This window comes from Erpetoichthys calabaricus, chromosome 9 (assembly GCF_900747795.2).
Source record: "Erpetoichthys calabaricus chromosome 9, fErpCal1.3, whole genome shotgun sequence".
NCBI lineage: Eukaryota > Metazoa > Chordata > Cladistia > Polypteriformes > Polypteridae > Erpetoichthys > Erpetoichthys calabaricus.
Window position 1 is genome coordinate 92,855,757 of NC_041402.2, and position 109,925 is coordinate 92,965,681.

Genomic DNA, 109,925 nt, shown 5'->3' on the forward strand with positions numbered 1-109,925 from the left:
TTTGCCTTCTCAACTGTCATTTTCTTGCCGGTGTTGATCTACTTGAATATTTACAGACAAAGCTGTGGAGCACCATAGGCAGCCCACTCTCGACCACCACAGTCTTGGGGGTCCACAGTGGCTGCAGGCTGTCGCTTTAACCAGTTTCTTAATTAAACCCGTTTATTTACTACTAAAGCCATGCGTCGTCAGCTTAGTTTTAGTTAACTCGTTTGTTACAACTCCAGAGACCTCGATTGTCTGTTTTAGTTTTAAACTGCTGCATTAAGATTTTAATTGTTGCCACTTCATAATGAGGTGCAAATGAGAAAGGAGCCTACAGCTCTTCAGTTATTAAACCTGTGTGTGTGCATCATGGAGTATCTATGTCCAGAAATACTGTCATATGAAAAAGTTTGGGAACCCCTCTCAGCCTGCATAATAATTTACTTTCAAAAAAATGATAACAGTGGTATGTCTTTCATTTCCTAGGAACATCTGAGTACTGGGGTGTTTTCCGAACAAAGATTTTTAGTGAAGCAGCATTTAATTTTATAAAATTAAACCAAATGTGAAAAACTGCCTGTGCAAAAATGTGGGTCCCCTTGTACTTTTGCTGATTTGAATGCATGTAACTGCTCAATACTGATTACTTGCAACACCAAATTGGTTGGATTAGCTCGTTAAGCCTTGAACTTCATAGACAGGTGTGTCCAATCATGAGAAAAGGTATTTAAGGTGGTCAATTGCGAGTTGTGCTTCCCTTTAACTCTCCGCTGAAGAGTGACAGCATGGGATCCTCAAAGCAACTCTCAAAAGATCTGAAAACAAAGATTGTTCAGTCTCATGGTTTAGGGGAAGGCTACAAAAAGCTATCTCAGAAGTTTAAACTGTCAGTTTCAACTGTAAGGAATGGAATCAGGAAATGGAAGGTCACAGGCACAGTTGCTGTTAAATCCAGCAGGTCTGGCAGGCCAAGAAAAATACAGGAGCGCCATATGTGCAGAATTGTGAGAATGGTTACAGACAACCCACAGATCACCTCCAAAGACCGTCAAGAACATCTTGCTGCAGATGGTGTATCTGTACATCGTTCTACAAGTCAGCGCAATTTGCACAAAGAACATCTGTATGGCTGGGTGATGAGAAAGAAACCCTTTCTGCACTCACGCCACAAACAGAGTCGCTTGTTGTATGCAAATGCTCATTTAGACAAGCCAGATTCATTTTGGAACAAAGTGCTTTGGACTGATGAGACAAAAATTGAGTTATTTGGTCATAACAAAGTGTTTTGCTTGGCAGAAGAAGAACACCGTATTCCAAGAAAAACACCTGCTACCTACTGGTTCCATCATGCTGTGTGGCTAGTTTAGGGACTGGGACCCTTGTTAAAGTCAAGGGTCAGATGAATTCAACCCAATATCAACAAATTCTTCAGGATAACGTTCAAGCATCAGTCACAAAGTTGAAGTTACGCAGGGGTTGGATATTCCAACAAGACAATGACCCAAAACACAGTTCGAAATCTACAAAGGCATTCATGCAAAGGGAGAAGTACAATGTTCTAGAATGGCTGTCACAGTCCCCTGATTTGAATATCATCGAAAATCTATGGGATGATTTGAAGCAGGCTGTCCATGCTCCGCAGCCATCAAATTTAACTGAACTGGAGAATCCAGACACTCATCAAAGGCTATAGGAGGCGTCTAGAGGCCGTTATATTTGCAACAGGAGGCTCAACTAAGTATTGATGTAATATCTCTGTTGGGGTGTCCAAATTTATGCACCTGTCTAATTTTGTTATGATACATATTGCATATTTTCTGTTAATCCAATAAACTTAATGTCACTGCTGAAATACTACTGTTTCCATAAGGCATGTCATACATTAAAAGGAAGTTGCTACTTTGAAAGCTCAACCAATGATAAACAAAAATCCAAAGAATTAAGAGGGCTTCCCAAACTTTTTCATATGACTGTATGTGAGACAGAAGGGAAGGACCACAAAACATACGGATAAAGTCCTCAGAAAATGAAAATATACTATTTTTTTTTGACTTGGAAGAAATGAAAGGACTAACAAGCCATATAATTAAATGTCAAGATGATCTGCTAGGCCTGGCTTCTAATTAAGAAACTGGTTGGGAAGAAAATCTGCAGACTGTGGACCTCCAGGACCGTAACAGAGCACCCTGGTCTACAGGTTGGATTGAGTTTGACGTACAATTGTGAATTACACGTGTGTGTGTGTGTGTGTGTGTGCATGTGTGCACTCAACAGGGATCGGACACCTAAAGGGGCTCAATATCATAACTAATTTTTCTAATTGTGACACCAGAGCTGGAGCATGAAACTGGAGGGCAGTTTTGAGTGAACATCACCTCGGTGGTCTCCAGTGCCAGTTCTGTTTAATCTTTGTGTCTGGTGGTTTTTTTGGCCCAATCACTGAGTCACTTTACTTCTGATTGTTCTCCTTGTTTAATTTGCTGCTTTTTTCCTCTCTCATTCTACATTTATTAAAATCAGTGGAGCGAGATTTATTTCATGAGAAATTTCGAGCAATTCCTATTTTTGCCATAGTTTTAAATTCTTAGGTCTCTTTTAGAATTTTATTTCTCTTTTCCTGTGTGGTTTGCTCCCTTAGTTGCATCCTAATAATGACAATAAACTACTGAGCAGACACCCCCTCAAATAAATGAAAAGGCAGAAGCTAAGTCAGCGTCAGACCCACTGGCTCCCATCATTAGGAGTAATGATGATGACGATGATGAAAAACACCAACACACATAAGTAGGCTGTGTGCTGTAGTGCTTAAGGCTTTGGACTTCAAATCCCCCTATTGCCCCTATGTGACCACAAGAAGGTGCCTTCAGCTCTCTGTGCTCCAACAGGGAAAAACAAAGAAAAAGAAATGTATCCGATCGAATCTTAAATGTTGTAAGACGTCGGGCAAATAAGTAAAAACCACTAAACAAGTACATAAACACATTCCAGTAAAATGTAGTGGATTCAGTTTTGAAATTTCTGGAGTGGAGCCATTTATCATTCAGTGTCCTACATGCAGAAGAAGCAAAGAAAGAAAAGAACAGCAAATGAAACAACGAGATGAACTACAAGCTGCGGTAAACGGATTGGAACCAAAAGCCTGCAGCCAGAGGTAAGCCCCCCTGAGACCCTCCTTGTATGAAGAAAACAGGTTTGGGGAAAATATACACAGATTTATGGATTTTATTTTTTTTCACTTTCACAAAAAAGTTTTGTATCAGTGAAAGATGCACTTTGAAGAATTCTATTAAAATATTTCTTGAGACGTGAAGGGGCCCGAGTTGCCTCAAAAGCTTGCATATTGTAATCTTTCTATTAAGCCAATAAAAGGGGTCATTTTGCTTAACTTGAGATGTGTCGCAAAATCAGTGTATGAAAATACAGTAAAGTGATCTACTTCCATCAGTATCATAATCTCAAGAAGTACTTTTCAATGACAAGAATTCTGATCAAGTCTCACCTCATGTTGAAGTGGTCAGAGCCTCCTATTCTGCATCTCTCTGGTGCACAAGGAGGACATCAACAGCCCATCCATAAGGTCTAGAGGACTGAACTTCACACGCTCCCTTAATCAAAGCCATGTTGTGTTGGACCCCTCGCTTCATCCCACTTCTGTCTGCCTGGTTTGTGTAGACCCCACGCTAGTTTAAAAGGAACAAACTGAAGCCCCATGATGTATGAAGGCCACTTTTTATTTGAAGATCTACTATATTTGCTTTGTTGGTTGCACAGACTGTCCATATGGATTTCTAAAAGACTGATGTGCCCGTCCTTCAAACTGTGGCTTATTGAACAGAAATTAATCCACACTTAGTGATAGTTGTGGTAGTTCAGTACAAAAGCCATGTCAAGTAAAAAAAAGAAATTCTTGAAGCAAAAATGTGTCGATCTTTGGTGCAAAAGGGAAAAATGATGAGGTCCATCCATTTGCAGTAGAGCAGTAAACAAGAAGCTGTAAATTCGGGACTGGCCTGTAGCCTTTCATGATCTTAACTTGACACAGCTGACTTCATAAATGGTGAGGGATGGCCACGTATGGATTAGGGTGGTCCACAAACCAATGGAAAGCATTGAGGTTTGTAGAATTGTGTCTCCACAAGGCTTATTTATTGTCCATTAATCGATGACTTGCTTACACCTGGGATATTTTGTGCCAATTGTGAGGTCGCTCCATTCTGAAGATCTTATTTGTATTGTTACAACATACTCTTGCATGGAGATTTTAATTGGTTAAGTGATTAGTAAAAACAACAACAAATAAATGACACAGAATGTTCTAGTACTAAGGTGGAGTTCCCAGGACATTCTAGTAAGACCTAAGGAGGAGTTTACTATTTCAGAGGAGACAACAGAAAACATGGCGTAAAGCTTGCAGCAGCCACCGTTCGGTACCAGACATTCCTCAGCATCTTCAGCTGGCAAATGAATTTGAACAGATGAAGTCTCTTTCTGGTAATAGAAAAAGAACAAGATGCTTCTTTGATGTCCTTATGGAGAAAGGCCTTATGTTTGTTTCCCAAGACACCACTAGAACAGTGTACAGATGATCCAATCTTTAAATTTGTGAACTGTTGGGCAGCATGACAGCAGGGAATGAAGCAGCTTGAAGAGGATAACGTCTCATCGAAAATTACAACGACAAACAAACAAAGGACGAGGGACAGAACCAGTTTATTCTTTGACTGGTCGTAAACCTTCATAAGAATTTTCCAACTTCATCAAAGACAGTGCTAATGGTGTAGACCTACAAGTGGGGAACAGACAGCTGCTGTTCAGTTTAGGTGGTATAAAACTCACCACCAAATGGTTTTCATTAGAATTGGGTGTTTCTTATAAATATGATGAAGAATAAATCTAGTCTTGTGGGAAACTGTTATTTTTTGGACTACCCTAATATATATTCCATTAAAAAAGAAAGCTCACCACACACACGCACAGTTGCAGCTTCAACCAGCATACAGGAGTGTCAGTCGGTCACGCAGGTCCTTCCATATGTCACGTTGTATTACAGCTCTAACACTGCAGGACAATTCTGCTTACCTGGCAGAGGACACAAAGGCCTCGCAGGCCCTGGAAGAGGGCGACAGGTGGTGGGCTGCAGGTCCTCCTCTTACTTCAGGTGATTCCTACAGGCACTCAACAAAATGGAAAAGAGGAAGCATCCAGAGAAAGTTGCACCTCACTTTGCAGGGGGAAGACAGAAGAAAATGTCAATAGATGGAAGAAGATGAATGTGGGCTTCATCATCTGGGAAGAAACAATGAACATGGAATGAAAAGAGGACTTTGCTGTCAGATCCTAGGGATCTTTGGGGTGCAATCCAGACAAGCAGACTTTATTTTTTCTTTCCCAAATAAGGAATGTTTTGAAGTTATTTCTATTGATAAACTTGTAATGGAGGCCTTTGCAAAAAAGAAATGAGAAGACTCCAAAAAAGAAAAGAAAAAAAAAGACCAGAATAAAGGATTTAACACGATTAGAATTCTTGTGTTCTCTGAAAGTATAAATGGTGAGGATATTAAAATGTGGTTAGAGAAGAACTGTGAGGCATAGAATGAGATGAAAAGGGATTTAAAAAGGTTATTCCAGCTTCCAGTCGAGGTTAAATTAATGATTTAAACGTCTGTCTATCTACCACACCTTCCTCAAAACTGGCAGACAGGAGGGAGAAGAATTATTTTCAACATTGGACAACCAAAGTGGACATGTGGCAGCAGACTGAGAAAGTGAAATGCAGCAATCATAATGAGACGCCCCATTTAGAGTGTGATGTGTAATCTGTGGAAGGGGGGAATGAGAATGGCTAAAGATGGTCACAAATCATACGCCACGATTAGTAAAATGAAAGCAGTAAGTTTAGTTTTAGAACAGAAATTACCAGAGCTGAAGAGGAGAGAAAAAGATAAAGGAAACCATAACCCCAATGCCAGGGAAGGAAAAAAAGAATATAAAACGGTTTCTAGAATCACACTTCATATTTCTTAATATACAACAAACAGAATATGAAATCTGATGTCAAAGGGAAAAACAAAAAAAGAAACAAAGTACACTAACTATCTCTCTCATATATATTGTGGAGGATGGCCAGAGTTCATGCCCGGCCAGGACGTCCCTTCTACTTGTATTCCGGGGGGGAAGCCATGGACTCTTTAATACCTCCCCCGGGACGCTTGGTGGCAGCCTCCCTGGTTGATGATGCCTCAATTTCCCCACAGGGTTTCATGGGAGATGGAGTTCTTCCCAACCCTGTGGGGACCTGGGATGGCCCCCAGGGGGCGAGGCAGAGATAGTTAAGCCCAGCTGGTCTAATCATGGGCCCCACACGGGAATGTAATTGGGAACATGTGAGCAAGCACCAAGAGCACTTCTGGGAGGGCCATAAAAGAAGCCAGCAACCACCACTCAGGGCCAGAATCGGGGGGAGTAGTAGTAGTAGTAGTAGTAGTAGTAGTACCACCACCACCACCACAACCACCACCACCACCACCACCACCGGTAGGATTGCTGTCTTGAGAAAGAGGTACTTTGGGACTGTGTTATACCTGTGGGGTTCACGGGGAAGACGTGCCCCACAGGTGAAGAAAAAGATTTATTTGTGTTGTGTTAAGTGCTTGTGGGACTGTGTTGGGCCTGTGGGACATGGGGAAGATGTGCCCCATGGCTGAAGAGAAAATAAAAATGTGTTCAATTTATATGTGCCTCAGTGTGCATGTGTCGGGTCAGATACTTATATAGCGCCTTATTCACAATATATATATATTATGCAGTTATGTGGGAAAACATGGTCATTGATAAATAAGACACAAAGCCTAGTCATTAAAAGAAAGAGCTCAGAGAACACAAACTTGTATTAAATCTTTCCAAGGCCAATAGGACTTTATAAAAAGGTAAAAAAAAAAAAAAAAACTCTTAAGAAAAACAGGAAATCTAAAATATGGATAACGGGTCAAATGCAAAACGAACAGGAGAATGGCTTCTATAGACTTAAAATATTTTAAACAAGAGCAGATGAGATGGAATTAATACTTTATTAATTTGTCATATACATTATATCATGGTGGATATGGTGGTACTTCCAAAATGTGCTATCCTTGCTCAAAAGCCCTACATTAGGAGGAGGTTTGGGGAAGTTTAGAATTATACAAAATATTAAAATTTGACCACTAAGATTTTGTCAAAACCTTTGAGTATTAATCTCCTTGGCGTTTCTCTCAGAGTCTCTCAGGGTGTGCAGAATTAAGCTCAAATAACCCTGGGTGATGGTACTCTGTTGCCATCTAGTGGATTAAACAATATGGTGCCAAAAAAAAATAATGAGATTTGTATGTTTAACCAAAAACCCACAATGACACTTAAATCAGAAGCTCTAAAGCCCGTTTTAGAACAAAATTAGCCTGAACCATTAGTAGAATCCAGCAACAGTGATGAGAATGTGTCCGCCTCCGATGACCAGTTGACAGATGGCGACCAGCGGTGTGCCTGGTGAATTGGGTGCAGAGGTGTGTGGCAAAATGAATGAAATCAATTAGAAGGATAAGAAAGATGTTAGCCCCTCCAAAGCACAGTTCACAATGCAGCAAATGTCAACGTTCATGTTGGGGAAATGTTGAAAAGTCACTACGCCTTGCACTATGGGCCTCTTCGCTCATACACAGACATTCAACCATCTTATGTACAAAACACAGAGGGGATGGGGGAAATGTCCAAAGAAACACTTCTACTGACCCAGGAACAATGGTGGGCTGTGCACTGGGGACTCTTACATCACAGGAAAGGATATGTACTAAATCTGCAGCAGTGGACACTAGATATACCTTTCCTAATGTAATTACGTTTATGTTTTGAGATTTATAGGTTTGTTACACAAAAAAAAAAAAAAAAAAAAAAAAAAAATTTCTGGGGTACACCACACTAAGGCGGCTACGGAAAACCTCATTCAGCATCAGAATTTCAATATTCAAAAAGACACACCCATACAAGGAAAAAATAAAACATTTAGGGTTTAAAAAAAAAAAAAAAAAAAAAAAAAATGGCATATATCTTGGGAAATGCAGAATGCAAGTAAGTAAAGACAGCAATAAAGAAAAATAATAAAAGGATATAGTATGGGAATTGATAGTGAATATTTCTAATTATCAGCAGCAGTAATACAAAAGTAAAAATTATAAACAAATGTCCTCTTGCCCAATATTTAGACAGCACAGCATACCTTGAGGGAATGTCGTTTTGCAAGATGAGTGTGGTTCAATGACAAAGTAGACAAGAATGTTTCTTAAAATAAAAGTATAAGCAAAAAAAATGCAAAACTTTGTGTAGCAATTGTATAAAAAACAATATGGGAAAGTCTGTTGACAAGTAAAGTTAACTTATGCCTCAGAGGGGATCTTGTAGAATGTGTTTAAGTCTTATTTTTTCACGAACGGGATATATATGCATTTGCCTTACAGACTGGTGTTCCAAAGTTTAGTGTTTTCTATAAATTATAAAAATAAATTATGTATTATCTTTCCCCACACTGGTGCTTTACAATGGTGGGCAATGGGGTACAAAGAATCACCAGAAAATAAAAAAAAATAAAAATAAAATAAAAAAAAAAAAAAGCATAAAAACGTACCGAATACTTTCATTTTTCAAGCGAGGTCAGTTGTTGAGCATTGATCCAGGTCCCTTTTGATGTCACACCCATGCCTCAAACGCAGAAGGCACCTTTTCTTTTAAAGAAATTGAAAAAGCACATTCTAGGCAAGTTTTTAGGATTTTATATTCTGGAGGCATTTCCTCCATTGTAAAGTGCCAGTTTTGCATGACAAATGCTGGTTTAGAAATAACTTCAACTTGAAAAATTCCTAACATTTCCTTTAAAAATAAAAATGCCTACACAAACGCCACAAGCTGCCTAATGCAGACTTAATAGAACACACACCCAAGAGGAGTGTTAAATGGTCAATGTCACATCAAAACAGTTCCAAACCTTTAGCACCCCCAATACCAAGTATTCAAATCCAAACTTTAAGGAGTCAGATTTAACCGTTTTTATTTGTAACATTTATACATATGGAGGATTCAAAAAGGAGCACAGCAAAATGGGGAAATTCTACTCTGAAGGTTAGTGCAGTGGACGTGATTACTTATGTGGCCACATTTCCCTGATGAGAATCATCTGTTGGTGCCTCAACTGGGCCTAGTGAAACAGAGCTTTTAGCCGGGATGACACATTAGAGTTCAGGCCTCCTGCCCGCTTTGCGACCAGTTTCTTATATGCAAGTCACGTGGTGAAGCATAAGCCCTGCAATGAGGACGACATGTCTATCTTTCACTCCCGGGCATTGATGATCTCTATGAACTCCGGCTTCAATGAAGCTCCTCCAACCAGGAAACCATCTACATCAGCCTGTGATGCAAGCTCTTTGCAAGTGCCTCCTGTGACAGAACCTGCATACAGAAAAAGAGATTTTATTAAAAACAGATACTGGGAAGAGAGTCCGCTACAAATGGGTAGATAGAAAGACATACCCCCATAGATAATGCGAATAGACTTTGCCACATCCTCGGATATGTTGGTCTTAAACCACTGACGCAATTTTTCATGGACTTCTTGGGCCTATGTTCAAAAAAAATAAATGTACAGCAATTTAGATTTGAAGCACCGCTACACAACCTGCTGTATGTCCAGTGTCATAAGTTAAAAACTTCATAGCCAAGATGACAACAATGGCTTTAATGCCAAGCAGCTCTAGGAGACTTGATCTACGCATCCTGTCCTCATTCTCATTTGTGTCAGTTTTCTCCAATAATCCAAAGTATAAGTTAGGTTAACCAGCACACTGACTGGTACAATATATGCAAGGACATTGGAGACTTAAGATCTAACGGTTATGTCATACTGTGGTGCGGCTGCACAACTACTTCTTAAACTTGTACAGCATACCAAAATGGAAATCTGGAGGTTTTTCTTAATGTGCAAGTCAAAGTGTAAAACCTTTTCTGTAATACAATCCTCAACTCTGTATATCAAATGGCAGAATGATACATGACGAAATGCAAAAAGAAAAACTACACTAGAAGTATTACAAGGTTTTAATGATTATTTTGAAAATCACAAAATTAAGAGAGAAGGCATTATGAAAATACAAAAATACATACCTGCTGAGGCGTGGCAGTCTTGCCAGTTCCTATAGCCCAGACGGGTTCATATGCTATAACCACCTTGCTCCAGTCCTTCACATTGTCTAAAAGAATTATATAAAATGTGTAACCTCCAAGACACAGCCTATACATACAAAGGGAAAACTCTAGAGCTCTAAATGAAATCCTGAATGACCTGTTCGTTAGCTAACCAAATGTAAACTTGCAAAGATTGATAGAATATCTGATTTACTTACAACACAATTTTCACATAGTGCAAGCTCAATAATGTTTATGTTTTTATTGTAAATTGCTTTAGATGAGGGTTTCTGTTACATAATAAATGATGTAATACTCTGTTCTGTTGGGAAGGTTGACTTACCTGCAATAACTTTGGTCTGTTCAAAGACAACTTTTTCAGTGATTCCTCCCTCCCTTTCATCCAGCTTCTCCCCAATGCAGGCAATGACCCCAAGCCCTTCTGCTAATGCATGTGCGACCTTCTGGCCAATCAGCTGAACTCACCACATATACACACAAAAAACAGCAATGAGTACTGTCCATATCAACAATTTGTACAGAACACAACCGTGCCAGCTCCAGATCTGCCAAGATATTAATTACCATACCTCATCAGACTCCCCAAAGACATGGCGCCGCTCAGAGTGTCCAAGGATGACCCATCCGACACCACAGTCCTTGATCATAGCTGGGCTGTAACAAGGGTCAAGCAAAGGACACATGTTAGGATACGGTATTAATGGCACAGAAGGCATGCTACTAAACCATCACATGCAAAGAGGTAAGGTGGACACCCCATTTATTAAATGAGTACCTATCATATTTGTGGGATCAGAAGTACTTTAACTCATTGAAATATAAACATTGGACAGCGTTACAAGATCCTGGGTGTGAAGCCTGCTCGAAGGCATTACTTTTGTAGAGTTTGCATGTTCTCACCATGTCAAGTTGATTTTTCTCCATATACTCTAATTTTATAGCCACATCCCCCCAAAAAACATGCACAGTAGTAATAATTCCAAATTGATCGCTCTAATTTGTGGGCACGTGCGTGTCTGGGCCATGTGATGAAGTATTGCCCTATTCAAGGTTGTTTAATTTGTATGCATTGTCGCTGGGATAGGCTAGAGCCCCCACAACATAAAAATGGATAAAGTGGGCTTGAGAATGCAAGTTATGCTAAGCAAGTGTTGTTAAACAAAAACACTCATTTTATAGAGCGCCCCTTTAGGTGTTCACAGATTTACAAGACGCTTGGGGCATTTCAGTTCTACTAAATCAGCAGTTTAACTTTTCTTGGCACACCACCACCAAGCACTACCTTTTTCCAGGCTTAAATTGTTAAACAGTGAACTCTTAAACTCTTACTAGATAAATCTAAAGATGATAGTTCTTTAACCCCCCCCATACAATTTTTGCATTTATTTAACAAGCTATTACAGATAGTATTTACAATTGGTATGTGCGCATCCTCCTATTTTTTATTATCTACATCTAAATTTTTTTTTTTTTTTTTTTAAAAAGTTAATTTTAAGAATTATTACTTTTAATTCACAAAAAAGATACAAATTTAAAGCTCAGAACAGTGTATGTGGCCGAGAGGGGTGGAAAAATCAAATGGATGGGAGGATTTTATTGTCTTTGGAGATTTTTCAGTCTAGAGTTTGTTTCATTCTTTATAATCATCATGGACTCCCTAAGTTACCCAACCTTACCTTGTGCACATACACAATTTATTTGCTTACAGTTTTATTCTATTAACTGAAAAATAAACAATGATTTTTTTTTTAGCATTGGTTTTAAGCAAACATTACCTGTATGTCACTGCCATGTGAATAAGACGATATAAAGATTTTGAATATTTCTATTTATACAAACATTTTAAAGCTTATTTTAACAGCACACTTTTCATTTAGGTTTGTCAGAAAATCATTTTGTCAGGTTTGTGGATGTAACTGTTGTGAAAATTGTGTATTTCAAAGATATTCGTTAGATAAGAACGCAGAAAAATTTTTATTGGACAACTCAAATTAACTTCAATTTTAAAATCTGACTAACTCCTGATGCTCTAATTTACCATCTCTCTCCATCCTTTTTTACCATTTGTGACAACATTATGGCTACATTTGTGAATAACTTAAAAATCTTAAATTGTTTTGAAGCTGCCTCACATATCTGCTTAGACTTTGAGATTACTCATGCTCACGTACTGGTACAGAATTTGACACTGAATACGAAAACAATAACAACTCGTAACTAGAGGATGCATCCTAATCCTGTACCATACAAAAGTGTCATCCATGCCCCCTCCAGATTTGGCACATTTTAGTTGTTATACAAAGGAACATTAGCTTGATTTCAAAAACATAATAAATGACACAAATGTGGTCTTTGCCAATTCATTTTCAAAATTTTTTTTAAAATATTAGTCCCACCAACTGTGCACCTCTGAGTGTTCGCTTCTGTCAATGCATTACATTACATGTCATATTGTTAGACGTTTGCATTCAAAGCTTCTGGACAATTTAAAAGTTTTGTAGAACTAAAATTTTACTTTTAAATGAACCTACTGAGCAGCTCATTTCACAAGTGTTGTAGACGGACGTGGTCAAGGGTAGCACCCCATCCAAAACAGCCGGCTTCATGTCTAGTGGAGCCAGGATAGCCACCTGTTCCTCACCAATCCCCAAATGGAACAGCTGGTTAAAACAAAGGATGGATGGCTGGACACACACAACTCTAGCTATGTTCATTACAAGAGGAGGATGAACACAAAGCCTCCATTCACGTATCCAGATTATGTATTGGTGCTGTATTAAAAGGTAATTAATGTGGCCATCATAACTACCACATCCTCATACATTACACTACAAGTTCTAATAACTGCTCTCAAAAGGTGCAGAAATCAAGTTTGTTTTTTTCCCCCTTTCTGAACCAGTTCCATAAACAGGTTGCTTTTTGAAGTGCGTCTACAACTGTGGCAGCTTCTCTCTGTCTTTTGCATAGTAGAATTCTTTCCTTTTCTCATGTTTGCGATCTCAAAATTCTGTGTTCCCTCACATACCAACCCATAACTCGCAAGTCATTATGATGATCTTTAATTTAGTATCTGTGTACTAGAATAGCAACTGAGCACTGGATCTGCAATCAGAATTTTAAATAGTCATATTAAGTACAATGTATCCATCCTTTTAATTTTACAATATACAATTCTTCAAATTTTATTCAAGAACTGTGCATGTCCAGATGCTGCATGCCCCCCCCAAAAAACCACGGCATTTCATTAGTGCTACAGTTCCCAAAGCAAACCAGAAACTAACTCCAATAGGTCATTTACAGTAAACTTGAGCAGATATTACTCGTCTACAACTGTGCTCAGATAAAACAAAGGTGCATGCAAGTATGCACTAAAGCACTGCCAATACAAAAAAGTTTATTATTAAATTAAAGCAAATTTCTAGGTCTTTAAGCCATGTTTCTCCATCATGTATTTTTGAAAAACATGCAACATGTCACATTTAAAGAGCTGCTTGGTGCACTCCAAATTATATCTAGCCAAAGTTTACATACCAGTAAAAGAAAACAGCAAGAGTCTTGGGGATTGCTTACCCATTCCTGCTGCATTGCCAACATTCAAAATTAATGGATTTATGTCTCGTTTGACAAGCACTTTACTACATTAAATTTAAGATGTATCTAATCTAATATATAACTACTGCTTGATATGCGTGCAGACATGGTCAAGAAATTTAGAAGTCTGACCAAACATTAAAATGGGCAAAATCCGAGATCCAATTGACTTTACCATGGTGTTATTGATGATGCCATTTATGATTGTTCCATTACTCCAGGAGGGCAGCTGTTTTTGTAATATGTGAAAATCTCAGTCCTAAGAGTTTACAGAGTATTTTGTGAAAATAAAAAAACACATAATTGAGTGGTAGTTCTTTGGACAAAAACTATCTTGTTAATATGTGTGGTCACAGTAGAATAGGCAGACTCATATGCAAGCTAACAGGAATGGCTCTTTACAGCTAGTAACCACAGGAGGACACCTCTGAATGAATAATGTATGAAAACCTTAATGCAGACCATGTGCAGCTCCAGAAGACCACACCAGCTTCTACGTCTGTAAACAAAAGAGACTACAATGGGCAAATGATCCTGAAAACCAGATAAGTGAAGATTGGAAAAATGTTACATAGGCCGAGAAAGTTTCATTTTTGGTGTGACACGCAGATGGGTACATTCAGATGATCACAAGAGACCCTGAATTCCAAGATCCACACCCGTGTCAATGTTACTAACTTCTGTTAAGTCACTTAATATCAGCAGGGTGTCATTTGATTGCACAACACACCTTAACATTGTTGCTAACAATGTATATTCCCTTTATGACCATAGCCTCCATCCATCCATTATCCAACCCGTTATATCCTAACTACAGGGTCACAGGAGTCTGCTGGTGCCAATCCCAGCCAACACAGGGCACAAGGCAGGAAACAAACCCCAGGCAGGGCACCAGCCCACCGCAGTGACCATAGCCTACTTTTTTCAAAAAAAACTTCCAAGAGGATAATGTCACAAAGCACAATCATAATAGTCACTTTAGTTTACTCTAGTAGCCTGCACAGTCTCCAGATAAAACACCTCTGGCATGAAGTGGAAGGGAATGATCACTGCATGAAGATGTGTGGGCAAAAATCTGTAGGAACTGTGCAATGCTATTGAGTCAACATGGATCAAAATCATCAAGTAATGTTTCCTGCACTTTGTTGAACCCAAGCTATAAAGAATCCAGCCTGTTTTGAAAGTAAATATGGGGACCCTTCACAGTACTAAATAGGTAGTTGTACATAAAGTGGCCACTGAGTACATAGTCAGCTGCAATCACATTACTGGCTGTTTGGAGTAGTACTGTATTCGATTTGTGTCAAGAGCAGGAATATCTAAGGAATTTGAGCTTATGGGCCAATTGCGGTGCAAATTAGTCTCCTCTTAGGAAACATTATAGGCTCCAGTTGCCGAAAGAAATTTAGAGAAGCTAAATGTAGAGGTCTGAAGATTAGGAGCAAGTCCGCATTTATAGGAAATGGACTAAGTGAGACATGACCACACTACCCAATAGCTAATCTCCTGGAGTTGCAAAAAAAACGGGAAATGGTGAGCTGTCTTTGTTCATTGAATGATTCAGCGTCATGCACGGTGTTCAAACAACCTTAAATTAATGGCATATAATTAAATTTTAGAAAAAAAAGATTTTGCCCACATCTGCATGAGATTCACAAGATTTACAAAAAATAATCTAATGGGATTTGCACCTTATTTATCTACTTATAAACATTAAATTTGCTCTCCCTTCTTATGTTCTTTAAGAGAAGCTTAGCGACAACTCCTCAAAACCGAACAGTAAATGTCAACAACCACAGTTAAGATGGATAACGTAGCAATTTATACATAGATTAGTGTTACAATTTTGACAGGAGTAATTATTCATTACCAAGTACCAAAAATATACATGTATACATATTTGACAAATCTAAATTCAAGAATTAAGATTTGCAATGCCAGTGCAGATGCTATACTGCCTGAACCCTTCCCTCTACAAAAAAAGATCATCTGTAATGAGGAGAAAGCAACTCGAGCAGAGAGATGGGGATGCTTGACTATCAAAGAAGCAACATCTCTAAAGCTGCTATCAGGCAGTCTTATTTGTGATGTCTTGTTTAGAATAGTACCAATGCTTGCTTCTGTATATTAAATGGTAATGATAGTTGTATACACAGCATTGCATTGTGACACAGTCTGATACATGCTAGGATTAACCAGCAGAAAGAGAATTTTGATTGCTACCATTTATCTATAACTGTCAACTAACCAAGTATCCAGATATGTGGGCATGGGGAGGTTGGGTTAATTCTTTTGCCTACATTTAGAGAACAAACAAACAGAGGTAGTACTCCTGAATATTCTTATAAAATCCTTCAGTTATTTAAAAAGAAAAAAATTATATACAGACACCTTTGAAAAATTAGACAACTTACTCTAAACTCTAAACTAATGCATAAATAATCACTGAAATAGGTTAAATGGGTTCAGATAGAAAGGAAGGGATGACTGTTGCTCCAATAAAACTTGCTTAAACCATACTGTTTACATGACATATGAAGGAAAAACAAAATAATTTCACTTTAGCATAAAGGCACGTTAATCCATCCACTCATAACCCTGCTTTATATACCTCTCCATCACTGGGGCCCATTTATTCCCGAAATATTAAACCACTACTTAGTTGACTTTATATAAAACTTCTGAATGTCATGGAATAAAGTAACCATCAACCAGAAATGTAATTTATCTTAATCGTTCTCTTTCAGCTAAGCCACTTTAGCTTTTCTTGGTCAGTCATTGATAGCTAGTGGATATCTAGGCAGCAACAAGCACAAAGCAGGAGTCATCTCTAGACAAGCTGCCAGATCATTAAATATCGATCTTATAATTAATTTAATATATTACATACTCTGAACAAAACATTGTGTTCACTATATAATATTAACTGCGGCAATAAAAAAAAAAAAAAAAAAAATCGATTAACTTGGAAGCAAAATGTTTATTGGCATCATATGTTGAGAGCACATACACTGTTGCCTATTGCAATATCAGGCCCCTTTTGCACACTCCTTTCATTATTTCAAAATCTGGAAAAGAAATAGTAAAGATTTCATATATATTTAAAACAAGTAAAAAGTAGATTAAAACAAACACCAAATTAAATCTTGCCAGATGAGATTTCCACTTTCTTTTAACAATTACAAACACTTCTGGTTCTGTTATTTATTTCAATGTACTCTTACTCATGTTCTGCTCCTTTCAAATACAATAGCATCATAGCTACATCTATGTAGATTTTGAACACTTGTGCACTGCAGCATCACTCATTCAACAGTTAGCTAAATATTAGTGTACACAGTATACAAAATGTTTCACTTTGATGCTTAACAGTAAATTGTTTACCTTACTGATTTAGACAGTCCCCGAACAAGAGTTTAAATAAACCTCAGAGATCCAGCATGCTAAAACAGATAAGACATGTGCAGCATAGGCACACAAGTTGCACATTTGGAAGATGAACTCCATCCCTTCTTTTATTTTATCCCATCAACGTTCACTTGAGGTTAAGAGCCAAGTACTTTAGTCTGAAATTATAATCAGTAAATCCATTGGTTTTAAAGAAGAAAAAAAAAAAAGCTCCGCTAAAAATCTGTCTTAATGACCCATCTCCCTTCTAAGCCATTAATCTACATCAAGATGCTGGTACCATGTTTGGATTGGCATATACATATTAGAATTGAATTTTCTAAATTATATTGGGTTGTGCATCATGTAAATGACTCAGTGGGAACAAGTGTATATGTATGACTGTGCACTATATTATAAAGAGTTTTCCAGATGGTCACTTTTACCATTAAATAATCGACTCAATCCATCCATCCATTATCCAACTCATTATATCCTAACTACAGGGTCACAGGGGTCTGCTGGAGCCAATCCCAGCCAACACAGGGCGCAAGGCAGGAAACAAACCCTGGGCAGGGTGCACACACACACACACACACCCCAAGCACACACTAGGGACAATTTAGAATCGCCAATGCACCTAATTTGCATGCCTTTGGACTGTGGGAGGAAACCCACGCAGACACGGGGAGAACATGTAGGGAGGACCAGGGAAGCAAACCCAAGTCTCCTAACTGTGAGGCAGCAGCGCTACCACTGCGCCACCGTGCCACTCAACTCATAATAAATTTTAAAAATTAGTTAAATTTAAATGGGTTAGGTTAAAGACATTCACATCAGGGGCCTTTATATAAATGTCCACATTTGTTTAAGTTGTATGCCTTAATCTTTAGGAGGCAGGGCCCCGTTTAATACAAACAGTAGTAATTAGTGTTTTAAAGGCTACATGTAACCAATACCTTACAAGTTACCTAGTTTTTGGTTTACTTTTGCCCCAGCCCAAAATGCCTTAATGAACATAAAGCCTGTTCATTAGCACACACTTCCAGGGTGTTTGGTAAACTATAATGGAAATGTTATACAAGATAACTGTGACACAAATCTGCTGAAAAACCTAAAATATGTTTTTGTACAAATAAAGTCATCCTCAAATAATGTTAATGGATGTGGCAGAAATTCATGAAATGGTCATTTGTACAACCTACCAGCAGTCTACAGCTGTCACTTACTAAAGCTTGTGCAACAAAAGCCGGCTGATAAATACACAGTTAAAAACAAAAACGCACACAGGAAAAATGTGCACACCTAGGGAGATATTCTTTCCATCTAAGACAGCCATTGTGGGCAAAACAAATGAGTTAATACGCAGGACATATGGATGACTGCTGTTTTCAGACTTTTTAAGGGGTCGCACAATGGGATTCTATAAATTGCACAGTACAATTGCCCTTTTACTTACACGATTTTGTGTTTTCTCTCCATTAATGTCTAGTACTTCTCCTCATGCCAATTGTTTTGCCACATTTCCAGTACATAATCTTTTCAGTGCTTGAAGCACAAGTCCAAAGTGACAAGCATATACAGTACATATGCAGCATATATACACACTGTACTGCATATACTAGTAACATACACATATAGTATATACTAGCATTTAAAAGCGAGTGCAAACTTTTGAATGCTAGTGTATATATGGAAATGGTAAGATTACCAAGGTGGGGTTACTTGCCAAGCACATTTTTCATGTCATACATTAGCCATGATACAGTCTACATTAGTATGACTGCTCAAGTGAGATTTCTGAAGAACACAAAATATGCCATAAACTCTGCTCTGCCCATTCTATAAAATCTTGACACAAAAAGGAGTCAACCAAAACTCTGAATATCTAATAAAGATCATTCTTGCAGTATATTACATATTCAGTGACAGATTCTCCACTTTATAAACTAAATTGTAACCAAACCACAGAGGTACTGAAATTTTACACACTGGCTCACCTTAACATTTGCCCATGAAGTGTATCATGTTTCAACTATTTAATATCTGGAAAGGTTTCCTGTAAAAATAATCATCAAATACTTTTAGGAACCACTTTCTACATCTACCCATTCACAAGCCGACATGGTCGGTCCTGATTTGGGGTCCTGAGGTGGTTCATCGTGTGGTGAGTGCGGCACAGCGCTGTATCAGTGCCTGCTCACAATCTCTTTCTTTCTCTCTCTTTCAGTCCAATTCAGAGCCCAGCATGGTATACTGTACATGTATTCCAATTTACCAGCTAATCCATTTTCAGTATCTGGTTACTTTAAACTACAGTACACAGTTTCAGGAATCTATTGTAGCAGAATTGGGCACAATATAGGAATCAATCTTGGAGACAATTCCAGCAAGCAATCAAAAGTTTAGTCACCAATTTATCCAACTTTAGGAAATTTAAAATAGTCATACTAGTTAAGCTAATTTATATATAATCTGTCATATTAAAACAGGAGTGTCACTTTCTGACATACTCGCATACTTTAAAAGGCCTTTACAAATGACTTGTCAATCTCAGGGATGCCACATTGCTAATTACTAAAACCACAGAGTTCTAAAAACATACCAAAAAAAATCTAATGTATTATGTGGCACTCTGTCATTTTTATTGTTGGGAATTCAGATTATTAAATAAATAAAAATAAACCCTCAAACAATTTTGAAATTTTGAATTGAAGACAGGGGAAGTGGATCCTGAATCCAAAAGCTTTCAATCACATTTGAATGAGGTTCACTTTTATGAACTACTCCAGTTTTCAACATGTTTAATTTTTTATACGTTTTGGATGTACAACTGGATAACTGACGTATGGATTATGTGACAAAAGTCTGCTTTTTTTTCCCCCATGGATTTGTGATTATTGCTATTATAATACGTTGTTTGCCACTGGTCCCCCATTTGCCCCATTAGAAGCTCATTGTATAAGAATGTAAGAGTGGAACATTTTTCTCAGCTATCACTAAAAACACAGGGTAAGTAACTGATAAAAATTATATATACAATTTTTGGGTGGAGTATTCCTTCAGATGTGGGTAAAACAAAAAGGACTGCCAACATTAATTTTCTGTCGACCTGGCACCAGTGATGTAATGTAATGGGGGCATCTTACCATACTAACAAGGCCATACTAACCTGATCTCACCGGTGAATGCACCTTTAGCCACTTTGTAGCAATTCTGTGCTGCCACACCAAACTTTGCATCCAACTTCTGGCGGGTAAAGTCGAGGTAAATGGTTGGAGCACCACAAACCACATCTGGAGATACAAGTAGATCATATAATCAGCAAAGCGAAAGCCCATGGCAGTTCGAGGCAACATTGTGTGTCCCTTTACAGTTGGGCGACTGCCCTTTCCTTACTGTAACTCAAACCCCAGCTGTCCAGCACAGCTCTATTTTTACCCTGACACAGTGTCATTTTTCAGCGCAGAACTATAAAGGAAAGATTAAAGTTCATTCATAAAGGTCAAAGGGATACCTAAATTCTGTAGGGGTCAGAGCTAAAATGATGACAGGCTTCCGAAACTGACGGACTTTCAAACCTTCCGGTGAGAAGCGCTTCAAACGCGAAATATAAAAAAATATCTTGAGAAATCGTTTGACTTCGCTCCACTTACTTCCTGGCACAAAGCCTCTCGGTTTAAAGTCTCCAAAAGTCTCAAAGGAACAACAGGCACTGCCGGCGAAGTTCACTCCGCGTTGACGTGCACGGCTGCACACACGAGCGCCGGGCAGCCGGTCCCGACTGTGACGTCACAGGAGCCGTGAGTGCGGCTCGGTGCCACAAGTGCCGCAGATCTCGTTTGAACAGCACGGATTGTTATGGTAGGCAAAGCTTAACACTTTGGACGCATCACCTATCCAGCTGGCCATCAGATAACATGTCCTTATTACCGCCGTGGCCTGGTCATATTCTAGAGGTGTCAGCGGACTGCTGGGAGGTTTGGGGGCGGCGAGGTGTAGGAAGGCTCGAGGTCAATTTAGGACAACTGCCGGCAGCATCAAATAATCCCCTCCCACCCCTGATGAGCTTTGAACTTGAATTCAATTTGAGGGAAAAATCATTATATTTAGTTTAATTTTGAGGAGAAACAACAATCCGAACTGCTCGACCTCCTCCAATACCATCGTTTGCAACCATGCAAGAAATCTTCGGCCTGAAAATCTACCTTCTCTCGACTACAGTGTTCGCAACGGCTTTTTAATTGTAATTCCCGTTTCTTAGCTCGATTTACAATCGTAGTTAGCAGACTGCGAAGGGCGTTAGTTGAAGCATGGAGGCAATATTCATCATCCGAGGCAGTGATGAAGGTCATTCGGCCTGCCAAGGGCATCTAAAGAGTGGGCACGCGAGATAACCACCAGCATACAAATATGCCAACGAATATGAAGAAAAGGGATTTAAGATTTATGGACAATCAAAATTTCGCTATTCTCTCTTACCGCTCCATTTCATTTATCAAATCATCACGCCAATAATTCAATCTTAATATACACAGATAAAAGGCCATCTTATTAGTCATGCATGCGCTTGCAACAGCTTCACAAGCAGGAAACCAAAGGGCGGTAGTGTAATACACCAAGGCAAATTTCAGTTGACGATTATTACGTGAATACAAGCCTAGAATAATTTACGTGACCTATCGGGTTTTACTGTACGATTTGACCCAGCAAACTACACGACTCATTCAAAGGCATAAAACCAGAAAGTTTAGTGTTATCCTTTTGGGTAAGGAAATACTGCACGCTACGTTCGTGCACAGGCAACAAATTCAAACTGTCTTTTTAAATATTATTATTATTTTATTCACGTGTCACGAATATAAAAACATCCTTGCAGTTAATATACCATTTACGTGACGTGGTGATCTTATTCTAAGACACATTCAAACTGTCTTTTTAAATATTATTATTTTTATTTTATTCACGTGTCACTAATATAAAAAACATCCTTGCAGTTAATATACCCTTTACGTGACGTGGTGATCTTATTCTAAGAAACAGATACAACATCGACAGTACTGAAGACATAATGAATTATATTTTTGCAGCGACCTGTGTTGGCGTTGATCTTGCCGCTGTTTAGGGTGTTGATGAGATCCCCCAGGCTCTTCTTATCTCCATTCATCTTCCAGTTTCCTCCAACAAAGAATTTTCTGTTGGGACTCATAGTGCCTGACTTTAAAGCTTAGCAAACACAGAAAAATACAGACAAACAACCAGGTGAGCACACTTGCACTAGCGACGTGCACATTGACGCGTAAGGCTTTTATAGAGAACAGTACTGCACCCCTTCCCTGCGGCCGCCTATTGGCTGTACATCAAGAAAGCACCGCCCGGCGATCGCTAATTGGAGCGCTTCTCTACCCATCACGAGTAGGAAGCAGGAATTTTTGATTGGACGGTATTGGAGTCAGTGCTTGTGGCGATTTCTGAATTGAGGGGAAATTACTGAAGCCCCGGATTGATTTCTCGCTCCGAAATGTTTATTATATATGCTATCATTATTTTTGTTTAGTTTTAATATTTGTATAAATAGTAAAATGACTGTTTATCTACTAGAATAAGTATGAATCATCAAACGTGTTATACACCAATTACATGATTCTGTTTTATATGTTTAATACCAATTCTGATGTACTGTAATTGCATAGGATAGCTAGTTATTAGTCTGCATCACAGATGGGTCTTCTACTGCATTTGTGGTTAATTTCATCCTATAGATCAGCCCAGCAGTGGAGTGGAAAAATAAGAATTGAAAAAACAATCGTTTTGGGAACCTTGACCCTGGAAAATAACAGTAATGACACTCCAGCACTCAAGATGACAGGATTATTCCTTACACCTTACACTACTGTAGAAGTTACGGATGGAACAGTGTTGAGTACAGCTGCTGTGTGGGGGAAGCATTCTCTCTTTAGAAGTGTTTGTTTTGTGCACGTTCAGCAAAATAATTTAAACTTCTTAAATATGTAGCTTAGGTTAATTGGTGACTCTTAGTGTGAGTACATATGTCACTGTAATGGACTGTCTTTCCACTCAGGCATGCCCATGGAGAAAGATCAGATGAGGTATGGGCTATTTGACGTTGTGTGGCCCATTAATCATTTAGGAACAGCAGTAAAACATAGGTTACAGTAAATAGTTACTAATGCTTTGAAATTGCTTCAGTTTTTTTTTTTGTCTGGTGCCTCCTGACTCACCAGTACAAGAGAACCCCCACATATAACATACCATTCAACTTGGCTTGATGTCTAGTTATGCAAGATGTCAACTTTTTTAGGATTTGGCCCTCTAGGCCTGAAAACCCATAATTTTTAGATCTTTTTTGGACTGTTTTTTTTGCAGGGAATTACACCCTTATGATAAAGAGTAAACCAAAAATGATCAGAAGGACTTGAAGTTGTGCATGCCACATCAACTGACCCCAGGTGTATTAACCCGTAATGGGATACAAGGGGTTAAAGTTAATTCTTTTAACAAAATTTTGAAAAAATAAGTATTGGTAATACAGGAATGTGGAGTGTTGTTTTATCATATTTTGAGGTTGTTGATCATGAATATGACAATATTTTTGATATTTGATTCTTTATGGTTGCTCCTAGTCCTCTAAGAGCCACTAGAAGTGGGTTAAAAATAACAAATTTCAAACATAAAGTTGGGTATCATTTTAGACTATTTCATGGTAAATGATTAGGATTTTTAATTTTTAATCCTTTAGAAGGATCTAGCCCTCCATGGACATCTATCAGGAGGTGGACAATGATACATTTCAACTACAATTGAGAATATTTAGACTTTAGACAGTTATATTGAACCACACATTTTACTATTTCAAATATTTGGCACAACTATTCTTCTTTATTACCGGTATGTACTTCTACCTCATGAAGTAAATCATTACATTTCCTATGATCACCCCAAATTAAGGCAGCTTACACTTATTCAGACTTTTCTTTCTTTATATTTACACTGCATCAAGTTTAATTTTGTTTAGCTTTAGGCACTGTGACTTGACTTGTTTGCATATTATGTTTATGGGGTCATTGTTGCCACATGTATAGACTGTAGGGAAATTCTTACTTGCATATGTTAATCAACATGCAACATGTCACCACTCACTGGAAACATAATTGGTCAGTAAAAACACCTTATTTCAAATAGTGTACATAAATAATGCCACACCATTCAAAAAAATAATCAAATTGGAAACACCTGGACCTCCAGTCCTCCTAAGATCAATGTTTCGATATCCAGTACTTCTTGAGTAGGAGCAGGTCAGTGCACGACCTGTGCTTGTTGCTTACTGGATGCTACAGTTGTCACTGTTCCGTCGATCATGTAATTGGCCTCTGCAATTTGCTTCACACTCAGCAGATGTTGCCTCTCCCATTTTTTTTTTCCTTTTCCCATGGTACCTCCTTGACCAGTTTTCTTATGCAGTTTGCCATAGGAAATACACAAACACCAGCAATATATATATATAATATATGCAGTGCATCCAGAAAGTATTCACAGCGGATCACTTTTTCCACATTTTGTTATGTTACAGCCTTATTCCATAATGGATTAAATTCATTTTTTTCCTCAGAATTCTACACACAACACCCCATAATGACAACGTGAGAAAAGGTTACTTGAGGTTTTTGCAAATTTATTAAAAATAAACAAATTGAGAAAGCACATGTACATAAGTATTCACAGCCTTTGCCATGAAGCTCAAAATTGAGCTCAGGTGCATCCTGTTTCCAATGATCATCCTTGAGATGTTTCTGCAGCTTAATTGGAGTCCACCTGTGGTAAATTCAGTTGATTGGACATGATTTGGAAAGGCACACACCTGTCTATATAAGGTCCCACAGTTGACACTTCATGTCGGAGCACAAACCAAGCATGAAGTCAAAAGAATTGTCTGTAGACCTCCGAGACAGGATTGTCTCGAGGCACAAATCTGGGGAAGGTTACAGAAAAATTTCTGCTGCTTTGAAGATCCCAATGAGCACAGTGGCCTCCATCATCCTTAAGTGGAAGAAGTTTGAAACCACCAGGACTCTTCCTAGAGCTGGCCGGCCATCTAAACTGAGCGATCGGGGGAGAAGGGCCTTAGTCAGGGAGGTGACCAAGAACCCAATGGTCACTCTGTCAAAGCTCCAGAGGTCCTCTGTGGAGAGAGGAGAACCTTCCAGAAGGACAACCATCTCTGCAGCAATCCACCAATCAGACCTGTATGGTAGAGTGGCCAGACAGAAGCCACTCCTTATTAAAAGGCACATGGCAGCCTGCCTGGAGTTTGCCAAAAGGCACCTGAAGGACTCTCAGACCATGAAAAAGAACATTTCTGGTTACCTACCAGATACTGTATCACATATCCACGAGATGTTTCTCACAACTGAGAGGATGTGGTGGATGTTTGCTGACTGGCCGACCAACCACAAGAATCATGTTGCGCAATATATATTACCCACCAGGGGTGCCACTGAGCTACAAACAGCAGACACAGTATTGTGCAACATGATTCTGGATTTAAATAAAAGATATTTATTCATCAAAAGCACCCTTCCAATAACCACCCCTGAAAGATCAATAACCAATACACAATTCAATCAATGTCTTCCTCCTTCCTTCCTCCAACAGTGTCACCTGCTTCCTTCTTGATGTGAGGCAGCAGGTTTCTTTTCAGGTGCAACCCAGGACTGCTTCCAGTGTTAAAGCATTGCCGATCAGGAACACTTCCAGGTCACATGTAAACCAGTATTGCCCTCCTCCGACAGTGCCCTCTGGCAGTACCCAAGGACGCCGACAGAGCTACACTTCTGCACTCCAATTCCCATGCAACCCTGCCATTGCCCTGATTGGGATTAGCCGTGAGGAACGCTGTCTCCTTCTGTTTGGGGGTATGAACTGTTCCTGGAATCCACATTTAGTCTGTCTATTCATTATAGACTGAGGATTACAGTGCGATCCGGGTGAATTGTGTCTCCAATCCTGTCAATCTTTCCTTTATGGCATCCAATCTGGATAAGAACTCCGCCCCTATCCTGGTTAGTACACCCATCTTTCCTCTATGGCATTTACAATATTGATGTTGATTTTCTTTTAAATAAGTCAGGAAAACTCCTCGTTAATTTATGTAAAGTTCTCTGTATATGCCATCAAGCATTATTTTTGTTTGAATTTATTCACATTTTGATTAAAAGAGCTGGCCTGGCTGCCACCCCAATACTTCCTCAATGTTTTAAGTGTCCTTCCAGTCATCCCCAATATACTGTATATTGTGAGCTTCTTTAAAAGTTTAATATTCCCCTTGGGGATAAATACAGGGCGGCACGGTGGCGCAGTGGGTAGCGCTGCTGCCTCTCAGTTAGGAGACCCGGGTTCGCTTTCTGAGTCCTCCCTGCGTGGAGTTTGCATGTTCTCCCCATGTTTGCGTGGGTTTCCTCCGGGTGCTCCGGTTTCCTCCCACAGTCCAAAGACATGCAGGTTAGATGCATTGACGATCCTAAATTGTCCCTAGTGTGTGTGTGTGTGTGTGTGTGTGCGCGCCCTGCCCGGGGTTTGTTTCCTGCCTTGCGCCCTGTATTGGCTGGGATTGGCTCCAGCAGACCCCAGTGACCCTGTAGTTAGGATATAGCGGGTTGGATAATGGATGGATAAATACATATCTATCTATCTAAGACTACGTTGGGTGGGTTTTGATTTGAACTTAGTTTTGTAAAATTTGATTTGCTTGAATGGAATGTTATTTGCTTTTAATAATTTCAATAAAATGTTTTTTTAAAAAATAGAATACGCAATTTCTTTAAGATATGTGGACTTTCAGTATTCACAAATTAAATATCAGGAACATCCTTCATCACCTTGGATGAAATTTACGTTTTTCTGGTTAAATTCGCAGACTGTTCCCTGTCACTTTCTGGTTAAATTCGCAGACTGTTCCCTGTCACATCCCACCTTGAATATGATTTCGGTTTATAGCACGCCATCCAATATTACATTCTAGCGGGGGGTAATCACGGCATCTTTCGAAAGTCTGGCAGTCGCATAGTTGAGCAGCATGTGGCGTGAGGTCCGAACCGTTCAAGCCTTGGACGGGGTGTCAGTCAAAGCAGAGGAGAACACACTGATGTGCACATTGTCACCTCCTGCCAGAATGTGTCGTCATGATGGAGGAGCTGACAGCCTGTTTTTAGAGATCAGCTTGCCCAGAATAAATCATACTTTAAAACACCAGAGTTGTTCGTCTTCAGTTATTATATGCCACTGTTGCATATTTACATTCTTACTGCCGCCCGGGTGTTTAATTCAGAGTGTTAAGTGCTTTCCAACACATGTGCCATCCACCGCTCCACATCTGGGAGTATCAGTCATGCCGTACAAATACAACTGCAGAACTCCACCCTCACCACAAATCCTGGCCGATGGGAGGTCTGCGTCTATCCCAGAATGCCACTCGCTTCTATTTCAGAGCGATGAAACGAACTCCTCCAGTCGTTGGTCTGCGCAGAGCGCGAAGAGGGTCGTGTCAAGGTTCAAGTCTAAGGAGTAATTAATAATGTTGCCACAGGCAAGTTCGGCAGTGAAGCTATTAATTCAGCAGTATTCGGAGACATGCATTAAGATTTACTACGACCATTTTTGAAGGTACCGATATTGGCAGAGGACAGTCTTGTTCCCGTCAAAAGACAGCATTATGAGCAAATGAAATTCCATCCATTCAGGGTTTCTCAAGTCCAGTTCTGGGGTTCCACTGTGGCTGCGGGTTTTCAGTCCAACCATCCTCATAAATCCATGTTTCAGTCTTAGTTCTAAATGATCTAATTATTAAGTCTTTTTCTTCTCTTGTTTTGCATTTATAAGTATGTGCCAGTAAATTTACATGTCAACAAAATTCAGAATTTTGCCTTTTGTCATATCTTCACGTTAACTTTCTCTAACCCTGTTACTTCTGGTTCATGCAACAAAAAGGTACATTTTGTTACCCAGTGTGTTTAGTAAAATTGAAGATAGATTGGAATACTTTTGCAAGGTACTGTATTTTAGATTTTAATGCAGCAGACTATGCTTCTGGCACAACTGTCTGATCCGAGTTTGCATGGATCCTGGAATTTGGCAAATGAACCCAGACATTCTAGAATGGAAAATAAATAAATTAGGATAGGCAACCATTTTATTATCCCTTCAAGTGTAAAATACCTAATAGGTCTGCCTAGATGGCATTTATGAAAGCATTCACAATATACAATTTTAAGTTTTTCTGGTGTAGTATTTTGCAGGCTCTCTTTAACAAAATGCAAATAAGACACATCATTCTGAAGAAACATGACTAGTATCTAACCCAGAAATATTCTCTAATTTTTTTTTGCTGCTAATTCTAAGACAAAATTGATTTAATATTTGTATTATTTAGCAGATGTCTTTTCCACTGCAACTTAAATAATCAGGCATATAATATGTATAAAATATGGCATATCCACTGTTCAGTCATAGATTCGTACTATACATAATTGTATACCATTTTGTTGTGTCTGAATAGTGCCCCCCAACCCTTCTCATTTTGTGTCTATATGTAGTTGCTAAATTTGTGATTGTGTTACATTTTTTAATATAAAGCAATTATATGGATTTATATGGGCGGCTTTCCGGTTTCCTCCCACAGTCCAAATACATGCAGGTTAGGTGGATTGGCGATTCTAAATTGGCCCTAGTGTGTGCTTGGTGTGTGGGTGTGTTTGTGTGTGTCCTGCGGTGGGTTGGCACCCTGCCCGGGATTGGTTCCTGCCTTGTGCCCTGTGTTGGCTGGGATTGGCTCCAGCAGACCCCCGTGACCCTGTGTTCGGATTCAGCGGGTTGGAAAATGGATGGATGGATGGATTTATGGTGAGCAAGATTTGCTGCACCAAATCCGGTCTCGTTCTGCCTTTACTGATTTACAGTGGTGCTAGAAAGTTTGTGAACACTTCAGAATTTTCTGTATTTCCGCATAAATAGAACTAAAACTTGATCAGATTTTTACATAAGTCCTAAAACAAGATAAATACAATCCAGTTAAACAAATGGCACAAGACCATTATAGTTGTCCATTTATTTATGAGGAAAATGATCCAAAAGGTACATATTTGTATGTGAAAAAGTATGTGAAACTTTAGGAGTATCAGTTCATTTGAAAGGGAAACGAATGGCAGGTGTTTCAGTCAATGGGATGACAACCAGGTGTGTGCATGTGGGAGGCCCTGCCTGGTTTAAAGAAGATAAATCTGGATCTTCTCAGAGAGTCTGATCTTCACCACACCAGTTTGTGGAAATGTGTCAAGTGTCGATCAAAGGAGATTTCCTAGGAACTCAGAAAAAAATGTTGTTAATACTCACCAGACAGGAAAACGTTACAAAACCATTTCAAAAGAGTTTGGACTTTACCTGTCCACTGTCAGGCAGATTGTGTATAAATTAAGGAAATTCAGCACCATTGTTACCCCCCTCAGGACTGGGCCACCAATAAAGATCATTCCAAGAAGATGATGAACGTTTTCAAGGCGGTCACAAAGAACTCCAGGGTAATGTCTGCGTATCCAAAGACCTTTCTTGCATTAGCTAATGTCATTGTTCATGGGGGAGATTATTCCTTCGATGTGGTGCATAGCAGAGGGCTTCAGGGAGGTGGCTAAGGAGTGATGCCCTGCAAAGGGCAACATTCCATCTTCACTGATAACTCTCCAAAGTCCAAACTACTAACAGATTTGTAAGAAGGAGCCAATGCTTGTGGTCAGCCAATCAGCACATTTCATTACCTGAGCCCCACCCACAATAGTTTCTGGTTGAACAAAAAGTACTTACTCTATAGAGTACAACCTAAAAACGTCAGAGTTCCTGCAGCTTGAATGCTGCAGAAGTTCCTAAATTCAAAAAAAGTCACTGCTTTCTGAAAAAAGTTCCTGCAGTGGGAAAGCAGCAATTCTGAAAAAACAATCTGTACAAAGAAGGAGTGCCTAGAACAACGTATTGAGCCAATCTATAAACAGATGAAAACAAATACTAGACTGTGAAAACTACCGTGGGATAAAGCACACATTACAAATCGGAGGATTGATGGACCAAAGACTATGAAAAGTTACAAAAACTATAAGTGTACAGTTTGATTTGTGGTGTCAGTTTTGTCAGAAGACAATTATATGAGAAGACCCTGGAAAGCAATTGAAAGAAATTTTATTGAAAAAGAAAGAGCCTTATAACTGGGATCTTCAGGAGGTGATATTATGGTGCTAGAGGTAGAAGGGTGTAACTGAAGGAAATATTCAGTTGAATCAAAGCCATATACTATAATGCATCACATTCAGAAGTCCGATGTGCAAATGGAGCTCTTGGCTCAGTTCCATACGCTCATAACGGTGTTGGAGGTCACTTGCCAAGATGTAAGGAAAGACCTCCCATAGGACATAAAGTACACATATGACACAATAATTGCAGAAGTTCACTTGAGAACTGTACAATGGCTGAATTATTGAAATGTAAAGGTTTGAAGGTACAGTAAATGCTACTAATACTGAAGTAATGGTGTTTGCTAAAGCTACAGCATAAACTAAGATCAATGTCAGAAGAATAACAGAACTAAAACAAAGCAGTAGCTTCAATTATACCATGGGTCAGAGATGGAAGAAAATGATGGGTGTGGAATAGATGTAGAAGAAAGAGTTTTAAGTGGTATGGAAAAAAAATGAAAAGAAGTCGAAACATTAATAACAGATCACCCAAAACCTACATTTTATAAGTCTATAATTGCTTAGAAACATGAACAATGACAAAGTGAGAAGGGATCACCTGGACAGGACTGAAATGAGAGTGCAAATAAGGACTGCAGGAGTGAGCTAAAGAGAAGATGTGGAGAATCAACACAAGCCCGGATGTTACAGAGTGCCCATCTTTAAAAGGGTGATGGAATTTCATCTTTAGTTTAGCTGCTCTTGTAAAGTCACATTTACAGTTTGACTGTAACTACACCCTTGTATTATCCCATTTGTGATACTTTCTTAAAATAGAGAGATGGATATACTATAACTTCTTGCAATGAAGTGAATTTAATACTTGGTTATCACCAAACAAACAACACCAAGCCAAATTAGTCTGTCTCTGGGTTTCCTGCCAACATCTTTTTCAGCACAGACGACACTCAATGTGTTGTTTCCTTCACCCTCTCTCATATAATGCTCATTTAAAAAAAAAATGCTATACACTTACATCTGAATTACCAATATACAGTATATTTATGTTCTAGAAAATTTTTATTTTTACATTTATGCTGTCTGTTTATGTTTAGTTTGTCTTTATATGACAGTTTCTTTCAATTTAGTAAACTGGTAACATCCCAAATATGCATCATTAACACTGCACAAGTTCTGGACATTTTTATGGGAAATACTGTACATTTATATGTCAGTTCACAATATACCATAATTGAGAAAGAATTGTGGTGATTTAAGGACCTGCGAAAATACTTTTATCAGTAAGATGAAACTCCAGTACACCCCGACTGAACTCACATTCACACAAACTGGGAGGAAGGAGAAGAATCTTTCTTCAATGTTTAAAAAGTGGACATTTGCAAAGATGCTTTATTCCTTCCTACACTGCAACAGCCTGTTGTACTAAAATGGCTTGTTACTTGGCTACTGCAAAGTGTACACTGTCTGCTAAAGCTTTGTGTTTGCTTAAGAATTAACGTGAATATTCCGACAGCTTAAGCAGAAAGTGTGATAAGCTCTGCTATATTGCGAGTCGAAGGTATTGCTTGGCTATGTATGCTTTTGTTGATAAAACACAAGAACTGGTTTACATCAACTGTATAATGCAGAACTGCTACCATAATGCACACATGGTCTCATAAGTTGGCTCTAAGTTAGAGACAGCCTGGCATGCTTGTGTTTGTTATGCAAAAATGCTGTGCTTTTGGCACCATTTATGATGTCAGACTCATGAGCTACAGCAGCTGATTTTGGAAATGTGATTTTAGTTTTAATAACTTCGGAAAATGGCAAAAACTTTATAAGGGCAGTAAAAGAGCTGATTAGAATAGGAACAGAGGTGAGGCCGAGGCAAAAGGATGGAGAAAGAACGAGAGAAGAAAGGGGAAGGACGATGCATGAATCCAAGAATGCTCTGAATTACTGTTAATACTTGAAGCAATGCAAGAAATGGGACTAAATATCTAGCAGTACCAAGTTGTATGGTGTTCCCACTATTTTGCTCTTCTTTGTGGCACTATCAATTTGAATGATGCTTAAAGTTTAAGAAGTATTAAAGCCTGCTTTCCTGCCTGCATATTTGCTCTATTGTACCACTGGGGGCTGAGAACCAAGTTCTTTCTGGTCAACTGGGGTGTGGGAGATGGCACACATCCCAATGGGAAGGATACAGTTACAATCATACCCAGATGAAGTCCAAAGGAACTACTGACAGAATGTAGTAGCCCGTAGTTCTGGATGGAAGTGTAAGCAACTGTGAACTGTATCCCTCCCAAAGTTGGTAAGTCTTAGGAATAGTCAGAGTTGTGGCAGAAAATTACACTGTGGGTCTCCATTAAAAAATATCTGTGTAATTGGTAAAAGGACTTTATGTTATGAGGAGAGTTGTGCCCAAAAACATTTCCATGATAAAACTCACATTCGTGTTTAAATGAAAAATTAATTCTCTTATACAGTTCGACATGCTGATCAGGGACACTTTTCAGCTCCATTTACCTGAAACAAAAGCCAGCAGCATGGTAGCACAGTGATGAGCATAGACGCACTGGTTTTGGACGGAATTCAATGCAATTCAAAGTTGTTGTTGATGTGGAGTCTGCATACATCCTCTAGGTGTTTATGGTTTGCTTTCAACAGGGCAATTGTGGGCTCCGGCACATGTATGAATCCTTCAACTGCAACTGACTGGAAGCCTGTCATAGGTTGGTTCTAGCTTTCCACCAGATGTTTCTGGGATCTGCCCAGCTCCACTGTAAAATGGATTAAGCATAATTGTTAGAGTTCCCGATTAATCACTGTTAAGGCATGTGATTAATGCATTCTGCGATTACATTTTTTTAATGCAACTTCTAAATGCATTAATATAATCTAGTTGATTTGACCACACTTTGCATGATGCTAATGAAGCAGTGGCCAAGTCCAAGTCTATTAATAGTAGTAGAGAAGCACCAGCCCCTGATCATCACCTTCATCCACACACAAGTAGGGCTGCCTCCTGTAAAAAGGCCGCATACCATACTGATCCAATGAAGGACACAATTTGACTCACTTTTTCGTACACATCGTTTCATCTATACACTAGTTCTTTAAAGTGCAGAGAATAACATGAGATTAATTAAGATCAAAACAGTTACACAAATGGAATGAATAAGTTTCATTTTCGTGCCGAGTGAAATGGAGTGTGGGCATCATCCTTGCCATTATGCTGCTTTCACACATTAATGATTTAAAAAAAGAAAAAAAAAACAAAAAAACGGTAACATCAAGCAGTATAGGCGGAACATCCAGAACAAGATGCTATATGCAGTGATGTCTGCTCAAGCAACACTGCCTGTGAAAATGTAAGAGGCCGTTGTGGTATAGGTGTGGGAGACAGAATTTCAGTGGGTCACCCTGTTCCTGGTGATGAATACACTTGCCATCGAGATTTTTCGGTTACCAATGGAAGGATATCTGACCTGAAACAGCACAATGCAGCTGCTACCCATCTCAGAGCAGATGACACAGAATGCAACCAATTGATTCCTTATACCTCACTCACACTTCTCCCAAAGCAGACATGGGATGTTGTTGTTTGATTAATTGTATGCTGCCTACTTTGGTCTAAATTATCCTATATTATACTATAACCAATAAAACTAGGCAAGAATTATTGCAAATTGATCTTGCTGATGTTTCCCTCCATTTGGGCCCTAGGTTAAGACTATTTAAATTTACACTTATTTTATGAGCAAATATTTTCATATTAAGAATTATTTTATATTTACATTTATTTTCTGAGCAGATATTTTCTTACAAAGAAACTTACAAAGGAGGTCAACAAAATTGAATAAAAACCATCTTGGTGCTATTCTGAACAAGTGTAGCAGGATAGTTCTAAAACTTGATCACCACAAGTGAAGAGCTAGAAAGCTAGCATAACAAAAAATGACCAATTAACAAAATGACAGATATCCATAGAGCAAAAAAACATGCCTTACCGATCTGACAGATACTCACAGAACAGTGGAGTTTTCAATCGCTTCTTAAATAATTTGAGGAAATTGGCAGTTTTTTTTTGGAGTTGGGCAGCTTGTTCTACTAACAAAGGTCTACATATCAAAATATTCCGAATTGAAGTTTGATGCCTTGCTGAGGTGGCATCACCAGATGCTGTTCATTGACAGAGCTAAGTGGGTGAGAAGGAGCATAGCACCACACCAGCGTCTCCATATACATGGGTGCAAACCACTGACTACTACTGGGTATTGTTTCTGTTACACAAAATTGTTCAATAAAGTAACTAGAATTACTTAATATATATAGGCAAATGAATATTCAAGCTGTTTTATATTAAAAAATAATCATATTTCTACTTTATAGAAAAATGTTAATATGCTTGAAGAAAATATGATACAGTAAATTGCAATTAATATGCAGTTAATTTTACGATTAATCAAGATTACATTTTTTAATTGCAACAGCGGACCGAATAGATTATAATGTTATGTTAGAAACAGAAGCATCTTGCTACACATTCACATTTCTCTAAGTGCTTGTTAAAAGTTTACATTTACATAAATGGTTGGAACGGTTTCATAAAAGAAATAAATAAAAAATATAGCAATTGGTTAAACAGGATGTAATAGTCAATTATTTACTCAGTCAATGTATAAGTTTGCTGTCTGGCAATGGCAGCTTGTTGGGAATACTGCAACAAAACTCTAACAGTTACAGATTAAACATTACATCGGACTGGTCTGATTCAGTTCTATTGAAGAACATATACCCAAGTATTTATACGGAGATCCTATATGGATTAAATGTCACCACATCTTATCCTGTTCAGAATGTGTACTGTAATGTAACTAATGTGACACCATTTATGTACCAACCCCTCCAGAAGGAACACATACAATACCTGTTTGAGCAGTGTATTTTATTTTAGGTTTTTCAGTCCTCCACCAAAAAACATCCATATTTAAAAAACATTTCTATTTGATTGTTAATGATGACATTGCTGGGGCTTGAACACTGTCGACATCCTCAGCAGTGGTCAAACTCGATACGGTGAGCCTTTGGGGAAATATGGGTAAGCAGCCTTGTTTATACACCATTCATAAAAAGCATGTCAGCAAACACAAGTATTTATGTTTGTGCAAATACATTGACAGCACTGCTGCATTTGTCACAATCTATTTCAACATAGCAGCTATACAATTTATTTTCCATTGAAAGTGTCCCAATCCTGCTACCTTCAAGAGAAAAATCACTTTCTCCGAAGACACAACATAGCATAGATATTTTTCATCAAGCCAGCTATGGTGCAGGTGGCTGGTCTCCCACTTCTCACAAAGTTGCGAAAGTGACTGCCCCAATCCATAACCCTTCTTCTTAACTGTTAATTCTTTGGTAGAAATAAATATAGCCCAAATCTTTGGGGGGTTTTTCAGAGGCACAAACTTTCTGGTCATTGAAAATCACCCATCTAAAACAGAAACAAAAAGTTAATTAGCAATGGACTAGTTTTCATGTTATTTTAATGACGTAACTGGAAGACATGGTTCAGAAAATAGACAATATATTAGTACCCTGCATAACAAAGAAGCTTGTTTTTGATCTCATACAAGAAGAAAATTCTAATATTCTAAAACAAAATAATGCATATGGCGTAATTATACTCATAATAAAGTTCACAAAATACTGCATCAAAAAAGGAAAATTCAAAATTATGCCATAGATAACAACCAAGAAAGCAGTTATGAAATGTAATACAAAAAAGGTGCATCTTGAAGATTTGGAGAATGGGTAATAAAGAGGGTTTGAGATAGCTACAGAAAGGTGTCAAGACTTGAGAAGCAAAAAGACCGAGAATGTCTTATAGGTTTCTAGGGATAGAGAGGAATAAATGTGATTCTTTTGGTCTTAACATTTATGAGGGTAACAGCAAAAGCCAGGGGCACTGCACTGGATGTAGATGATGAATTATAAGCCGTACCTAATATGTATCTCACATGAATAGCAAACAAATACAGTAATCCCTTGCTATATCGCGCTTCGACTTTCACGGCTTCACTCTATTGCGGATTTTATAAGTAAGCATATTTAAATATATATTGCGGATTTTTCGCTGGTTCATGGGTTTCAGTGGACAATGGGTCTTTTAATTTCTGGTACATGCTTCCTCAGTTGGTTTGCCCAGTTGATTTCATAAAAGGGACCCTATTGGCAGATGGCTGAGAAGCTACCCAATCACAGCACGTATTATGTATTAAATAAAACTCCTCAAATATATTGTGAGCAGAGGGGCTGTTCGCACCCCTAGAGGATACGGACGCTCCTTAAAAAAACGCTGAAAGATTACCTTCACATTGCTCACTTCCTTGCTGGGCTTACTTGTTACTTTGTTGTGCGATATGCTTCCCGCACGGTGCTTCGCATACTTAAAAGCACAAACAGCACCTGTTGATTTTTGATTCTTTGCTTTTCTCTCTCTCTTGCTCTGACATTCTCTGCTTCTGACGAAGGGGGTGTGAGCAGGGGGGCTGTTTGCACCCCTAGAGGATACGGACGCACCTCTAAAAAATGCAGAAAGACTACCTTCACATTGCTCCCTTTCTTGCTGGGCTTACTTGCAGCTTCTTTGTCAAGTGATATGCTTCCCGCACAGTGCTTCGCATACTTAAAAGCCAAACAGCCCTATTGATTTGTTTGCTTTCCTCTCTCTTTCTGATAGTCTCTGCTCCTGATGCGCACTCCTTTGAAGAGGAAGATATGTTTGCATTCTTTTAATTGTGAGACGGAACTGTCATCTCTGTCTTGTCATGGAGTACGTTTAAACTTTTGAAAAAGACAAATGTTTGTTTGCAGTGTTTGAATAACGTTCCTGTCTCTCTACAACCTCCTGTGTTTCTGCGCAAATCTGTGACCCAAGCATGACAATATAAAAATAACCATATAAACATATGGTTTTTACTTCGCGGATTTTCACCTTTCGCGGGGAGTTCTGGAACGCAACCTCCGCGATGGAGGAGGGATCACTGTATTTCCAATCCTATGTTAATTACAAACCAACATTTAATTTGAACTTAAATAATCAAAGAGATCACAGCAAAAATTTTTCTATAATGTATATATAAAAGCGATACCTGGACTGGACAACTAGCTCCAAGAAAGTACTGGTAGCACTGGCCACTCAGCTATGGGACCTGACTGCTTAAAGCTATGAGGACTGAATATTACCCTCCGATATATAAAGCTGTGATGACATTTCTAAAAAGGATGTTTACAAAACTAATAAGGACTAGCCGATGCCCGCTGTAGCATACGACGGTGTAAGAATAGGAACGGAAAACGGTGAGAAAGGAATTCAGAAGTCAAGAAGAAATAAATACTTCTTGAAAGATGCAGTTGTGCACAGGTGTTTTGGTGGAGAAGACAGATAATGAGTCGAAAGATCTAACAATAGAAAAAGCCACATACAACTGACCATGGCTGAAGACTGGTATCAGGTCTGTGCTCTGGTCTTTGGATATCCGACAGTGCATCTAGAATTTCCGGCCAAGCAGGATTACATGTGAAAGTGATAAATAAATCAGGCTTTCCGAGTTTATGTACTATGGCCATGGCATCCTGATAGTTTAGTTTTGTTGCATGTATCTTGGACTTCCTGGAAATGTGGATGGTAATATGATCATTTACCTACACGTACGTTGTTATCTTCAGCGTTTGCTTGCAGTGTGTCTGATAATCCTTTGTATTGTTCCACGCGCAGATCTTGTTGATGTAATCTGAGATAGTTGAGAAGCGTGCCCTCTGTTTTAACATACGCATCTACGATGTACTGTTGGAATAGTTTGCCGCTGGAGTGCAAAATACTAAATGTATTCCTCATTGCTAATCTGTACGCGTAAAATTGGCATTGAGTAAGCCTTATTCGCTTGGCGGTTCTTTTATCGGGAACATGTTGTAAATCTTTGTGCCAGCCAATGTCTCCGTAAGGGAATAAAAGTGGGTAAACCAAAGGATCGCAATTCATATTGAGCATGGAAATCTGTTTACAGGAGTTACCTATGGGATAGATGCAAATGTCCCTTTTGGCAGGCAGTTCGCCATCTTCTCCGAAAAAAATCGCTGCAACATCAGTGTGACATGTTGGGGCATTGTATCGTCGTAAATCCTGCCTAGGGGTTTCCTTGAAAACCATTCGTACAGATGCTGTTGGATTGGACTGAGCGATTCCATGCATGTGTTTGTAGGATTTAGCGAAGGGGTTGATGGTTCTGAGCATGGAATCTAGCTGGAGAAGTACATTTTCGCTGCATGCAGAGTTTGCTTTATTTTGTAAGCGTACTTCAGTAGCTTGCGCCGTATCAAAAACATACAACTGTCCATATCCTGGAGAGGTAGAAGTGTTAGTGTATAGTGGAGATTCAAGCGCGGAGGGTGGAACGGGGGGAAGAGAGGAAGGGGAAGCGGGCCCGAGAGGTTTCAGGTCCTAACCATCCAATGATGGGTCGGCACAACCGGTAATGATCCTTCCGCAGGTTCACCTACGGAATTACGACTTTTACTTCCTCTAGATAGTCAAGTTTGATCGTCTTCTTGGCGATCCGCCAGAGACCGTGAGCGACCGTGGCAGGGCCGATCCGAGGACCTCAATAAACCATCCAATTGGTAGTAGCGACGGGCGGTGTGTACAACGAGCAGGGACTTAATCTGTGCGAGCTTATGACCTGCACTTACTGGGAATTCATCGTTCGTGGGGAACAATTGCAAGTTCTGGTCCCCATCACGAATGGGGTTCAACGGCTTTCCCACGCCTCTCAGCGCCGGGTAGACACATGTTGATCCATTCAGGGTAGTGCGCATGCAGCCCCGGACATCTAAGGGCATCACAGACCTGTTAATGCTCAATCTTACGTGGCTGAAAGCTTAGCAGTTGCGATATTTTTACACTCCAGTACATTGCAGTGAATGCTGGTAACAGTCAGACGGGCGGGCAGGTCAGCAGGTGTTCTCGTCCCATGGTCTAAGAGTTGGTGGGCGGGGCTCTGTGAGTTGGCGGGCATGGCTATGTCGTGCGTATCCCATGGCTGTCTTGCGTGCTCTGTCGGCTGTTTAGTGAATTATATATATATATATATGCATTTTTTCATTCACTTATCACAGTTGAAAGGAGCTTTAGTTGTTACATTAAGAAAAAGTTATTTCAGCCAAGTAAGGGAATAAAGAAACATTCACCTCACTGTTTTCCTTTTTCTACCTTTGAAGGTTTCATTCAAGTGTGCCTGCAATTCAGAAACCACAATGTACTTACAGGAGTTTCTGATACTTGATAAATGGCGGAGTGGTGGCTCTGAGGCTAGGGATCTGCATTGGCAATCGGAAGGTTGCCGGTTCGAATCCCGTAAATGCCAAAAGAGACTCTGCTCTGTTGGGCCCTTGAGCAAGGCCCTTAACCTGCAATTGCTGAATGCTTTGAGTAGTGAGAAAAGCGCTATATAAATGCAAAGAATTATTATTAAATTCACAAGTACTGTATCTTGCTTTAAGTGTTGCACTTTATAAAGAAAGCACTCACTAGGAAACTTTCTCAATTTGCAGCTGCTTTAGGTTTTTCAGGGTAGGATACGGAGACACAGGAATTTCATGCATGACGAAGTTAAAATTGAAGTTGTATGAGTCTTACTTTTTAATAACCAAAATGATAAACTGGCACCTAAAGTAGTTTCACTTATTAGTTTAAAAAAAAAAAAAAAAGAAAAAAAAAAGAAAAAGACGTGAAATATTGGACGCTGTCTGAAACTTTACGGAATTCCAGAAGTTTTCAAAATTCAAATCTGAACTAACAACCATTTTGAATCCTGAACAATAAAGAGATATACTGGGAATGCATCAATGAATTAAATTACAGCAAAACAAAGACTAATTCCACTGGCGCTTTCAGTTGATTTTATTCTCAGTATGCTTTAGCAGGGTGTTTATCCTTTTTCATAGATATGCATTCTTTGTAATTTTTTTATTATAATTTGCTACAATTCTTTAAATCGTATAAAATAATGTATAATTGTATTTACACTTCACTATGCTTATAGATGAGTACTTTATTAAACTTAACAAGCAAAAATGCATTTGGCTTGCTTTAAAATGTAGTAAACACTTCTGATGAGTTGACATACAAAATATGGGTTTGTGTGCTAATGGCACAATGAGTGTATGCACTCCTCTCTGTGCGGAGTTATTTTATTTAATTTGTTGTATCTGTTTGTAAAGTATTGTTTTGGGTGACAGTAAAGAGCCATGCATCACTCATTTCAGCATCTTTCCCTTCAGGAAGGTTATTTTTTGTTTAGGATTTTATTTAGCAATGGAACAAAACTATAGTATTCAAATGATTAGTATTTAAGCTCCAAAAGAAATTCTGATCCCAAAAAATGATACTCAGTCATATTACAACGTCTGCCCAGTTCAGCAGCTCCATTCATGGACACTTGCATACGGTGTCAGGTGAGAAAGTCAGATTTGTTGGTTTATTTGGAACCAGCTATTCTTGGTTTCAAAATTGCCCTTCACCAATAAAAGCATATTTCAGGCAGAGATTCAGGGACTTGAGTCTGTTGTTACTTTCCCTAAAGTTTCTGTATGAGGAAATTGATTTAATCCTGCAAACCACTGAAGACTTTTTTTTTTTTTTTTTAAACAGTAAACAGAAAATTCTGCATTGTCACACTGAATTTATCATGGTATTTGACTGAGTGAGTAAATGTCACATATGGCAGTTAATGATGTGTTTAAAAAAGTTTTACATACAAAATTTATTTCATTTTTGTAATCAATTCAGAATTCTGCATGAACTTTATCTTATTCACCCATAAGAGTAACCTGATGAGCCTCATCCTGATCTATTTTCTCAATTATGTCCCCTTGGTTTACCCAGAACTTTTCTCCACATGTTCCGGTACTGCCCTCCCATTTCTTTCTTTTGGACACCTGTATGTAGTCTATTACTTTTTTTCTTTCTTCAAATATTCCTATTTTGCTTCATATCTTTCTTTTAGACCTCTACATGCTTCCGTTTATACCTCCTCAACATAAATTATCTGTCTCGGTACTCTAGTAACTAAATTAATTCTTGCCTCCTACATGAAGGTACCTAGAGTGTTATTGTGGACAATTGTCAGTCTTCTTTCTATCCAGCTTGCATTATTTGCAGTATGCATGGCTGTAGCAATTCAATTGACACATGGGAAACTGATGCACAACTGTTTATATCTCGCGTAATCAGACGGCATACACGGACTAGCATCCCAACCAAGACTGATCAAGGATCCCGACCCGGGTGAGAGACCAGTGCAATGAAAGGTCCAGGGAAAATGAGCATTCTGGAATATTTTCTTCCACAATATGCAAAATGGTAGCATACCTGGGTAGTGATCACCACACAGACACCCACAGGGCGCGCAGGGATCTGTAGTCCCATGGAGCAGCCTTGTTGGGTGCCATGGGGGCTGCCAGGATTCAGAGTCCCTAATTTCGGGGACTTCACTTGACCCGGAATTGTTTCCAAGTACTCCTGGGTCATAGATAAAAGATGCCATTCAAACTCAGCCAGGGAAGTCAGAGTCAGCTGGAAGAAGCTTGACAGAAGGAATGAAAGGAGAAAAAAAAAAACCTGATATTGTGGTGACCTGCAAAGCCTTTGTAAGGTATTTGGTTTATATAAACCTTTTTATTATACCAAGACTTGTGTCATGGTGGTTGTGTCAGGGGTTTGCAGTGCTCCAACACCCCTTACTGGTCACACCTGGTTTACTGTAGCACCCTAATAATAATAAATAACAACAATAAATTTTATTTATATAGTGTCTTTCCCACGCTCAAGGTGCTTAACTGAATAACTATTGCTTTTTTGTTTTGCTATAGTGGCCTTATTATGATCTCTTAACTACTCCTATTTTCTGACGACTGGGATTTTCTCTTGGCTCAGGCTGGAACAGGGTAGTCTGGGTTCTTTATATCTTATGATTGTTAATTGTTATTTCCCCGTTATTTTGTTTTTGATTTAATGAGAAAAACTGATAAATAAAAACAAGTTGACATTGGTTAAATTGTACAAACAGACAGAAGTTTTACATTTTAAAATATACTTGCGCTTTTCCTAGTAGTTTTTAAAAACTGGGTGGTCTACTTTTATTTGACCAACATTGAAAAACATTGCACATCTTCACTCACCTCCCATCCTTGCGGATATGGCAGACATAGTGACCACACATTGTGGATGTGCCCATATGGCTAATGAAGGCAAAGAGTTCATACCCTGAAAACAAAGGGGGCAAGTGGCATTTAGTCAATTAAGCAATACATTAAAAACTATTACAGACTTGCAGGCACAATAAATATTACAAATTAATTTTTACTTTCTACTATGTTCACTTCAGTTGTGGCCAAAGGACACATTTTGCACATATGAATAAAGAAGATAAAAGCACACTCACTGCCAGGCCCATCCCGCACACGTGGTCCTACAGGCACAGACTCAGAAACGGACTCTGCTGCAGATCGACCTTCTGAGATGTCCATAGCATCTAAATCATCAATATGGCTGAAAATCCAGTCAACAGCTCGATCCAAAGAATTGCTCTAAGAATAAACAGATTAAGAAATAAAAATCAATTGCATAAAATATTTGAAGCTAATCAGTTTCTACATTTGTCTCTAAGCATAAATAAATACAAATAAATAAAATGCCAATATTTTGGGATCATTGTTATATACAGTATGGGTGGGAAGGTAGCACTGTAATTTGCCCTGCAGCTTCATGGCTCCTAGAGACTTAATTAAAATCCTGGCCGACACTCTAGTGCACTTTACACATTATCTTCTTGTCCATTTGATTTTATTTCCCCAGGTTCTCTAGCATATCCCAAAGGCTTGTTTGTTAGGTAAAGAGAAAATTCAAAATTTTCTTTTTCTCCACTATACCAAGGCATTACATTTAACAGATACTCTAAATTACCTCTGTTTTTGCAAGTGCAGGTATGAGCATGAATGTGCTCTGTGACTGATCAATAGCACAACTAGATTTAGTTTCTGCCATACTCCAGTCATACTTGGACAGGCATCAGGTCTTTGATCATTAACTCTTTGCGGGCTAATTATATTTTTTCAATTTTGGCCCAAGGCTGAATATTTTTATCCAAAAAAATCTCAGTTTTCTGAAAAGCACGCAAAGCAATGGTTTTACACAAATCAACATAAAATATTTATGACAAATGTCACTGTGTTTGTCACTTCACATTCACGTGGGCAGCTGTTTTTGTGCAGCCATGGGCAGCTGTATTTGCAAAGCCAGCCACCATCAGCTGTCTTTGTGTAGCCAGCCGGCCACAGCTGCCTGCGGCTGGTGGCAGCGGTCACAGTAGTAGAAACAGAGGCCTGAAACAGCAGCACCAGTGGAACACATTCTGTAAGCAGCATATTGCTAGCAAAGAGAGTCAAACTATAACTTAGCAGCATGTTTTGTCAACGTTTACAGCGGATTACCACCCTCTACCCCTGTATGTTGACTAATGGTCGATATCCCCCTCAACCCTATGTGTAGACATAAGTTGACAACCACCCTGAAAGAATTAAATAGGTGTTAAAACACAGACAGATCGATGAATATATACAGTATACCCAAAAAGCAGAAAAGGGTCACCCACAATATATGTATTACTTGCTTAGAGAACTAGCAGGAGAACCATTTAGAAAAATGCCCCCTTTTCAAAAGCTTGAAGTCAAATGAAAACCATACTGATCACAAAGCAACGATTGCAAAGTCAGAATGTAAAGTGCTCAGTGGCAAACTAGCTGTGCTGGTAGATACAGAAGGAAAGTGAAGGACTATTATCTATTCTTTTTGCAGTGAACTCTCTAGCACACAATATTAGACAGGGCACCTTCCTATTTATCTTAGCAGGTCAGTTTTAATACCTAGGGGTGAACATCACAAGTAAATATAAAGCTCTTTTTCAACAAAATTTTGCTTTCTGCATGGAAAAAATTAAATAAGATGTCTACCCACCATCTCATATTAGCAGGGAGAATCAACACTCTCAAGATGAACATCCTTCCCAAGCTTCTTTTTCTATTTCAAAGTATCCCCACATACAGTACATTAACAAATAGTTTTTTTAAGAAATTAGATTCAATTATAACAATTTGGAATTTGTAGTATCCACACATCCAAAGGGCGACTCTACAATGATCTGAAGTAGAAGTACAAATTGTCATCAATATACTAATAATTCCATTGTCCTTCAATCACTCAGAATATGGAACCAATGCAGAAAGCACTTCAAGACAGAGAAGCTTTTATCTGTTGCACCTCTACATGATAATCACCTTTTTCTACTCTCTCAAACCTACACAGTATTAAATGTTTGGAATATGTCAAGGATTAAAACATTTGATTTGTATATAGATAATGTCTTTGCATCCTACAAACAATTACGCTTCAAATATAACTTCCCATCAACACAACTTTTCTACTACTTTCAAATCAGAAACTTTGCTAAACAGAACCGGCCAGATTTTCCTCACTCCCACCTATTCTATAATACATAAAAACATATTAAAGTCCTCTCCTTTGCTACACATAGAATACACTCTCTCTATCTCCATACGCGCAAAGCATTCAATTATTCAACTTAAAATCTTTTACTAAGCACATTTATCTTGTTGCTAAAAAATGTATCCAGGGCTACATTCAACCTGTGAATGTTGCAGTCTAGCACCAGCCTCGCTGGGCCAAATGTTTTGGGTGTACACTAACATAACTTTGGATAAAAATCTTTGAATGCCTCTCAGACAGCCTTGGTGTCACAATCACTCCTTACCTATTAACAGTTGTGTTTGGTGGACTCCCAGAAGGGCTTAAAGTGGAATAGGACAAACAAACTAATTGCCTTTACCTCACTACTAGCAGGTAGACTTATCCTGCTCAACTGGAAGAATCCCACCCCATCACTTTAAAGTCAGTGGGTAACTTGTGTTAATTGAAATTGGAAAAAAATAAAATTCTCACTTAGAGGATCTGTTCAAAACTTTTTAAAAATATGGCAGGATCTAATAAATAACATTAGAATAAGCATCTATATTGGGGAAAAGGATACTCTTCCTTTTTTTGCTGCTTTTAAAGAATTGCTCTGGTTATTGGCTTTCCTCTCTCTTTTGGGTGGGGGTTAAATTTTGGTTTGTTAAGTTTGACTTGATTGTACAGAATGTTATTTTCTTCAAACAAAACCAATAAAAATAATATTTAAAAAATACTGATCACTTGTTTACATGGCATTCATGTGTTATCATAATTGGATTCTTCAGTGTCTAGAGACTACAGCACTAACTAATTGCCCAACTGAGCATTCAGGGTAAACAAATGAGTGGCTCTGCTGTCATTCTCTAAGGACTGGAGTCCGATGTGTATGAGAATGTTATCTATATAAACAAATGACATTTTTAAAAAAAAAAAAAAAATTTTAATTTCCAAATGCTTGTCAGTGAATCATTCAGGTGACCATAAAAAAGCTGAGTAGCATGAAGGAAAAAAAGTCCATCTTGGTAATTTCTGTGATAAAGTTTATTATTAGTATTCAGGCTCTACCCAGCTGAAAAAAACCCCCAAAAACCTCTCATGCATTAATGACAGAAAACACATAGTACACACCACTTTATGCTCTTAACCACATGGTTCTTATCATTTAAAACAAATCAATCTTCCAAATTTCCTTCTCTCCTATTTATAAGCTCACATACTCAATTGTAGGTCGAAGGGTAGTTATAGCCTAGCCCTGGATACGAGACACGAATTGTTCCTAGATGGGATGCAGTGCTAATGTACAAGTATAGTCACCAGCGACCTACCAAGTATATCACATAGACAGGGGAATAAACCAGCATACCTAAAAAGAACCCATGCAGAAATGTAAGGATGTGCATAGGATTTTCCTTTGGCCAACTAAGCTTTAGGACAAAAGAAATCATACCTACACTTCCATACACCCTGCCTTTAAATACAGTAAAAAAAAACTTGTGACAAACTGATAATATTCACCGTGGCTCTTAGTGCACGTGATGCCTGATCACGTGAAAAACCCATAGAGATGATAGTAGCTAAATGTTCCTCAGACGGGGGGTGGTTCTGGTGTTGTCTGAGATGTGGGGGTATCCAAAGGAGCAGAACCAGAGCCAGGTAAAACAAGTGGTGCTGCAAAATCTGCAATATAAAACAGCCATAACAAATTAAAAATTTATCAACAAGTAGTGTACTTAAGAAGAAACACAATCCTCATATGAACAAAGGAACTTGCTTACCTGGATCATCCATGTGAGACATCACCCAGTTCATGGCAGCTTCTGCCCCACTGTTCCCAGTAAAAAATACAGCCTTACGGCAGGCATCTAGAGGAAAACCCATTTCAGCTAGCTGAGTGACAACTGATTCATCAAGCACAGGAGCTAGAGAGGACGTATAAACACAGTACATAAGAAATTTTTGTTAAGAACAGAAAATGCAGAAAACTCAATTGATTAAAATGACTTATTAATGCTAAAATAGAGGCAAAAATGAAAAACTCCCATAACATTTTTTTTTTTGTTATATCACAGGACAAATCCCCTTTTGCTTTGCAAATTTGTAAATCTTCTGAGATAACACATACAGTCATGGCCGAAATTATTGGCACCCCAGCAATTTTCCCAGAAAATGCACCATTTCTCCCAGAAAATTATTACAATTACAAATGTTTTTGTATATACATGTTTATTTCCTTTATGTGCATTTGAACAACACAAAAAACCGAGAAAAAAAAGCCAAATCTGACATCATGTCACACAGAACTCCAAAAATGGGCCGGACAAAATTATTGGCACCCTTTCAAAATTGTGGGTAAATCATTTTATTTCAAGCATATGATGCTCGTTTGAACTCACTTGTGGCAAGAAACAGGTGCTGGCAATATAGCAATCACACCTGAAGCCAGTTAAAATGGAGAAAAGTTGACTCAACCTTTCTGTTGTTATGTCTGAGTGTGCGACACTAAGCATGGAGAACAGAAAGAAGAGCAGAGAATTGTCCGAGGACTTGAGAACAAAAAATTGTGGAGAAATATCAACAATCTCAAGGCTACAAGTCCATCTCCAGAGATCTTCATGTTCCTTTGTCCACTGTGCGCAACATAAATCAAGACATTCACAACACATGGCACTGTAGCTAATCTCCCTGGATGTGGACGGAAGAGAAAAATTGATAAAAGACTGCAACGAAGGATAGTCCGAATGGTGGATAAACAACCCCAATCAACTTCAAAACATATTCAAGCTGTTCTGCAGACTCAGGGTGCAACAGTGTCAGCTCGAACTATCCATCAACATCTAAATGAAATGAAATGCTATGGCAGGAGAGCCAGGAGGACCCCACTGCTGACACAGAAACATAAAAAAGCCAGACTGGAGTTTGCCAAAGTGTACTTGAGGAAGCCAAAATCCTTCTGGGTGAACGTCTTGTGGACAGATGAGAGCAAGGTAGAGCTTTTTGGTAAAGCTCGTCATTCTACTGTTTACAGAAAATGGAATGAGGCCTACGAAGAAAAGAACACAGTACCTACAGTCAAACATGGTGGAGGTTCTAAGATGATTTGGGGATGTTTTGCTGCCTCTGGCACTGGATGCCTTGACTGTGTGCAAGGCATCATGAAATCTGAAGACTACCAAAAGATATTGGGGAGCAATGTAGGGCCCAGTGTCAGAAAGCTGCGTCTGCGTCAGAGGTCATGGGTGTTCCAGCAGGACAATGACCCCAAACATACCTCTAAAAGCACCCAGAAATGGCTGAAGACAAAGCGCTGGAGAGTTCTGAAGTGGCCAGCAATGAGTCCGGATCTAAATCCGATTGAACACTTATGGAGAGATCTCAAAATTGCTGTTGGGAGAAGGCGCCCTTCAAATCTGAGAAACCTTGACCAGTTTGCAAAAGAAGAGTGGTCGGAAATTCCAGTTGAGAGGTGTAACAAGCTTGTTGATGGTTATAGGAAGCACTTGATTTCAGTTATTTTTTCCAAAGGGTTTGCAACCAAATATTAAGTAGAGGGTGCCAATAATTTTGTCCAGCCCGGTTTTTGAGATTTGTGTGAAATGAGGTCAGATTTGGCTTTTTTTTTTCCCCTCTGTTTTTTTGTGTTGTTCCAATGCACATAAAGGAAATAAACATGTGTATACCAAAACATTTGTAATTGCAACAATTTTCTCGGAGAAACGCTGCATTTTCAAGGAAAGTTCCAGGGGTGCTGATAATTTCAGCCACGACTGTAATTGCATTAGTTACTCATGAAGCAAAATTCATTGTCAATAATAAAAGACTGAGCATGAAAAGAAAGAGGAGTCAATACATTTTTCAGAAATGGAAATAAATGCAAAATACACAGAGGAAAACAAAAGAGACAAGAGAAAATGGTAATAAAGAGAAGAAAAAGAATAAACAGATGCAAGAGAGATAGAGACTAACAGGTAGGAGAAAACAGCGGAGAGCAGAGGGAGTCGTCTTCCTCAGTGTTGCTATGGAAACCACCCAGGCTACCTTTGACCTCGATATCTGGAGTCATCAAAGGGGGTGGAGCCATATCAGGCAGCTCTTCCTCTCCTGGCTGCAACCCCACTCCCTGAAGGGAACTAATGTCCAATGTATCTGGCATCTCGATGGAGACATCTGAGAAGAGCAGAAAAAAAGGCCAATTAATTAGGCTTCAGGTTAACTAAACAACACGATGTACTTTTATTCTCATTTACTCATCCATCCATTTTTCAAACCCTCATTTTTTTCTCTCTCTGGTAAATATGGCTCTTTCAGCAGAGAGGGACCTTGCTTCTTGGTTGAGTTTTGGGTTCATTTGGCAATATGAAGAACACATGAATGTGTATATGTACAGTGGGAAACGCTATTGCTGTCTGAAGATAAGTTCAGAGAGGCAGAAGCAGAGATTCTTTCCACAGTCCAACTGCAACTTTGGATAGTGCCTATAGAAACATGGTACTCTTTTGTTGATTATCCTACATTAATTGTATATCGGGGTCCCCAACTCCGCTCCTGGAGGAGCGCAGTGGCTGCAGGTTTTCATTCTAACCCTTTTCTTAATTAGTGACCTGTTTTTGCTACTAATTAAAATCTTATGAATTTTAATTGACTTGTTTTTTTTAAGATTTGTTCCCCTGAACTTCTCAATTTTCCTCTGAATTGCTTCATTTCTTTCCTTCAATGGCACCCAAACAGAAATGAAATGTGAAATGAGTGAGCCAACAGAAGACTAGCTAACTCACAGCTTCAAACTCCAACCAGCTGCTTAATCAGGCGTTGTTAATTAAACCTGTTCTTTAATTCCATGGCTTGTTGCTGCTCTCATTGTGAAATAGCATACATTTCTGAAATTGTTGATTTTCTCTTTTCTAAGAGCACTACTAAAATGTTTTGGGGAACTGAACAGATCAACATTCCCGAGACCTTCATCTTTCTTTATTTTCAGATATGGTATGATGGACAGTTTGCTGGTCATGTTTTGGCTCATTTTGCATCTCGTTGTTTGGCTGCTAATTAAGTAAAAAGAAACAATGAGTCTAAATCTTCAAGAGCAAGTCAATTAAAATTAATTCAAAAGAAGTTAATTAACAGCAAAAACAGGTCACTAATTTAGAAAAGGCCCTCTACGAGTGAAGTAGGGGACGACCCCTGTTTTGTACATTTGTATCTATTGATATTTATAGAGTTGAGTATTTATCATTTATTGACTTTTTTCTGTCACATTAGCCTTTCCTAGATCTGAGCCTCTACACCAGGGGTCACCAACTCTGGACCCTTTTTTTAACGAGTGCCCGGTTTGTGCTGCTAATTAACTTCTTGTGAATTCATTTTAATTGACTTCTCTTTTAAGATTTGTTCCCCTGAATTGCTTCATTCCTTTCCTTAAATGGCACCCAAAGAGAAATTAAATGTGAAGTGAGGGAGTCAAGAGAAGACCCACTGAGTCAGGGCCTCAAAACTCCAACCAATTTCACTCCAACCCGTTGCTTAATTAGATGCCAATTCTTGTTGTTAATTAAACCTATTCTTTAATTCTGTGGCTTGTTGCTGCACTCATGGTACATTAGCAGACATTTCCAAAACTGTTGATTTTCTTTTTTCTAAGAGCACTGTTAAAATGTTTTGTGGACCTGTGCAGTTCAACATTCATGAGACCTTCATCTTTCTTTATTTTCAGATATTGTATGATGGACACCAGTTGTTTTGGTGTAGTTTGTATCTCATTATAGTTTGACTGCTAATTAAGGAAAAAGAAACAATTAAGGGGTCTGAGTCTTCAAGGGCAAGTCAATTAAAATTAATTCAAAAGAAGTTAATTAGCAGCAAAAACAGGTCACTCATTAAGAAAAGGGTTAGAATGAAAACCTGCAGCCATGGTGGTCCTCCAGGATCGGAGTTGGCAACCCCTGCTCTACACAGTCCTGTCTCTAAGTGCTGCAGGCAGTTACTTCGACCTCATAACTTGGTGTTTGCTCTGATATACAATGTCAACAGCAAGACCTTATATTGACAGGGATGTCCCTTTCCCAATCATATCTAGTCAACTGAATTTACCAGATGTGGACTCCAAACAAATTGTAAAAACGCATCAATGATGATCAATAGAATGGGATGCACCTCAGCCATATTTCAAGTGTCATAATGAAATCTTTAGTCAATATGATATTTACACTTTTAATAAATTTGCAAAAATTCTTAAAATTCTGTTTTTGCTTTTTCATTCTGGGGTATTGATGTATTGAGTGCTGCTAATTTCTTTGTCATTTGATTCTTTTTATGGCTAATATGGAGCAATTAAAAATGGTGAATGCAGCTGTTTAAGATAAAAATATACAATCAAGGGTTCAAAATCTTAAACAAGACAACTAAAATGAAGCAGAAAAATGTCACATGATAAGCAATACAGGACTTCTCATGAAGCAATTGGGTTGGAACAAAAAAAAAAAAAAGAATACAGCCACTGTCACCCTCCCCAGGACTGTAATTGTTCACTCCTGATGGAAAGGGCCTGAGTCTCTGGTATATATGGTGCTGATCTTCTATTTTTAAGGTGTTTTTAAAAACATCAAATATCATAATTTTTGTTCAAAACAATAGCAATATCAATTTAAATCCACATCACCCTGTCCTACTGATCTGTTGAAAAAATCGAACTGATTGCTTTGCCTTAAAAGGATTTTCTTCTCATAAATCCGTTCTGGCTGTTAAACCAATGCATTTCCTAGTTTAAGCACTTTCACCACGGTCAAGTCTCTTTGTTACACTGCTGTGTAATAAAGATTTTTCTACTTTGCCATTTGGACTCAGAGACTGCCTTCTTTAAAACTAGGGGGCTCCACCCCCTGCTCGCTTCGCTCGCCAACCCCTGGTGTTGGGAATGACAAAGAGCGCGATGTATGAATGAGATATAGAATAGTGTGACGGTGTAGATGATGCAAATAGAAAGCAAACAATAAAGTGTGTGGCACAGTGTAAAGGTTTATTTGAAAATTTCTTTGCACACCCCGTTCAAGTGTAAAAGGTAATTCCAGCTCAGAACTTGTAAGGTCAATGAAGATGGTTATTGTTGTGATCAGAGTCAAGTTTGTCAGAGCTTAGAAAGAGTTGTGTCTCTCCAGGAAGTAATGGAATGACTTGGGTATTTATGTTTTGCACATTAATATTTTTTGGACCTAATATAGTGCGTTGTGTTAAAAGGGGCATTTGGTCTAATGAGATTGCTGTTCCAAATCTCTCTGTAACTAAGTTGTCGCAGATAAAGGCTTGAGGAATTGTAATAATATGTGGCCGAAGTCCATCTGTATTGGTGAGTGTACCATCTCTCAGTTGTAATAAGCAATTGTTATGATTTGGTTCTGGATATCGTATCTTTTTTACTAACTGCATCTTTTGAAAACAATGCCAATTGTCTGCGTATTTTAAGGTGCACTGAACAATAGCTGAGTGCATGGCATCTGGAAGAATAGCTAAGCACTGTCTAAAATCTCCTCCTCATAAAAGTACCTTTCATCCAAATCGAATATTATTATTCATAAACGTTTGTAGAAGTTTATCAATGGTGTTGAGTAAGTGACTTCATGCCATTGTACATTCATCAATAATTAACATTTTTTCAAGACGGATGTCACGTGCAGTGCCACCGTTAATGTTCATAGTGGATACCGATTTGTAGGATCTAATGCAGTTGATAAAGATTTCACTTTCAGGTACATCGTTAGTTAGAAGCTTTTGTAGATATTCAGTATATGAATGTAAAGAAGGCAGTCTAATTTGACCCTTTTGACAACAACGTGTAAATGTATTACTTGTATTGCCAGTTGTTTCTTCAGGGAAGTGAACTGAATGACAATGATTGCAAATGACATTCATTAATCCGAATGAATTTTCCTGGTGTATATTTTGCTTGTGCCGTTTGAGAGGCGCGTTGTTGCATGTGTAGTATTTGGGACGTGTTGTTTTGGAGCTGTAATCGATTTGCCTGTGCTGTGTGAGAAGCCTGTTGTAGCCTTCCTTGCCGTTAACGTATGTCTGAGACGGGAGGTGTTTCGTTTTGAATCCGTGACTGTTGCGATGCAGCACTTTGATTGATAGCTTGCGTCATGTGCATCTAGGATGTAGATTTGTGCATATTTGCGTTGTTGATTTGTTTCAGGGTGCACTGTTCCAACGCGATGCAGTATTTGTGCACATATGGGAAAGCAGTATGGGCCATTGCCTTTTGGTGGCCTGATATTTACTCCGTTAGATGCAAAAGCAAATGAACTATTGTAGGATCGAATGCAGTTCATAAAGTTTTTACTTTTAGGTACATCGTTAGTTAGAAGCTTTAGTTGAGCTTTGCGTTTTTGAAGTCGAGACATTTTTTCTTTTAGAAATATGGATAAGTAATAAGGAGTATTGCACTCACTGTTAATATGGAGCCTTTTCTGCGGTTGAACGGTTAATAGTGCCTTATTGTAATGAGATCCACCTATGCTGCATAGCCGTCTATTTTGTTGTTTCTTTCGTGTTCGTGTGTTTGTTCCTGTTATCCTTTCCTTTTCGTTTTGTACCCGTGACCGTGTATTCATGACTTGTTTCTTTCTCAGCATGCGAAATATGGATAAGTAATAAGGAGGATCGCAGTCACTGTTAATATGTTTCCTTTTCTGCAGTTGAACGGTTAATAGTGCTTTATTGTAAGGAGATCCACCTATGCTGACACCTATGCTGTCTAGTGTGAAGGTGTTGACGTTCACTTTAGAATATGTGGCTTTGGGTGTCACTTCTTATGGATGTGTGTGTGTGTGTGGGGGGGGTGGGGGGGGGGGGTGAGGATTGTTGTTGCGCGAGCGTCTTCTTTCTTTTTGTGTTCCTGTGTCTTGTTGAATCCCCCTGTTTGTGTGTGTCCCGTCCGTTGCTTGTAGGGTCTGTGGGGTGGTTTTGTGTTCTTTTTTTTGTGTTCCATGGGCTTGTTGAATCCCCCTCTTGGTGTGTGTCCTGTCCGGTGCCTGTAGGGGGGCGGGGGGGGGGGGTTTGCCTTGCTGTTGTGTGCGAGCCTCTTTTTTTTTTTTTTTTTGGGTCTAGTTTCGTGTGCAATGTGTTTCGTGCTTTGCCTGCATTTGACTCCTTTTTTATGTGCCTTTTCCTTTTTTCGGTGCTCCTTGCGCGTCATTTCTCCTTTTTTGTCTTTTTTCTGTGCTCACACCTTTTTTCTGTGGTCTTGTCCATCTCTCGCGGCTCCTCATCCGCCTCTCATGGACTCTTTTTGCGCCTGCGCAGTACGTCTTTTTGCAGCTACGGCCCATGGCCGGATGTGCCTGCGTCCATCATCCGGTTTAGCATTCTCGGTTAGTAATATGGATAAGAAACTTTTGTCTACTACATTATTCAGGATATTAATTTTATACAGCTAGATTTTCAATTTGTATCTCACAATACATTCCACAGACTTTTATGAAATTATCACTTATTTGCGTAGAATTACAGTACTAGGATGTTTAGTCTTTTCTGTGACTTTTAGTCACAGTACCCATTTTCAATCATCAGGTTTTGCTACCAAGTGAAATCTTAGATGTTATTTCTAAATATTTATTAATTTTTCATTTCTTTCAGCACAACTAGTAAAATTAGAACAGTCCCACTGCCTGCGTTAGTCTTTACTGTGCTTAGAGTCTAAAGCACATCTGGTTCTTCTTTAAAATTCTTTAACACTGAACCCGTTTTTAATTTTGCTCAAAACATTCCATTAGCCATTCTTTTGTAAATACCTGGATAGATGGCTTAAGTTGTTCAGTTTCTACTTCTGGTAATATCAGTCAGGTTTTTCTTGCGTATCCCTTGAGTGTTCCTAATTTTCTTTTTCTAAAGTACTACTGGAAAGTAAATGGTCTGTGCTTCAAAGGACATTCTTTCAGTTTCTCTGTTAAAATTTTGAATGCATTTTTGATCTTGAGTGGAAAAGTAAGAATATCCTACGTGGACATATCAGCATCCATTTCTTTAGATAAAAGTGATGTAATAATTAAAAAAAAATTGACTTTGCAATAATTTGTTAAATGAAAAATGGACAAATATAGCCAGAGAAAGAAGTGACGTAACAGTTCATATTGCTCCTTGTGGCAGAAGCAACCTCAACTAGGGGTTTCCTACAACTGTCTACCAGTCTCATACCAGACATTGATTGGGAGAAAGTTTTTCCACATTCCTCCATGCTGACAATTCTTTCAGCTGTGAGATGTTTCAGGGGAATCTTGCATGCACAGCCTGTTTTAAAGTCACCCAGCTGCATCTTGATGGGATTTATATCAGAGTTTTGACTTGGCCATTTTAGAACCATGCATTTGTTGTTTTTTTTTTTCAGCCATTCATTGGTGAATTTACTGGTATGTTTAGGGCCACTGTCATGTTGCAAGGTCTCATAGGTCTCAAGGTAACATATAGTCTCACATTATCCTTAAGTACACTCTGGTACAATGAAAAATTCATAGTGGATTATGGGATGGTGAACTGCCCAGGCACTGATGCAGAAAGAGCAGTCACAAACCATAACATTTCCACTACCATCCTTTACAGCTGGTATCAGATTCCTCAGATCAATTGCTGTCTTTGGTTTTAGCCTAAAAGGTCTTCTTGTACTACTGAGTCAAATAACTAACTTTGCCTTATCTGTCTGTTCTAGGAAATTTAAATGTGGGACGAGGTTTGTTACATTATATCACCTTTACCTACAGATAATGTTTAAATGAAGATCAAATCTTGATATGTCCACATATGTTTAAAAAAAGAAAAAAACATTTCATGGGGTATACTGTGATTTAAATAGTGAATTATCAGCACACCTACGGATCTTCAAATAGGGCTTAAGTCTGACATTTTTGCCTTTTTTCACCTGTAAAGCTATTTTTTTCTATGTTATGTTATTAATTATGTCTTTATTCATCCATTCACATCATTTTTTATGTTTTCATTTACTTTGTTTCTGTTATAAATCTACTGTACACCTGATGCAGTATTTCTGAACTCTACACATCTGGGATCATCAACTAGAAGCTCGTTGGCCTAACCTGGCTCTCATTCAAGTTCTCTTAGTACAAGATATTAAAATTAATGGAATGTATAAACATCAGGAAGAGAGTTTGAAAGAGACAAATACTCAATTCAGGTTAAAAATATATGGTAGAGGGATTGCAGGCATCACACCTATAATTTAAAAATCTCTTATGGTTTAACTTTATTAAGTTAAAACAATGCTGCTCTTTGAAGGTAAGAAAGGCCTTCATTATTGTCACATTTAACCCACTGTGGAAATAGTGCACACTAAAAATACATTTGTATTTGTTTTGAGAATGCAGTAATGTGACCAATCAGAAGTCACAGATTTGAAGTAATTGCTTATTATTGGAGTACCATACACTGACTTGATTAGGGAATTGAAGCTTTATATTTATTGTCTAAATGTAATGGACATGGCTACACTTGTCAGTTTAATCATCCAGCCATTTTCTAATTACCGTATATACTCACTTATTATAAGTTGGGTCTTGAAACCCAAAAATCTATCATAAAATCAGACCCTGACTTATGCGCCTGTTCAAAAATGCGACACTTTTTTTAACATCTTCTTGATTCCTCCAATCTTGCATTAGTTTCTCAGACGCATTGAATTTTGTTGCAGCAGCGCAGTTACCAATTTCTTTCGCTACTTCAACGATGTTTAATTTAAAACTAGCTACACATTTTCTTCTGATCAAACGCTCCATCGTAGATAAGGGATGCTCTTACGATAAAGGTGTATGACGATGTGAGATACAAAAAAAAACACAAATCAGTGCAAATGTTGCTTCAGAATAGTTCGGGTATTACCATGTGGCCACGAAGGCACAATAGAGAGAGAGAGAGAGAGAGAGAGAGAAGTTAGGAGCATGCGCTGATACAGCACTTTGCAGCACCCACAAGGAAAAAAAAAAAGGCAGTGTGCTCCGTGGTTACCCACTCAGGTGGGCGTTAGCACATCATAATCCCTTGTACCAATAGCGCGGGTTTTCCGCATTCGACTTATACGACCAACATTATAAAACACCACAAATCATACTGTAAAATCAAGTCCCGACTTATCCGCGAGTATATACGGTATCTTAAATTATCCATACTAGTGTAGGCCAGGCTAGTGTAGAAATGGGATGAAATGTGATGCTTCATATACTTCATTCCACAATAAATTAGTGCTTCAAAATATCCACATTGGTCAGAAAAGCATTTGGCTTAGCTCACAATGCTTTGGTGCATGAAGCAGCCCACTCCGATGATATGAACTCAAATATGTTAATGGAAGAACATAGAAATTCAGAAGCCTTGTTACAACGGCTGTTAAAATGGCATACTTCAAATAATATTAAAAACAGTATGTAATACTTGTTAGGATTTTGTAACCAAAGTAATGTTCATTAGTATAATAATTAAAGTATAATAAATTTGATGAAAGCAAATGTAACATCTGATTAGTAAGGTCAGAGATTGATGTGGAAAAAGAACACTGCAATGAATGTATATTGTGATTTGAAACTAAAACCTCAAAAACACTGAACCACTCATGTAGGATAACAAAAATAAGCAAGCAGCATGGAGAAAATAACCAAATTCATATAGGATACCTTTTTACATTTTCTTCTTATGTAGTACTACTATTAAGGCTTTACTTTGCGCACTTTTCAATTTTTTGAATATTTATCTTATTTTCTTTGTGAAGTTTGTGGACTATTTCTTGTCTGCACCACTACAGGAGACCGTACACTTACTGTAGTCATTTAACAACTCAAGTCCTTAGCTCATAGATACGCTAAGCTGAGGTTGGGCAAACCTTTATGGTGGTAGGTCAAATTTCCAATACAGAAACAAAGCAGACCATATATAAAATTTTAGGTGTGTCAAAGTAATCTATCACAAGACTTAATGACCAAGTCCAACTTTAAAAAACAGCTGTTCCAAGAAATAGTTTAATTATAAAACTATGTTAAAAGTTATTAGGAGCAATTCCAAAACATAATAAGAGAGTAATTTTAAAGTAATGTGATTTTCTTATGACATTTTTGTTACTCATGAACATGAAATTGCTTCCTTCTGCACAAACTGTTAACACATAATAAATGAGAATCTTTGTACCGTTAGTACCTGTTAGTTTGCTTTAATACTTGCTTTTATTAAACTTTCAATTGTGAAAAGACAAGCTCACTACTGTACAGGTTACATGCTACCAAATAATGATTTCCTGCACACAGCAAGCTTGCAGAGCCTTGGAAACAAATCCTGAATAATGTACAGATTTGAGAAATTAAGCAAAGAAACTTTGGAAACCATGTAAACATCACAATTGCACTGGAGTGAAGCTACTTTCAGACATAGGTAGTGCACATAAAGTAAGAAAGGGCACTTTGATATATCAATATTTAAAAGTAACCCTAACCCCTAAAAAACTGAATATCTCAAAATCTCCAAAATGCCTTGGCGGATTTAAATGAAATTTGTCATTAATAATGCTCTAGCGAGCGGGACATTCAAATGCACTGTGTTCCTTGTTTCACCACAGCGCCGACAGCAACCTCAAGTAGAAATGAGAGGTGCTGGTTTATAAGAAATTAGGTTGCCTGCAGAAGCAAAGTGAAAGGAGCAAAGTTTGGTGAAGCTTCAAGAAGATGTGTTTGGCAAGTGCTTGTCAGGCACTGTGGCTGTGAGTGTATCAAATTCAGGCAACTAATCCAAAAAGAAAGGTATTTAACACAGTATATTACCTGCCACCCCCTTCAACTTATCTGCAACCCTCTGCATGTGTAGGAGCTGGGGTGTCCCCTCAAAGAAATGTGCACAATTACAAACAGGGAAAAAAAAAAAAAAAAAAAAAAAGTACAGCATTGTCAATCATTTTGGTGGAGTGGTGGTGTGAAACGTGACAAAAAAATCTGAGAAGGTGATTACTGATTACACTGCATTTTTAGTGCATAGCCTTGTGTTTTTGAAAAGGGCAAAACTGCTGTCTATATGCATATTGTCATTAAGTTCGCAAAACAAATCAATGGTTAGCATTAAGCGCTTTTTGTCATTTAAAAAAAAAAAAAAAACACACACACACACACACACAAATTAACTGATGGGGCCCAGCCACAATTGAACAAAATGAAGCATGACTTTTTTCTATAGCTGATGGAGACTCTCTTTTTCAGAGTGTGATAAGAAGAGAACAGTGGTTTTGAGTGAGTAAAAGTAGTAAATAACTTTATTTTGTTAGACATTAAATAAAATCCACTGCATACTGAGACATAATTTATTCTAGACTTTGAGGCTATTGGAGAGTTGTGATTTTTTGCAGTTTTTAGTACTGAATGAATCAACTTTAAATTACCTTTGTAACATTACTACCAACTAAACCTTTAAAACAGAGTTCTGCTGTAATCTCTTTCACAGTAATATCACCAATTATTGCATGTAGGAAGTTAAACAGTAAGCAGCTCAAGTGAACTAATATTAGCACCTAGTAAAAAAAAACCAAACAAATTGTATACAGTGATCCCTCGCTATATCGCGCTTTGTCTTTCGCAGCTTCACTCCATCGCGGATTTTAAATGTAAGCATATGTGAATATATATCGTGGATTTTTCACTGCTTCGCGGATGTCTGCGGTCTACAGTACATGTGCTTCCTCAGTTGATTTGCCCATTTGAATTCAAACAAGTGACGCCTTTGAATTCAAACAAGGGACGCTATTGGCGGATGGCTGAGAAGCTACCCAATCAGAGCCTTCGGTTAAGTTCCTGTGTGCTTCTGATTGGCACAGCGACGGAGTGCTGCATTAACCAGGAAGTCTAATCTCACTCATTCATCATTAACACACGTTACTGCTACTGCTGCAGGAGCCGTGTCCAAGCGCCAACAGAAGATGCAAATGATTGCAGAAAAGGTAAAAGTTTTGGATATGTTGAAGGAAGTAAACAGCTACACCGCTGCAGGACACCATTACAGCATCAATGAGTCCACGATTCTTTTTATTTAAAAAGGAGGAAAAGCATATAAGATCTACGGCCGCAGTGTCCTTTAACCAGGGTGCAAAACGAGTTGCACGTGGACGTGATAAGGCAGTAGTCTGGATGGAATCTGCTTTAGGGATTTGGATTGAAGAGTGATGGAAGTAGTACAACGGCGGTGCTAAACAGTCGCCTGAAGAGGCTCCTTTAGAAGAGCTGTAACGCTATCCTTTGTAGAGCAGTAAAATTAAACTCATCGTTATCGGACAAGTCGTCGTGTCATTGTTGGTGAGTAACCATAATTAATTATTTACGTACAGTACTTATTACATGTACATAGTTTAGTGTCACTGTACACACATTTTACTGTATACAATTTTTCTTGCATTGTACGTATTTATTGCTGGTGGCCTGTCTGTCGTAATGGCTGTAACATATGTGATATCGGAGACGCTCGATATCTTTAAAATAATATTTAGGTTTTACTGTATGTAAACTGTGTTTACATACATAATTTCAACGAATCTTACCTAATATCTAAGAGAATACAAAGGGTTTATGCTGTATAATTGTGCGTGAAATGTTTATAATAGTGTGGGAGAGTTTATAAGGGCTTAAAATATATAAAAATAACCATATAAACATATGGTTTCTACTTCGCGGATTTTCTTATTTCGTGGGTGGCTCTGGAACGCAACCCCCGTGATGGAGGAGGGATTACTGTACATAAAAGTACTTAATTACATAGTTCTTCTGATACCTACGATTAACAAATGGCACTATGACTGAAGCTCACTGTCACACACATGTGGTTAGGGGACAGTTTATGGGCTCGAATAAATGTAATTATTCGTTGGACCAGGGGTTGGCGTGTACAGAAAACACTTTCTCTCTTTCCTCCTCTGCAGACCATCAGAAGTAAGTACCACCTGACACTCCTGACCTCACTTCCTCTCAAGAACATATATAAATGCAATTTTGTTAGACTTGCTTCAGTTCTGTATTGAGCTTGGTTTGAAAAGACAATTTTGACTTCTTTTATTAAATTTCAAGTATACAGGGTGGCTACCTCAAACCATTTTTATGGTCTTTGTGATTCGTTTACAATAACTAGTTTATTATAAAATTCCTTGAATTCAGAACATTTCTCTATAATTAATGCAAGGAATTACACGATAACACCATAATGAGTTCAGTGAAACATGTACTTGTTAAATTTTTATCTTGCGTAGATATAAATAATACAGATTTAAAATGGCTTAACATGTGAATGATATGCATGAATGACTGGATGAGATTGTCCAGAAGAGAATGATTGAGTGTCTCTGTTAAAATATATAGCTGTGCTATGACAAACTGAAATTTTAAGACTACACTAACAAGTTAATATGTTCATAAGAATTACTTACGAAAGCTTTGAAATCACTTCAGTTTTTTTGTGCAGCATCTCCTGACTCACTAGTATAAGAAAACCCCAACATACGATATACCATTCAACTTGTCTTGATGTCTACTTATACATTGAACTTTCCCCAATTTTTGGCCCTGTAGATGCTAAGAACCCTCATTTTCAGGACATCTTAGGACCACATTTTGGGCAGGAAATTACATCGTTATAATAAAGAGTAAACCAATAGGTCTTCAGTAGAAGTGATTAGAAGGACTTGAAGATGTGCATGCCACATCAGCCAGCCCGAGGGGTTTGCCTCTTAATAGGATATGAGTGTTCAAAGTTGCTCATTTTCACAAAACTACAAATAAATAAATCAGGGTCAGTAATATAGGCATGTGGAGTGTTGTTTTATGCTATTTCAAAGCTGCTGATCACATATATGATGTGGTCCTTTACTAGTGGCCCTAGCCCTCTTATAGCCAGAAGGTTAAAAAATGTCAAACCTAAGCATATAGGGTATCATTTTTGACTATTTCAAGGTCAGTTGTTACAAATATGCTTTTACTAGGGATCTAGCTCTCTATGGGCCTCAGAGGGTGGAAAATGACAAATGTCTATTACCATCAAGTATATTTATACTTTACACATTTCAATTGAAGCACACATTTTAATATTTAGAATGTCTGATGTCACTTGTTATCATGAGGCAGAAGTACATAATCAAGAACATTTCTTATGAATACCCTGAATTAGGGTGGCTTATGCTAATTCAGTCCATTTTCACATATTGTAAGTTATGTCATGTTGAAATCAGCCATTCACAGAAAATTATTTTTAAAAGTATGTATTTAAACTGAAGAAAAACCTGGAATTGAATAAGATAAAAGAATGGTATTTGTATTTATTCAATAATATTAACTTAAGCCCTTTCCCTAACAGATTTCACAAAAAATAAAAAGCATTCTATTATTGAGAGGCACAAACTTCTTTAAAACCATTTACATCTTTATAAAGGACATGTTGGAAGTATAGAGAACCTACCTAATTTCTTAGGCACCCAGTCTTGTCCAAATGTGAATTTTTTAATCTGTATCACAAGGTAATCGGGAAATGAAGCAAAACGAGTTGTCCTGTTGAAATAAATGCAAAATAGCATTACAAGTAAACTAGGCTAGACTAAAGCAAATCAATACATTAAGAAGATAAACCAAAAGATACACTTACTTGCTGGCAACAGACTTCCCCTGTACAGCAGCACTCCAGAAATCTTCTACAGTTTCTGGTTCTGAAAAGGCGCTTAAACAAGCATCAAATGGTATTTTGGCACGTACAAGTTCTGGTAGTGCGGACTTTGTTAGCTCTGCCTCCTTCCTTTTGGCTTCATAATCCATCAGCTCATCTATTGATAATATAAAGTCAGCTAACTATATTATTTATACTCTGATGCTATTTACTATAATCAGGAATACTACCTGGCATTCTACGGAGAGGTTCTCTCTACTATAAGACAGTCAAACGATAACAACAGAATAATAAAACATTTAAACAGAAATGCCTAGGCTTACTGCTTGTAAATGTAAACACATTGCACACTCAGATTTCAAAATGAAAAGATCTAAACTGAAATGTTTCTACTGTGTTAGAAAGTGATTAAGAAACATAATGTAACATTTTCAAAATCAATTAATCCAATCCAGTTTGTGCTCAAAAAGGCACATGTACAGGCCCGTGAACATCTAAATGATTCAGAGAAGGCTTGGGAGAAAGTGCTGTGGTCTGATGTGCTTTCATGAGTAGGGGAACTTTCAGGCGCTGCTAGATTTCAATCCATTATGGCATGGTGTGTTACTAATGGTGTTCTTGGTGACTGTGGTCCCAACTGCCTTCAAATCATTAACAAGCTCCTCCCATGTAGTTTTGGGCTGATCCCTCATCTTTCTTGTGATCATCATCACCCCATGAGGCAAGATCTTGCATGGAGCTCCAGACCAAAGGGTGACTAATGGTTATTTTATATTTCTTCTATTTCCAAATAATCTCACCAACAGTTGTCGCCTTCTCACCAAGCTTCTTGCTGATGGTCTTGTAACCCATTCCAGCCTTGTGCAGATTTACAATCTTGTCCCCAACATCCTTTGAGAGCTATTTCTTCTTGCCCATGGTGGTGGAGAGGTTGGAATGGAAAAAAATTGATTCTGTGGACAGGTGTGCTTTATACACATAATGATCTGATATCAGGAATGTCTGTAATTGATTGATTGATTGACTGATTGTAATCTGTATGCCACATGGGCACACAGCCAATCTGTGGGAGCCAGAATTCTGGCTGGGTTGTAGGGGATCAAATACTTACTGTATTTCTCTCAATGACATGTAAATCAATTTATAAAACTTTTATGCAATGTTTTTCTGGATTTTTGGTTTCCTTTTATAAAAAGAAAAGCTGAACCGTTGATGGTTTCCAACCAGGAACCAAATGAAATCATATATCTGTTTATACTACCCTGCTCAAGAATTGCTATAAAATGTTGTATTGTGCTCTTTCTAGCATTTTAGAGTAAATATGTTTTTAAATTAAAAACTAATGTCTGTGATTGTACTGCTGAATACAGAAGATAAAAATGTTAGATGTAAAATAGCTTTTTTTTGTCAATAAACTGATTATTCTCAGCCCATTATTATTATTAATGCATAGAATGTGTACACCAGTCTAGAGAATCAGTTACTTTTAGAAAAAGTGGAGTTTTAATGTAATAAGTGTCTATCTACTATATAATAAAACACTACTGTGTGTGTAGTGATCCCTCCAAGCAATATGATTTGTAAGATTGGCTTTGCTCCGATTGGTCTTTTTGGGTTTGGTATGCGATCAAAAGAGGAAATGCAGGGCAAGAGAGGTTGAGAAAAATGAGGAAGAGTAAAGGCATAGGAGGCACATTGAGAGATGCCTTCATAGACGAAAAGTATTCAAGAAGTAGAATTATGTTTTCACAATGGGAAATAGGGGTCCCTCTATCATTGGTGGGTGTCAAAAAGTGGACAGGTTGCAAGCAAGTCACATTGAAATGACAGAGCCTGAGAAGCAGGCTTTACAGGAATGGACTCGAGGAAGGAAGTGCCAGGCAAAAGAGGTTCAGACACAACAGGATACCAAAGAATGGCATACAAGGAATGATGAAGTTACACACAGAGCATACAATATCAAATTGTTTTAAATGTATTCTTCTACAGGTAATATGGCCTTTTTTTGATAAAATAATAGTACTTAGGTACTACATACATAAATATATAAATTGTGTGGCACTAGGAATACATAACCTTTTACATCTATGATCTTCTTAACCACCATTTAGCACTTTAATAAATACCAGCAAACCTGCAAACTGAAGACTCTGCATTATTTTATGAGAAATACTTCTAAAAACAGCCTTATTTATTATGAAATATACTAAGCATACTGACATTATATAAAAAAAAAATCCTAGAAACAACTAGCAGTTTTGTTGTAGAGTCTAAACAATGGTAAAAGTTCTGGTAGTTTATGTATGTTTTTGAGCTGTATGATTCTCATTATATTTGCTGAAAACAAAATTGTTTTCCAAAATATTAATCCTATTCAAGTGGTCAAGTGTCATAGTTTGAATATGCTTTGCTGCCTCTGGATGACTTGCCTTCAGTGAAGCAAAACATTAATTCTGTTTAGTATCAAATAATTCTAAAAGGGTGATGATCAGGCATCTGCCAGAAAAAATACTCCCAAATACTAAAGCATGTTTAAAACAATTTTGGAAGAATAAATACCATTTTTTGGAATTGCCAAGTAAAGTCAATCCCTTAGGAAGGCTGTATCAAAATTTGACACAAGCAATTTGTGTTAGAAAAGTACTTCAAATTTACTGGGTTAAAGCAGTTTGTCATGGAGTAATATAACAAAATATATAACTTGTAATGTTAGTGACCATTTAGAATTTGCAGGGAGACTTATTTTGCACTTGTTGAATTTAATGATGTAACATATTCTGAATCCAAGGACCAAAAGACTTTATTTAAACAGTGATATTCAATGTTCCATGACTTCATGATGTAAATGTATAACAAAATTTCTGTGAGAGTTGTTCAAACAGTTTCATCTTGATATTGTATTTGGGTTTGAGGAAGATCTATATATTAAATATTTACAAAGATTCTGTAATATGGTTTCCTTGTACTGTTTATTTATACCTAAACTTTAAAATGAAAACTACTGCAAGTATAAATATTTTCCTGTCGATTAAACAATACCATTTATATAGTACACTAGGTACATTATTATTAATATTAATTAAAATTCTCCTGAACAACTCCAACGCAATGATGTTATAGTATAACAATTAGCAAATAGTTTAAGTTCCTATTATAAGGGAAACACCGTATAAAACACTACACTTTGACTTTATTTCATCCAGATTTCAGACTGCGGAATCTAACTCAATTTATAGTCACTATGGATACAGTCACCTTATTTCACTCTTTTTTATCATATTATCCAGAGTTTCTTTTCTTAACTAAAACACTAATATCACTGTATTCCATTTACGTACAAAAGACTCGTATGTAAAGATACCAAGTGCATAAAAAGAAGCTTTATCTACCAATTAACAGTCAACATCCAATGTATACAATCAGCTGATTCAGTACAGTGCTTAGCAAATGAGAAGTGCTGCCAAGGATAGTACCCTTTTTATTTTAATTACACTTACCCTTGTTGGTGGCTTGATCAAGTGGTACAGGCAATGCCATGATGTAATCAACACGCTGGCTGTACTTCACCTTCTCAGATGATAAGCACCTGATTCGTTCTTCTATAAGAAACCGGAAAGCTGCACTTGGGTTGTCTGAACTACGACAGTGACGCTGGAAAACAGAGCAAAAAGACATGATTAATGTAGCATAAGTGATTAAAGACGTTTCCACTGAAGAGTGTGAAAATCTGGAGACTTATTTTTTAAATAAACTCAAATACCAAGCATGTTCAGAATTTAATCTGACGGAAAAAAAAAACAAATAAACAATTTAAGATTATTTTTATTTAATAGACTTAGATGCTCTTAGCCTGCCTAAAATTAACATTATCTGGGACAATTAAATTCTACAATAAGAATAACTTTTTCAGATGTAAAGACAAATCTAAAAAAATGCAAGTCCACTATTACATGAATTGAAAAGTAACAGCCACCTCTGAACTGGCAATTAAAACTTCAAAGATTTGAGGGAAAAAAAGGATTACTGCTCTAGTACAGGGTCATAAAAGAAACAAAAAAGATTACTGGACAGCCATTATACAAGTCGTCTGTATTTGATTTACTCCACCGAAACAGTATAGTACAGCAAGAATAAGAATTAGCGGTATGCTTATCAAAAATCATACTGATCTACACTGAATGTAGAAATGACAAGCAGCTGTTAAAGAGTAAGTTTAGCAATTAGAAGTCAAAGTTATTTTTCACAAGGTAATATTTCTTTATGGTAACGTATACTGTATATATTATTGTGATAAAACATATTTACTCTCTCTTTGACTTAACTGTAGTATTCAGGAGGTTCAGGGACAACTCTCACACTCCTCAAATTACATAATTGTGTCTGTGCACGCAAGTAAAGCTCTATATATCCAAAAAAAAGGATGAACTGGCTACAACAAACAATCACATTCGTAGGCTCACTGGATTAGTTACTCATTCTTGGCCTGACAGTTCAGTAAGACTTTCTTAATGACAAAATAGTGGTAGAGTGCAATGAATGAATGCTTTAAATTTCAAGTGCAAGTACAGAGTAGTTGTATTTGCAAAACTAAAAGCAACTTCCTTCCTTCTGGCAAGCGACAGGGTATAAATCAATGGGAAAGGTAATGTCTTTCTTACAAAGGTTATTCTGAATCCTTATCCTTTTGATGCTCAAGCTTTATCTAAGAGTTAAATGTTTGAGGTCTTCTGTGTATGATGCTTCACGGTGAATGACTTTTTTTTTTTTCCTTTACAACACAAGTCATTTTCTGAAAGAGAAAACTAGCTGTTTAAAGGCATATATCCTTGTTGTTTTGAAATACTATGTTTCTTGTTTGACTGGCATCACCTGGGGCGGAGGGTTGGTAGGAAGAAGCAATATTAATAAAACATAATAGTTCAGCACAATCCTACAGTTGTGGTCAAAAGATTTGAGAATGACACAAAAATTAATTTTCACAAATTTTGCTGCCTCAGTTTTTATGATAACAATTTGCATATACTCCAGAATGTTATGAAGAGTGATCAGATGAACAGCAATTAATTGCAAAGTCCCTCTTTGCCATGAAAATGAACTTAATCCCAAAAAATCATTTCCACTGCATTTCAGCCCTGCCACAAAAGGACCTGCTGACATTTCAGTGATCCTCCCGTTAATACAGGTGAGAGTGTTGACGAGGACAAGGCTGGAGATCACTCTGTCATGCTGATTGAGTTAGAATAGAGAGGTTTAATTATTATGAAGAAGACTTCAGGACACCCAAGAAAGTCCAGCAAGCACCAGGACCGTCTCCTAAAGTTGATTCAGCTGTGGGGTCAGGGCACCACCAGTACAGAGCTTGCTCAGGAATGGCAGCATGCAGGTGTGAGAGCATCTGCACGCACAGAGAGGTGAAGACTTTTGGAAGAAAAGGTGAGTGCTACCATCAGTCCTGTGTCATGCCAACAGTAAAGCATCCCAAGACCATTCATGTGTGGGGTTGCTTCTCAGCCAAGGGAGTGGGGTCACTCACAATTTTGCCTAAGAACACAGCCATGAATAAAGAATGGTACCAAAACATCGTCCGAGAGCAACTTCTCCCAACCATCCAAGAACAGTTTGGTGACTAACAATGCCTTTTCTAGCACAATGGAGCACCGTGCCTAATACAAAACTAATAACTAAGTGGCTCGGGGAACAAAACATTTAAATTTTGGGTCCATGGCCAGGAAACACCCCAGACCTTAATCCCATTGAGAGCTTGTTGATAATCCTCAAGAGGCAGGTGGACAAACAAAAACTCACAAATTCCATCAACCTCCAAGCATTGATTATGCAAGAAATGGGCTGCCATCAGTCAGGATTTGGCCCAGAAGTTGACTGACAGCATGCCAGGGCGAATTGCAGAGGTCTTGAGTTAAAAAAAAAAAAAAAAGTGTCAACACTGCAAATATTGACTCTTTGTATAAACTTAATGAAATTAATAAAAGCTTTTGAAACTTACGAAATGCTTGTAATTATCCTTCAGTATACCATAGAAACATCTGACAAAAAGATCTAAAAACATTGAAGCAGCAAACTTTGACACAAGTATTGGTTTTCACATTCTCAAAACGTTTGGACATGACCGTAAATTAATTCTATTTCCGTAACTACAAATTGCTCTAATCAGTTCAAATCTAAAATGTAGCATGCAGTGTCCACAAAGTAAAAACTACAAAAGCAACAATGATGTTTCAATTTAAGTATAACACAGTGAAACACAAGTACATCCATGAAAAGAGCAACTATAAGTATTACAGTAATCCCTCGCTATATCGCGCTTCGACTTTCGCGGCTTCACTCTATCACGGATTTTATATGTAAGCATATTTAAATATATATCGCGGATTTTTTGCTGGTTTGCGGATTTCTGTGGACAATGGGTCTTTTAATTTCTGGCACACGCTTCCTCAGTTGGTTTGCCTAGTTGATTTCATACAAGGGACGCTATTGGCAGATGGCTGAGAAGCTACCCAACCACAGTGCGTATTACGTATTAAATAAAACTCCTCAAATATATTGTGAGCACGGGGCTGTTCGCACCCCTAGAGGATACGGCCACTCCTCAAAAAACGCTGAAAGATTACCTTCACAGTGCTCCCTTCTTTGCTGGGCTTACATGTGGCTGCTTTGCAAGCGATATGCTTCCCGCATGGTGCTTCGCATACTTAAAAGATCAAACAGCACGTATTGATTTTTGATTGTTTGCTTTCTCTCTCTCTCACTCTGATGGAGGGGATGTGAGCAGAGGGGCTGTACGCATACTGGCATGGACGCTCCTCTAAAAAATGCTGAAAAATGCTTGCTCCCTTCCTCGCAGCTACTTTGTCCGGCGGTGCTTCGCATACTTAAAAGCCAAACAGCCCTACTGATTTTTGACTATTTGCTTTTCTCTCTCTCTCTCTGACACGCACTCCTTTGAAGAGGAAGATATGTTTGCATTCTTTTAATTGTGAGATGGAACTGTCATCTCTGTCTTGTCATGGAGCACAGTTTAAACTTTTGAAAAAGAGACAAATGTTTGTTTGCAGTGTTTGAATAACGTTCCTGTCTCTCTACAACCTCCTGTGTTTCTGTGCAAATCTGTGACCCAAGCATGACAATATAAAAATAACCATATAAACATATGGTTTCTACTTCACGGATTTTCACCATTCGCGGGGGGGTCTGGAACGCAACCCCCGCGATGGAGGAGGGATTACTGTATAACAAAAGCCATGCATAAGCACGCAAAGGCCGGGTTTATACTTCTCGCGACCCGTGCACCTGTGGACGTTACTGCTAGGCAAGCATTGAACAGTTTAAACTTGCGCATGTATTTTACGTAAATCTGTAAGATTCCACCAGGTGGCAGTGCGACATATCATCACGGTGAGAAAACATTCGGCTTCCCCGTGTTGTGAATTGCCTGAAACAACCATTAAATTCCGAGGACACCTTGCCACAATCTCTCTGAAAATATGGATATTTAATGATTATATCCATCAATCCAGGCATACGCCCATTCCAGCAAGCACAGAAGCAGAAACAAGCCGTGGATGGGGCATCAGCTCATCGCAAGGTGAATACAAGCACACACACAAATATACTAGCATCATAGCCTCACCAAAACCCCAAACCTGCATGTCTTTGGAAAGAAATCAAAGCACACTGTGGAAACCCACCAGGAAAACATGCAAACTCCAGGCAGGGAACACCAGGGACGTGACTTCCTATGAGGCAGCAGCACTACCGCTCCGCCACCAATGTTCCCTCTAAAGAACAAGGGCATGTGTGAAAAATATATTTTGTGTGGGCGGTGCTCTGAAACAACTTGTGCAAGGTAATATGTATTTTTAGGCTTGAAATTTAAATATGTGATGTAGGCCTGTATTGTGATAAATTTATGTATGAAACTTTATTCATTTATCACCCAGTTATAGAGAAACAAATGCAAACAAAAAACATGTAGCCAATAAGCTATCAGTATAACTGACTTGAGTATTATACTATGACGACAAGTCATATAGTATAATAATTAACGCAATGTAAGTCAACTAAGTGGCAGTGGCACTACCAATAATCATCCATCCATCCATCCATCCTCTTCCACTTATCCGAAGTCGGAAGCAGCTTGAGCAGAGATGCCCAGACTTCCCTCTCTCCAGCCACTTCTTCTAGCTCTTCTGGGAGAATCCTGAGGCGTTCCCAGGCCAGCCGGGAGACATAGTCCCTCCAGCGTGTCCTGGGTCTTCCCCGGGGTCTCCTCCCGGTTAGACGTGCCCGGGAACACCTCACCAGGGAGGCGTCCAGGAGGCATCCTGATCAGATGCCCGAGCCACCTCATCTGACTCCTCTCGATGCGGAGGAGCGGCTCTACTCTGAGCCCCTCCCGGATGACTGAGCTTCTCACCCTATCTTTAAGGGAGAGCCCAGACACCCTGCGAAGGAAACTCATTTCAGCCGCTTGTATTCGCGATCTCGTTCTTTCGGTCACTACCCATAGCTCATGACCATAGGTGAGGGTAGGAACATAGATCGACTGGTAAATTGTGAGCTTTGCCTTATGGCTCAGCTCCTTTTTCACCACGACAGACCGATGCAGAACCCGCATCACTGCGGACGCCGCACCGATCTGCCTGTCGATCTCACGCTCCATTCTTCCCTCACTCGTGAACAAGACCCTGAGATGCTTGAACTCCTCCACTTGAGGCAGAATCTCGCTCCCAACCCTGAGAGGGCACGCCACCCTTTTCCGGCTGAGGACCATGGTCTCGGATTTGGAGGTGCTGATTCCCATCCCAGCCACTTCACACTCAGCTGCGAACCGATCCAGAGAGAGCTGAAGATCATGGCCTGATGAAGCAAACAGGACAACATCATCTGCAAAAAGCAGTGACCCAATCCTGAGTCCACCAAACCAGACCTCCTCAACACCCTGGCTGCGCCTAGAAATTCTGTCCATAAAAGTTATGAACAGAATCGGTGACAAAGGGCAGCCCTGGCGGAGTCCAACTCTCACTGGAAACGGGTTTGACTTATTGCCGGCAATGCGGACCAAGCTCTGACACCGGTTGTACAGGGACCGAACAGCCCTTATCAGGGGGTCCAGTACCCCATACTCCCGGAGCACCCCCCACAGGATTCCCCGAGGGACACGGTCGAACGCCTTTTCCAAGTCCACAAAACACATGTAGACTGGTTGGGTGAACTCCCATGCACCCTCCAGGACTCTGCTAAGGGTGTAGAGCTGGTCCACTGTTCCGCGACCAGGACGAAAACCACACTGTTCCTCCTGAATCCGAGGTTCGACTATCCGATGGACCCTTCTCTCCAGAACCCCTGAATAGACTTTTCCAGGGAGGCTGAGGAGTGTGATCCCTCTGTAGTTGTAACACACCCTCCGGTTCCCCTTCTTAAAGAGGGAGACCACCACCCCGGTCCGCCAATCCAGAGGCACTGTCCCTGATGTCCATGCGATGTTGCAGAGACGTGTCAACCAAGACAGCCCTACAACATCCAGAGCCTTGAGGAACTCCGGGCGTATCTCATCCACCCCCGGGGCCCTGCCACAAAGGAGTTTTTTGACCACCTCGGTGACCTCAGTCCCAGAGATGGGGGAGCCCACCTCCAAGTCCCCAGGCTCTGCTTCCTCATTGGAAGGCATGTTAGTGGGATCGAGGAGGTCTTCGAAGTACTCCCCCCACCGACCCACAATGTCCTGAGTCGAGGTCAGCAGCGCACCATCCCCACCATATACAGTTTTGACACTGCACTGCTTCCCCCTCCTGAGACGCCGGACAGTGGACCAGAATCTCCTCGAAGCTGTCCGAAAGTCGTTCTCCATGGCCTGCCCAAACTCCTCCCATGCCCAAGTTTTTGCCTCAGCAACCACCGAAGCTGCATTTCGCTTGGCCTGCCGGTACCTATTAGCTGCCTCCAGAGTCACACAGGACAAAAGGGACCGGTAGGACTCCTTCAGCTTGACAGCATCCCTCACCGCCGGTGTCCACCAACAGGTTCGGGGATTGCCGCCACGACAGGCACTGACCACCTTACGGCCACAGCTCCGGTCAGCCGCCTCAACAATAGAGGCACGGAACATGGCCCATTCGGACTCAATGTCCCCCACCTCCCTCGGGACATGGTCGAAGTTCTGCCGGAGGTGGGAGTTGAAGCTACTTCTGACAGGGGGCTCTGCCAGACGTTCTCAGCAGACCCTCACAACATGTTTGGGCCTACCAGGCCTGACCGGCATCCTCCCCCCACCATCGAAGCCAACTCACCACCAGGTGAAAGTCAGTTGATAGCTCCGCCCCTCTCTTCACCCGAGTGTCCAAGACATGTGGCCGCAAGTCCAACGACACGACCACAAAGTCGATCATCGAACTGAGGCCTAGGGTGTCCTGGTGCCAAGTGCACATATGAACACCCCTATGCTTGAACATGGTGTTTGTTATGGACGATCCGTGACGAGCACAGAAGTCCAATAACAAAACGCCACTCGGGTTCAGATCGGGGGGCCATTCCTCCCAATCAAGCCCTTCCAGGTCTCACTGTCATTGCCCACGTGAGCATTGAAGTCTCCCAGCAGTACGAGGGAGTCCCCAGAAGGTATGCCCTCTAGCACCCCCTCCAGGGACTCCAAAAAGGGTGGGTACTCCGAACTACTGTTTGGTGCATACGCACAAACAACAGTTAGGACCCGTCCCCCAACCCAAAGGCGGAGGGAGGCTACCCTCTCGTCTACCGGGGTAAACCCCAATGTACAGGCTCCAAATCGGGGGGCAATAAGTATGCCCACACCCGCTTGGCGCCTCTCACCGGGGGCAACTCCAGAGTGGTACAGAGTCCAGCCCCTCTCAAGGAGATTGGTTCCAGAGTCCAAGCTGTGCGTCGAGGTGAGACCGACTATATCTAGCCGGAACCTCTCAACTTCGCGCACAGGCTCAGGCTCCTTCCCCTTCAGAGAGGTGACATATATTAACATAACGATAATACAGTATCAATCATGTTCTTAAAGTATTGAAACACAATAAAACACAACAGTTTTATATATGATACAGTTAACAATCTGGCTTGATAAAATTAACAAGGTGGTTATTATAACTTTTCATGTCTAATTTTACATTCCTTCCACACGTTATATGTTTTGTGCAAATCCACAGTCTTTCCAGCATTTAAATATAATTTTATTTGCATAAGATGATCCAAATGAGTAACGTCAAGCCTGTTTCGTGTTTTCACTTTAACACTATTCATGAGGCTAAAACCTCGTTCACAATCAGCACTGGATGCTTGAAAAGTACAGCAAATATCGATTAACATCCAATTTTGAGTTTTCAGTATACAATATCTGTATAACAAAAATGTATAATATGGATAAAAAAAAAAAAAAAAAACTCACCTCCACCATGTTAATGAAGTGCAAGAAGAATTCTTGAGCATCCTGTTGTCTATTGGTTGAAAATTCAGGGTGACCCTTTCCAATTAAAGACTTAAACATTCTAGGGGAGATCCCCACCTGTTCCCCCTGAAGGCATGAATACAAAATATAAATTTAACTTAACAATCTCTCAACAGTATGCACATAAATAAGTACTGTCTGTTCTCAAGTCAATTTTTTTTACCCTGTTCTCAGAACCAGCATCACCATTGTCTCCATTTGAATTTGGATGGGAATACTCTCCAGAGAGAAGTCCATGACCTAGCTTTGCTCTAATAAAAAAAGGAAAATGTGAATAGAAAAGACAGCATTCTAAAAATATGTATCAATGAATTTTACTGTAGTTGTTGAGGAAAAAAAAAGTATAGGAAATTAACTAGATGAATATTTTAACAATAGTTAAAATGTTTTAATAATCCAATTGTCTAGTAAAAGACAAAAGCTTTAGTTACACATAAGTTCGCATAATTTTAAGTGGTGAGTCATGGTTTGCAAGCTGGGAAAATGGCTATATGAACTCCACTTTAGAAGCCAGACAAAGTTACAAAAGAAAGAAAGACAGATCCAAATATTCAGAGTATACTACTATTTTTAAAAATTAAAAGTGCATTAAAAATAAACTTGAACCAGTGGGATGTTTTAACATCTCCTGAGAATAAGATGCAGTCAGCAGAAGCCTGTTACCAACCTGCAAAAGTCCCACATGAGAAGTTGACCATTATGTGTTGTGGAGTTAACTTCAATTGCTTATTTTCTTGTTTTTGTTCTATGAAATCCTGTAGCAAGAATTACTGTAAACCAACTAAACACTCACCTTAAATTAACTGTGTGGAGCAAATTCTAATGCTAGAAAGGTCATTTTAATCTGTGTTCCATCACTTACAGGGATGATAATGCTTAAATACTTGATAACATTCGACTAATCTACAAATTCTTATATGAGCACTTGTGGGTTATACATTGATTTAAAAAAACGTAAGTAAAACATCAACTGCCTACTTACAAATATATAACATCCATAAACTAGTCAAAAGTCATTTGGGTCTATCAGGCAAAATAAGATATGATTAACTTTAACACTGATCTGTTCTCACACTTGTGTTCTGAAGTCCTGAGTTGGATCTGTTGGTGCATCCTGAAACAACTTCTCCAAATTCGCAACATACCTGGATGGGGAAAACAGAATATTTTTGCACAAATCTTACCACTGAATAGCTGAAGTTTATAATTGCAGCTAATTTTTAGCATGCACAGATGTAAATTACTCTTTTATTATATCCTTCACAAAAAAAAATCTGCTGTTGAAGGAATTATAGAACTTCTCAAACACCACTCGTTTAAACAATATTTACTTGTACATCAGTTATACGAATGTCTCCTCAGACAGACAACTGCTAAACTCTTATAATCTACTTGTAATAGTGTGGTTACTGAATTCCAGCTCTCAAGAATGTATGTCCACAAACTGTTACAAGAAGAACATTGATAAAAGATTTTCAGTTAAAAATCTGTGCTGAACTGTAATGAGCATAGTACTACAATATTACAAAATAACCCAAGCAGAAATGACCTTTTCTGTCTCTTTTTTATGCTGTATTTTACAAACTAAAATAACTAAAGTTATTATTAATTTGTCATTATTTATACTGAATATTTAAGAGAGGCCAAAATTCATTCTGTAAAAATGATAACAGCAAGCAGATTACTTTTGATTTTGAAGTACATACTGACTCTAGAAATTAGCTCAGTCACACATTATAAATGGACCAAGTCTGACTAAGTTTAGTGTAAGATTTAGTTTCATGAGTACAACCAAAATAAGAGTGTTTCACCAAAAATGCTATTATACAGTGATGTGCAAGTACAAGGAGACAAGGAGAAATGTGTTTTTTGAAAACTGGTGTATGGGATGGACACAACTCTTAGGAAACTGAAGGCAAAACAAAAAAAAAAACAAAAAAAACAAAACAAAACAGGAGAGTCCTTGAACAAAAATGAAAATGGCTCATCACTAAGTAGCAGCAAGGGTTGTTTGAGAATAAAGGTTGATATATACTTCTGCATCAAGCCTATGCCAACAAAAGCAGTTTATATTCTGCATCACACTGCACTACAGACACATGCCCAAAAGCTAGTTGGTTGTGTTTGTATCACGCAGGAAAAGTGAAAGATCCATTAAAATGCAAGCAGCTTTTGCCCTCCAGGATCACTGCAATCTCTTGCTACACATTTTCCTCTAAAGGCGAACGTATTTGTCCCTCACATTTCCCACTTTGTTCATACATTCGTCGACTTCCAAATTGAAGTTAGCCAATATTTTGCATACAAAATTGTAGTGTTGTGATGAGAGACTTCATATAAATGGGTACATAACTTCTTCAAAAAAGTCTTTGAACATTCTGCACCATATTAATTCAGAATAGCAAAAAATGAATTAAATTCCTTTTTTCATAAACCCGTGTAGGAAGCCTACAATTAGGGCTAGGTATCAGCACTGATGTCCTGATTCAATTGGATTCCAATTCACAATGCCCCAATTCAATATTTATTTGATCTTGACTGAAATAACATGCAGTGATATATTTGAAGTGGTGGGTTTTTTTTCTTTTTTACAGAAATTACTTAACCATGCAAAGAGAACAAATTTCAGTGGAACTTTATTCGAAGGGTGTCTACATAGTGACTTCATAACATATGCATAAGCATGGAATGACATTTAGAAATAAATACTTGATTAGTAATGAATAGTTAACATCAGTATTTACAAGATCTGTAGCAAAATATCATTGCTCTTTAAAAAACAAAAGAAAAAAATTTCAAAATAACTTTATAACACAACTATATCAACTTGGAATTCAAATATTGCTTCTTAAATAATACAGGCTATTCAATAACCTATTTGTGTATTATGAATCTGCTAAGCATTTTAAAACAATGAATGAATGGAACATAAAAGAAACGGCCATCGTGACTGATAGCACTGTTATTATGGAGCTTCTTCAAGTCGGCTGCTTTGTGCACACACTCACTTTTGTACCACAGGCTGCCCTGACAATTACAACAATTGCCCGCTTGTTTTGCCAGGTGAGCCGTGTTTTAGGGTATCTTATCTTTACAGATAAAAACTGCTAGAGATATTATGTTTTGGGCATAAGGCGAACTAAAAGGAAGTTTGGAGCTAATTGCGGTCTCCAGTATAGATTGTTTAGGCTCTTCCCGCTTCAATGTCAACTGAGACAACATTTCTGGGTGATGTCAGGATAAGTGATTTCTCAAATTTGCTGTATGACAACAATATAACTTTTGAACTGCCCAGCTTACATACAGCTTTGCTTTTACTCAGTTGTTCTTTACCAAGGCACTATTTGAATCAGTAGTAAGTCCACACATCTGATTTGTGTGTAAGACACTGATTTCAGTTAAGGATTACAAATCATTTTATGCAAAGTAGTAAAGTGCTTTTTTAGGTAGAAATCTTTAACAGGCACATCAGCACCATCTACTGGATTGGACATCAATAACAACGATAAGCAAAACTCTACATATAGTAATTGAGCAGGATAGAGATTCACAAGATCGATCTTGATACTTTAAATGATTTGATATTGATTCTTAAATGAAAAATAACTATTAACTGGAAAATAGATATTATTACCCAGGCCTATCTACAATGTTGTATATTCTTTACACATTAAGAAAGTGACTGCGGATGACTGTCAGACATACTAGATCAGTAAGAAGCCTCAATATGGCATCTAACTCTAACCCATAAAATACTAGTTTTCTGGCTTTAAATCCAACAGTAATCACTCCTCTCCTATAGACACAAGGCTATAGATTGACACAGTTTATTCAGTCATTTCTATCAGTGCTGACAGCTGAAATTAGATGGTGGCCACTCACAACTTATTTTAGTTTGTTCGGGCCCTAACAAAAGAAAGACCTAAACAATTGTAAGATTTGTATCCCAGGTGTTCCCCGTGTAAAGTTTGCATGTTCTCTCCATGTCCATGTGGGTTCTCTCTGGGTGGTACAGTTTTCTATCACAGTCCAAAGACAAGCAGATTAGATGAACTGGCATTTCCAAACTGTCTAAGTGTATGGGTGTCTGTGTTTGCCCTGTGATCGGCTCAGGCCCTGTCCAGATCCATCCCCAATGCTGGAGATGTTTGTCCGTCCATCCATCCGTCCAATTGCTGAATTTTGTTTGTTCTTGCAAATAGAATATGGTTTGACAATATACAGTAGTATTTATTATCTCCTACAGGATGAGGCCACATTTTTTCCAACTGGTAAGCTTCATGCTCAATAAAAAACATGACAACATTCACTTATAATTACGTAAATGTTTGTGTCTACTGTATGTAATATACTGTATATGGTTAAACATGAATAGCAGTTTATTAATATTTAATGTTGAGGATTAAAATATTTAGTTAGTTCTCATTTAAGTCCCAGTCAATGGCTTTAATTAGATCAACACATCCAAAACCATGACAAGAGTTAATTTTCAAATTAAGCTCAAGAAAAATACTCCCTATACAGCACTAGTGTCCCATGTTCTATAAAGTATACACCACAAAAACATTCTCTAAATGGTATCAACTGAAAACAGAGCTTTCATCAGTCATATCCTAATAACACATACAATGAAAGCTCCAATGCAACTTACTTGTTCTGGAAATCTGTAATGCTAAAGATGACCTGCATAACAGAATTTAGATAGCAACTGTTACCAAGGTTTTGCATGCCAGTATATCCTGGGCCATATAGTGGCTTGAGGGCAACACCTGATTCCTGGATAACTTCCCATTCTCCAATTCGTTGATTCATGTCAATCTCCAGTTCGGTCATTGTTTTATCAGTCTGAAATACAAAATACAAACAACTCATTGCTTAACTGAAGAAGCTAATAATATACTGTCATACAATGTTCACTAAGTATAGTTAGATGCATAATAATCTTAATAAAAACTTAATTCTAAATGAATAAAAATACAGGGCGTAATTCAACAACTAGCATGACTACAGTACACCAAACCAAAAATCAGTTTTTACATGGCATGTGAGGGTGTACCTGGCTATAAATTGACAATATAAAGGGAAAAACTAACTTGGCACTCGGTGAAGTTCCAAAAAATACCACCTAGTAGAAACACACAGCTGCACTGGTAGCAAGGAAGACCCATCATATACTGGTATAGGAAGCCAGGGCTGCAATAGGGAAATAACCCTATATTTGTGTTGCTTTCCCTATAACGGCAATAAGCAGAGGGTGCCAGCATGATAGTAAAAGAGGTGCAGCCTGTGTGAAAGCATGAAGGTCTTCCTCAAGATGAAAGGGGGCAGCAGACTCGCAATGGACAAGGATGCTTGATGTTATAACCAAAAATTGAAGCCAAAAAGAAAACTGAAGAACATTTTTAGGCCACATTATTCTAGACCATAGTAGAGCAACGTCGTAGTAGATTTACGTCAAATACATTTGTCAGCTGGGCTGCTTGTTTAATGAGCTTTCTGTCCAAAGTCTGAGAAATTAATAATACCTTACTTTTCTTTGAAATTCAGAAAAAAAGCGCTCCGTGACTTTTAACTCATAGGACCACTTAAATTTCAACCTCTTTGCTTAATTCTAAAATACTTGGAACGAAAACAATTTTGTTTCATTTTATTAACCACGTAGCAGTACTTAAAATGGACTACAATTCTGCCAGTAGTGCTGGTAGTACTGCACCAGTGTGCAGCTTTGGCTATTGCAAGAAAGAAGATGAAGTGCTGGACTTAAAAGGGATCTGTAAGAAGCAGGCAAAGATCAGATTGTCTTTTCACCACTTCAGCAAATCATTGGGAATAGAATTACCCAAACCCTGAGGATTACAGTTTTCACAGAATTTGTGTTCTTTTCCTTTGCCTACTTGTTTGTGCGGTTTCATCTGAGTTGGAAAATGTCTTCAACCTCAGAGCATGTTACAAACTGTTTACATGGGATTTCACTTCACTCATTATCTTCACCTGCATCTGAAAGACAGGTCTGTGTGTATATTTTATTTAGTGACTACTGTTTGTCTGTTTTCACCTTTGTGTTTACTTAATTATCGCCAATGGGGTTATACGGGTGGATGCCTGCATTATTTGTTTTAATTGGTTTGGCATTTAATATATTAATTTCTATATGTTTATTTAACTTTAGGTTTATGTGTCTTTGTGCGTGAGCAGAATCAAAGCTGGGTGCATTCCTGGGGTCCCTAAATAAAATTAACAAATTGCCGTTTAAAACAGTGTGAATCAGAGAGCCTTACGGCCACTACATCCAAATAACAATGAAACACTTGCTGTAAACAGAAGGGGAGACAACAGCTTCTTAGTTAAACTCATGCCATTTTCACCTGTATGTGCAATGACTCTACATGTATTCATCATTCAATATCAACCTCAATCAAAATTTTGTCTCCTAAGCATTTGGTAACTGAAATCACAATTGACACAACGTCTGTGTATGGGCGAATCGTAGATCAACTTGTGTGTGTACAGTACACTATGGAGATATACTGCCAAATTACATACAACAGCACACCATTAATAGTGTCACTGCCGATCTCAGTCCTCTTATAAAAGTTTACAAGGCTCATAACACTTTCTCTGTCATGCCCTCTGGAGGACTACCAAGCTATTATTACCATTATTGGCAATAATAATAATTTCCCCTAAATGAATGAAAGTGCATTAGGAAAAAATATAGCTGCTATATAGGTTTAGAGTTACTTTAAAATTAACAATATTTTGGTGTAGTATTAATGAATTATTCAGGCCTTGCTGAATGTAAATGCAGGATAAAAATATTTTCATTCTGTTTATGGAACTTGCATATCCATTGTTCTGCATTGTAAAACACGAGTGACCACACTATCACACATTTAATAAAACTGAAAAGCAGATCTCCTCTCATCTATGGCCATTTTTCAAGTCGAGTAAGTATTAGGGTTAAGTAATCCTTTATCACATATAATAAAGTGAAAGGAAACATTCGCTCATCTTCATGCACCTCTAAAGTTATTCTCTACTTCAGAGTTAAAAAAACAGTTATTACAATAATGAAGAAGGCAATGCCAAAATGACAAATGAAAAAAAACCATGATCTCCAGTTTAAAAAAAAAAAGAAGGTTAAACATGGTTCAACTAAAAGTATAGAGAGGTTGATTATTTTAAATAAAAAAAATCACAGCACAAGCATAACGCACAACAATATAAAAGGGCTAGAGACCTTCTGCATTGTCATCATATCTATTCCAAAGTGAGCAAGATGTTCAGGAAGGTGAGGGTCCAATACCATATCATCCTCATCATAAGAATAAACATCTGTGGACAAATTACAAACATCAACATATTATCTTATAATTTTCTTTTCAAGTAAGGAAATCTTATGATAACATACAAACTAACAGCTGAAAGACAGATTTACGAACAGTAATCCTACCTTTCACTTTAAAGTTCGGCAAACTACTACAGACTAGCAAGGTCAAGGGTATACAATGATATGAAAAAGTTTGGGAAGCCCTCTTAATTCTTTGGATTTTTGTTTATCATTGGCTGAGCTTTCAAAGTAGCAACTTCCTTTTAATATATGACATGCCTTATGGAAACAGTAGTATTTCAGCAGTGACATTAAGTTTATTGGATTAAGAGAAAATATGTAATATGCATCATAACAAAATTAGACCGGTGCATAAATTTGGGCACCACGACAGAGATATTACATCAATACTTGGTTGATATTAGGTTGATTTCATCCGACCCTCGACTTTAACAAGGGCCCCAGTCCCTGAACTAGCCACACAGCATGATGGAACCTCCACCAAATTTGACAGAAGGTAGCAGGTGTTTTTCTTGGAATGCGGTGTTGTTCTTCCACCATGCAAAGCGCTTTTTGTTATGACTAAATAACTCAATTTTTGCCTCATCAGTCCAAAGCACTTTGTTCCAAAATTAATCTGGCTTGTCTAAATGAGCATTTGCATACAACAAGTGACTGTTTGTGGCGTGAGTGCAGAAAGGGCTTCTTTCTCATCACCCTGCCATACAGAGGTTCTTTGTGCAAATTGCGCTGAATTGTAGAACGATGTACAGATACACCATCTGCAGCACGATGTTCTTGCAGATCTTTAGAGGTGATCTGTGGGTGTTCTGTAACCATCCTCACAATCCTGCGCATATGCCGCTCCTGTATTTTTCTTGGCATGCCAGACCTGGGTTTAACAGCAACTGTGCCTGTGGTGTTCAATTTCATGATTACATTCCTTACAGTTGAAACTGACAGTTTAAACTTCTGAGATAGCTTTTTGTAGCCTTCCCCTAAACCATGATACTGAACAATCTTTGTTTTCAGATCTTTTGAGAGTTGCTTTGAGGATCCCATGCTGTCACTCTTCAGAGGAGAGTCAAAGGGAAGCACAACTTGCAATTGACCACCTTAAATACCTTTTCTCATGATTGGACACACCTGTCTATGAAGTTCAAAGCATAACGAGCTAATCCAACCAATTTGGTGTTGCAAGTAATCGGTATTGAGCAGTTACATTCATTCAAATCAGCAAAATTACAAGGGTACCCAAATTTTTTGCACAGCCAGTTTTTCACATTTGATTTAATTTCATACAAACTAAATACTGCTTCACTAAAAATCTTTGTTTGGCAAACACCCCAGTACTCAGATGTTCCTAGGAAATGAAAGACATACCGCTGTTATCTTTTTTGTTGAAAGTAGAGTAAATTATTATGTAGGCTGAGAGGGGTTCCCAAAGTTTTTCATATGACTGTACAAGTAAAATGAACACTGCAGTTAGATAAATTTTGACTTTCAAAAAAAGAACTTACCTGCACCGTCAGGTGTAATAGTGCCCAGTTTGACAGCTAAAGGAAAGCCAGTTTCATTATAGTGAAGTACAGCATGGTTGTTTCCGCCACTGCCATCAAAATATCGCCGTCCACACAAGATTGCACCATCAGTCAAGTTCAGCCACAAATTTTCACGCATTTCACAAGCTTGGCACTTCCAGCCACTACAAACAAACAACACAGTAGTAAAGTAATGAATTAAATCCAGGCTGGATTAGTAGCACACTGGATCGAACTGCTGCCTCACAGGTTAAATCCTACAGTACAAAATCTGTGCCAAGACATTGTCTGTGTGGAGTCTGCATGTTTATCCTGTCTGACTGGACTTTCCTCTAGTAACGTTGGTTTGCTTCCTCCTCCAAAAAAAATGCAGGGTAGGCCGACTGTCAATTCCAAAGTGACCCAGTAAGAGTGTGTGTGTGTGTGTGTGAGAGAGAGAGGGCACTGTGATGGGCTGGTGCCATATCCAGCATGTTTCCTGCCTTGAACCTAGTGATGTCATAATGGGCTCCAGCCTCCTGCAACCCAAAACTCAATTAAGCAGGACCAAGAATTAGCTGATGACATGACATTTTACGTATGAAACATTGTCATTGAAACATTAAAATTTGTATTTAATCAAAATTATTTTTGTAAAATAAGTAACTACTGCCTCAAATTCCATATTGAAATAAAAAATGAAACATGGGAATTACAGTTCTCAAGCACTGGTAAATAAACTAGGTTGAGGTAAATATAGTATATGCAGATTTGGCCTCTCTGACTGAATTTCACTAACAGAATATTACTCAAACACATTCAGTATCATCAATTTTCATTTTAGCTTTCTAGTTACACATTATTCTAGAAACATCTTCCTACATGAATGGAGTGTTTCTTGCTTTTTGCATCTTAAATGCCTTCTGTTTTGTCATACATTCGTTAAAGAAGAGAGATGCAAATAAAAATAAATGACACTGGTAATAACCATTACATTTGTGTCATAACTAAAAAAAAAAGGAAACAAATGTTGCAGAAAAGTGCATCTGTTAAAAAATAGTGATGAAACACTAAGTAATCATTATAACACACCAGTTTTACATTCAGTATTACTGGAGAAACAAAAAAAATTCAAAGAGCAAGTTGGTCTACGGCATTACTTCTGGCCTCAGATAGCACAGAAATATATGGTCAAGAACAAGAAAAAACTGAGCAAAGACTATTTATAATGTGTTTTAGTTACCACACTGCATTTCTTATGTACATTAGCAGTAGAAACAGGAAACGTGTACGTGAGGAATACGAGATTTGTCTTTGTGTACTAGGTGTTTGAGTGGTGCTTGTCAGGTGCTTCTAAAAGCTGTACTGTTCATTTGCATCTTTCAAGCAACAGGGCATGAGTCATAAGTTCTTGTTTTATGGCTGACATGTAAACAAATCCAAAAACAATTTTCTCCATATAAGAAGAATATTCCACATAAAAATGATATTTTTAATATGCTTTTTATTCCCATGTTGTCTGTAGTGGTGGTCGACAAAAATTTTTAATCTCATCTTTACATTAAAGAAGTACATAACAGAGCTTGTAATAGAATGGGATCCAATATTGTAAAAAAAATAATAATAATTTACATATACATACGAGGATTGCAGATTTTTTGTTGAATTTTTTCATTATTTGCTCATAACAAAAAAAATTAGTGCTCTCAAACTTTCATGCCATTTCCTATTTTGGTAATTAAAAGCAGCATTATGGAAAAGTCTTAGCAATCATCATAGAGTAACAGATTAGTGACATTCTTTGTTGCTTATTTCAAACTACACATTTTGAGCAGAAAATTATTACTGGTACAATTTTGTTAATCTTGATACTCAGATACATACAATGGATTAAAATGACCACAGCACAGGAAATGCCTCAAGATACAATACTTTAGTTTGGTGAGTTGCCAAGGCTTAAAATGATGCAACAATATTGTTCAAGTATCTTTTAGGTTACTGCTGCATGATTATTACAACACATCTCACTTCTCTATTGATTTTAATCTCACCTTGGAGGGATACGCACACCACTGTCTAACTGCTTTAGGCTAGCTGCATGTTTGGACACTTGTCGCACCTCACCATCCCATTCCTGAACCTGCTCCTTCCGGGATGCTGCATCAGCAGCCAGTATACCAGTTATTGAGGCAGTTATCTATTCAAAAATTAAATTAAAAAAAAATGTAATTAAGAAAAGCAGAATGCTCACATAAAATACTACACAAAAATCTTACGCCATCCAAGAAAATTACTGTTAAAAAGCTAATTATGTGAGCATTAAACAATTAATGCCAATCAAAGGCAATTTTCTTAAATACATAACACAAATATATGCACATTATATATACATACATATGTATACACATAATTACAATTAATCATATCTAACATTAAAATAATTATAAAACCAATACATATATTGTGATGTAACTACACATTGAATCACAAATCTAATGTAGAATCATCACAAAGGAATTAAAAAAAAATAATGGCATAGTATAATCTTATACAGTGACCTTAAACCTGAACTTTTAACAAAATAGTACTTAAGCACGTACATCCTGAATTCAAATATCTTCCTAAAAGGCAAGCTGAAAAGAAGGCAATAAGAAAACAAGGCCAATGTATTAATTGTTAAATTGGCATAGCATATGAGACAGACGTGTCAAAGTAAAAAAGCAATCGAAACAATTGCAGACTTTGAATGCACTGCTGAAGACTGATTTAATTGAAAGAATAAACATCTCTTAAATGACCATACATTAAACTTGTGCTAAAACTCCATAAATACTATACTCAATTGTTCATCACCATCAATGACTTGGTATTTATTTTCTACACAAGCGTTTTTCAACTGATGTGCCATGAATAACAGTGTAGTGCCCCTTGGACCTGACCTGAGAGTGGAAAGCTCCTCAAATAGTCGAGACTGGTCTAAGGTCAGCAGGAATACCTGGAGAAGCCGATATAAATGCACTTTAGCAGCCAGGAGATGTGTCGAGGGTCCATCTGCCTCAGTGCATGTTCGCCAGCAACTCTTGCAGAACAGAGGGGCACAGGACATACAAGTTGCCTCTGACCCTGGGTTAGTAGAGTGAGGCAGAGAGATGACCCCCTGTATGAATAGGTATAGGGCCGAAGCAGCTGAAAAAGGAGTCCAAAGCACTCACTAAGTGCCCCGTCTGCGAACAGCAACCTCTGAGCTGCTTTTTTTTTTTTTGGGTCCCCTGTCCCTCCCCTTCAGCCAGTTTAGCAAACGTATAGATAATGCTTTTGTGACTGGTAGAAATGTGGTGTGCCTTGGGACTTTTTGGGTTACAAAAAGTGTGCCACCACAAAAAAAACGTTGGAAAACACTTTGCTCCTGGCACGCTAAAAACAATCCCCGTAGCTGCTATCTCACTTAATAACTGACACCGTGCATTACTTGGATGGTTACGTTGTGATCTTTGCATAAATAAGCAAAGATACTGCAAACTTGACTCATGCGTAGGGATAATCATTATATTTGGGGAGTCAGCACTGTTAGCTGGCTGGCAGACTAGCAAGTTAAATAAAAGAGATACTACTACTTATGTGATATGACATTGATTTAATCTTCTTACAGAAACATGGGGGGGGGGGGGGGGGGGAGCCATCTGTGGTGTATGCCTCTACGCTGGAAGGACCTGGGCGGGAAGGAGCGTATCCAGAGCATTACCTCCCCTGGACAGCCAGACGACAGTTCCCCTGGGTTGAAGCAGTGCCTTGGACTCCCACAGGACTCCATGGGAGCTGGAGTTTGGTGTTGCCCTGTTGGGTTCTGTGAGAGCCACCAGGGGATGCTGCACCCGAGCCCTAGACTACAGCTCCTCCACCACACCTGGAAGTGCTTCCGGAAGTAGACCAACGAGCACCTGGAGCACTTCCACGTGCCTTATAAAAGGCGCCTGCAGCCACTACTCCAGGAGCCAGAGTCGGGTAGAAGAGGATGAAGCTTGCCAGGCGAAGTGGAAGCGAAGAAAGAAAAAGAAGAGAAGGAAAAGAAAGAAGGGACGTGTGCTTTGTGTTTTGGACTTGTGCTATGACTGTGCTGTACATGTGAGAAAGGGGGGGGGGGGGGGGGGCATTTCCCATTGGGGAAAAAAAATAAAATAAAAGCATGTTCCCTGGACTTCTGTCCAACATCTGTCTGTGTCAGGTTTGGGCAGCAGTGCACCCCCTGGTGGTAATTTTTAACTTTGCAACTTTTCTCTCACATTACACCAGGATTACCATAAACCCCACCCCCATCCCCAGCACCTACGTCAGTATGTATAAATCAAGAAAATGAACACAAAAGCTATTGACAGGTAGCATATATACAGTTCCGGAGTTGTAAGTAATTATTTAGGTAAACATCTTACTTATTTGTATTATTGTTTTGTAATGTTTATAAAAAACAAAAAACATGAAAATGCCACCCTTACAAAACATTTGCCTTGTTGCCGGCTCCAGAAGCAACAATATATTTTTTTAATATATTAAACAGGCCACATTAATAGCAAAAATTAATGCACTAAATTTCCCTTGCCTAGTATAAATACACACTGAAACAATAAAAAGTAAAAGAATTTCTGTATTTACAAAATACTTCTGATATCTTATTAGACATATACAGTAGAACTTCAAAAGGTTTGGTTCTCAAATCACTTCTTACAGTATCCCAGACACCAAGTTAAAATCTACCAACAGCACTCCTGACTTAAATTAATAAGACAGTGATTGGCCAAATAATGTATGCTGGTGGAGAAACTTAAAAAAAATAAATGGAGTACTGAATGGTAACAATAGAGTACTTGAAGGAGAGGTTTTGCAATGGCCAAGATAAAAACACTTTGACAGAAATAAAATCATAGCTTTGTATCAACAAGGCTAAAGTAAAAGTACACTAAAGCGGATATTCTAGATGTGATGTTCAAATGGCTGTAGAGAAACTGGAAACAACTGGGCAAGTTCAAGACAGAGAACTGTGGACGTGAAAGACCAAAAAACCTGCCTGAATCTGAGTACCTATTAATAGTATTTAAAAGGTCACTTCCTTAAAAGGACAGAATGAAATCTGCTGAAGTGCTTACTCAACTTCTGGCAGAACCACCTGGAACCAAAATGCACTCTTTGATGGTTCAAGCAGGTATTAAAACATACAGTTTTGCAGACTGTGTTACAGCTAAGAAGCTATTCTTATGGAAAGGTCGAAGCAGAAGAGTACAGTCGAATAAAAACAATAAGGGCAAAAACCAGTGACAAAAACTGGAACAAGAAATTTAATTGTTCACAAAGAAACAGCATGTCAGAAGAAGAGTTGACAAGAAGAACACTGAAGTACTGCATTCTCCGAGGAACTGCGGTGGCTCTGTTCATGGTTTCTGGATGTATTTCAGCCAATTGAGTAGGGGATCAGGTTTAAAAAAAAAAATGACAACACTCTGGAATAACAACTGCTGGGAAATTTAAAAACATTTTTATTCACCATACTGTACTTTCATAAAAATTAATTACTGGTAAAAAGTTAACTTGTCAAGACAAAAACAACCTCTAACAAGCTGTAACACAATTAAGACATGGTGGAAGTGGAGTGAAAGTCTGCAAATGGAACACTAACAGTATTAGTCTGTCCCCCTAAAGGGCCCAATCTCAATATAACTGAAAAGCTGGAGGATCACTTAGACGTTGGGGGGAAAACAGTCAGTCAAAATAAGAGTTATGGCAAATCCTATAATACACTTCACAGAATTTACTATGAATCTACTCAAAAGGTTATACAGTCGTGTACCAAAAGCAAATTACTTCAGTACTGAACAAGGAAACACAGAATTCTGACTTGCTTTAAAAACACAAGACATTGTTACTTTTTATGCTAGTGTTTTAGTTAATAAACACCTGCTGCACAAATAAGTAGTTTTACAAATAATTTTCTAAAGTAGCCTTAGATTTTTCAGAGTACTGCATGTACGACTTGATGTCATTCCAGAAAACACATAAAAAGTATAATATGTTTTCAAATTGGCTATTATATCAAAGATGAGGCACTATGGCCAAACAGCAACTACCATTTTCCTTTAGAATTGCAATAGAAGAAAGATTAACTCACAAAACGGACAACTTTTAATCCGGGAAATACCAAAGGAAACAAGTAAGCTTTGTGACTAGACAGAAATGAGCAGATTGTAAAAAATAGGAGAATCTTACTTACCCGCTCCCTTACTACATCTGGTAGACTATTCAGCTCATCTGATATAACTTCTTGTTTCTCAGGAAATATAATGAGCTTCACTTCTTCTTCATACTGAGCCTGCTCTGATGCCACATCAAAGCCACCTTCCACTCCTAGTGTTACAGAACTGAATGAATGAGTGCCCAAGTCCCCCTCTACCCAATACCACATTAACACAAAAGAAAAAAAATATTACATGCTCACCAATAGCAAGTCTCGTGGGCTTTTTTCTAGGTGGGTCTCCAGAACCAGAGTTACCTTCAATTTCCTTTTTCTGCAAAAAGCAAAAAAAAAAAATTAATTGCTATTTGCAAAGTTTAAAGTTGTGCTGTACCAGAGTTAATCTAAATAGCTAGATACTAAGAATATTGCACAGTGACTAAAGTGTTGAAATTCTAAAGCACAAATCTGTTATTTAAATTTCCCATTTCTGACAATTTGTGGGACCCAGATGAGGTTATTGAGCCACCCCAACAACAAAAGAGAACATCTTCTGATTTTTTAATTCACCATAGTATATGGCATTAACCAAATATGTGATAAAAAATAAAATATAATTATGTGCAGCAGTCACCACAAATGGTTTACATTTCATTGAAGGAAAAAAGGAATAATGTTGATGAGATTGTTTACCACTAATTCAAACAATTAGCAAAAATTAGAATAGTATTTATATATGAAAAGACTTGCACAATATGCACCTGTCTGTTAAAAATCATTCAAGAAACTCTATGTCCCTATTTTATGTTTTTTTACTCACTTCACCTTCAACCATGTTTACAACTCATAAAAACTTCTTCAAAAAGGTGAGCACCACAGTCAAACTGCAAGCTTCTGAAGAAAACACAGAACATTCTACAACATAAACATATACTCAAGAAACCAGCTGTAGCTAATAATATTACAAACTACAAGAAAGTGAATGTGCTACTTAGTGTTTTGGGGATCAAAACATATGGATTGCTCTACTTGCGACAGAAGCACATGGTGAAAAAAGTTATGCTGACATTACAAGACTGTTACAGCAGCATTTTTTTTTTAAAACCTCATCACAGCAAAGTGGTTTTACTTTCACAGAAGAATCCAAGAAGAGGGAAAGACAGTGGCTCATTATGTGGCTGCGCTTAAAAGATTACAGAATGAGTTTTGAGGATAGCTGGAGGATGCACTATACCACAGATTCACATGTGAATTAAGAAAAGAAGGCATATTAATACACCTGTTAGAGGAAGCTACACACAGAAACTAAAGGGCACTGCAGACTCTGGTGTTAGTTGAAAAAGCAGCACAAAAATCCCAGGAACTCAACAGACTGCTAAAGATAAACACTATTTCACTATCATAAAGTAAAGTCACAAACAAATTAATATGCTGTGGCAAAGCAAATCATAATAATGATGACTAATGGTGTTAAGAATGGAATTGTAACAAGCATAGCAAGTACAGCTTGCTTGGAAAGTAGTGAAGACTTTAGTAGAATTAAGAGAATGAGAAACAAGTATACAAATATAATACAATTTATTTTTGTACAGTATAGCCCAAAATTACACAAGACGTGCTGCAATGGGCTTTAACAGGCCCTGCCTCTTGACAGCTCCTCCCCAGCCTTGATTCTCTAAGAAGACAAGGGAAAAACTCCCAAAAAAAAAAAAAAACCTTGTAGGGAAAAAATGGAAGAAACCTTAGGAACGGCAGTTCAAAGAGAGACCTCTTTCCAGGTAGGTTGGGCGTACAGTGGGTATCAAACAAAAAGGGGGTAAATACAATACAATACACAGAACAGAACACAAGTAATCCTCAATATAATATAATAGTGCAATAGAAATATTACAAGTACAGAGCAGAATTCAACAGTAGATGATATCACATAATATGATTTGGATTAAATATGCTGGAACAAACAAAAATGGAAGTTTAAGGACCCATTGCATAATTTAAATTTTTTTTTTTTTTAACTAGAAAATTCATACCTAATCAGAATATGTCCCTTTCTTATTTAAATAAAGAGTAAAAATTCACTACTTTAAGTATTTTGATAGCAAATGCCCATGCAGGAAAAAATTCACACAGTATGCAAAAATTATGTAAACCCTTAGTTTTATGATTTCAAAAGCAAAGCATGACCAGGTGAGTTGGAGACTGGCCAAAAAAAAAAAAAAAAAAAAGCTAAGAAAGCAGGTCAGTGACTCTTCCCACGAGTTTAGCATCATGCTGGGAAGTAAGGCAAAATCCGAACAACAGAATTTAAAAAATGATGCTAAAAAAAGAAGGTAAAGTAACAAAGCCATTTCAAGAAAATGTGGACTTCATAACACCACTGTTAGATAAACAGCATTCAAATTGAAGGCATTTGAAACAGTAGCAACCTGGTCTACTAAAATTTCTTCCAGGGCCACAAGGAGCACAATAAAAGAGATAAAGGGTAATCCTAAAGCAACATCCAGACTTCTACAAGCTTCCCTAGCTGCCTCTGGAGTAGCCTCTCCTCAGTAAAAGACACACAGAAGCCCACATGTAGTTTGCACAAGGGCATCTTAAGGATTCCGAGTCTGTATGTAGCAAGATTCTCTGGTCTGATGAAACCAAGATTAGTGTCATGTATGGAGGAAACTAGGAACCATTCATCACCTGTGCAATAACATGGGGGATTGGTGGTGGCAGCATAATGATATGGGATTGACTACTAGCAGTAGTGACTGGGAGACTAGACAGGGTTGAGGGAAAACTGAACAAAGCAAATTACAAAGATATCCTTAACCTCTTTAACATTACATTTTTTTCTGACAAAAAAAAAGAAAGTAGAAAGTTGCATTTTTGGGCTTAACAACTGATATGTTTATTAAATCTCATCTTTCTACTGTACAACATGCAAAACACTAAAAGTACAAAGTCAGAAATGTAAGAAGTATAATACAAATAATAATACTGATGTATTATAATAATAATATTAAATAATAATAATTCATTACATTTATATAGCGCTTTTCTCAGTACTCAAAGTGCTAAATGAATAATTATAATAAAGCTGATGCTAATACCGTATATGCTGTCAATATATATCTTTGTGGTATATCTTTGAACTGGAAAACTGTTTTTGGTGTACGGCCTTTCACCCAACACCATTCGGCATAACGGCTCATCGCAACAACAATTCTTTCGATTACATCATCATCAAGAAATAACTTCAGGTAAGTAAGCGGATCATGGCTGTCAGCACTGACTTTTATTCTTAGCTTCCCCACAAAATCAAAATGAGGTGGTGCTGGTTTATTTCAAGCAGGGTCAACAGAAACCCAAACGTCACTTTCAGATTCATCAGAATCACTTTCAGTTTCAGTGTCAGTTTCAATTTCACTGCCTGAAGACAGATTCATTTTGTCATCGCTGCTGATAAGAGGCTCCCCAACATCACTGCTCATATCAGTCAACAGCGTGCAACACCTGGGGCCTCATGTATAACGCCGTGTGTAGAACTCACACTATAACATGGCGTAAGCACAAAAGCGGGAATGTGCGTACGCACAGAAAAATCCAGATGTAGGAATCTGTACATACGCAAACTTTCACGTTCTTCCACTACATAAATCCCGATCAGCGTGAAAAGTAACGCACATGCATGTGCCTTCTGTCCCGCCCCAACTCCTCCCAGAATTATGCCTCTTTGAATATGCAAATCAATATAAATAGCCTTCTGAGAAAAGACAATGGGAAAAGCACGGGGGAAAATAAGAATTTCAGCAAATACCAAGTGGAGTCAAAGGAAAAACGTACTATTTGTTGGTTTAAACAGTGGTATAATCAACAAAAGGAAGTTGATCGAGTGACAGTGTGTCGGAGAAACTCGAAAGCTCAAGTTCACAAAGTCGCACAGTGCCCGAAATAAAAAAGAAATCACATATCAAAGTTGCAGTGAAAAGGCAAGTCGTAGCCCACCGTCTGAATGTCATATGAAAGCTTATGAGGGTATAGACAAAAAAATAAGCACACAGTGGGAAAAAAGCATGAAATGTCAACTTTAATCTCGAAATTTCCACTTTAATCACGTAGTTTATTTTGCCATTAAAGTAGAACATCATAAACTTCATCTTAAAATCGTTTAATTTACTAGTTTCTCAAATCCCATTGTAACTAAAGTAGGACGTTAAATGCTTTGTTCTGTATTTGATCTTCTTTGTGGTCTGTGTGTGAGAATCACTACCTGCTTCTTAAACGGACTTTCTCTTTCTCCAACAGTACACATAATCCATTACATTCGTGATATTACAGCTCTCTGAATAATTAAAATACTGAGATGTATACGTGATATCTTTTTCATGATGATAGGAATGAAAGCATGTTATTAAACACAAGGGGGCTCCGCCCCCTGCTCGCTTCGCTCGCCTACCATCGGGGTTGGGTAACCCGAAATATATTGATGAATGTATGAGATATATTGGAGTGTAAAGGTGTAGATGACGAACAAAGGAGGTAAAGAACCCATAGCATGGCACATTAGAAGGATCTATTAGAATACAGTAATCCCTCCTCCATCGCGGGGGTTGCGTTCCAGAGCCACCCGCGAAATAAGAAAATCCGCGAAGTAGAAACCATATGTTTATATGGTTATTTTTATATTGTCATGCTTGGGTCACAGATTTGCGCAGAAATACAGGAGGTTGTAGAGAGACAGGAACGTTATTCAAACACTGCAAACAAACATTTGTCTCTTTTTCAAAAGTTTAAACTGTGCTCCACGACAAGACAGAGATGACAGTTCCGTCTCACAATTAAAAGAATGCAAACATATCTTCCTCTTCAAAGGAGTCAGGAGCAGAGACTGTCATAAAGGCAGAGGAAAATCAATAGGGCTGTTTGGCTTTTAAGTATGCGAAGCACCGCGGCACAAAGCTGTTAAAGGCGGCAGCTCACGCTCACACCCCCTCCGTCAAGAGCACAGAAAGAGAGAGAGAGAGAGAGAAACAAGCAAGCAAAAATCAATACGTGCCCTTCGAGCTTTTAAGTATGCGAAGCACCGTGCAGCATGTCGTTTCAGGAAGCAGCTGCACAAAAGATAGCAACGTGAAGATAATCTTTCAGCATTTTTAGACGAGCGTCCGTATCGTCTAGGTGTGCGAACAGCCCCCCTGCTCAATCCCCCTACGTCAGGATCAGAGAAAGTCAGCGCAAGAGAAAGAGAAATGTAAGCTGGGTAGCTTCTCAGCCATCTGCCAATAGCGTCCCTTGTATGAAATCAACTGGGCAAACCAACTGAGGAAGCATGTACCAGAAATTAAAAGACCCATTGTCCGCAGAAACCCGCGAAGCAGCGAAAAATCTGCGATATAGATTTAAATATGCTTACATATAAAATCCGCGATGGAGTGAAGCTGCGAAAGGCGAAGCGCGTTATAGCAAGGGATTACTGTACTTCTTTATACACAACATTCGTAGTAAAATCGTTGATAGATTGCGTTATCTGGATCTAACACGCAGATCTGTGCATATTTGTGTTCGTGATTTGGCTCAGGGTGCACTGTTCCAATCCGATGTAATATTTGTCCACATACGCGAAAGCAGTATGGGCCATTGCCAGCTGGTGGCCTGATATTTACCCCGGTAGATGCAAAAGCAAATGAACTATTGTAGGATCTAATGCAGTCCATAATGTTTTTACTTTCGGGTACATTGTTAGTTAGAAACATCCGTAGATATTCAGGATATTCATCTAAAGGCGGCTGTCTAACCTGACCCCTTTGACAACAACGTGTAAACTCATTAGTTGTATTGCCAGTTGTTTCTTCAGGGAAGTTAAGTGAATGACGATGACAGCAAATGATATTCATTAATCCTAATGAATGTTTATTAATAGTGGACGCATTACAGAATGCGTTGTCAGCTAATTGGCGGAATTGTTTAGTGGCTGTTTGTCGTTCCTTTCTTTGCCGTTTATCTATTGCCTCTGCTGTTTGAGAGGCACGTTGTAGGCGCCTGTGTTAATTAATTGTATTCAGGCGGGCTCGTTTCTGTATGTCCGTTAGTTGAAAAGTTTCGTTTTGGAGCCGGAGCCGTGACCGTGACTCCATTAGTTATCCGTTGTCTACCGTTAGTAATATGGATAATTGCACTTACAGTTAATACGGAGCGTTTTCTGTGGTTGTACTGTTAATAATGCATCACTGTAATGTGATTCACATCTGCTATATGGTTTGGACGTGTGAGGATGCCGTACGTTTAATATGGAGAGTTCGTTTATTCTCATTACCCGGACCATGCTGTGTAGTGTGGACGTTTAGTTCTGAAGCGCGTTGTAGGCACATGCGCCTTTCGTACTTTCACGCGCCTTCCGTACTATCTTTGTGGACCTGTGGGGCCTCCGTATCCTCTTCCGTTCGACTCTGGGGTGCAGCGCAGAATCCTCTTTTTTGTGTGTCTGTGTTGTTAGTCATTAGCTATGGGCGCGTTGTTGCTTCATTTCTCATTCACGTTAGTTGAGCTCTTTCGTTTTTGGGCCGTGACTCCTTCGTTCGCGGTGGATCAGACTTCGCTTGCGGTTTATGAGACACACGCTGTAGGCGCCTGCGCACTATGTCTCATGGTCCCATCGCCATGTACCTGCGTCCATGCCTTTCAGTTTACCATTCTCGGTTAGTAATATGGATGGGAACACGGTGGCGCAGTGCTTGTTCATATCTCATGCAAGAGGCTTGCTGCGCCATGCGCGACCTTCAATGAAATAATTTATCACAGCAGTACTGTCTCTTTCAAACGTACTAACCTCCAATTCCTGTCCTTACTTTTCTTTCTCCAAATACCCAATCGCCACACAATCAGCTATGTAATAGACGTGAAGCCATTTGTAAGCTTAGAACGCCGATTCTTCAAAACTTTTAAGGAACATTGAAATATCTTCGTAGTACATGTTTAATTATTCTATCCATCTATCTTTCCAGTGTCGCGTCAGCGCAAGAATGCAACGCAATGCAGGAACACTCCCTGAACTAGCTAGCGCTGCGGCACCGTGTCCTCACATGTTTAATTATTAACAATACAGATTATTTAAATGAAGTTAAAGTTTTATCTGTATAATATAATCAACATATTTTGCTGCATTTCATCTTAAAAATTAATACCGTCATCATATGTAAATATGCGCTTTATAAAGTGGCGCAGGTTGTGCAATATTATAACTGTAGTACAAGTTTACAGTGAGGTAATTGTACTTATAAGTAAACAGTTCTACAAGGAGCACTTGATGGACTGATTGAGTGCGTTTAGAGTTCTTAGGATGAAACCTTTTCTAAACTGCGAAGTCCGTACTGGGAAGTCTCTAAAGCGTTTTGCCGTGGCTCAGGCAGCGTCTGCTTCATGCTGTATACCGATATTTCTCTTTCCGATCAGCTGCTGCTGTGATTCCCCACTCAGATACAGTGATATAAATACTCTGAGTGGTGCAGTGAGAGTAATATGGAAAAAGATGATCTGCTGTGGCAACCCTTAACGGGAGCAGCTGAAAGAAGAAGATGCAGTGAGAGTTACAACGCTAAAGCAGTTATGGTATTTGGAATACTATGGCTATTCCCTGGACCATTATATTGCTGCAGGTTAATTACAATCAGATGCATTACACTAATAAACAATATGCAGTTAGTTTCAGTGTATTTATAAAGCCGCGTCAGGAATGTGGAGCTAAGAAAGAAAGGGTGACCACACAGAAACAGTAGCACTGCTTTGACGTTGGGTGCCGCCAGTCTGCAAAACCGAGCGGAGAAATTGCGTACGCCAAGGTATGAGTTACCGTGGAAATGTGCGTGCCCACGCCAAGTTTAGGTTTTATACGTTGCGATTTGAGCGTGGAAACGGGAGTACGCAACATTTCTGTGCGTACGCACCGTTTATACATGAGGCCCCTGGTCTGCTGAAAAGTGTTTCTTACAAGACATCATAATGAAGCAAGGAAAAAACATGCATCTACACCGTTACCTGGGTAATGCTCAGGCCTGACACTTATATAAGACATTCCTATACAGATATTAGAGTAATCCTCATGTCTAATGCTTACATGAGGTACATCTATACAGTTGTTCAAATGACAATTGGGACTAATGCTGTTAACACTCTTTTGACAGCCCGAGTGATGCTCAGGTCTAACGCGAAGTAGGTTAATGAAAACCTGCTCCAGAGTACCCTGGATCTCAGGATGGACAGAGACCACTCTGGAAATGTCTTTGAGTTTCCCAGCCAGAGCCCAGACTTGAACCCAATCAAACATCTCTGGACAGACCTGAAAATAGCAGTCCACTGATAGTCTCTCTCCAGCCTGACACGTCTTAAAAGGAACTGCAGAAAATACCAGAAAATCCCTATATCCAGGTGTGAAAAAGCTTACCATGTTAAACTCGAGAAAACCCCAAGATTCAAGTACTGCCAAAGGTACTTTAAGTACTGAGAAATGGGTCTGAATACTTGTGTCAATGTGATATTTCAGTTTTTTTATTATTAATAAAATTGAATATATTTAAATAATTGGCAATTATTCGCCAGTAGGAGTGTTCCGAAGAAAAATGTCCATATAGTGAAATGCTAAACACAGGATATAAAAAATTGCACAGGTGAAAAAAAAAATAAGTGATAGTTCTAAGACTTACATTAAGCTAAAGCCGAACTGGTGCCCATATTTATCAAGTGTCTCAGAAATCTCAAAAGTGACTTAATTAATTAATTAATTAATTAATTAATTGTGAATTTCCCATTGGGATTAATAAAGTATCTATCTATCTATCTATCTAATTTGGTCCTACTGTTAGGAACACGAGTTCCAACATTTTATCAATTTCCCTAATTTTGGGAACTACTAACTTCACCAGGATTTAGGAAAGCTTGTGGGCTGTCCAGACTCGCTAGGATGTCCCAGAAGATGACTTTCAGGTAGACTTTAGCACGCACAGCTCCGGAAAAGCAGTATGCTTTGTAAACAATGGACAATAATGAACTCATAAAAACATATCGATTTGACAGAGATGGAATAATATTTTAAACAAATCTTATACATTATGTGATTGCTCCATCAACACAAAGAAGCAATACACTGTCATCTAAAATGAAAGTGTTGATAAGATTACCTTTTCAGGCCACAGTGAAAATGTAGCTTTGTAATAGCAATGATTTGGGTATGTCACAACCAACCATTTCTCAAATTTTGCACCAAACTTGGAATGCCCTTACAATGTGTGAGGTAATATGCAGATTTATACATTCCCCTTCCACTCCAAGTTACATAATGTTAAAGCATGCTGCATTCATGCAAAATGCTGGGTTTCCAGAAGTTGTTGGTGTCAATGATGGAACACACATCACTGCCCCAAGTGGTGATGAGCATGCATATGTGAATTGTGATATCACAGTATCAACACATGGGAGGTCATGAACGCAAACTGCATTATAGTAGGCAGTATATTACTCTGAAGATAGGCAGGGCTGGATGGGTGAAAATATCACACAGGCATACAAAGCTTTGCATTTCATGAACCCCTGAAACATTCGAGTTACAATTAACAAGCCCAGGAACATTCAAAAAGGCAGAAGGAGACCCCCAGGGCACTCAATATTTACTCCCTTGCAAAAGATAGGGAAATCACTAGACAGACACGATGCATGACTCGGGAAGATGACTGGGAACACTGGAAGAGCAAACACAACATAAGAAATAGTGCAAGAATAGCTGCTGCGAGTTTCAGTAACTTATTTTACGAGCCGTTTTCCAAAGCTAAAACAGCAGGAAGGCGATTCTTCTAGAAGTCCGGCAATGAATCAATGAATTTATAGTTATAGGCACATCTGTTATCGTGCTTAACTCTCTTTCAGGGTGTCTGAGTCTTCCATCTTGGTGCACGTTACATTGTTATTCTTGAAGTTGTGGTGAAGCAATACTCTATAGAGTACTTCATGAGAGTGGCATAACCCTTTTATTTGATTGCAATCACCACCTTTTGAATATTATTATCTTTGCGGTGAAGTCTTACCGTTAGTATCAGAAAACAAGGCATCAACAAAACACCTTCATGAATACCATTTTGCAGCTCAGGGTGCAATAAAATTGTGATATCATTCATTCCAAAACATGAACTCCTACTCCTCACTGGGAGTAAGTGTGGGATGCTTCATAACTACTTCTCATGTCATACTCTGGAATAGGACAAGTTCTTATCCTATTTATTTATGGCAATTCCTCGAACTAATTCTGGGATGCTTGATAAATACAGACACAGGTGATTTTTAACCAATTAACAGACAGATTTTTAAACAATGAACCATGATAACAAATTAAATTGAAGATCTAAAATGATGTGTTAGGGAGAGACAAAAATAATTGGGAAAAAAAAAAGTTTAATGTTTTTCATCATGCCATTGAAGCAAGTTAAAAATCAGCAAAATGGAATGAAAAAGTAATGGATACTTATTAATTCAGACAGGCTCAAAACAATTTCAAAAAGTTTAGAATGCGTAACTCCACTGTTAGAGAGTATTCAAGTGGAGGGCAAATGATAACCCTATCAAGAACTGCATGTTTTCTTAAACTGTCACCCAAGGCCACATGGAGAATAATAAAATAGGTAAAAGGTAATCTTAAAAAAACAATCCAAAATCTACAAGCCTGTAGCTGCCTCCAGAGGAGTGATGCACAGATCAACAATAACAATAACCCTGAACAGAAATGTCACCTATGGAAGGGTCACCAGGACAAAACCTCTTCTGTTTAGAAAAGGCCAAACCTGCCTGGGGTATCCTGGCCAAGCCTGAAGACTCCCAGAAGGTTGTTCATTTACTTCTGCACACAAGAATATTTGGTACAAGAAATATCACAGTCTAATAATTTACAAGTCTGAATCCTTTATTATGTATGCAGTTTTTATTTAGCACATTTACTAAGACCCCATGACACTGTGTTCGGATTCAGCGGGTTGGAAAATGGATGGATGGATAGACATTTACTAAGAAATCCGTTAGCAACATCTCTAAAATTATGACTACCATTAAGAGCTCACACACTTTTAAACATGATTATAGATCACTGGTGTATTGCAAGGCCCAGTCTAACTCACACTCAAACACTCTGGAGATGTGGAATGAAAACCCAGAGGTAGAACAAAAAACTCCACACGGTCAATGACTAAGTGTGGAATTTGAACATTGTGTCAATGTGCCATTAACACAGAATACAATTTAACAAAATATAGTTTGATATGTTGATGCTGAAATCTGTACTGATTAATTTTTGTTTTACATTTTAAAAATCAAATAAGTTTGACAAAAGAGTGGAAAATGTGGAAAAAATATGCAAAAGTAGGCTGGGTAAGGAACAGAGTGAATCACATTTTGAAAAAGCAGATTCTTGTTAAAAAATGAAGCTCTGTCAAATCTGTATCAGGTCAAGCCATCCATATATCATACATTTGGCATTCTATTAAGCAACAATAATTTGTGTATATAGATGCACAGGTTAATACTGAAAAAAAGTATTTGCTCACCGGTTTTCGAATTCTCTTGATATGCAGAAAGGCCCGTTGCCCTGTTTTTCTGTAATGCCTCTCCACCCAATTTGCACCAAATCCGAGGAAGGTATTCATGCAAACAAAAAGTCCACCGTCTGATTCCTATTGCAAAGTAAGAATATGTCATATTTTTCACTTATGTAGTTTAGTAAAATGGTTCAACTTCCCATATTATCTCGAGTCACTTAATATAAAATTTGGTCTTTTGTAAGCGTTTTTCCTTCTTTACTAAGATACACGGGGAGAAGCTTACAGACTGATCACAGTCTACGATGCTGAGTCACTGGCCACTGCTGACAAAATTCAAAGAGAATTGCAAATCTGAAATTAAACGTAATAGACGCGTCTGTCACATTACTGGGGTATATTTAACTAAATGGCCATATGCACTTTGCCACCCGGCGTTGCCCGGAACTGTCTTGACACATCACCAGCCTGGTATTACTGAGCAACATCGCCTACTGTTTTCCTCATCTCGACACATGTTACTTCGGCACCAGCTCTCCAGGCCGCTTCAAGCAAGTGGCACGCAAACGCCTTGTCACGAACTTACCCGCATGTGGCCCAGTGTGTGCCAGCAGCGACAGGCTATAGACAATGGACTTGCTCAGGATTCAATTGCACTGAAAACTTTGTGAATGACTCTGCGCTCTTCCTTTCTCTTTTTCCATCCAGACCACAACTGGACTGCCTTACAATAGATCATCAACAAATACTTTATCCCCTCCTCACTTGGAACTCAAAGAGGCTACTTACCGGGTTATCAAATGAAAAGGCGCACTCATCTTTGTGAACCCTGTCCCCTGGCTTGGGAACGCGTATAGTGGACAGTACGGACAACAACTGCTCTGCTAGATCCGCCATGTTTACGGGTGCGTACTCGTCAACCTCGCGCGCTCCCGCTGTACCAACGAGTACGACAGGCGGTCGACGGGGACGTGCACGTTAGGCAGCGAAGACGAGGATGAGAAAACACGCCGATAATTGTACTAAGATTGTTGTGGACTTGAAAGGTTATTTCTTGTACTAGGCACGATTATATTAAAGTGCTTTAGGTGATGGCGTCGATTAGGTTTATAGTTAGTATATCAATACAATGAATTGGTTAAAGCTGATTAGATTATCGCTGTTAAGTGAGATGGTTACTGCAGATTAAGCAATGTATAACGCTGCCAGTCGCGCTTGCTAACGAAGTTTCCGGAGAATCATTTTTAGTTCGTATCAGTTTTAAACATACACATTTGAAAGCGTGCATCATGCTTTACATACTGTAGACAACTGAACTGTTTTACTGTACCATAGTTTGTTTAACAAAGGGAAACTAAGGATTGCCAAGACTGGGTTTTGTAATGCGTCCTTTGCATAGGATAACCAGATTTTCAACGTCTCAAACCGGTACACTTGTGTATCATGTTTGTTTTTGTGTTAAGTTGTGCCCACGCATAATAACCATCCTCACGCTTTTAGTGCCTGCTTTGTCTCATCGTCATTGGATAGGAATCAGGGCAGGGGAAAACGTTTTCACAAATAAACACTTACGGTCCTACTCAAATCGCTACACATTTTTTAAATTGTCAGCTGTACAAAGAGTAGGAGGTTTGTATGATTGGTGGCCTGATGGCAATGGCGGCAGATCTTTGTATTGTGAAGCAATCTTTAAGATGGGTAGCCTGTTACAACCGCGACATATTGATATGTTTCAGTTATTTCTCAGGAAACCGGGGCGCATAGCTTGCAATTGGGACTGACCCAGTGAACCGGGACATCTGGTCACCCTACTTTTACAGCATGTACATCTACAACGAAAGCAAGATACATTACCTGACTGATCATTTTGCAAATACATTAATTGCAGAAACAGGCTGGCAACATAAATAAAGAAATGTGCTTTATGGAAGTTGGGGATGGACAAATTGGAAATGCCTATGATCACCTTTGCAAATCTGATAGTCCATGAGTGCTTTCTGGTAGCACAGATTGGGATGGAGGGTTACCTGCAAGTTTTTACATCAATGTTTATTTGTAAAGTTTTGCTGTGAGTACATAGCGATTATTACAGTATATACACAATCAGCATCTTGGAAAAGGAACATTTTAACAAATACATATTTTTTAAAGGATAATGTCATGTTGATGTGTAGTCATTTTTCTAATGTACACAAAATATTTTATCAAAAACTAATTGGAAAAATCCTGAATTAGTGTAAGCTGGCCTAATTCAGGGTGTATTTAAGAAATGTGATGATTTACTTCATAGGGTAGAAGTACATAATAAACAAGAATAGTGTCAAAAAGTCTAAAAATTATCGATTGTAATAGAAATTTGTAATTTTCTGTCTCAGAGGTCCATATATGGCAATATCTATAGTAACATATCAAAAATAACATCAGGTTCATAATTACTGACTTTGAAGTAGTCTAAAACAATACCACTCATGCTTATATTTGAAATTTGTCATTTTTGATCTTCTGGAAATGGCTTTTAGAGGGCTATTACCACCAGTAAAGAATCAAATATCAAAAATATATTTTTAATTAGCAACCTCGAAATTGTATAAAACAACACTCCACATACAGTACCAATATTACCAATTGAAGTTTTTTTGAAGTTTTGTGAGAAGGAGTAACATCAGCTCCTCAAATTTCATTAGGGGGATGAACTCCTGGGATCAGTTGATATGGCATGCACAACTTCAAGTCCTTCTGATAATTTTTGCTGAAGACACCTATTGGTTTACTCTTTATCATAAAGGTTTAATTTCCTGCACAAAATAAGGTCTAAAATGGCCTAAAAATCAGGGTTTTTTTGGATCCAGGGGACTAAAAATAGAAGGGAACCCCAAAAAGCTTGATGTCTTGTATAATTACACATAAAGGTGATTCAAACAGTATATCATATTGTGGGGGCTTTCTGGTACTGGTGAGTCAGAAGGCATAGCTGAAGTGATTCCAAAGTGTTCATAAGTAATTCTTATCAACACAGTACTACATTTATATTGCATTCTCAGTTTTTTCTTGAGACCTAATTTAGACCTCACCAATTAGTATGTCTGTCAAGAACATCATCAGTTTGGCCTTCAGGGTTATTCTGAGGTTCGATATGTTGTTTACAGTATCATACACCTTTATTTGACAACAGCTAGTCATCTGTGCATAAAACTGCATTAAATTGGTTATTAAACAGGTCCTCATGCTAGTAAAGATGATGTTTATACCTGAAAAAAGCATGTTCACACTCTGCAGTGTTCAGGCTAATAGTAAAGAGCATTTTCACAACCTCCAGTATACCTTTTAGGAGACCAGAATACATATAAGTTAATGCACAGCATCTTATTTTTTATTAAATTTCTCTGATGCCCTTTCTGTGGCTACATAAGGCAAGATCTGTTTGTAATGGAGTATAGTCCTCTGAGTTGAAAGGTTAATGTTCACTTCCTAAGGCTGAACACTTAAAAATGTGGGCAGGAGCATTATTGTAGCATTCAAGCCATCACATCATCACATGTGATCAACAAGCTGCTGAATATTTTAGGTCATTTTCTCAGTGGTTGCAAGCTCTGTCATCTGAAATGAGTAAACGCATTAATCAGTGAACATTTTTGTTTCCAAGTTGTATATTTCATAAAACCGCTCAGCATTACATCAGCATTTGTTAAATTTTGCAGGCTGACTAGCATAGTAAGCAGTCTAATGTTCCTGAGCTTTCTTGCCTTTTCAATCCTAAAATCAGTTTTACCTGAAAACAAAGGACCACTTTTATGTTTAGTTTCTGAATGTCCTCTGCATACAGTATGGTACATTCTCTACTTTGGTTGTGATTCTGTTCCTGTCCTGCAGAGAGTGCTATTTTACACGGTATCCTCTGTATTTAATCCACTGTAAAAGTTCTTTCAGTATTGGAATGTTTTTTTTTTTTCCATTTATTCTTGTAATAATGCTTCTTGCAATTATGGTTCGTTTAACTTCTAATTGAAGCAGAAGTAGAATGGTTCATCTTGTTGTCTCCTTTTTTTGCTTTGCACCCACCCCCACCATAACCTATCATTTATGGGGGAGGAGCGAAAGCTTTAGATTCGTCAAAAATTTCAATCTCCAGTTTTTGACAGACCTCAACGTTTTTGGGTCCTCTGATATTGAAAACATTGATATCTCAATGATGGGTGACTGTCTGTCTGTCTGTGTGTCACAGTTTCTTGAGGATGGTCTAGAGCTAAAATAGCAGATGAAAAAATACCAAACTTGAAACTTAAGCTTGTAATGAGATGACAATGTGCTGAATAGTTTTTGAGCCAAATTGTGCAAGAGAAAGAGGCACTATAGAGGAACCGTCAAATACAGTAATTCTGCAATTGATTATGAATTCTTCTCATGAATTGCTATTGTAATGACCTCTTTTATGATTAGAAAGATCAGCATCAGAGTGGTAAATAATTACTAAATGTTATAGACTAGTTTGGGTAACTTGTTTTCTAGGTTGCAAAGCTTAGTGATGCTCACATCTGAATTTTTTCTTAATTTCATAATTAAGTATACAATAATTATTACCTTATTTATTTAATGGTAAACAAGTCTGTAGTTTGGTTTTCTGGAATTTAAACTGGTAGTCCTGGGCTTCCAACCCTGGAAACAGATAAATCAAGCCAATCATGTAAAGCACATACAGTAGCAATCCACTTCAGACAGTTAATGACTAAAGAGAACTTCCAGCAAGCAAGAGCAAAGAGGTGGATTTTAACATTGATCAAATATACAGTTGATGAATGGTCACAAAAAACTTATGTAAAGTACAGTATTTTTTAGTGAAAGAGCTGAAAAACTATTTGAACATTAATGAAACAATTGCTTAGCAATAACAAGAAACCATCCACCTACAATATTAGCATCTCACACTTTTAAATGAGCTAAGGAGTGTTGACTGTATATTCTTCAATGTGGATGCTGGCACCTTTGAAAGTTAATGGAAGGTTATTAGAGATACTCCATGTTAGATATCAAGCACGCTATAGTGTAATGCATTCACTGCTTTTATTCACAGTCAGAAGTCTACCTTTTTCGAGAACCTAAAAAAATAATTTGTATTGAAGCTAAAATAAAGATTAGTCCATTTTAAGTAATATTCTGATTTTAAAAAAGTAAAAAGTATTTTCAGAGGCCTTAGAGATGGAGGAAAAAAATATCAAAAGTGAGGAGCAAATTGTCATGGTCTTGGCAAGGTTTATTAGTTTTGCTTTTTTTTATTTTTTGTAAATTATCTTGTCATTTTTGTTAGTGAAAATGTTCTTGTTAGATTTTTTTTTTATATTTAATTGGCGCTATAGGCGAGAAGCTAATTCAGTTGCTGTCTGATATCCGGTATGAGGGCTTAATAGGCCTCAGGCTGATTGCTGAGGCATTGGGAAAGTTCTCTGTGTTTTTGGCTACATTTTTTACTTGTCATTTGTCAGAATTGAGTTTTGGAATTTTGATCTTTGAATGCTTTTCTTTTTGGAGCATTTTGCTTTGTTAGGTTTCTTTGTATTTGGCATCTTGTATATGTTCATTTGCCTTTTTACATTGTCAGTTTTTGTATTGTTATTTTGAATCTATAGTTTTTTTTGGCCTGTTGTTATTTTTGGACCTTTTGTTAATTTTCTATTCTTGGCCTCCTTGTTTGTGGACCTAAATTGTTAGTTTGACATTTTAAATCCGGTATGTTGTGGAAGTTTTTTCAAGATATTTCCTAATACATCAATTAAAAGATTCCTACTAAAGACTGCATGTGAGACTTTTTGATGTATTTCCCATTATATCTTAATTAGTGCAAAAATGAAAAGACAGTAGAGCTTAATTCTCATTGTTCTGCTTTGGAGAAATCTCACCCTTGCTTGCTAGATAAAAACCGTGAAACAAAAATATCAGCTATTAGGGCTGAGCTGAATACAATCCTCCTGCAATGAGTAGAATTTTTGATCCATTACTCCTGGATTTGTTATTACTGTATATGTCAGGGGCTGATGCCCATTAAAGTTTTGGCTTATAATATATCATTTGTTCTAATCATTTCTATTAGGATGGTGTTTGATGCAATCACTAATGATCCTAAGCAATTATACACACATTTTCTCAATTACTTCTATGATCTGACTTTCTATGGTGCCTATGTCTCCCTCTGCAATTTGTTCATTTTTCTAGTACCTTAAACTTACCCTGTCTTTCATATGAGGAAGCATTGTGTTTCGGCAACCCCATCAGTCTGGATGAGCTGAAGGAAGTTCTGGGCTCTATGAATAAAAGGAAAGGCGTTGCAATCAGTGGCCTTGATTGAATTCCACCTGAGTTAACTTCAGCCTTTTGAGAACAGATTTCTTTACATCTGTTGCAAATGCTGGATGAAGCCATTTTCTCACAGTATTTAAATCCTACACCAAACACTGCAATCATCACTGGCCTATTAAAACAAGACAAAGACCTCACTCAGTGTCACAATCTCAGGTCATTTTTCCTAAAGAATTCAGATGTCAAACTGTTGATGAAGTCTTGACACACAAACTTCAATCAGTTACTCATAAACTGATCCACCCTGATCAAGCTGGTTTTATACTGTATTCTTCAATTTTTTCCTCAGGTAATATCAGAAGATTGCTTCATATAACTGATGCATCACTTTACTTTTCTTCCCCTTCAGCTTTACTCACTGTGGATGCTGATAAAGCATTTGATTGGTTATACTGGTAATTACTCTGGCATCTCCTGGACAATATAGGATTTAGTGCTGAGTTTGTGGGCATGATTGAAACATTATATTCTACTCCTTCGAGTGTGCTGCTCAAAAATTAATAAATATCCACCTTAATAAATGGATAAGTATCTGTGTGTACATCTGGTTGATGTGTCTTTGTCATTCCAACAGATGATGTATCACAAACATTTGTAGTAGTAAAATGCATTTTATTTGTCATTCCAGTGGATGGCACATCACAAATATTAACACTGTTTTTTGAGTCCCATACCAAATAGCATACAACAGAGATACATGCATTGCATTTGTAATTCCAACAGATAATGCATTTATGACAGATACAAAGCATTGTATTGCTATATGCATTACAAAATACATTACAATAGATGGTGCACTGGAAATGTTATTACTGAGAGCTACACTGATTACTTAGGTGTCAATCTTTTGTTTATAAACCTTTACTAAGCATACAATATTTTGACAATCACTTCAGTTAGGCGAAGTTCCTTTTTTGCCAATGTGACCCCAATCCATATTAGGGGAGATGAAATAGATTCTAATAATTACATAAGAATAAGCCTTATTAATATTCTATGCATAATTACTGTATATAATATTTAATCAGAAATAAATCCGAACAATACTTAAATAATTAAAATGAAAAATAGAAAGGGATGAAAATATTAGGGTGGCATGGTGGCGCAGTGGTAGCATTGCTGCCTCGCAGTAAGGAGACCTGGGGTCGCTTCCCAGGTCCTCCCTGTGGACTTTACATGTTCTCCCCGTGTCTGTGTGGGTTTCCTCCGGGTGCTCCGGTTTCCTCCCACAGTCCAAAGACATGCAGGTTAGGTGGATTGGCGATTCTAAATTGTCCCTAGTGTGTGCTTGGTGTGTGTGTGTGTCCTGCGGTGGGTTGGCGCCCTGCCCGGGATTGGTTCCATCCTTGCACCCTGTGTTGGCTGGGATTGGCTCCAGCAGACCCCTGTGACCCTGTGTTCGGATTCAGCGTGTTGGAAATTGGATGGATGGATGGGTAGTATTTCTGTCCAATTACTTATACTAACATTTTTACTATGACCTTATAAATAATTTAGTTGATCATTTAATTCTCTGTTTGTTGGAAAAATACATATCTAATTAAACAAGTAAAGAGACAGTAAAATTTAAACAATGGTAAAAAAAAAATCCATCCATTTTCTAAACCAGCTTATCCAGAGCAGAGTTGTGGGGATGCTTTGGGTACTCCAGTTTCCTCTCACAGTTCAAAGATACCCATGTTAGGTGGATTGGCAATGCTTAATTGGGCCTACACTCTTAAAATAATGCATCTTTAATAGCACTTTATGGTTCTATCATAGAACTATTGCTTGATAACGCATCATTTCATTCAGGAACAGATTCTTTGCATATGAAGTTTATTCTTTGTGCTTTGAAAAACTTCCTAATATGTGGAATAAAACGGAAAACCTTTCATGTATGGTAGGGTACTTAGAAGAACACTAACAAATTAAGAAAACCTGGACTTAGCCTGTGTCTATTTCATGTATGCAGCAAAAGTCCTTTTAAAATCAACCATTGATATTTCACAAATCTATTACCATCTATTCATGGCTATTTACTGTATGGAGCCTGTTGCAGATCTAAATAAATAAATGTTCTTCTTGGAACCTTTATGTGAATGGATATTTTGGGAACCAAAAATGTTTTCCCTATGTCATCACTCTGAAGAACCACTCTGGCATCTTTATTTTTAAGAGTATAGTGTGTCTTTGTGTGTGAGCCTGCCTTGCGTTTGAAAATTCATCCATACATTTCATTTTTTTTCTTTTTGAAAATATCACAGAGGACCAATTTAATATGACCAGACAGTTAGTCTTAAAATAGCACAAAATAAATTTAGGGATCCAAACCACAATGGCAGCCACACCATCACCTGAGCTAAAGTTGAGCTGAGCTGAGTTTTTTTGATAGAATAAAAAGAACATACCTACAAAATTTACATTCAATTATTTTGGGACAGTCAGCATTTTACCAAACTAACTATAGATTGCATTTTTAATACAGACACTGTAAGACCACTTGGTTTTCATGGTTTAAAGTTCCAAGAATGTTAAACTATAAAGGGATCATTTACAATGGTCAGTGAGAGGCAAGGGCCAGCATTTTAGTGATGGTATCTCTGTGAACAGTGGTAAGAGAGACAGGCAAAACAGCCAGGAGAAAATAGATGTGTGGAGAAAATGGAAAATCAGTGCCAAGAACTGAAAGAGACAGGGCTAACAACAAAGGATCAATAAAGAGACACAAAATGAAAACTCCATAACATGTGGAAAAACATGCTGGAAACATTAAAAAAACACAGAATCTATAAAAGGGATTAGGTGCAGG

General features: G+C 38.3%; 2 protein-coding genes across 2 annotated transcripts; both read right to left on the minus strand.

Moving 5' to 3' along the window:
* Positions 1-9,041: 9,041 nt before the first annotated feature.
* tpi1b (triosephosphate isomerase 1b) lies at positions 9,042-22,487 on the minus strand. The gene is made up of 7 exons (XM_028809916.2): positions 22,282-22,487; positions 20,360-20,483; positions 10,779-10,863; positions 10,532-10,664; positions 10,168-10,253; positions 9,538-9,625; positions 9,042-9,456 (listed from the first exon to the last, which is right to left on the minus strand). Exons 1-7 carry the CDS (start codon positions 22,394-22,396, stop codon positions 9,338-9,340), a joined length of 750 nt encoding a protein of 249 aa, XP_028665749.1. The 5' UTR covers positions 22,397-22,487; the 3' UTR covers positions 9,042-9,337.
* Positions 22,488-35,361: 12,874 nt separating this feature from the next.
* Positions 35,362-101,741, minus strand: usp5 (ubiquitin specific peptidase 5 (isopeptidase T)). The gene is given in 21 exon segments (XM_028809917.2): positions 35,362-35,925; positions 42,672-42,756; positions 42,935-43,079; positions 46,534-46,605; positions 46,607-46,695; positions 46,794-46,937; positions 48,982-49,182; positions 62,476-62,564; positions 62,659-62,833; positions 66,174-66,327; positions 74,105-74,230; positions 74,328-74,415; positions 75,238-75,309; positions 78,816-79,009; positions 81,405-81,499; positions 83,015-83,199; positions 85,066-85,211; positions 89,271-89,404; positions 89,496-89,565; positions 100,796-100,921; positions 101,576-101,741. Coding segments are annotated over 21 exon segments (2,592 nt in total). The 5' UTR covers positions 101,684-101,741; the 3' UTR covers positions 35,362-35,831.
* Between the last annotated feature and the right edge of the window lie 8,184 nt (positions 101,742-109,925).

Coding starts and splice junctions, on each gene's coding strand:
- tpi1b (XM_028809916.2), bottom strand. CDS start 22,396: ATGAGTCCCAACAGAAAATTCTTTGTTGGAGGAAACTGGAAGATGAAT. Junction 10,254..10,531: donor ACAGACCAAAGTTATTGCAG/GTAAGTCAACCT, acceptor TAATTCTTTTAG/ACAATGTGAAGGACTGGAGC. Junction 9,457..9,537: donor TATTCGCATTATCTATGGGG/GTATGTCTTTCT, acceptor TTCTGTATGCAG/GTTCTGTCACAGGAGGCACT.